The sequence below is a fragment of the Callospermophilus lateralis genome, chromosome 8 (assembly GCF_048772815.1).
Source record: "Callospermophilus lateralis isolate mCalLat2 chromosome 8, mCalLat2.hap1, whole genome shotgun sequence".
NCBI lineage: Eukaryota > Metazoa > Chordata > Mammalia > Rodentia > Sciuridae > Callospermophilus > Callospermophilus lateralis.
The window spans coordinates 10,985,407-11,095,927 of record NC_135312.1 but is presented as its reverse complement, the minus strand read 5'-3'; the positions used below and the strand labels follow the sequence as shown (position 1 = coordinate 11,095,927).

General features: G+C 42.3%; 1 protein-coding gene across 1 annotated transcript; it reads right to left on the bottom strand.

Moving 5' to 3' along the window:
• Positions 1-54,173: 54,173 nt before the first annotated feature.
• Cd38 (CD38 molecule) lies at positions 54,174-109,590 on the bottom strand. The gene is made up of 8 exons (XM_076864978.2): positions 109,343-109,590; positions 73,574-73,703; positions 71,842-71,977; positions 62,853-62,938; positions 59,639-59,712; positions 58,185-58,277; positions 57,776-57,862; positions 54,174-54,372 (listed from the first exon to the last, which is right to left on the bottom strand). The coding sequence occupies exons 1-8, from the start codon at positions 109,588-109,590 to the stop codon at positions 54,312-54,314; spliced, it is 915 nt and encodes a 304-aa protein (XP_076721093.2). The 3' UTR covers positions 54,174-54,311.
• Positions 109,591-110,521: the final 931 nt, after the last annotated feature.

Here is a 110,521-nt window from a genome sequence, read left to right as displayed (position 1 = left end):
AGGGGAGAGCTTCTTCTCTCCTTTCTTCCTGCCCCTTGCAGCTGTTACCATGGAGCCCAACAAATTGGTAACTTCTCTTAGAAATGTAGACATCTCTGTGAAGCTCCAGCTCAAGGCCAGAGGTCTTGTTTACACATTTCTACAAACTACTATACTGGATACACGTTTGTGGAAAACTAGTGAGGGGGTGTCCAGCACCTGGAATGCTGGTACCTTCCCGACCAGCAGCCAAAAAGAGGAAGTTTATCTACATTAAATTCTTTTGTAGAGACTCTTTTGCTGACAGCCCTAAAATCAGCCATGGTAAAGATTTCTGGAGAAGCCCAGTTAAGACATTTTGTGGAGGAGAGGGTGCCACTACATAAGAAGTTATGGATGTTTACAATTTCCTAATTTTATTGTTGGGAAGATACTGCATTAGCATACTAAAAATATTTTTTATGGTTTCATTTTATTTGGTTTAGGGAGTTACCCACATCCTTTCTGTTTGACATCTATAACACATGTGAACTTTATCTGGAATAATCCACACAGAGCAGAAATAATCAGCAGAAAATGAACCAAAACATTTAAAGCAAATAGAACAAGAACAACAACAACAAAAAAAAAGTAACAAATTCTAGAAACTGTCAGCTGTATTCTCCATGACTGGGGACTTCCTAGACCCTTTGAAGAGTTCACAAAGTCACCACTGTGTCCTAATGGAGTAGGACAAGATTTGCCTCTCTCCCTGCCTCTCCTCCTGGGGTATCTTCCCAGTTGCTACAGTGGTATCCAGTGGATGGGAAGATGCAAAAGAGATTTGCAAAACTGTAAAACAATGTCTCTTTCCTAATTATTTTTGGTTTTGAAAAATACAGTTATTTTTCATAAAATTATCTGTGAGTACATATTATGGATTTAGGATTGTCTTAAGGTGACAGCTTTTGAATCTCAATTTTACCTTAAATACCTTTCAATTTACAGTTCATACACTACATATTAATAGCCATACACCACAAAACAAAAGCTTAGGGGTTCTCAGTAATTTTATTAAGGTGATAAATGGGTTGAGGGCAACACCTTGGAGATGGCTGTGCCAGGCACTCAGCTGGGCCACATCCCACCCAGAGAGACCTGAGGACGCCCCCTGGTTGGGTCAGAACTGCAGGCAACTTTTAAGAGCCCCTCTTGCCCGGCTGCCTGAGAACTATCTAGCAGGGGAAGGCAGTGAAGACCTGTCCTCAGTTTCTGACTGGGTGGTTCAATGCCATAAACAATTCAAGATGAGCAGGTTTGGAGTGCAGGGAGGGAAAGCGGGTTTTAGGCGTGTGGGGTAAAGATCTGTGTGGGCTTCTTGCCACCTACAGTGCAGGAAATTGCTTTAAAGTCCCTAAGCAATATCTGGGATAAATAAGATGATGTTCATTTATGGCAACTTTTCATCCCTAAAAAGTAGTGGCTGTTCATCCCTGCAGAGGTAACAGGCTGTGGGTGGGAAGCCACACACTCACCCTCACCATAGTGGGAACTATAAGTAGCCCCCACCTCTTAGGGTTTCTGGAGGCTCCGCGGAGCCAGGTGAACAAAAGATGCCACACAATGCCCACTTAGAAGGTGGGTCATACACACTTCTTCTATTGGGGGGAGAAAAGCGCCCTCTGAAGGAGGTGGATCGGCAAAGTCTTATCATTCAAAACTCACTCCTCCACCCCTCCTCCTGGGGCGAACTTAGTCACCCACTTGGCAGCAGCTGCAGGACTAGGTTGCCTAACCACACCTGGGGAAGGAGGGAACGTGCCAGGGCTGACGCACCGGGGGTGACTGCGCTGCCCGTCCCGCCCCGCCCGGCCGCGCCCCGCCGCCTGATGTCGCCCCATGAGCGCAGAGCCAATCAGCGGGCCGCGGCGCTCGGCAGGTACCTGGCTCGCACCTGGCGGGGCGGGACGGGGCGCGCTCCCGGCCGCCTCCTCCGCCTGCTCGGGGTCCCCAGCTTCGCCAGCGGGGCCGCCGCCCCTCCCAGTCCTCCGGAGCCCACCCCGACCAAGTGCCTGACCAAGTGCCTGACCAAGTGACCAAGTGCCTAAAGAGAACCCGGGAGGGAGAAGTGGCCTTTTTTTCTTTTCTTTCTTTTTTTTTTTTTTTTTTTTTTTTTTTACATTTTGGTTTCCACATTTATTTATAAAAGTTTCATAAAATGCAGTTAACAGCTTCTCTAAGTATTCATGGAGCTTATTTCTAATTTTTGGCCAGAATCAAGTGTAACGGGAGGGGTTTTAGATGGCGAGGAGTAATTTCAAAGGTGTTTTGTTGTTTGTGATGTTTGACTTATTTTATATTTTAAAGATGCTTTCTCTGGTGCATTCTGGTTAGACATAATAGTGGGGTTCCTTTCGACATAATGGTCCATGCAGGGAATAAAATTTGCTCCATTTCAGTCCCGGTGCTTCTCTTGCCTCCCTCTTTCCCTCCAGTTGTCCCCTTTCCTCTATTTCACTGGTCTTCCTTCTATTTTTTTTGTTGTTTTTAAAAAATTGGCACTTTATAGCTATACATAAAGGAGAATTCACTGTGGTATATCATACAATTTCATCCCACAGCTCCTTTCTCCTCCCACCCCCAGAAGCCCCCCTCTCCACTCCGCCATCTCCCCTGTATCTTCATAGGATCTGCCCCCACGCCCCTCCCCCCTTATTTTGCTGTAGCTTCTGCATATGAGAGAAGACACTAGATCTTGAATTTCTGAGTCTTTTGAGCCACCTGTTCATTTTCCCCCCTCTAATACCTAAATTGGCTTTTTTTTTTTTTTTAACCTCCTTGGCAAATGCTATCACAGGGATGAATGGGAAACTCACTAGTAGGAAATGGAGGCCTGAGGAATATCCTCTCAATGGGATGCTGAGACTCGTGGTGAGGGAGAGGGGAGCAGTAGTCATGGCCAGGAGACCCAAGGTGGGACTACCTCCCTCCCAATTTTATCATGAGAGGCTTTAGAGCTGGGAGCTTTGTTGACTCTAAGATCCACTTTCCAGGGGCAGATAGCTCTTGTATAATGTTAATTAGTCAAAATCCATTGATTACTTAAAAAATGGTCCCATCCTGCTAAAAGCCTTACATTGTTCTCTTAGTTCATCTCCCCTGGGAGGTTTGTATCATTGTTCCCAATTTGCAGATGAGGAACTGGAAGTCCAGGGAGGTTGGCTTACACAACTGGTAAGTGACAGCCAGAAAGCAAAGCCCTAGGTGTAATTACTCTGCTTTTTCATCTCTCTTAATCCCTAACGGGGCAGTTGATGTCCTACTGAGAGTCAGAATTGGACATGTCAGCTTCCTGAGAGCATGAAAATGGAAAAATGGTGTGAGGGGAAAATGCCCATTTTGATGGTGAGTGTGTGTTCTTTGTCTCCATGGCCCCTCAACAGAAAATGTCTGATTTATTTATTCATTCATTCACAAACATGCTAAGCCAGGCCGTGTTCCAAGGTAGTGCAATAATCAGACAAATATCCCGCCTTCACTGAGCTGGCAATCTCGTGGAAGAAGGACCTGGCAATAAGCAAGGGTAGGAGAGTGTGCACCTGCTGGTGTCTTGGGAGAGTTTTCCAGGCAGGGAGAGTGAATGGCCAGGGCAATGATTCTGGGGCTGGAGCAACTAGCAGGCAGGTGGGGCGAGAGAAGGTGGGAGGGTGAAAAGGGGAAGGAAAAGTAGGGTATGAGGTTCGAGTGGTGGGTGGCAGACAGGTTGTGACCTGTAGGATCCTGTGGGTCATCACACACCCTGGCTTTCACCCTGGAGGCCACTGGAGGAGTGGCTCACCTAATCAGGATCACTCCATGCTCTGCTGAGGACGGTATGAGGTCGTCATGGGTGAAAGGAGACCAGGTATGCATTCCCAGCCGTCCACTTAGTGGAGAGGTGATGGTGAGATGACCAAGGTGCCAGCAGTGACAGTGGAAAAGGACCTGGGTTTGGGATAGATTCTGAAGCTGGAGTCAGTAGGATTTGGTGATGGACTGGGCATGGGTTATGAACAAGAGGAGTCAAAGGTGGTTTGAAGGTCTAACCCCACTGAAAGAATGCAGTTGGTATCAGATGGGAAACTCTGTGGAAGGAGTGTTGGTGGTGGGGGATAAGAGTTCACGGTCGTTCCTCAGCCATTGTGCAAGCAAGTGGTCAAGCACAACCTATTTGCCTTAGGGCTTTGCCCGCTCTCCAGCACCCTGTTCATTTTGTTAATTGGACTTTCACTCCTCTGTGCCCTTCCTTCTGCTGCTAGTGTGCCCCAGCTTCCATTCCGCCATCCCTGGTGCATTTCACTTACTTTTAAAATCTTAGGCAAATGGTATCCTTTTATGAACCTGCTGGTAACACCCAGAGTCCAGTGTCAGATCTCCATCCTCTGAGCATTCTCAGCCCCATCGTCCATGCCACCCCACAGGACTACATGTAGTCACCTTCCTTAAAAGGTAGATGCTCTCTCTTCATCTTTGGTGTCTCATAGGGCCCCTGAAACATGGAGCTGGACTTACTGATGGAGCAGCAGCTATACCAGGAGGTGATTGGCCACTCCACGTCAGGTGGGCATCACAGATCTGGAGTCAGAGTCAGCAATTCAGACTTCTATAATTCAAACTGCTTTTCATCCAGTGAAAAACTTCACTTCATCAAGGTCTTCTAGGGAATTGGAGGGCCAGATCAGGACTCGTTAGAGTTCTATTTTTTTTTTTTTTTTTCTCTCCCTTTGTGGTGCCAGGATGGAACTCAGGGCCTCACACATGCTAAGTGAGCACGCTACTACTGAGCTTCATCCCTAGCCCCAGAGCTCTGCCTTTTAAACTAGTGTTCTTTCCCCTACACTCATAAAACTGAGCCAGGGGCAAATGGCACCTCTAAAACTAGATTCCAATTTGAGATTCTAATGGCTTAAGACTGAGTTCAAAGAGGGTATTTTGAAACAGGCAGTCTTTTACTCGTAGGAGTCGGTCCTGGTACAATTACCAGAACCTCTTTAGAAAGCAACTTGGCAATATCCAATCAAACTTTAAAAGAGCAAGCCCTTTTACCCAGAAATCCATCTCTAGGTATTTGCCTTCAAACCAACTAGCCCAGGTGAGAAACAACGTCTAGGCACGATTAGTTATTGTAGCAGTGTTTATAGTAACAAAATCCAGAAATAATCTCAAAGAACCCTGTTTGTTAGGGAGTGCCAAGATAAATTTCACCCATCCATTCACAGCTTGTGATTATAAAAAGGAATACAGTTGATTTTATGTGCTGGTATGAAAGCAGGTCCAGGGGAAAAGGCGAAATACAGAACAGCATATTTATATAAGAAAGAGATGGGTGTGTGCATACTAATGTTAGTATATTCACAAGGTGTTTTTGGAAGGAAACACAGGAGATTGATAATAGCAAGTGTTGCAAGGCATGGAACTGGGCAGGGAGGTTTATCTTTTTATATTATACACGTGTATAATATTTCAATTTTTTGTTTCTGCATTACCTTTTTGATCAACACATTGGTTAATAGACTATATTTGTATCATTTAAAAACAAAATATTGCCAAAAACAAAAACAGAAAAGTGAAATGAAAAGCTGTCCCCATTTGAGCAGATTGAGCAAACCTGCCATGCCTGAGGAAGGAAATCTATCAGCAGCCCCTTCCCTGTAGGACATCCCCTCATTTGGCTGTCACCTGCCTGTTTATTCTTGCTGGTGACTGTTGATAAGTTGAGAAATGACTCCACCACCTAGCTATCCCTGAGAGACCAGACTTCAGGAGGGGATCAAGGAAATGAGCTTCTACCTGGTGCTTCTGCCCTGTCACTTCAGGGTTGGGTCCCCGGCTTATGCATATGTGAGTCACCCACTTCTAATGAAGCAAGAGGACCCGGCATGGCGGCCATTAGCCCTGAGCTAGTGAATCAGAATCTCTGGGCTGAGGCTCAGGCAGCCCCACATAACCACACATAACCACGCGTGCGCGCACACACACACACACACACACACACACACACACACAAAGGTAGTTGAGGACTTTTCTAAGGACTTCCCTCTTCAAGTTGCAATGGAAGTCCCTGACAATCATCAATCCCTAATATAGGGGCAGTTTCCTAATGGACTTCTTGATATGATGGTACACACCTGGAAATGGGGAGGCAGGATACTGTCCCCCAAGATACCTGTGTTCTCCTCCCCCTGCTGTGTGGTGTTATCTTCCATGGCCAAAGGGACTTTGGGAGTGAGGGAAGATAGGGACAGTACTTTGACCATCAAGGGTCCAAGCCAATCACATGAACCCTAAAAGGGATAGAATCTGACTTAGCTGAGAGCAGAAGGAAATGTGACCATGGAAGACAATCAGAGAGAGATGCTGGCTTTGAAGATAAGGGGACACAGCTCAGGAAAGTGAGCAGCTAGGAGTGATGCTAGGAGTGAGCTCTGGAGTGATGGGAAACTAGTCACACAGACCCTGTACAGAGGTGTTTCATATCAGCTTAACCAAGTGCATTCCCAGCATTGAGACTGCAGAAAATACCAGAACACCAGTTGGCCATAGGAGGAAACAACCAAACGCACCAAGGACGTAGCATGACCTTGAAGCCACCTGGCCTGGATAGTTCAAAAAAACAGTGCCAAGGATAAACAGTCCAAGAGGGGCCATTTTAGGTTAAAATAGAGACAAAACCAAAAGCAAAGTGTGATTCTTGATTAGATCCTGATAAAACAGTCTGGAAAATACAGTCTTGAGACAAAAGGAGAATTTGAGTGTAGTTCATAGATTAGTTTAGATTATGGAATGATTGTTAATATTCTTAGGTATGATAATGTGATCAGTAGAAGAATGTTATTATCCCTGGGAAATACTTGCTGGAATAATGAGGGGGAAAGTCAGGTGAAGGAGAAAGAGATAAAGTGCATACAGCAAAACATGGACTCCTGGTATATTTGAAGGTGTTCATCATGAAGAAGAAGTTGACACAGACAACGTCATTTTGAAATGTATTATATCCATCTTGGAGCAAGAGCCACCTCACAGTCACTCCGACTCAGCCTGACCTAAACCCCAGACAATACTCCATTATGCAAAGAAACCCCAATACTGCTTCATTATAAGAAAGGAAATTGAACTGAAATCCTGAAAAACACCTGGTTCCTTATGAAGGTGACACCACAAGGACCCTTCCCTGATAACCCCAGCAATAGCCTGATGGCAAAAATTCCACCTCCCTTACTCCCCCGTGTGTACCCAGGCTGTAGGCAGAGGGTGGGTTCCAGTGTCCACTGGGCCCACCTCTGCAGGTGAGCCCTGAGTAAACCTGTTACTGTTGACCGGCCTCTCCTGTCTGTTTCCTTTATTTGGTTCTTTCATTACATTCATAATGAAGGTTCATGTTTGTTTTGGGTTACTGTGGTCACCTGGGGCCTTGCACATACTAGGCAAACACTCTACCACAGAGACACATCCCCAGCTCTATAATAATGTTTGATGAAGTCTGAGGTGAGGAGGAACCCGATCTGTTGGAGAATTCAAAGCCTGAACAGATCCTGAATTGCCTGTTCTGGCAAGTACTGAAGACCCTTGTGTGTTAGGTTTTGCAGTGTCTTTATTCATGTCTTCTCTTCCTTCTTTATTTTTTGATTCACCTACTTCTTGGGAATGAGACAGGAATCTCCTCTTTCTAGGTCATGATGGCAGGGAAAGAGCTCCCTGGGACAAGAAAATGCTGGGGTTGCTGCTGGGTAGCCCCCAGTGGGGAAGACCCTTTCCGGGTAAAGGCAGATCAGGTCAGAAGAGATCTTTGCAGGTCTACCTCCTCTGGGAACCACTGGGTGGTAAAAGAAAGGAAGACAATGGGAAAGACTTTCTGACCCTCACCCATGACCATGAAATGCAAGGTTGCATTTTCCTCAACTATGCAGTTCATCAAGCAGGTCTCATGACATCTACCTGTCTGAGCAGGCAAATCATTCATTCTTCCTTTCAAATAATGTTTGCCAAACTCCTATCCTGTGTCAGGAGCCCATCTAGATGCTGTGGGTTCACAGTGTTGATTGTGAAGTTCCTATCCTAATGGAGTTTATGTTCTTTTTGAGGATGGGAATGGGAAATAAGCAAATAAAAAAGCAAGCACAATAACATCTGTAGTGGTAAATACTACAAAAGATAAGGAAGAAAGAATGGCTAGAGAGAGCTTAGTTGCTGTATTGGACATGGTGGTCAGGAGCATCCTCCAGAGAGGTTGAACTTTGATCAGAGACCAGAATTAAGTTGTTACCAAAGCTCAGTCCTTGTCCCAGGTGCCAATCCAATAATGAGAACACAGTTTTGAAAAAAAGGAAAAGTAAGTTTTATTGCTTTGCTAGCAAAGGAAAAGCCCAGGGGACTCCTGTCCCAGAGGCTGTGATTCTGGCCATCAAGGGAAGGAAGGTGGATTTTAAAGAGGTGATTCAAAGGCAATGTTCCATGTATTCTTTTTCCAGAGTTGAAATTCACTTGTTAGTTTGGGAGGTGGTCATTTCTGAGATCTTCTGGTGCCATTCCCAAGTCTGAATTACTTTGTTCCTGTGATGGGTGTATTCTCAAGGACAGATACCTCTGCCTTGGATGGGGAAGAAAGGTAATCCTGTTTCCCTGAGATTAACAAGAGGGTGAGATTAGGGAGGAGTAAGGAGAGAGGAAGACAAACAAACATGTTTGTTTTAAAAGTAAGTCACAGGGGGCTAGGGTTGTGGCTCAGCAGTACAGTACTCACCTACCACATGCGAGTCCCTGGGTTCGATCCTCAGCACCACATAAAAATAAATAAAGGTATTGTGTCCAATTACAATTAAAAATAAATGTTAAAAAAAAAAAAAAGTAAGTCCCAGTGGATCTAAGAAGCAAGTTCCCTTCCTATGGTTAGGTGTGAGATTTTTTCCAAACCAATTAGTACAGTTTCTAATGGACTAAACCTATGGAAACAGAAAATGGTACATCCAAAATCCAGGAACCTTGTGAAGGATAGATCTGAATCTGTAGGTACCATCCTTTTGAGAAGCGAAGATAAAATGTAAAGAGTGTTTGGGGCTTTTCAAGATGAGAGAATAGAGGAGGTTGCTTTCCTGGCTGCTCTGTGGAATGAAACCAAAAAATCAGGCAGCAGCTTCTCAGCAAGGTGGGTGAACAAAAACAAGGGAGGGGACTTTACTGGAATTTGGAACTGGACATTCAAAGCAGATCGGGACTCAGGAGGTTGGATATAATAAAATAAGGAAGAAATCCCAGCAGAACAGCCTCTGCTGTGGCTGGGCAGGAAGCACAAGCCAGAGCGGTCACTCTATGAGCAAAGTGGAAAGATAAGCAAATTAAAGGAACTCACAATTTTGTGAGGCCAAGGCGTGTCTGGGTACGGAGTATTTAGAGATCAAGGACATTGCCAGCAAACCTGAAAGACACACTGCACAATATTCGTATGTGGGGAAAGAAGCTGCCATCTCTCCAGGTGGTGTGCAGAGGACTAAGGAAGGAACCATTTTACAGCCACTATGTAGGGCCCTGCAGCTGAAGACACCAATCCCTGGCAAACCCAAGTTTGGCCTGAAATACAGGCACAGTAAACACTCACTGCATGACACCGAGTGTGCTTAAGGGACTAGGAGAGAGTCAAATGTGGAGAGAGGTTTACACAGGAGACAGTGGTTGAAGAAACCCACCTGACTTTACCCCTCCCGCTCCAATCCAACTGCTTGCAGGACCACCTGGGAGAGACACATCTGGCCAGGAACTTGGAAGGGCAGGGGCAGGAGAGATTGTTGGGAGACTGAAACTGAGACCAGGAAACGTGGGGTCTAAAGATGATGTAGAGGACTAAGTATTGGGTGCCCCACCCCACGAGTGGAACTCAGAGGAGATGCTGGGGTATAGTCTTCAATCATGGACCAGCAAGTACTGGGCTCTGGAGGTGCACTGATTTAAAATCTCTAGACCAACTGGCATTCAATGAAGAGCCTGGAGCCCACGTAAACCTAAATCCCACCTCCAGGAATTCTGCCTATGGGATTACCTCTCACTCCAGCAATCCAGAGGGTGGAGCATCACACTCCACACTACTTACAACTTCTGAGAAGAGAAGCTGAGACTATTTTGAACTCTAGCAGAAAGAATTCTTTAACATTTCACCAAAAATTCTTTTTATTCTTTTATTTTTCTCCATTTGTGACCTTAATGATTCTTGCACATTTATATATATCCATATTTTTTCTCATTTCTAGCATTTTTGAAACCAGTTATTTTTCATGGATTAGTTTTTGTGAGCTAGGATGTTTGATTAGAATGTTAGTTTTGTTGTATACTCTTTTATTTTTAATTTTTTTTAATTTTTGCTTTATATATTCATATTTTTTCTCCTACCCGTTTCCCTTGATTCTCTTTTCTTCTGCTAACAGCCAAACTCTATTGTTCTCCCTTTCACTCTTTCCTTAACTTTTTACTTCTGCTCTCCTCCTGTCTCCTAATCACCACATCCTGTATCACTTCAGTTCTCTTTCTGTCCATTTGAAATTATAAACCACCCTTTTGCAAACTTGCTTTTATTGTAGTCAGTAAATGATCATATAATTTCTATTTGTTGTGACAATTAACATTGTAGACAACATAGTAGGGACTATTTGATTTAATGCTATACATATTTTGCATTGGTTATTGTTATTATTGGTCTCCCCCTAAGCACTGAGGTCCTGGAAACCTTCAGGGAGACTATAAGTCTACAGTGTAGAACCTCTACTGCCTTAGATCCATACTGTAAGATGCATAGACACACAAAGTTACAATAGACCCACACCAAGGTACAATATAATAATAATAATAATAATAATAATAATAATAATAATAAAACATGAAAAAGCAAGGGAACAAATTGTCCTAAACAAACCAAAATAAGCCAATAACAGAATCCATTGACACCACAATGGAAGAAATGTCTGAGAAGGAGTTTAGTATGTACATAGTTACACTGATCTGTGAAGTAAAAGACAGTATAAGAAATGAAATCAGAGAGAAGTGAAAGATCACTTCAATAAAGAGGTAGAGATTCTAAAAAAAAAAAAAAAAAAAAAAAGCTGGAATCCTTGAAATAAATAAAGAAACAAACAAACAAATTAAATATTAAATGGAAAGCATCACCAATAGACTAGGCCACTTGGAAAATAGAACCTCAAGCAATGAAGACAAAATATATAATCTTCAAAATAAAGTTAGCCATGGAGAGAAGATGTTAAGAAACTATGAACAGAACTTTCAAGAACTATGAGATAACAAGACAAGACCAAATTTAAGATTTATCAGGATAGATGAAAGTACAGAGATATAAACCAATGAAATGCACAATCTTTTCAATGAAATCATATCAAAAAATTTCCCAAACTGAAAGAATGAAATGGAAAATCGAATACAAAAGGCTTACAGGACCTCAAATATATAAAGGTACAACAGACCACACCAAGACACAATATAATAAAAATGCCTAACATACAGAATAAGGATAGAATTTTAAAGGCTGCAAAGAGAAAAATATCAGATTACATATGGGGAAAACCAATTTGGATCTTGGTTGATTTCTCAATCCAGACTCTCAAAGTGAGGAGGTCCTGGAATAACATATTCCAAAGTCTGAAAGAAAATGGATGCCAATCAAGAATCCTATATCAAGCAAAATTAAGCTTCAGATTTGAAGATAAAGTAAAAACCTTCCATGATAAACAAAAATTAAAAGAATTTGCAACTAGAAAGACTTCACTACAGAATATTCTCAAGAAAATATTCCATGAAGATAAAAATAAAACAAAAAGTGAAAAACAGCAAAATGAGGAACTACACTAAAAAAAATAGTCAATCAAAGGAGAAACTAATTCAAATTAAAAACTAGAAATAAACCCAAATGACCTGGAATTCAAATCATACCTCTATAATAACTGAACATTAAGGGTCTAAACTCATCAATCAAAACACAGACTGACAGATTGGATTAAAAAAACAATATCCAACAACATGTTGTCTTCAAGAGAATCACATCATAGGCAAAAAAATCTATAGACTGACAGTGAACGAATGGGAAAAAACATATCATTCATATGAATCTCATAAACATGCAGGCGGTTCTATTCTCATATCAGAAAAAGTAGGCTTTAAGCCAAAGTCAATCAGAAGGGACAGAGAAGGACATTTACACTGCTTAAAGGAATTATACATCAACAAGACATAACAATCGTAAGTATTTATTCCCCAAACAATGGAGCAACTATGTACATCAAACAAACCTTTTCTTCTCAATTTCAAGGGTCAAATAGACCAAAACACAGTAATACTGGGTAACTTTAACATGCCTCTGTCATCACTGGATAAATCCTCCAAACAAAAACTAAATAAAGATGCTAGAGAAGTAAAAAATAAAACTGATAATTTAGACTTAACTGACATATATAGACTATTTTCTCCATCAATGACTGAATACGCTTTCTTCTCAGCAGCACATAGATCCTTCTCTAATATAGACCATGTTATGTAAGGTATCACATATGTTGGTATACAATTGTAATATTACCTTAATATATTTTTAGCATCTGTAGGGTTATTTTAATAGTTATCTTTCCATTAATATTAATATTCTTTGTTTTTTCTTGATTCATCTTTTTTGATTTTTATCAAATTTCAGCTCTGTTATTACCTTTCTATTTCATATATTTCTTCTCCTACTCTTATTTTTTTCTTCCTACTACATAATTTGAAAATAATTTCTTATTCTAGCTTTTTTTTCTGATACAAGTACTTTAAGTTATAAATGTTGATCTAAATACCATTTTATCTCAGAGATCCTGATATTTTAAGCTTTTATTATCACTTAGTTCAAAAATCACTTTTGATTTACTTTTCTTGTGCTTTTTTCCTTAGCTTCTGAGCTATTTATAAGTGTGCCATTTAATTTTGAAATAGTTGACATTTGGGGGTGAGGTTTTTATATATCTTAAGGTGATTGATTTCTAATGTAATAAATCATCCAGGAAACACAGTCTGCATGATTTCAAATTTCTAAAAAGGTAATGGAAATGCTTTCTATATTGATTATATTGTTTGCATACATGTCAAAAACTGATCAAATTACATGCTTATGTACATTTTCTTGTACTTCAATTTTACTTCAATAAAGCTATGGGGGGAAATGAGTCACAGTGGCAGAGCAGCAAGGGCTGTGTTCATAGCATAAAGTGGACCATTGTGACAAAGTGAGGAGACTCGACCTTGGAGGGGTGTGTGGGGAAGGGACAGTACCAGTGGTGTTGCTGCTGGATACCGTCCAGGGTGTGCCCAAGCAATGGGACCCTGTGGCAGGAAAGAGTAGGAAAAGAGGCTGTGGGTTAACAGTAATAATTTTAAAATGAATTTTCTTCTGGTTCTGGCACAGAGCTCCTTAAACCTTTGGAATTTCCTGAGTGACAGGGGTCAGAGGAGCATCTTTTGTTATTCCTGATGTGATTATGTGAATGCAGCAATTCATGGGTCCCCCTAGACAGCTTCATAACGGGGGCTGGTCACCAGATGATTAAGCTTTGACTAAAAGCTTGGAACTTGCCCCCTCACTTCCACCCAGACCTTGACTTTGGGGAGGTGAGAGGTAGAAATTGAATTCAGTCACCAATGACCAATAATTTAATCAGTCATACCTATATGATGAGACCTTCATGAACACCCCTAAACAATCCGTTGGGGAGCTTCCAAGTTGACCAGCACCTTCACCTGCCAGGAGGGTGCCATACCCCAACTCCATGGAGAGAGAGGCTCCTGGACTCAGCACCCTTTCAGACTCACTTTAGGTACCCTTCATCTGTCTCTTCGTTTGTGTCCTTCATAATAAACCACAATAGTAAGTAGAGCACGTTCCTGGTTATGTGGGTTGTTCTAGGAGATTATTAAAGGGGAGGGGTGTAGTGTTGGTGGTGGTAGAGGAGACCCGTGGACTGAAGCAACTGAGGGGTCCATGGTGACCAGTTCTTCCAATCCCAGAGGCAGGATTTCAAGTGAGTCAATTGCACAGAGTAATGGGTTTACTAGATGAACTGAGATGAGCAGGATCAATGTCCGGTACAGGCACTGGGTGGACAATTTCACTGGGATCAAAGGGCATAGCTCCCACAGAGTCTGGGTTCTTACGGATTTGGGTCCCTTTCTTCTTGCCTCGTATCCCCATAGTGGATCATTACTCTTTGTCTACCCCTCAGCAAATCTTCTCTGTGAGGGTCATGAGGTCACAGGAGGAGGATCAAGAAAACCTGATCAAAAGAGATAGCTGTGATGGATCTCGAAACAGTAGTCTCTTAAGGAGTTATCATGACTCTTTGGGTTTGGATGTGAGGTGTCCCCCAAAAGCTCATGTGTGAGACAATGCAAGAAAGTACAAAGGAGAAATTATTGGATTATGAGAATCTTAACCCAGAGTCAGTGAATTAATCCCCCGACAGGAATTAACTGAGTGGAAATTGAAGTGGTGGAGTATGGCTGGAGGAGGTGGGAATTGGGGACATGCTGTGGGGTATATATTAGACCTCTCTCTCCGCTTCCTGATCCCCACGGGAGCTGTTTCCCTCTGCCACACTCTTCTGCCTCACCCAGAGCTGTGAGGAATAGAGTCGGCTGTCTATGAACTCAGACCTCTGAAACCGAGAGCCCTCTGATAGATTTCTATTCCCCTAAAATTGTTCTGGTCAACTCTTTAAGTTGCAGCAGTGAAAAATCTGACTATAACAATGACTGTGGCTGGAGAGGTTTGATCTACCATTTACCCCCAGTTTTCTGTGACTTATGGGCTTTCTTTGACATACATGTCTGAGGTCCTCCTTGTAAGTCACTGCCCTCCATTGTCCTCCCCCTACCCACCTGCTCATGGCTGAACTAGCTACCTGTATTAGTCAGCTCTATGTTGCTGTGGGCAAAATCCCCAACAGGAGAAAAAGTTTATTTTGAGCTCACAGTTTCAGAGGTTTAGTCCGTGGTTGGCCTGCCCCATAGCTTTGGAGCTGGAGATTAGGCAGAACATCATGGTGAAGGGCAGCTACAGAGCAAAGCAGAGTGGGAGGGGGAGAAGGGGCCTTAGGAGAGGTGCACCTTTCCAGGGCACGCCCTTAGTGACCCACCTGCTACAATGCTCCACCTACCTCCAGTTACCACCCAGTTAGTTACTGCATTCAAACTAAAATGGACTGGATTGTGGATTAGGTATCTCATAATCTAATCATTTCACCTCCAAACCATCCTGCACTATTAACACAGAGGCTTTAGGGGGCCACTTCATATCTAAACCATAACAAGCTAACATTTACAACTAAGTGAGATAGGAGTGTGTGTCACCTGAGAACCTGGTACTTGCAACTGGCATCTGAAGGGGGGGCAGTCTAGTGGGATTTAACCCTTAATACTAAGAAGTCAGTTAGTGTCAAAATGGAATTGAGAACCCAAGTTAGAGTCAAAAAAAAAACCCTTTCGAGGTGGAGGATGGCCAGAAATCAGACTGTGAAACAGTCTTGTAGATTCTAAAAAGAAATTCAGATTCTATCGTTAGTAATTGTTGTTTTATTATTTGTATTTCCTGAAGTGCCAACTCCATAAGCATCTCTCTGCCTATGTCAATTCCTTTATCTTCAACATGCACAATGATCCTTCGAGGTCAGTATCATTATATCCATTTTACAATTAAGATAAAACTAAGCTCAGAGGCCATAGGTAACTCACACCAGGTCAGCATGTCAGAGTGGATGAAGTGAGATTTCACTTCTAGACTGTGTGACAGTCTGTGCCTGGCAGGGGCAGAATCAGGGTAAGAGTGCTGGGGTCTCCCCCTGGCTGCACACAGATTCTTTGAGGGGCAGCAATGGGAGTGCGCATGGGAGAAGTTTGGAATACCTTCTGGGATGTGGCCAAAAGGCACTTGAGAAGTCAAAACAAACGTGACTCTCGAGACTACAGCAGGGGTTTTATAAAAATGGGTAACGTTATAAAAATAGACTGCATGTTTCCTTTTTCATTCCTCTAGAGCACATTCCCCTGTGGCTCCAGATCCCAATGGGTCGACGGGTTTTCTGGTTTGGGAGGAGGGCTAATTGGAAGTCATTTCTTGGCCTGAATGTCAAAATGGAGTTCCTAGTCCATGTTAGAAAGTTCTTCTTTACTTACAAAGAGCCCAGCCTGTGCCTGGGATCACAGTAACCTCACAAGCCAGAGGGAGACCTGGGATAGGAAGGAAGCAAGCCTTGGAACAGGATGAGGAAAACCACGAAGAAGGTAAAGGGGTCAGAACCAGTGTCCTAGCTGTCCCCTCAGGATTGATGCCCCTGAGAGTGGAGGTGGGAGAAGGACAGTAGGAACACTTCTCCGTAGGTCAGGAGGGAATTTAAAAGTTCTTTAATTCTTACTTTTCCCAGCATTGCTTGGGCAGATTGCAAGACTCTTAAGAGAAAGTCTGTGCAGCATGGTGGCCAGGGTGGCCATGGCTAAGAGGCTTTCCATCAGGGAAATGGAAAAGAAAAATGGAAAAGCACTTTTCATGTAAACTTTCAAACCCCTCCTCCCACTGGGTATAAAGTTCAAGGAATTTTCAGACTTACTGTCCAGAAATTTATAGTCAATAGCCAATCTGTACCACAGCAGCTAATAAACCTGCTTCCTGAAAATTCCCCAGGTGTCCATCCAGCCTCATCTGTCCTACATCAACACCTGAAGTCATGCAGCTGGGGAGTCCTGGGCAGCTTTTCAGGGTCCTAGCTGGGACGTCCCGAACAGAGCAGCGTTCTCTCCACAGGTGAGACTCCAAGGTCTTATTCCGGGTGGGGTTCCTTAAATACAGGTTAGAACAAAGAAAGCTCTGTTCTGACAACCTGTGTGACCTAGTGATGTCCTCACAGACACTTCATCCATCCATGCCCCAAGGACTGGCCCCATCTCCAAGGGAAGGAGGGAGGGAGGGAGTGCCTTGAGAGTGAGCCAAACCCACCAAGAAGCCAGCCTTGTTTCCACGTTCCACGAGGGAGATGGGAAGGTCACACAGGCGCCGACTGGGGAAGATCTTTAATCTTTTCCTTAGCCCTTTATCTGGCCTCAGGTTGGAGGGATTTGGGATCAGTCCTGGGAACTCTAATCCAGTCATTGTCACTCCCACCTCCCAAAGTACCAAAAAACTAATCTCTCCTCTAAGACCAGACTCATGGACCCAAGTGGCCACTTGTTCTATCACGTGGGTGTCTAACAGAGAATGTGTCGAGGATGAGTTGGCCTGAGAATGGGACCAACCGAGAGGACAGCAGAGTTGGGAAGTGGAGAGAGGAATGGTAGTGATAGATCTTTCCCTACTCACATCTCTACACCAGAGGATGGAACGGGGAGCCCTTGGTTCCAGCCACAGCTGGATGAGAATCTTTGTAGCCCTGTGACCCAACAAAATCTATTCTTTTCCTCCTGAAAATCCAATCCCTTTCATCATGGTCACCGAAGCCACCACACCCGCTTGCTGCCTTCCTTGACATGACCTTGGCACTGTGCTGTCGGCACAGCATGACCCTTCTCTGCAAGACAGACTTTTTCCTTGATTGTCCCTTGAAAACTCCCAGCAAAAACACCACTGCATGATAATTCAGTGAGCTCTTGATCAATAATTGCTGCTCATGCTTTAAAGATGCTGAGTGGCAAAAACCAAAATCCAGAGTTGCTTCATCCATGTGGCTTTAGTAATCTGAGAAACTTGTCCAGGAAGAGAAAAAGACTGTGTCCCTCAGGTCAGGAACATCCCGAGAAACGGATAAGACTGATATGGCAATAAATGTCATCAGGTGACTGTTTATCCTCCAGGACCAGCCTAATCTTCTCCTGGGAACCCCTCATTTGCTGTATCCACCAATCCTACAGGACTGTGCTGTAAGTCCTGCCCCATCCTAGTCCTGCCCCTCCCTCCTGCCCTTCCTTCCTTCCTTCCTTCCTTCCTTCCTTCCTTCCTCAGGGCCCAGCTGATACAGCGAATTCTAGACTTTAATCAATAGAATTTCCTCACAGTTTGTCGAGCAGCTTACAACGGGTGAAGGAAGGAGGAAAGGAAGGAAGGAAGGTTAGGCATAGGAAAAAGAAGGGAGACACAATGACAACACACTGAAATCATTCTCTGATGTAATCAGAAAGATGGAGAAAAGAACTTTCAGGGCATCGTTTTTCTTACCACAATATGTGGTGTTATGCTCGTTCTGGGAATGACCACTGCAAACCACAGAAGTCTCCTCCCATGAATAGAGACACGGACCTCCAAGGGGGAAGCTCTGTTTTTGAAGAGAGGGATTCTGTGCCCAGAGTTAAAACCAAGAAAGCCTGTGTGCATGTGAGTGGGACGGGGGTGGGGGCTGCTGCTCTGCTGTGAAAACGTGCCAAGTCGAGCTTCAAAGTTGCTATGCGGTAAAAAAAAAAATCAGACCAACACATGGGTCATAAACGCTTTTTTTTATCTTTTTCTTTTCTTTTTTTTTTTTTTTTAAGCAATTATTGAATACAATTAGGACCCAGCTCTGCTCGAGCTCTGGAATCTGTTTCCTCCCCTCCTGGAGCCCTTGAGGATGAGCTGTGTTCCACAGAACAAATGCCTTTTCATACAGTAATCCTGTTTCATTTTAGAGTAAAAAAAATAATAATTATAATTATAAAATGCCACTGTGTCCTTAAAACAGCTGTAGTGAATGAGTTTCACTAGTAGGTGACTTTCTCTAAACCAATCCTGGAAGTTCCAATTTGGAGAAGTCAACGGAGCAGCGCCATCTGGGTTAGGGAGTCAAGGTCCTCTGTACTCCAGTAGCCCTGGCGTCCGTCACTGGTGTACCTCTGTCATTGCTTGAGAGCACAGCTGCCTAAATCCAGCAGATAGATCCATCCATCACTAGTTCTGAGTAGGAGCCAACCAGTGTATTAGTGTTCAATGAGAATCTCAGCTCTGACATTTAAAGGTGAGTCAGATGACCCCCTGGCGGCCTATTGTTCTCTAGATGATTCTTGGATTATAAAAGTTTCCTCATGTAGGAAATCCAGAGGGAAATACCAAGCAGTCAAGCTTGTACAGAGCATGTTTGAGCATGAAGGTAGCTGATACCAAGCCTGTCTGCCCACCAGGCCTTCAGGGCAGGGTTCAAACGACTTCTCCTGGAAACCCGTAGTGATTCATCTGCTTTAATCAGGTGCCCCACGTCCTGCCGAGTAACTGCCATGATTAAAGGAAGTCAGTCTTGCGTAAGCCAGGAGCATCTCTTAATAGTCGTTCAACCCTGGCACTGAACTGAATAAAGAATGTGTCATTAGGCTTCCTAGAAGCCAGCGGAGCCAAAAGAGAGAAAACATCTTATCATCATTGTCATCGTCGTCATCACTAAAAGTCCCTCTTAACTAATCTCAAAGTTTGCTCACATTTCCAAATGTCCCATATTAATGCACCATATATTCGTGCCCTTGGCAAACATTTGTTCTCATACGTGATGACCACACTTACGTTGCCCTCACCATGGAAAAACTGGTAGAGGCTTACAAGCCAGTGGACCATCTGAGCCCAAGATGCGCCACTACGCCAAGAAGGTAAGGAGAGACTTCCTGGAAGAGCCACAGTTGGGGCTGAGCAATGAGGGCTGGGTGCATGAGTCAGGCAGGGGTGCCAGGGAACTGGGGTGCAGCCAGAGAGAGGAACACACAGAAAGAGAGTTGGGAAAGGAACTTGAAAGGAAAGATCTGGGGAATAAAAACAAGAACAGCAGACGATCAGTGTGACCTGAGGGACAAACCTGGGGGGCATGGTAGGAGAAAAGCTTAATCTGAAAGCAGTGGGGAACTATTTAAGGAATCGGAATTAACTTGGTTCCCTAAGTACTACATAAAGTACGAGCTGGTAGTAAGAGCCAACAGTAAGAGCCATCTCTCTGCAATTTAGAGGAAAAGCAAAACTAAAACCACAATGCAGTTCCTCCTCTCAACCACCAGGTGGGCAAAAATGTTAAGGAGAAAGCCAAGTGTTGGCAAGGATGTGGAGCCACCGGAACTCTCATACATTGAGAGGGTGTCTACTGCAGCCCTGACTTTAGAAAGTTTTTTGGTAGTAGCAACTAAAACTGAGCACATGTACTCAGCAATTCACTCCCTAATCACATCCAGTCAGAATACAGACATACTAAGCTCACCAAGAGGCACACAGGGAAACACATGAGCAGTATTCCTAACCCAAAGCTGGAAATTACTCAAATGCCCATCCCAGATGCAAATTATGACAACAAATTATGACATATTTACATGATAAAATACTGGATAGTAGTCAAAATGAGGAAATTGCAGCAATGAAAATGACAGTCACAAGTACAATACTGAGCTGAAGAAGCCACAAAAGAATGTGTGGTGTGATTCCATTTGCATAAAATTCAGAAAGAGGCAAAAATACTGGAAAGGAGACCAAATCTGTGAAGAAAGGCTGTGGCTACACTTGGGGTGTTGTTACTGGAAAAGGCATGAAGGATGCTTCTGCAGTAGTGCAGATGTTTATTTCTTATAAGTTTTATTTTTTAAATTCTATTTTTTATTATAGTTATTATTATTATTATTTGGCTGTTTGGAGATTGAACCCAGGACCTCATGCATGCTAGGCAAGTGCTCTATCACTGAGATATGCTCTCAACTCCAGTATTATTTGACGAATATAATTGTATATATTTATGGGATACAGTGTGACGTTTTGATTCATGTATACATTGTGGAATGATCCCCTGGACTAATTAGCATATCCATCATCTCAAATATTTATCATTTATTTGTGATGAGAATATTCAAAATCCTCTCCTTTGGTTATTTTGGAATATACTTTACTGTTCCCTATAGTCACTTTCTGCCCACTAGAATGCCAGATCTTATTTCTCCTATCCAACTGCAACTTAGGACCATCAGTCAACCTTTCCCATTCCCCACCAATCTCCACAGCCTCTGATGATCACCATTTTACTCTCAAATTCCATGAATTCAATGTTTTTATATTTCACATGAATAAGATCATATGCTGTGTGTCTTTCTGTCCTTGGCTTATTTTACTTAATATAACATACTAGTCAGTTTTTATAACTGTGACCAAAATAGCTGACAAAAACAGCTTAGAGGAGGGAAAGTTTATTGTGGCTTAGTTCCAGAAGTTTAGCCCATGATTGGCCAGTTCCATTGCTCTGGGCTTAAGGTGAGGCAAAACATCATGGCAGAAGGAATTGGTGGAGGAGTGCTTCTCAGCTCATGGCAGCCAAGAGAGGGGGAGGAGAGGGAGAGGGAGAGAGACAGAGAGACAGAGAGACAGAGAATGAATGAGGAAAAGGGACCACAGGGCACATGCCCCCTTCCAGGGCATATCCCCAGTGATCCACCTCCTCCATCCATGCTCCACGTGCCTACAGTTACCACCCAGTCAGTCCACCAAAATAGAATGAACTGATTAGCTAATGGCTTTCATAATCCAATCACTTCACCTCTGAACATTCCTGCATTAACAAAGGAGCTCTTAGGGGACTACTAGTACATATCCAAACCATAATGCATAAAATCCTCTAAGTTTATCCATGTTGTCACAAATGATCAAATTCCTAAAATTTGAAGACTGAACAGTATTTCATTGTGTATATAGTAGAAACTTGTGTATATAGCATATAGTTTTTAAAATTCACCCATCCATTAACCAACACTTTGGTTGATTCCATATCTTGGCTAGTGTGAATAATGTTACAATAAATGTGGAGGGCAGAAAACTCTTTGACTTACTGATTTCAGTTCCTTTGGTGTATATTCTTAAATGAATTACCAGATCACGTGGTAGTTCTATTTTCAGTTTTTCAAGGAAGCTCCATAACGTTTTCCACAATGGTTGTACTAACTTATATTCCCCCCAACAATGTGTAAGAGCTCCTTTTTCCACATCCATATCAACAGTTGCTATCCTTCATTTTTCTTAATGCTAGCCAAACTAACAAGTGTAAAGTGATATTGTTGTCGTTTTAATTTGCACTTCTCTATTGATTACAGATATTGGGCATTTTTTCATATATCATTGTCCATCTGGATGTCTTCTTTTGAAAAAAATCTATTCCACTCTTTTATCCATTTTTAATAAAGTAATTTGTTTTCTTGTTATTGTATAGCTTATTTTCCTTCCATGTTTTAGATACTGGTCCCTTATTCAATGTACGATTTGCAAATGTTTTGTCCCAATCTGTGGGTTGTCTGTCTCTCCATTTAATTGCTTCTTTTGCTGTACAAAGACTTTTTGGTGTAATGCAATCCTGTTTGTCTATTTTTGTTTTTGTTGCCTTTGCAAAACATTTCTTGACCTGGGTGCTTGATACATGGGTATCCTTATCTAAATAATAACTCATCAAGTTATTATTTGTGCATTTTCCTGCATGTATGTTACAATGCAATAAAAATCTGTCTTTCCCCCACCCCACCAAAAAGAAAGAAAGAAAGAACAATCAAAAACACAGAAGAAGTAAAGAAAACAGAAGTCGTCAACACATGGAATGTGTTGCTAGAGACCAGAGGAGTGTCTTCTGCAGAGAGGGGTGTCAGTACAGAGGTAATCAAAGGAGGCCAGCCAACAGGTAGTGTTTGCAGCTCTTCATGGTGTTTTTAACATTGGTAAAATTTCACCAACATCTAAAATATTTCACATAAAAAATGAAAGCCCCTTACTCCTAGATTCTCCAAAAGATTTTTAAAGTCTATCAATACCACAGGGCACATGGCAATTATTAGAGGAGATGCACACGACTGTCCCTCTCTGTGGCAGTCCTTGCCACCTGCTCCACTCAGCAATGTCACCTGCCCTGTAGGCATCTAAGTTAGTGTGCCTGGATTGGCTACTTCAGAAACTCACAGAAGCTTGACTTCTGACTCCTGTGTATTGTACTCACCAACTTGAGGCAACATCTTTTGGCCCAAGTGGACCATGGAGTGAATGAGATGAACACCCTGCTCACCTAAAGGCTCTAAGAAAATATGAGTCTCTTCAGGAATGAGCCAAGGACTTGTACACCTGGAGTATGTGTGCCACAGAGAACCATGGTGGGGGCATGGGTGTACCCAGGGAGGCAAAGGCAACTAGAGGGTTTTAAGGCAAGTGAAAAAAACACAAGCTGTTTTGCAGCAATAATTTTGGGTACAAAGTTTAATAACACGAGTAGCATCAGTCCAAGATGAACATGAAGTTACTGGGCAGATGTCCTCGGAGAAGTGTCCTTTGTGTAAGGCTGCAGTCACCTTGGGCAAGGTTGGGGTTCTCACAGAGTCCTTGTAATGGTTTTTATGCCTGTGTGTGGATGACAGCCCTATCATCAAGGCCTACAACTACCTTTTATTAAGGTTTGATATGAGTGAGTCTGTTTTGATTCTGACGTCTTCCACACCTTGCAACACTCAGCTTGAGGCTTTGGGGGGAGGGCCTATTTGTGTGATGCTGTCTCCTAATCTCTGGCAGCAGAGCTCACACAGAATAATCTGACACAAGCCCAAGTTCATTTCAATTGCGCTTCCTTTAATTCCACCAGGTACATTTACGAGGTTTGGATCCAAAGCAGAAAGCCTGTTGGAATGTAGAGGAGTCACCCACAGTGGAAGCCAGAGTGAAGTGGCTTAAGAGAGCAGGATTGGAGGCAACCTTCTTGGGCTGCGTCCCAGTTCTGTCAGACAGTGTGTGACTTCAGGCAAGGTAATAGATCTCTCTGCACCTGTGTTCTCAGCCACAAAATGAAGACATCATTTTGAGCATTTAGAACAATCCCTGGTTCAATGGTGCACGGGTTTTATAAGGTTTTGTGAACTTTATCAATGAAGTTTTCTTATGATTTTGCTCAAGACTTTTTTGGGTGCAAGGAATAGAACATTTACAGCATGTGTTGAAAGGCGGGGGCAGCAGGGACAGGGTGCAGTCTTAAGTAGAGAGTGCATTAATGAATCCATTGCTGCATACAAACTGTCCCAAAATTTAGAGATTTAAAACTACCACCACTGATTTGCTCATGACTTTCTGGGTAGGCATTTCAGGTTGGGTTCACCGAGCAGCTCTTCTGTGGTCCCTTTCTGGGGTCACTCACATGGCTGCTTGGCTGGGGCTGGGGGGTGCCAGGTGGCCTCATGCATGTGACTGAGGGTTGAAGTTGGGTGGCCACCAGCAGGACCCTCAGCCAGTATCCCATCCAACTCCAGAGGCAGGAGGTTGAGGCTTCACACAGCAGCAGGATTCTCTGGATATTGTATGAGGGCAGAAGCTGCAAAGCCCTTGAGGTCCATGGACAGAAACTACCCAAGATGACTCTGCCACATTCTACCCATCAAAGCTAGTCACCAGGCCAGCCCAGATTCAAGCAGTGGGAAACAGACACCTTCTTTGGCAGCAGGATGTATCAGTCAGCCCAGGCTGCCATAACAAAATGCCACAAACTGTGTGGCTTACACCACAGAAATTCATCTCTAACAGTTCTGGAGGATGGGAAGTCCAAGGTCAAGGTGCCTGCCAGGCTGGTTTCACTCTGAGGTCTCTTCTCTAGCTGTTGGCTGGCTGGCAACTGTCTCGATCTCTTCTTTTGCCTGTGTGAGTAGAAAGAGTAGAAACTGTCAGGCATCTCTTCCATGAGAACCCTAAGCCTCTCAAATTGGGGTCTCTCAAGACCTCATTCAATCTTAACCACTTCTGCAGAGGCTCATCTTCAAATATAGTCACACCGAGGGATAGAGCTTCAACGTATGCATGAATGAATTATTCAATGTATGCAATGTATGAATTAGTCCCTCTGCAAAAAACTTGTGTCCATTTTAATGTGCCACTCGAAGGATGCTCTGGTCACTCAAGGGTAGGGAAAACAGCGAGTACCAAAAAGAAACAGAGCAGGACCCTGGAAATGCAGCCAGGTCTGCCTCTCTCTGCCTTTTTGACTCAGAGCTTGGGCTCGGTTCTCTTCTCTCTCAACTGGGTGTCTCTGTTGCCTGTTGGCAAAGAAAAGTGGGATCATGTCATTTTCAGGAAAATGGATGAAACTTGAGACCATAACTCTGAAGGTCAGTGGTCATATGTTTTCTCTCATGTGTGGAAGTGAGACAGGAAGAAGGGAGAGGAAGGTGGGGATGACTGCAAGAACAGCAAAGGTAGACCAATAGAAAAGAGGAAGGGGGGTCACAGGGTAGGAGGAAGAGAGGGAGCGGGAGTTGCTGGGGAGGGATATTGAAAAAATTATATTGTTACATTGTGTGCATGGATGAGTGTGTTACAACAAATCCCACCATCACATACAATTATAATGTACTAATAAAAAATGTGGGGGCTGGGGTTGTGGCTCAGTGGTAAGGCGCTCGCATAGTACATGCGAGGCCCTGGGTTCAATCCTCAGCACCACATGAAAAAAGTAATAATAATAATAATTAATAAAAAAAGGTATTGTGTTCAACTACAACTAAAAATTTTTAAAAAATTTATATGTAGAAGCAAAAAGAATTACTTTTGATTTGCAGTTGGTTCAAACTGTGGATGAGAAACCTGTAGATATGGAGAACTGCCATGTGTTGTGTGTGTGTGGGGGTAAGTGTGTGTGTGTGTGTGTGATTTCTCTTATGGCTGAATAAAACTCCGTTGTTTATATGCACCACATTTTCTTTATCCATTCATCTGCTGATGGACACCTAGATTGGTTTCATAGTTTGGCTGTTGTGAATTGTGCCACTGTAAACATGGATATGCATATATCACTACAGTATGATGACTTTAATTCTTCAAGGTAAATATGGACAGCTGGTTCATATGGTGGCTCCATGCCTTGTCTTCTGAGAAAACTCTATATTAATTTCCATAGTGGTTGTACTAATTTACAGTCCCACCAACAGTATGAAAGTTTTCCTTTTTCTTCACATCTTCTCCAGCATCGAAAATACTTTCTAAAACTTGTGTCTGTACTGAACATGTGCAGACTTTTATTCATCGTTATTCCCTAAATAATACAGTAGAACAACTATTTGCATAACATTTACAATGATTTATTTGGGATTCTACCTTCTCTGCTCCACTGAATCCTTTGAAGGCAGGAAATGTGTCTTTTTCATTGCCAGTAACTATGAGTCTAAATATTTATAGACAAATAAATAAAATGCATACATAAATAAAAGAGTATTTATATAACCAATGCTTTTTATGGATTGCCTTTATCATCTAACTAATGTGGTCTGGGCAAGGCGGTGCCTCTCTGATCTCATGGAAGCATTTGGCTCAGGAGTGCCTCAAACTCCACCTGTGTACACTTGAATGAAGTGAGTGCCCAATATTTGCTTACCCTGAAGTCAAAGAAAATGCTTTGGCTCCATCTTCTGTGCTCTCGAAATTCCACCACTTCCCCAGTCTCTCCAAGGATCCCTGTGATGCAGATGTTATTCTGCTCAGCTCTCCTAGATTTCTTCTCCTGCTGAACTCAGCCCTCTGCTTGCCTGATTACAACTTCGCTGCTACTTGGCTGGGCAGTACAGCAGACCAGTGATTATACTGAAGACTAGCAGGTAAGAGTAGGCCCCAGGCATAACATAGAATATCGAACAACCTAAACATGCAATCAGAAACAACTATTCAGTTCAGTTCCTGAACCACAGCAAATTACTACTCTCTGAACACCTTAGCCGTCCTTTAGTTCCTCATCTGGCCCTGATTGTTGAGGCCAGTGTCTCTGACCCCTCTCTCCTCTCCCAACTCCAAGTTACAAAGATTTCGCCTTCTTACTCCTAACCTGTTGATATGTTCTGTAGATCAGCTGATGATTTCAGGGTCATTCTCCTCTTCTAGACCCTCTCCAGGGAACCCCATGCATCTCAATTGTAAAGCCCTCAATTGTAAATTGCCTGGGCCAGAGAGTCACCAAACCAGACCTTGCACTGAGCATTAACTATGCTGGCATTGCTTCTTCTCTCTCAGTTCAAGGTCTTAGGCAAGAGCCCCTCCTGGGTAATAGACTCTATATGTGAAGAAGAAGTAGAAAATGGATTATTTTCCCCACCCCAGTTGAACCCCAGAGGTGATGGGGAGGTGGGCAGTTTTGCTCTGGTGATTTCTTGAAACAGGCCTTCCACTTGGCTGTCACCACTGTGGCCCTTACTTTACTGCTCTTTTCTGTTGGCATGTATGAGCTTCCTGTAGCTGCTGTAACAAGTTACCAGACATGGTGGCTTAAAGTATGACACATTTATTCTCAGAGCTGTGGAGGCCAGAAGTCTAAAATTAGTTTCCCTGTGCCCAGAGTGAGATGCTGGAGGCTTTAGAGTAGCTACATTGGCTTCCAGGCTTTGTCCAGCCCTAGAGCTGCATTCCTCTCTGTAGCTCCTTCCTTCTGGGATTTCAGCTTTTACTTGAGAGACACGAGGAGCCACTGAAGAGTTTTGAGTAGAGTTGTGTTCTGTTCCAATTTATGTTTTAAGAGGACATCGCTGGCTGCTTTGTGGAGAATGTTATATAGGTGTAAGAGCAAAGGTGGAGACCAGGTTGGAGACAATGGCCATAATCCAGACAAGAGGTGGTTTAGATCCCAGAGACAACAGGAAAAAGACTGACACATGTGCACCTTCCGGATATATTTGGAAAGGACTCCCTGATGTGGAGTGTGGTGTGTGAGAGAAAACCAAGGACAACGGCAAGGGCTTTGGTCTGACCAACTGGAAGAAGAAAGAAAAAGTCATTAACAGCTGAGATGGGTGAAGCCAGAGAATGGAGCAGGGTACTGCGGAGAGCATGGGTGGGATTAGTCCATTTGGATTTCGTTAAATTTGAGCTCTGTCTTAAGTAGCCACGTGGAGGTATCAAGAGCTATTTGCGTATTTGAGTTTGGAGTTCAGTAGATGGATCTCAGAAGGAAAGAGAGCTGTGGCAGTCATTGGTAAGTGGATAATAACCCATGCCATGAGATCAGAGGCAAGGCAGAGAGTGAGGGTAGGTGGAGTCAAGGAGTGAGAGAGACTCAGGCCTTCAACATGAAGGGTTCTGGGTGAAAATGTTAAGCAGCCAAAAGGAGACCAAGGAGGAGTGGGCAATAATACAGGACGCAAGGCAAGAGAGACGGGACCCTGGGAAACAAGTGAAGAATTGCGGAGGAACTGGCTAACCATCAAGATGTTCACTGACAGGAGAAGAGGGGCTTTAGCCACAGGGAGGTCATTATGACATTGTCAGGAGCTCTCTTGGTACATTGGAGACAAAAGGCAGATGGTATGAGCTCAAGAAAGAATAAAAGGGAAGGAATAGGAGTCAGTAAATTTAGCCAACTCTCCTGTGGAATTTTGCTGCAAAGGGGAGTTAAGAAGTGAGACTGCGAATGCAAGCATTCAGAAGAGGTGCTTTTTGTGCATGTTTGTCTTTGTTAAATTGACTCTATATTTGTGTGTTGATGATAATGACCTAGCAATGGGGAAAAATGACCCACTAATATTATAGAATACAAAGGGAAATTTCTAGAAAAATATTCTTGCAGAGGCAAAAGGGGTAGGATCTACTCCCCAAAGTAACTGGATTTAGACATTATCCATTGTAGTAGTTGAAAAAGTAGAGTGTGTGGGTATCAGTGGTAGGAGATGGAAAACCTCTCTGGCTCTCAGTTTTCTTAGTCCTAACTCGGCCTTAAAATGCTCACCTCACATAGATCTTGTAGGGACCAAATAAGTTAATGCAATTAATATAGGTAAGGCCTCAAAACCAGAAACTTCTGACTAGTCATTGTCCCTAAGACTTCAATTTCCAGATCTGGAAACCTCTCCATTGAGACAGCTGCATCAATTAGATAACCTGCAGAAATTAGAAAGGTTGAGTTTATCCATAAACAGCTGGTTAAAATGTTAAAACATGCCACTTTTAACAAAATGCTTGCATTTAAAATATCAAATCAAAGGCAATCACAAAATCTGACAAAGTATCATATTTTGTATCTCTAACATCCTGTCTGGATAAGCTAGTTTCAAATCTAAAGATTTATTTCTCTAGATTTTGACAAAATTTAAGGTACAGCACCTGCTGTAACAGAACCTTTGAGAAAACATCTCCTACCCTACTTGATCTCCTAGCAATTATCAGCCAGACAATGAGCCAAAGTGTGCAGTCAGCCAGGCTGCATGGGACCTGTGACATCACTTTGGCTTTCCAGGTCTGTGAACTGAGATTCTGCTGTGCTTTATGGGACTAGATTGACTGGGGGCCTCCACTATCCTTCTGTGGAATTTGGGTAGATTGTTCAACTTCTCTGAATCTCACAATTTCCTCATCTTCCATTTGCATCATGAGAATCAAATACAATCCAAGGAGAAAACTACTAAGGTCACCTCCAGGCATTTGAAGTTAAGGGGCTGAAGCAGCTGCTGCCACCCAGAGGAGGGCAGAATGCACCAGGATCTACCTGTGGAGGGTGTTCAAAACACCTGTGTCTCTCCACTTTTTCAAGCCATTAGTCTGGAAATGGTTGTCTAGGCCTTGTCTTGAAGAGAATACCAAGGATACAAATGGACTTCCTTAGAAAGATCCATGGATGATTAATACTGTCTATGATGTGTTCAGGACGAGCAAGAGGTATCTGTGGCTGGGCGTTTGCAATCCCAGGTTTAAAGCTGTGCAAGTCTGTCAGAAGTATTTTTCAGTTCCATTTCATTGACTTTTCTTTTGCTTCCACATTTATCTCCATGTAGGACCCTATTCTTTCCCTAGATAGGCCTTGCGTGCTCTTGGATTTTTAAATTTTATTAACTCTGAGGGGAGATGAGTTGGTAGAGAGTGTCGCAATAGTTTCTTTCTTCACTGGATTCTGTGGTGACTTTTCTGCAAAGTTGGTCCCACGTTCCTCCTCCTATCAGGAAACAGAGTCTGAAATTTCCGTCTTACAAATTGGGGTTGGCTTTGCCCCAGTTTGGTTGGGCCTCTAGCATCCAGCTGATGTGATTGCATTCTGGAACTCCTGGGCCTGGACCCAGGGAAGCCATGTAGATTCGCCTTCACTCAGAGGAAATCCAACCCACTGTGGAAAGAAGCCCAGGTTATCCACGTGGACGGCGGGAGGCTAGGTGGAGGAGAACCTGGGTTCTGAAGCATGAATGTGTCTAGTTGACACTGATAGAATAGCGGAGCCTGGTGATCTTAGCCAGTTGATGCAGTCTTTCCAGCTAAGGCACAGAGACCTGGATAAGGCCATCTTGAGCCACCCAGTCCCAGGTGAGTCACCCATCTTAGACACTGGCAGAGATGAGCTGTCCCAGTTGGGCTCTTCTCAGATTCCCAGCCCATAAGAACTGTGCACAATAAAATGTATATCGTTCTGTTATGGTTTAGATGTGGTGTCCCCCAAAAGCTCACATGTGAGATAATTCAAGAAGGTTTGGAGGAGAAATGATTGGGTCATAGCCTTAACCTAATCAGTGAATTAATCCCTAAAAGGATTAACTGAGTGGTATCTGAAGTTGTAGATGTGGCTGGAGGAGGTGGGAATTGGGGGTGTCTGGCTTTGGAGTATACATTTGTATGTGGCAAGTGGAGTCCCTCTGTTTCCTGATCACCACATGAGCTGCTTCCCTCCTCCATCCTCTTCCACCATGATGTCCTGCCTCACCTGAGCCTGGAGGAATGGAGCCGGCTGTCCATGGAATGAGACCTCTGAAACTGTGAGCCCCCAAATAAAATTTCCTCTTCTACAATTGTTCTGGTCAGATCCTTTAGTCATAGTGGAAAAAAAAACCAACTGACTAAAACATGTTCTAAGCCACTAAATTTTGTGTTTTGTTATGAAGCAACAGGTAGTTGAAACCATTGCCAGCAGCATTCTCTGAGCAAATAAGCTCACAGAGTTTCATAAGTAAAGAACATTTGAATGTTGGAGCTACAAGTGTCTTATAAGCCATGGAGCCCAAATCCTTCATTTCACTATTGAGAAAACCCAGGCTCACTGGTCCCAATCACTTTGTTGTTGGGTTTTATTTTGTTTGGTTTGGTCTCTTTTATCATTATAATAATAAATTCCCGGTGTTAAATTCCTTCTGTTGTAAATATTACAATGTTTTTGTTTGCCGATTAGATCTTTATGGGTTAATGACATGACAAGTGTCAGAAGACAGGGAGTTGAAACTTCTGATGAAGATTTTGGATAAAATAGCTCTGAGATACCAAGGGAATGAGTCATAAGCTACAGAACTGAGAACAAAAGGTTAGGACACTAAGAACTATCTTAAAACCAGCACAGCACTGAGGGTTGACCTTTCAGGCCCACACATCCCAGGTTCCCATGCCCTCTGGCTTCTGGTTAGGTTTCCTCCTACTGTACCCGATCTCCTGCCATGGGAGGCATTGGCAGGGGAAGCGGGTACAGTAGGAGAAAAGGGGTATACTAAGGCAATTCTCCTCAAACATGGACACGGTGCCAGCATGGGGGTGGCAGGTGGGGGCTCAATCTTGGCTACACACCAGCCGGAGTCAGCCCTTCCTTCCTTCCTGGTTTTCTCCAGGCCTGGTTTACAGTGGCTGCTTCCCATACCCACAGCCAAGGTTCTTGGCATGTGTCCCTTCTCAAATGCCAACAGCTTCACCAGGTTCTAGTTACGCTCGTGTCTGGGGTGGTCACAGGTCCCCTCTGTTGCTTCCTCTGAGCACTCACCAGCCTTTGTAGGTTGCATCTCTTGTTGTTGTCAAACCCAGCCACACCTTTGGTAAATGGCTTCTCTTCAACTGTCCTCTGAGTGTGCCAACTGTTTCCTGGGCATAGACTGACTTATACAGAGTGTGCACAAGCTGGGGGTTGAGAGACGACCTGTGAAAAGGATCTCCTTGGAGACATCTGTACTGCAAGCCCCATCTCTTCAAGTCAAGACAGAGGAGCTTCCACAAAGCCCCTCTCAAAACTGGACCTTTCCCTGGTGGATAGGGGGACAAAAGGTGACCTACCTAATTCCTTCATGAAGCAGCCATGGGCCCAGGTTGGTAGATGAGGCCAGAGAATTGGCTGCAAGGGAACCAGCCAGGGCTGCAGAGCTCACTGGGACAAGGATGCTGAGTGTGACTTGTGGACTAAATATGAGTAAAAGCAAGAAGCTGGCCCGGGGCATCTCAGGTCCTGTCCTGCCGCAGTCTGGCTGGGCACAAGATCACGAGCCACTCAAACAGGAACAAACTTTATTTTTGAAATAACCGCCAATACCACGTTCGTGCCCGGGAAGATTCCCGATCCACCCACGCGGCGTTCCGCCGGTCCTCTCCCTGAACCCCAGCGCAAGCTCTTCCCCCGGAATTCCCTCCTACTGCACTTTCCCAACCAATGGGAACTCTCCAGGAGTCCCGCAGCAGGCCGAGGTAAACAGCAGGAGTCCGGTATCCATATGAATGTAATTTTTAACATAATCATATCATCTCAATGGCTAGCTGGCATCACCTTTCAATCAAAAATGCCATGCATCATATTAATTGGCTGTGGCTCTTAGCACTGTCCAAAGGAGACTTTGGAGAAACAAAAGGCAACACCAGAGAACATCTGAAACTATTACCAGTTTCTTAGAAGTTGAGCAGGGGTAAGCTATTCCCTGAGCCAGATGTGATGTGCATCTGCCCTTATCAAACTGCTGGTGACAGATGCTCATGCTCGGGGGAGAGAGGGCCATCCCTGACAAAACAGGTGAAAGTACCTGCAGGAAGGAGAGACCCTTCTACACCTCTGCCAGCCCCCAAAGCATGACGCCAAGTTAGGACAGTACCAGGTGGCCCAGTTAGAACGTTCCCACACCTGTCTCTCTTCTCCATCTCCTTCACCTCAGAAGAGTCAGATACGGCAGTTGGTGAGTGGGAAGAAGTGTGTGAGGAATAGAGGGAGCCAGTTGCCCCCCTCGGTCCCCCTGCTGCTTTCCCCTCCAGCCAGTGCTTTAGCTGGGAAGGTGGGCAAAGCTACTATTGTTGTTCAGATATCCTGTGTTAATGCAGGAATGTTTGAAGGTGAAATGATGGGATTTTGAGCTCTGTGACCTAATCAGTGCGTCCTAGTTTGAATGGACTGACTGGGTAGCTGTAGACCAGTGGGGAGTGGCCAGAGGAGGTGGGTCACAGGGGCGTATCCTGGAGGGATGTGTCTACCTGAAGCCCCTTCTCCTTGCCCTCTCTCTGCTTCTTGGTTGCCATGAACTGAGTGGTTTTGCTCTGCCATGCCCTTCCGCCGTGATGTTCTGTCTCATGTTGGGTCCAGAAAAATGGAGTCAGGCCACTGTGGACTAAACCTCTGAAACCATGAACCTTAATACACTTTCCTTCCTCTAAGTTGTTTCTGTCAGGTATTTTGGTCACAGTGATGCAAAGCTGACTAGCACAGCTGATTTTAAGCCATGGTAGAAATCTTGATTATTCCATGGGCTCCATTTTTCTAGAGTTTGAATAGTAACTGGCCAGGGACAGCCAGTTTTTGAAGTCACGGTAATTTTCACCTAAGGGCAATGAAAGAACAGCCCATGCACACATAATATAAGTGCTCTGGAAAACCAACAATAAGTGATATTGCTGGCACTCTCCACAATCTATTGTTGAAAACATTAGTTATAGCCTCAGATGTTCCAAGTGTTAATTTGTAAAACTAAACAACATGATAGGATTTGTCCCAAAATTGGTGCAAAAGTATACATTGGAGACATGGAGGTAACACAGAAAGCAAGGGAAGGTGACCCACAGGAGAACTGTGGCCATACAGGGCACTATTCTCCAGGAGTTGGAACTCAAGGAGGTGGGACATGGTGGATGCCCATGAATTAGGTTCAGATTACACTGAGTTCCTTGTCCACTATTGGTGGGAATGTAAATCAGTGTGTCCATTATAGAAAACAGTATGGAGATTCCTCAGAAAACTAAAAATTAGAACTACCATATGATCTAGCAATTCCACTCTTGGGTGTATATCCAAAGAAGAATAAATCATTATGTCAAAAATAATATTTGCAGGCTGGGGATATAGCTCATTTGGTAGAGTGCTTTCCTCAATTGCATAAGGTGCTGGGTTCAATCCCAGCAACACACACACACACACACACACACACACACACACAATAATAATAAAATATTAACAATATTTGTATTCCTATGTTCATTGAAGCACTATTCACAATAGATAAAATATGGACTTAACCCAGATGATATGGTGTATTTACACAATGAAACATTATTCCGTCACCAAAAAGAATGAAATATTGGCACCTGAGGCAGCATAGATGGAACTGGCAGTCATTATGTTAGATGAATAAAGCCAGATGCAGAAAGACACATACTATATGTTCACACTCATTTGTGGAAACCAGTAAATTAAGCTGTAGAAGAATGTAATTGAACAGTGGTCACAGGAGCCTGGAGAGGAAGGGACCGAGAGAAGGAAGTTCAATAAGGGCTGGGCTAGGTGGTGCACACCTGTAATCCCAGCGACTCCAGAGTGAGGCAGGGGAAATACAAGTTGAAGGTCAGCCTGGGCAACTTAGCAAGACCCTGTCTCAAAACAAAATTTCAAAAGGGGTGGGGATGTAGTTCAGTGGTAGAGAGACCCCAGGTTCAATCCCCAGTACAGGAAGAAAAAGAAACAGGAAGAGGAGGAGGAGGAGGAGGAGAAAGGAGAAGACATTGTTCAACAAGAGGCGGAAAACAGAGTGGAAGAATCATCCCTGGTTCTTCTGTAGTAACTACTGAGCAAAACAACCTATGATATATTTCAAAGCAACTAGAAAAGGAGAGTACAAATTCCCAACACATACACATGATTAATGGTTGATGAGACAGAAATGCTTATCACCCCAATTTGATTATCATACATTATGTACATGTATGGGATTACCATAACGCACCCCAGAAAGATGTACAAATTTAAAAAAATAAAAACGAAAAAATGACTAATAAAGGGGAGGGCAAAGACAATGCTGAGTTTCTAGAGCTTTCCTGTGTACTCTGAGGCCTTGGTAAAGTCCTTTAATCTCTCAGAGCCTCAGCTCCCTCCTCCCTCCTAGGTGATGTTGGAATCACATGGTGTTTGATGTTCTCAGTGTGTGGCTAATGCTGCCCAAAGGGGAAACAAACACACTAAGCACCTACTTAGATTAGGAGATTATTGACCCTGGGAACCCTGCTAGTCTGGCCTAGTCCCTGCTGGGAGAGCTAAGATGATATAAAATGAAGAGTAACTTTTCAAGAGTCCTGGGTAACTTCCATCAGTGGGTAACTTGGTCTCTTGCCTTAGGACATGTTCCAGGAACAACAACAAAAAAAAAAACATAACAAAACATCAACAAGAAAATGAGCCCTGGAGACAGGGAGGACCCCGCCTCCACTCCCAGGGTTCTCTTGGGCATTTGGGTGACATTGACTGCCTGGGTGTGGTCTGCTGTCACAACCAACAAAGGAAAACACAATTCTCTCTGGGTTGACAAAGAGAGATTGGAAGGCTTCCACGCCCTTCTTCAACTTCTTCAACCACAGCCGTGCAGGAGGTCAGTTGCTGTCCTCTGCGCCCTCTCAGGTCCTGCTGTGCTCTGGAAGGTCAGTTTCGGGCTCATTCCACTTTTCTGCCCAGCTCTTCTTGGAATGCTACAGGTCACAATGCTGCATCTTGGCAGAGGTGTGTTCTCCTCTCTGGTTTGGCAGCTTGGTGGACTCTTCTGATTTCGCGTTCTGTCCTCACGTTCATTCAAGAAGGTGTTGGAGTGTCCAGTCATGGTCCACCCCCGCTGGCTCTTCTCTCGCTGCTGTTCTCTCTGGACCTTGTGAACAGGAGGTCTCTTTTAGTTGGGTTCTCTCATTTTCTTTCCTACCTTATTTTCCAATGCTTTTTTCTGTCCATCTAACTGATAAAATTATTTTGTGGAACTTAATTTTTCATTTCCTCTATAATTTTTTTTATTTCCAAAAAAAAAAAGAATCATTTTTAGCTAACTACCCATTTTTTCTTTTTTCTTCTTAAAGCCAGCATCCTGCTTTTTATTTCTTCATTTATTTCGGTTCCTACATTTCTGACTGCTTTCACAACAGCTTTGCATTTTTTGGAGTTTTCTTCTTGAATCGCCTAATTTCCTCCAGACGGTTTTCCTGCTTGTTTAGATATCTAAAGTTCATTCCAGAGAATCTCCTCAGATGCTTAGGGACCTTAGTTATCTTCTTAATCCATCAGGTAATCATGGCATGCTGCAGTCAGGAATAAACTGGAACTTTCAGTAGCTTAAAGTCACCGTGTTGGTGATTTGCTCCAGGTTCGCGTCCTTCATGGATGGGTAAGCAGGTTCCTGCACCACCTTCTCTGGAGGGTCCGAGTGCTGTTCGTTGCCCAGCAGCTCACACCTCTGTGCCCCAAAGGGCAGGGAAGGGGCACAAACTGATCCTTAGGGCTTCCTTTCTGAAGCTTCCCTGCACATCTAAGTTCACCAGAGCCAGCGTCAAGGCTCCGCACGACAGGGTTGGGTTCTCCTCCCTCAGGACCGGCACAATGCCACCACCTATGGCACCTGCTCATGTTATAGAATGAGGCACTGACAGGACAGCTGGGAGTCTCCAGCACAAGAAGTTGGGCTGATTCATAGAGGAAACCCCACGTCTTAGGCCTCCCAAACTCACTAGAGAAGACTCTTCAAATCTCTCTTGACGATGTCAATAATCTGAAGTCAACACTTCAGTGCCCTGGAGCCGGAGTGAGCAAAGAAGGAGCCAAGACCCAGGTTTAGCTTGGAAGTTTTACTGATCCCTTCATTTTGTGTTCTCTCTATTTTATCCTTTTTTAAAAGGATAAAACCACCTCCCAGAGTGGGGAGGGTAACTTTAAGGACAGGGTAGGGAGATTTCAACTGCTTCTGTGGACGGGTAAGCGTACCACTCTTCCTTCACTCCAAAGTTAGGTGTTTCCAGCAGTTTCTCCCAAGGGACTGGTAATGTATTCGTTTTCCAGGGCTGTCATAACAAAGTACCACAACAACAGTTTGTTTTCTTATAGTTCTGAAGGCAGGAAGTCCAAGATCAAGATGACAGTAGGATTGGTTTCTTCTGAGGCCTCTCTACTGGGCTTGGAGATGGCCATCTTCTCCCTGTGACCTCAAGTCATATCTCTGTGTATCTTTGCATCCTAATCTCCTCTTTTCTCCTCAATTATTTAAAAACAATACAAATAATCATAAAAAATAGGAAAAAGTAGGATCCCAGACCTGTTGGGTTAAGGCCCATCATATGACCTCAGTTCAACTAAATCACCTCTTTGAAGATCTTATTCCCCAAAAAAAGTCACGTTCTGAGGTCCTGGGGTTAGGACCTCAACATAGGAATTTGGGAAGGAAGGAATTCAGCCCATAAACAAGCAGTGGAGTATCAGGCTATTTTGGTTCCCTACGGGCTAACTTAAATCTAGCTTTTTAAATTTAAGATCACTAAATTGCTGTTCACCTTCCCAAACGTGCTTATCTTTAACTCTTCTTTGACCTGAAGGGATTATGCCTTTTCCTCATATGCCTGCTTATTCTCATTTAGGGTTGGTTTCACAAAGCAGAACAAATAAATACTGTATTTCCTCCACCATCTCTCTTCAGATGTCTCTAAACTACTCTGTATTTCATAAAGCAAAAAGACTTATATTTTTTAGATTGGAACTCCTTTTAAAGCTAATAATTAGAACTGTGTAACAAAATCCATTTTCTCTTTTGCAGTGCTGGGGATGAAAGCCAAGGCCTTGTGCTCCACAGGCAGCTGCTCTGCTCTAAGCCACAGCCCCAGACCCTAACTTAATCTTCTAACATGAAGGAATCATGCTTTATTTACCAACTTAGTTTATGGATTTTTTCCTAAGATTTTAATAAAGCTCATGCTTTAGTGGTCATCAAAACCAAGAATGTCAACTCTTGAAACCTTTTGTGGTGGTGTGAACTGATAAATACAATCAATAAGAGTGTAAATTATAAGTTATAGATTAATAAAAAATATATAGATTATAGATATAAGATTTTGATAAGTGAGATACGACATAGACAGACCTAAGACTCCATTTTGCTGTCTTCTACAAAAAAAAAAAAAAAACTGTTACAAGAGTTGTTTCTGAGAAACTGAAATCAAAGTTGTTTTCTTATAAAAATTGTTTTCCTGTACTTTGTTCCCACAAATTGTTCCCTACTCAGGATGCAGCGGTGGTCGAGATGAGCTATGAGCTACATCCTGGGTTTGGGTGCACTGGTGGGTCTACATGACTTTGAAACAGATTCTTGCCCTTGCCGACCCCTGCTCAATCTCGGGTTATGGTTGTCTAGCACCTGCTTGAACCCAGGAATGTGGTCAACTGAAGTGCAAAGCTGACAACTTTGCACAACTGGAAGTCTCCAGCACCAGGGTGGCAGTGGGGTGGCCTCTTTTCTAGCTTCTGTACTTGCTTGCTTGTTAACTGGAAAGCTCCAGTCCTGCTTAGGGCTGGAGGTCCCACTTACTATTGTTTTAATTTCTGTGATTAGCTTGCTTGCATGACGCTAAGGAAAGCCCCTGAGTTGTAGTTTTTGTCTTTAAGTTCCCAGGATACAGGCCAGGAAGTTGCTGTTCTCCCACAGAGCTTCAGTCTCTACGGGTGGGTGACACCCTGGCCAGGTAAATAAAGCGCTCTTTGATTTGAATTCGGATGTAGAGTGTTTTCTGAAGCGACTAACAATTTCTTGATACATTCCTTAGTTCACCAACTTCAAGACACCATTCAGCGTAAAGAACAGCAGAAGGGCTGAGGGAGTTTGCTTCTGTACCAGAGGAAAAGGAGGCTAGCGAGGTAGAGATGGTGGCTCTTTCCAAGTCTTTCTAAACAATTTGACTCCATAGGCATCTTGGAAATCTGATAGAAATTTAAAAACTGAGGTGGAAGAAAGATCAAGCCAAGGTTATGTGTACAATAAGACTTCAATGATTTAAAAATAGTCATAGGAAAAATAGGAATAAGATTCACAGGGCAAGTTTAAAAGTGAATTTTATTTGCACTATTATGTATTTTGTTTTGTTTTGTTTTGTTTTTTGCGGTGATCGGCTAGTTTGTAAAAATGAAAAAAGCTTACTTTTTTTTTATTTCTAAACTTTGTTCTAAAACAACAACAAAATGAACAGAAGGAAACCTACCTAACTATGGCACTTAGATAGAGAAACTATGGATACTATTTCTCCTTTGGACTTCTACAAGTTTACAAAGTTCTTTTAAGCATGTTTTGGGCCTTTAGGAGCCCAAGACACACTGGTTAAGAAATATACAAAGAGGACAGATGGAGATATGGTTGTCTAGCACTTGCTTGAACCCAGAAGATGGAGAAGGATTTCCATTGGTAAACACTAAACTGGGGGACTGGCTTAAAAGTCACGTTTCTGGGCTGGCTAACTAATTTATCTAATTAAATGGAAATTTACCAAGCATACACTCTACTTTGCCTTGAGGACCAAAATGCACTTGGAATTGGCTACTGAGATATGACAGACTGGAGCTTTGTAGTCCCTACCACCCAGAGAGTTATCCCAGCCATGACCCCTGTGATCCAATGGCATTGTATTCCTGCTAAGTGACAGTGTCTAGCTTTGAGGCAACCAGGGATGGAAAATGGAAACTTGCTAAAGGGACTGACTAGGAAGTTGCACGAAAGGTTGTTTAAGTGCTTGAGCAAAAGTGAAATTAAGGAATAAAAATGTAAATGTGCATAAAGGAAATCGGGGTAATCTCCAGAGCACACTCTGAGGGGTAGCTAGAATTTTCTCCAGGTTTCTGGAAATCGTGCTTTGCTGCCAATCAGGGATTGTGTAAACGGTGGGTGTGTGTACCTGTTTCAAGATGAGTACTTAATCCCGTCAAAGAAGGGACCCTGCTCTGGGATCAGGGATAAAAGGCGTCTCAACCCAGAGCAAATCTCTGTCTTCTCATCATTGTCTTCACTGTTAACAAACCATAAAGGCCTCTTTGTCCCTTCTCATTAAATGTGTTCCCTTTAAATGCAATAATGTTCCCTGAACATAATCCTATTTAATATTCACCAAGACAAAAATCCACATAAAAAGGGAACAGCATAAAACAAACCTTCATCATCCTTGGATGGGTGGACCCAAATCTATTCATTTTACCCAAGATTCATTCTACCTCACCTGTTTAAAGAAGGACCGTTCTCTGTTTAAACAGAGTGACAACAGGACCCTGGGACCAAGGCTCACTGTATTAATGATGCTTTGCAGTGCTACAGAGGTTTCTAGAAGTTCTTTTCTGCATTTTACAAGCACTCAAGCTTTGGCGATTAGAGTCAGCATTCATATTCCTTCAGAATCATGCCCCATTCTTCTATTGGTGTGAGTCCAAAATAACACCTTTCTTCTTTAGCACAGTAGGAGTAAACGACTTACAAAGATCATATTCACAAAGGATAGTAAAAAGAGTGAGCCAGTATCAATTGCAATATAGCAACAAATAGAAGAAGACAAGGCCAGTAATTCGAAGGGAGAAAAAAAGAACTAATCAACTCACACCCTACCTGCTGATGCACAGTGACAGAAACCCAAGAAAGCCAAAAGAAATGAAAGCTCAGACTGATCCACAGCAGTGAGAAGTCAAAGGACTGAAACTTCCTGAACTTCTGCTTTTTTGCCAGGCAGAGTCTAGGCCTTATAACCAAAAATATGAAAATGGTAGTAAGCACTGGGTGGTGGAGTTAGAAGTGATTTTAACTTTCTTCTTCCTCTTTTTAAAATAGTTCCCAAATTTTGTTTTTTGGCAGATACAAAGTTAGAAAAATGACTTTACAAATCAACATTGCATAAATAAATTTGCATTACATCAAGCATTTCAATGAATATTCCCTGCAATTTTCATAGACAAGTTTTTTCCCCAAACTTCTTTCTTCAAGTTCTGGAAAAGCCCGAGATCTGCAAAAATAAGAAATGTCATTTCGATAGAAGTGGAAGAGCAAGTTTTGAGCATTTGGGGATCTGGGATCTGCAGAGTTGTCAGTAATTCCCTAGTACGGAAAGCAAAAGCCTCCTGAGTCTTCATGATTCATTTGCATGTTGAAGCTGGGAAAAAGAGACTGGGGCACTTCCCAAGGACCTCAGATTGCACGACAGCAGGCACCTAAGAGTTTCCCAGCCCTGAATATTTAAGGAGGACACCAGAGACTTCAAGAAGACAGAGCCTAGTCTCGTGGGTGTGAGATCAACCTCGAAACACCCTGTTGCTGTTTATCAGCCCTATCTGGAGCCTGCCACCCAAAGATAAGATTCATATATTCTCCTTTGCCCCACATTGACTTGGAATATATTCCTCACTGATTACATTTGGTCTTCAGGTCAGAGAGGAAAAGAAAATTCATATATTGTCATTGTAAGCTTAAAAAAGGCAAAAGATAGACAAAGTGTTCTGAAGGATTATTCCTTTCCCCAAATGTATTTGTTTTGCTTTTTTTTTTGTGGTTGTTGTTACTGTTCTGGGATTAAATCTACTTATTTAATTATTACATCTTCCTGGCAAAAACTTGTGACTGTATTCCGCAAGGTTAACCTGAAGGTTAATGAAAATGTGGACACTTTTATAGAAACTCTTCCAGTTGCTAATGAATTTCTGCCAAGTCAAGATAGAAAATAAGATGTAAAGATATGTCCAAATTGGGAGTCTGGCCATTATGCCGATTCCATGCCAAGTCACATCCTGGGTGGCGCTGTCTGCCCTAATTGAGCACCATGTAACTAAGGAGGTCAGAAGCAAGGAGCCAGGAGGGTCAGCCCCTTTAACAGCTTTACCCATCTCCAGACAAGTGAAGGTACAGTGAGAACTTCTGGGAATCAACATTTCCAGGGCTGACGTGGAGTTCTCATTGGAGAATTTCCTGGGTCAAGGTCTATGAAGGACAGGCTACGCCCTGCCCCAAGTCACTCCATTTCATAAAGCAGCAGTTTGCCCTGAGCTGCTCCATTTTGAGATCAATGCTAAGGCAGGATGACCTGGTAACTTACCCAGGCAAGTGAATAAACACCAGAGGGTAGACATACAGAATCTCCTGAAGAGAATAACCCCGGCTACACAGCACAACCATAAGGCATGAACTGATAAATAGTTCAGTCGTCCTAACAAAAACGACCACCTGTGAACTTATCAAATTAAATCAGAAGCCCACGGCCACATGGGCATATGAGACCCAGGAACGTATCAGCACACCAGACCACACAGCAATGAATCCTTTCCCAGCTGTTGTGAGCGAGCTATGTCATTGACACAGACCAAGCACATGTGTGTCTTTCCACAATGTCAGAATGTACTGAACGGCAAGAAATTCACAAGTAGACTACTCTCAGCAGTGGCAGTTTATAGAACACTCGTGGATCACCTGACAGTCATAGACTGGGCAATCACAGGTTCTCTTATCCAATCTTAACTACTAACATCTATAACGCTCAAATCACACATCACACTTTATACAAATAAATATCTACAGGTATATAGAGGAGGCAGAAAGGCTAAGCAAGGGTTAAGGTGGCCACAGGGGTTCAGGGAGCTGAACTAAGAGCAAAGGCAGGGAGCAGGTACTGTAGGTGGACAGAGATTAAGACTAAGTATAAGAACCAGCTGGAGCACTTGCTCAGGGTGCAGAGCTGTTGGAGAGTGATACTCCTCCAGGCCAGGGTCCAGACGGATGGCAGGTTCAGGGTGTCAGCTTAGAGCATCAGCTTGAGGTGTCAGCTTGGAGCTGGTCATGGGTCACTATCATGGGCAGGAGAAGCTGGGCTGTGCTGACACCTGAGGACAGAGGATCAGAGTTCCTTGCTGTGGTGATTTTCTTGCTAAGTACTCTGACATTTTATTTTGAGTATTTGCCATTGCTTTCCTTTAGATATTCGGGTTTTATAAGACCATTCTGAACAGGGTCCCATTTATAAACATTCTTTGTGTGTTCTAAATCCAGAGTAGATCATTGAAAAGTCACGTAACATTATCATGGTCACACCAACTGTCCACCTTTGTCCCACTTTCTTTTTTTGTTTTGCTTTTAACGTTTTCTCATGTGTGACTTCATTAGGTCTCACCTCCTCTGCAAGGTGAGAAAGGCATTATTTCCATTGTATACAAGAGAAAACTAAGGCTCAAAAAGGCGATGTGACTGGCCTGCTCTAGGACTCCTTCTTGTCCCTGGAAAATATGCCCCAATGACTAAGAAGCTTGGTGACATGAAAGCAAACTAGAGGCCACCATAGCATTTCTTTAGGTCTTGGGTTGTGTTTCTCTGGTAGCTCCTGACAAGGAGGACTCTCCGTTGTGTCTACCCCAGTGCTGAGCCTGGCGTGAAGCACACAGCACACCAGGCCCTTTAACATCCTCAGCATCTTTGGAGTAGGTGCCGCTCCGCACCCCACTTTACGTGTGAGCTCCCTGAGGTGTGGACAGAAATGACTGGCCCATGGTCCCTGGCCTCCCAAGGAAATCCCTAGCTCGGATTGGAAGCTAGGTCCTGGGTCCACACCACTTCCTGTCCCCCTCTGGCTTTCTCTGCCCACCTGGGCATCTGGCCTACAGCTATGCTGCCCATGGAGAGCTTGACCCGGGGCATTTTTCCTGGGATGCTGTAGCACCTTTTGTGTCCAAAGGGACAGCACCTGCCACAGGACGGGGTCTGCTGCACGTTAGGGTGGACTCCTGGGCCTTTTTGTCTTTAGTGCCTTCCCTGAGCTCTGGGGTGTATTGCACCCGTCAGGCAGGGAGAGATACAGGGGTTGGACTGCACTGTCCCCTGGGGAAATCGCTCTTAACTAAGCACCAGAAGACTCACATTTAAGATCTAGACTTTATTATCTGTGTGACTTCAGGCACTTTTCCTCTCTGGGCCTCTAGTTTCTCATGCGTAAAATGGGAACCAACTGAGAAACAAAGGACATCATGCACCTGAAAGTCTGGCACCTCTGATGTGCTGCACATACATGCCATGGCTCCTGTGGATCCACTCCTCCAAGATTAAGGATGAGGCTCCGGATTAGAACCAAGCTCCACCAGTTCACAGTTATGTCTCTGGGCACTTGGTCTAAGTTTTGTCTCTTTTTTATTTCCTTTTAAAGGGAATCATAGTAGCAGCCACCTCACAGGACTGTGGTGAAGATTAAGGGAGATAATGGTTCTCTCAACAACGGCCATCTCTTCTCAGCCTTTTGACCCAAATCCTGCTTTTATAAAAATGTCCATCCCAGGGCCTGGCACCAGGTGGCCACAGACATCTGCCCTTGTTGTTGCTCTTGTGTTGCAAGTATTAGGATCATTGTTTCATTTGGTTTTCGGGGAGAATTTTTTGTTTGTTTTTATTCTTCAAGGCCCTGCATCGGGCCATATGAACAAACACATTTCCTGGAAACGTTCCCAATGTTGGGTGACGGTGAGAAGTGCCCACATTGGCAGACAGAGGAAGGGAGACAGTGTTTTCTGAACACCTCCTCTGACATGTTTCTGGGCTAGGTGCTTTGGATTCAGAATAACTGGGCAGGGAGAGCTTACCCTGCTTGCAAGTTTTAAAACTTAACATTTCCTTTTGCCACTAAGGACATTTCTGAGCCATCCGTTAAAGTCCTGTGTGGGGTGTTGCTGGTAAGTGTCTTGCTCAGAGAGCTCAGATCTGGGTGAGCCATGTTAGTTAAACTCCAAATAAGTGACTCAACTTGACCCACTTCACACAACACCCAGGAGACAAATCCGAAAGTCCTCGAGCCTGGTAAAGCCCACGTCCTCCGTGCCCACCTCCCCTAAAGATGGTGACCACCTGTTATATTTTTTTCTTTTACCCAGCTGTATACATTTTGTTGTGCTCTGTTTTTTCTTTCATTTGAAAATGATGGACTTTAATCACCACTGAGGATAAAAGTAGGAAGCACTGGGATATCAGGATGGAAAGGAACAGATTTTCCTGAGCTGTAAATGGCCATTTGTTTATTACATCATTGATGTCATCATCACCAAAGAGCCACTTTCCAGAAAAAATTTAAAATACATCAATTTTAAAATGTTCCCCATTTTTGAGATGTGAGGATGTGAAACAAATGAGCTTCTTGGATTTGAAGAAATAGGGTAGAAGTTTGTCTTAGTTGGGCACTTTTTTTTCCTTTCTAGAATGTTCTTATACCCAAACCCATCCATCCACTGAGTTCACCCACTCAGCAACATATGTCCTCTCCGGTGCTGGGTTTTTTCTCACTTGCTTTTACTGAAAGACAATAATCAGTCTTCAGCAAAGAAATGGAACTAAATACAGAGAATACAGGAAAACTGACCAATCGCCCCTCCATGGCAGCCCCAATATTTGTCAGTATTTGCAGCAGAGCCAGCAAGTGGCTCCCAGGTTATGTGACTTTAATGACTGGTTTGAGCCCAGGTCAATGCCTGTAGTGACTCAGAAAATGGTAAAGCCTGGGTTCCTTGATCAAGTTCAAACTTGGCCTTGCTTCTCCTGACTTTCTTGAAAATCAGGTGACACCCATGTTGTAACACAAAAACATGGTTTTCTGCAAATGGATTTAACATCAGTAGCCTGTCTTATAAATCTCCCCCATATGACAATGAATACATTAAAAACTCAAAAATATGTGACAGCCTTGCAACCAGCCCAATCAGAAGAGCCACTTCCTGTATTTTACACACATGAAACAACTCTGAGAAATGAAGTGACATGCTCAAATTCTCACGATCAGTTAATAACAAAGTTCTATCTCTAACTCCAAGTGGGAATCACCAATTGTCCCACCGGCCTGGATCTGAGAGGGATCTTTGATGTGGGACTTTCAGTGTTAAAATTGGGACAATCTTGGGCCAACTGGAAAAATTAGCCACCCTGTGTTCAACCCAGTGCTCTTTCTACAGACAACGCTATTTAAGAGGTTACATGGCCTGCTGTGAAATGGTCTGGTCATCTGACCACTGTGTAAACATGAGAATTTTAAGTGGCCAGTTACAGACTAGCTAGTTCCATCGTGCTTTATGCTAATCTCATCATGGTGGCCCTGCGTCACAATTAGTGATGTTGAACTGGACTTTGACCTAGATTTATTTTGTATTTCCAGTCTTTACACTAAAGGTTTAGAAAAGGCACCTATTCCTCACAGACTAATGGACAGGACAAATGGGCTGCCACTGAAATTCTGTGAAAGCAATGGGAAGCAATCACACTGCAGCTCTCTGTGCACTCAGGGGCCTACATGTCCCCCACTGATTTGCTGGATTAGAGCAAAGCACTAACACATACATTCCATGACTGCAGATTGCATCAAACAAGAGCTATTGCAACAACCACTCAACTGGGGACATAAACGTACTTCGTAGAGATGATCTTACAACTTTAACTGGAAAGAATGTCTTGATTACAAAAGATGCACCTGATACTGGGAAAACAATAAAACCTGGCTTCCTTTGGTGAAGCAGCATGATCAAAAATGGTGGACACTGCTAGACAGAGACCCAATTCTGCTGGATTTAGACCATATTGTATTGGATGCAAAACTCCAGACCAATTTGTTGTAGGATATATCCTTGACTCTGATTAATACTTCAAGGATTTGAATCATGCTTGCGTCTTTAGCAAAAGTGGAAAAACCAAAGAAAAGGCCCAGAATGAGAGTCAAGTTGAGGAGTTTGGGAACGTGGGAAGTCCCATTGACACCAACAAAAAATAAATGGTCAGAGTTATAGTTCTGTGGTCATCTGCATAATAGACCTTTTTGCATGGGAATTCGGAGTATTTTTTCTGTTTTTTAATTTTAGAAATGATGCTTTGGCCATCCTGAATTCACCATTTACATTATGAATGGATAGACCATTAGATTCCTATTATAGGATGGGTTGTTTTTACTTGTGAATAAAAGAAACATCCTTTAAAAAATAATGAAAATGTTCTTAGGTTCAAAGAGAAGATATACTAGTTTATTAATTGGTACATTAATATATAGATATTCATGAATTCATGAAAAGCAGTAATTGAATATTGTTAAATATTGCACCAGTAAAAAAAAACTAAGCAGCACTCAATTTTCTTATGACAGCATCTAAAAGGTTGTATTCTAAATTTTGTTGTAAATTTTTTTGTATTTGTAAACCACGTCTCCCTGACTCCTGTTAGCCATGTTTCCATAGTATTAACTAAATCTTCCTATTTTTTGCAATTACTTTCCTATTTGTTAGTGTCCTTTATAGATTTATTTAAATATAAGTCAACATATTCCAAAAACCTTCACACATTTTTAATTCTTCAATGCATAAATTTTTAAAGAGAGACTAAAAAAATAAAACAACAACAAAAAAAAAACCTTTGATAAGCTTTATGTTGACTGTCAAGGACAAGACTGTAAATGCTCAGTCTTGCTCAACCCTGAGAGAGATGTCTCCTTAAATTGCGTGCCCTATGCTTCTCCCATTTACTCTTCTCCTGGCTTTGCTGTATAAAATGGACTTGGAAATACTCTGACCTGGCTCTCAAGTTTCATATTTGCTCTGAAGTTTCTGATTCACAACATACAAGCCCACCCCTTTGTGGTGACATATGAACTTAATGTCTCAGTTGTTTCAAAGTAACTCAAGGGGCAAGCCCTGTGTTGACATCTACGTCTTCAAACACTCTATCTTTCATGCAGTTTTTCATATAATTCTATAATATAATTTATTCTGATACAACATTTCTATCAGGTTCAACTCCCTATTCCACTGGAAGATTAGACTCTATTTTAAACCATGAAAACCACAGACATTTTCATTCCAAAATATCATTCCAAAGAGTGCATGTCCCATATTATAGCAATAACATAATTTTGTTGATCTTCAAATAATTTAAAAGCACTAGGTGAGGCGCTTGGGCGGGATGCTTCCATGAGTGCCCCTTAACCCATAAGCACAGGGACTGTGACCCCGAACAGTGAAACCCAGGAACCTCAGCGCCCAGAGAACTTGTTCTGGGAATCCACGCTGGTCTTTACATGAATGAAGTGTGTGTAGATAGAGGATGAAGGTGAGGATGATGATGGACCCTTGTTGCAAATTTACCCTGTAACCAGGATTAAATGGCAGACATGTGCCCCAGCCAATGGCTGTTTCTCCAAAGCCCATTCTCACCTCCACCTAAAGGAATAGCATATTTAGTCGGTTCATAGCTGGCCAGAATAAAACCTTCATTTTCTAGCCTCTTCTCTGGCTGGGTGCAGTTATGTGAGTAAGTTTTAGTCAAAGGGTGTTAGTGGAAGAGTCATTCCTTCCTTCCTCTTGCCACTTAGAACATGGGTATGAAGACTGGGGAGTCATTTTTGGGCCATGGAAACCAAAGGATGACCTTATAGAGATGAGAAAGGTGGCTAGTTCTCTGCAGACCTTGCAGCACAGAGCTGCATAGACCACTGACGTCAGGACTTCTCCATGACAGAGAGAAATAAGTACCTTTCAGCCTTAGCCCACCCTGACTATGAGTGTTCCAACACTTACAGGTGAATCCAGTTTTCACTAAGCCTCACAGCGACAAGGTAAGTCATGGTTATTGTCTCATTTTAGAGATGAGCAAAGTGAAGCACAGAAGAACTTAGAGCCAATGGGCGAGTTAGAATTCTCACAGTCTGACCCGTTCCACCCCCTGGGGCCTTCGGCTCTCACACATTTCTGTCTCAAATTGGTTCTCTGCAAGGCAGAACAAGGTCTAGAAAATAATAAGAAATTAAAAGCAGCCTTTTGATGAATCCTTACAGAAAGCTGGGCACTGGTAGCCAAGTCCAGGGAAGTTAAGTACCTTGGCCAAGGTCACATCACTCATAGCAGGTGAAGTGGAACCCGTGCCCAGGGAGCTCTCCAAAGCCTCACTCAACCACTAAGTTTGACTGCCAGACAAGAGGATTCCAGCCAGAAAACAGCGTGTACTGAGCAGGGATGGCAAGAGGCAACACTGAGAAGCGGGAAGACCAGGGCGGAGCGGGTGGGGGAAGGTGGCCTGAGAGTGGCTGCAGGGGACAGGGCCTACAAGTGTCTCCCAGTTGCCACCAGCGGTCTTAGGCACCTTTCTTCTTTCTGCTCAAGATAAAGGGTGGGGGCTTCTCATTTCCATCAAGAAGAGCGGCTCCCCTTTATTGCCAGAGCAGGGGGTCCTGGCCAGGACATCAGGGGGCTGGACCGGCAATGCCAGGAGAGAATACCGAACTCCATCTGCTTGAAGGATGAACATGACAGATGTTAAATTCTTAGGTGGGGTCAGGGAAGGTTCTCTTGCCACATTTTGTCACAGGTAGAGGGGATGGGATGGGAGACAGCTCTTAATCACAGGTCCTAGGATACCTGGTTCATTTCTTTCAGGGGGGAAATTGCTGGCCCTCTAGGGTGATTCAAAGCTTGGGAGAGATTGTGGTTGATCCTGTGGGTAGGCAAAAAGGCCATTCCCCGCCCTCTTCTCCACGGTCCCCAAGTCTCTGGGTCTCAGCTTCTAATCAAGTTAGTTTGTCAAGCAATTTCCTCCATAATAAAAATGGAACTCCAGTAACTTTCTAAAAGCTAACATTGATAGAGCTCTTCATATATGCTCAGCACTCTTGAAGAATTTTACAGGCATCATCTCATTTAATGCTCCAAGCAATGCTTACAGTTGGGTATTAGTATGGCTCCCATTTTACAGACAGAGAAGCTAAGTTCTATTCTGAATATTTTATTTATATCAGCTCTTACACGCCAGACAGATCTGTGCAACTGTGGATTTGAGGCTGGCACAGCAAGAAAACAGTCACCAGGATCCCTCCATCATCCATGTTGGTGGCTTCTATTCCCAAGAACAGCCATGGACATGTTCTGGCACAGCCAAGGGTCCACAGGTCAATCAGTGTAGTAACTGGTGGTGTTGTTATTGGTTAATTTCCAAAATGTTTCCTTGCCCTCCTGGAGAACCTGTAAGCTCTTGACTGTCTTTAGTAAATTTGCTTTCAGTACAAGTTGGATTCCGTGGTTGCAGTGAGATCGCTAGGTGGTGTGACTTATTGAGGTACCTGATGAATGTGAGTTTCCTTTTCTTGACAGGTCTGCATTTTGTATCAAGCTTTTAAATGTTTTGACCTGCTAGTACACTAAATTACCATGTCATTTGCTAATAACCACACATTTTGCAACGTCATTACATCACATCCTCTGAGGCTACAGGTGAATTTTCTTAACAGGAAACAAAGAGGGGTCAGTGTGTGGTTCTCAGCCTGAGACTCTTACTAGAAGAGCAAAACAATAATCTTCCTTCTTTGGTGTCTCAAAGGAAAAAGGAGTGAAGATTTCCAGGTGTCCAGCAGGGTGCAACTCTGGGCTCCTCTCAACATCCACTCCTACCTCCCTGACCCAGGAGGAGTGCCCTCCCTCTGATCCTGTGGGCAGGCAGGCAAGAAGGGCATTTTGACTCACTCCACCTTGGGGCAGGGGTGGGTGGGAGGTCCTCTGGTCTTTGGCACTGTATTAATGGTTTAATATGTTCACTTTGTTCTTCCTCTAAGCCCAGAAGCAACTGTTTTTGAAAGAAGAATTGCATGAAGTTGTATTATTTTTTCTATTATTTGTATAATTCTTTTTGTGTGTTTTCAATATATTCAAGACTAGATAGTCACAGGTGTTAATGAACTAGCCCAGTGGGTCATCCGCCCCTGGATTGTGTGGTTCTCCCCACCTTGTGCTACTTGCATTCTGAGCAGGGAATGAGAAGGGCAGTGTATCTACTGAATCAAGTTCAAGGGTGCTCTGTCGGGAAGCAGTTCAAAGCCTTCTGTGTTTTGTGCGTGGGCTGAGGGCCAGCTAACACTGCTTCTCAGGTCAGCCCCCTACTACTGAGTTCTTGTTGGACTGTTAAAAATTATATATTAAAATGATGACTCAGTAGTAAATTCATTGCTTTGGTATGCTTTTAAAAACTGTAGAAAACATTTAGTTTAGTTAAAACTGCTTTTATAGAACACCTTTAAATTCACATAGTCCTTTAGGTGTACTTCACCATTTTACTTTAAATATTTTTTATTTGTCCTACATAAAAATTATCCAGTGTGTGTAACTACTTGCCATTTAAAAACCAACCAAAGCAGTGTCCTGTGCAGTCCAAAGTCTCCTGAGACACTCAAGCCACAGATTTAGGGATTGTTGTAAGGAGGAATGGGCGCCCAGGAAGTCAGTCAACACTGCGGTACTGGGGACTATCCTTTGCAACAGAAAATGCGTAGCCCAGGGTTGAGCTGGTTTCAAACAACACTAAGAGGCACAAGGAGCTGCCAGGACAGAGCCAATGAAGTAACATGTTTTGCCAAATTATTTGATAGCTTTATTAGTCAGTTATGTAAGAATGCTGAATGCTGTAATTACTGGGTACTGACAGACACTGTTCTTGTAACAGGGCATACACAGAAGTGCACGCGCGTGTACACACACCCACACACACACACATTCTCATGTGCTTACCTGTTCTTGTAATTATTCAGCCTCAAGGATTCAGCCTCAAATTTCAGAATGGTATTTGAAAGCGTGCCTTAAACACGACAAGGTTGGGAACCATCCCAGCCTTAGGAAGTCAGAAAAGCGACATTCTGGCATAGGTCATTTTGACAGCCTGGGGGTAACTATGAAGGTGGGTACAAGGAGGGATGGTAAGAAAATGTCCTAGCTCAAACAGTAATGGAGTATGAAGACAGGTGATATGAGTATAACAGGAAGCTTACAAGCAACCAGTGACCCAGCTGTCACTTATAAGAAGAGGAATGGAGGCATCTATTTGCAGGAGCAGGTCCCCAGGTCTGGAGATGGCTGCTTCATCAACAGCAAAGAAACCCAAAGTCAGAATTGCAGGGAGTGAGAAAAGCAGCAGGGATGAGGCACGTGGGTGATGAAAATACAGATAGGAAAGGTGGTGGGTGACAGGAACGACACCCAGCCCTTGAGCCACCTCTGAAGCTCCCCAGTGACCCTGGCAGTTCTGTGAAGACCTTGTGACCAGCTTCCTCTGAGGTCTCCACTGGCTCTGAACTTGACCCCTAGGGTGGCTCTTCTTGAGGGACGTCTCATAAATTGGTTTCCACAGTACTCATGTCATCTTTGGAAGGAGATGCGAAGGAGACTATCTCTCTGACACAGGCAGCCGCTTCGAGGTTGTGCTGGTGAACAATGACTCTAGTAAGTCCACAAATCAGACACCAGACTTGATGCTGTTTTCAACAAATCAGGCGAATTACTTAAGGTTTCTCAATTTTTTTTTCAAGTTGTCTCAATTTAGTTTATTGATTCTGATTCATTACATATATTTTTTAAAAATTCAAAAATCTCCAGATGTTGACATTAATGTCTGGTTGATTGGAAAGGACCTGTTTCTGAAGACCTTCTGCAGGTGGGGCTCATTGAAACTTGGAGCAAGTCTGACTCTCAGTCAGAACTGGTTCCAAACACCACATTCCTGTCCAGTCAAGACCAAGTTCCCATTGAGGACATGCCTATGTGGAAAATGGGCTCTTGAAGACGGCACTGGCCACAACGGCTGTAGCTGCAAGGACTCATGAAGTAAACAGGATTGTCCACTAGGGGGAGGCAGAGAGCAGCCCACCTTGCGTCGGGATTGGATATATACAAAGTTCTAGGCTTTTCAATTTTTGTTCTAGGCTTGTCAATTTTTGTGCTAGGCTGCCAATTTTTGTCACAGGTTTTAGTATTCACCAAAATTTAATGGGATAAATTAATAATCTTTAGCAAGAAAGTTGAAGTTAAGAGAGGAGGTTAGGTATGTTGCTTAAGATCACAACCCAGAAATGCCTGACCCCCAAATTGATGCTGTTTTCAACAAATCAGGCAAATTACTTAACGGATTCTCAATTTTTTTTCCATGTTGTCTCAATTTAGTTTATTTATTCTGATTCATTACATATATTTTTTAAAAAATTCAAAAATCTCTAGATGTTGAAAATTCAGCAGCATATTTCTAAATAACTGTGAAATTAGAAAACATTCTTAGTGGAATAATAGTAAAAGGAGACATATCAAAACTTAAGAATTATAGCTAAAGCAGGGCTCAGAGGAAAATTTGTAGTATTGAAACATGTATAAGAAAGCAAGCTGAAAATCAGTGATCTAAGGTTTTGTTTAAGAAAATGAATAGAGAAATTAGAAGGAATTTGCATATTTCAAAAAATTTTAAAAAAGAGCAAAAACAATTAAATAGAAAAAACAAATCAACAAAACTAAAGATTAGTACTTTGAGAAAGTAATAAAATTGGTAAATCCTAAGCAAGACAGACCTAAGAAAACATAAATTGCCAGTATCAGGAACTAATATATTTTATCTACTACATGTATGAGACACTGAGCATGTGGGGAAGAAGATTTTGGGGGAAAAAAGTTAATCTGTTTTGAAGCCACCCAGAGAAATTGCATTACAGATTCTATTTTATTCAACTTAATCCAACACACATTTGTTGGAAAAGAACAAAAATCATTGCCAAATTTGATCTTAACAGCTAGACAGAAAGAGAATATATACTTTGGAGTTAGACCCGAGGGCAAATCCAGCCTCTACCTTGATACAAAATGTTTGACTTTAAATAATTATGCAACTTCTCTGCGCTCCCATTTTCTCATCTCAATAAAGAAAGATAATAATAACAATTTATGGGTGTTGGGGCTGTGGAAGGGGTTAGAGATGAAGCACCATGTACACCTGAGACTTAAATCCTACTGAGCACTTTCCTCACTATGACCCAGCATCACGGGGTCTAAAGTTGACCTATCAGAGGGAAGGGAACAAAAATAGATCATGAGACAATAGCATCCATTTGTAAATGTAGTGTCTCTGAGAGGCTTGCCCATTTATTTTCTTTATTTTCCCGTTCTAATAGGAGAGGTTTGCCACAGTCACTATTCAATAGCAAGGAGGGGCTGAGGTGTAGCTCAGTGGTAGAGCACTAGCCCAGCATGTGCTAAGGCCCTGGATTCAACCCCCACAACCACCACCCCAAGATAGGGAAAAAAGGATGTTACCAATATCAAAGGATCACATAAAAGTAAAAGGAAATAACTTAATATAAAATTTTCATTCTGATTTTATAACATAGTTTTTTTTTTCTTGATTATTAGTAGAACACAATAAGAACTATGCCTATAACAGAAGTTATTTTAAGACTTTGGGGGGAAAGGTGCCCATCTCCCACGTTGCCATAGTGATAGAGGATGCTCCCCAAGACTTCGGCTCTCCTCCAGTATGACTTCTGAATCCTGCACAGGGTGTCTACTGCAGGGAGTCACAGATCTAAAGCAGCCGTGGCTCAGATCTTAGAGAGATCTGCAAGATGGGTGTTCAGGGTTTTTCACGCACTGGACAAACCTGGCGGGCCTAGGAGAGGAAAGCAAGACAAGAGATTAAGAGGCAGTGGGACTCGTCTGCAGCTGGACACACCAATGAGAGAAGCCCTGTTCCCAGCAACAAAAGTACACACCGACCACTGAGCTTCCACACACGCCCCTCTCCGCAGGGACACAGAGAAAGGCCCAGTCCCAGAGTGTGGCCCAGTTGAGTTTCCTTTCACTTGTAAAGCCATAGAATTAATACCAAGAGGGGGTGCTGGGTGGTAACATGTGGAAGCAAAAACACACACCCGGCTCTAGTGTGCCCCAGACGTGTGCTTTCAACGTAGCTGACGCTCAAGAAACCTCAGAAGCAGCCGCTGGGATCAAGGAAGTTCAAAGTTTCTAAGGATGATGGGGGTGGTGGGGGGCTTGGGGAAAATGGAGGAAATGTGATTGTGCAAGGGGGAGGCATGGGGGCAGGAAAGATGGTGGAATGAGATGGACCCGTCATTACCCTGGGTACGTGTATGACTGCACATGTGGTGGGACGCTACATTGTGTACAACCAGAGAAATGAAAAGTTGCACTGCAATTGTGTACCGTGAATCTAAATAGATTCTGCTGTCAAATGTACCTAATTAGAATAAGTTAATTAAAATTAAAAACAACCTTGATTCTATTATGCTTTCTCTACGCACATACCTCAAACCATTTAGTTTTATTTAAATAAAATTTATTTGATTAAATAGGAAAAAAAAAGTGTCTAAGGATGATTTGCTTTCTTCTCTTCAGAAGCTTCCAGAGCTACTGGTAGGTCAAAGGACCAGAGGCACCACAGGAGTCATGGGACCCCTGGGAGAGGGCTGGAGGCCACTGGCAGAGGACCACACTTCCTTTGCATAAAGCAAACTTTCGATTAATGCCTAACAGGTAAATGACGGCCGTTTTCATAAATATGAGCTAATGAAGCCACAGAATGCAGGGAGAGTGGCTGGCACCTGGCTGGGTTGGGATGGACAGAAGTACAAAGTGGTTCATTCCATTATAGCTAAATTTGGTTCTGCTAAATGTGAATCAAGGAAGACAGAGATCCTCGAGATCAGCTGCCAGAGTCCCTGGCCTTCTAGAGCAGAGACTTGCCCTTGTGATGGGACCACTCAGGTTCATCTAGAGCCAATAGTCATGATCAGCTGGGCACAGTGGCTCTAACTGTGGTCACTTCATCCTCACCAATATGGTAGCTGGGACTCCCCCACATAAATACATCCTAGGGAACGAGATTATCTGCTTCCTTAAAGAAACCCTGATATGGAAAGGGAAACTTTTTAGGACATTTAGGATTTTGGAAGCCACCTCTGTTTTTTTTTATTAGTGATAATATGAATGATATGATACTATGAATATGGTTCTTAATTATAGTTTCTGATTTTGGGGAAATTCAACAGTGGAAAAGAAGCAGCAACTATTCTGTTAAGATGATCTCTCTCCATAAATACATATATATTCAGATCTGATGTTCCAATAAAATGCATATATCTCTCATAAGGCAACATTTGGATACACTGTTCTGAAGTTACAGAGCAGTGTGCCCTGAAGGTTGTTTGTTTACTCAAGCCACTAGGGGGCACCAACCAGAGGAAGCATGCTGAGCATTTGCTGTCTTTTTATAGTATTCCAAAAAAGTTGTCATCTCTGTTCACTCATTGGTTGAAACATATGTTAGGAAATTCGGTCAAAAGGACCATGAATGTGTGTATGGAAAGAAAGGAAAATTCACGAAGGATACAAAGCCAAATGTTAATAGTGTTTTCTCTGTGGGACTTAATAAGGGGATAATATCATAATATTAATAAGGGGATAATATCATAATATTAAGAAGTCTAATCTATGTAAATGTGACTATACTCCTGTTTGTTTATTAAATAACTATACAGAAATACCTGGACAAAAGTTTACTAAAATCAGAAGGTACATTTGGGATGGAGAGATTTCAACTACAGTCTGTGTATCTCTGGGACATTCATATGGGGTTCCCCTGGAAATAAACAGCTGTCTTCCAAGTCACACAGCTCTTAGCCACAGTGAGGAGTCCTGCAGGTCTGTCTTTCCAAGAGTAATGCCGAATCTATCAGATCTCTTGGAATTAAATCTCTTGGGTGGAGAAAACAAACAGTGGTTTTGAATATCATCCCCCAGTTGAAGGTCCCGAGATCTGATGCTCCTGTCTGTACGAGTGCGAGTGGAAGTCAGGCCCATACCTTCTCCCCAGAGGCAGGAGTGAGGGGAGACGATGAGTCTTAACAAGAAGGACTTCTGGCCACCAAGGTCAGAAAGGGGAAAAGATAGAAGAGCACAGGGGATAAGCTCGTCTTCTTCCTCCCATTTCCTCCAAGGCTCTCAGACTCCATTTCTGTCGTGCAAAATGCCTTGAGTAGCTGAGCCTGGCCGGGGGCCTGCGGGTTTCCTTCATGGTTGCTCCTTTGTTCTTTCCATTTTCCGTTTAACAGCTGCCACGTGCCCATGGATTTCCTTCTTTCCAGATAGGAACCAGCTGACTGATGGGGAATTCACACCATTTGGGAAACCAGAGCCATCAGCATGAATCCCTTAAATCTGTCCTTCTGCTTTTATGATGTGGTTGGTGACATGAAGACACAGTAAGAATATTCTAACACTTCAGCTTCTACATTCTTAGAAAGCCTTTTTCTCCCTGCTTTAGTCTCGTTCTAAGCTATGACACCAGGAAAATCTCCAAGGAGGCCTCTCTCGGTGTATCCCTACCTATGTGATTGGCCACAACTACTTAAAAATGAATGAGGGGGTCCCGGTTTTGAAAAACAGGTCACTTTAAAGATACATACCTACGTGAAATTTTAAACTTTTCTCCAATAAACATGGATCACATAAACTTTCTTCTAAGATTTTTACATTTCTTAATTTTAAAAGGACAAGTCTTGGTAGCTTGCCATGGGGAAGCTTACTAAGGATTAGACATGTACACCCAGATCCTACTAAGGGAATTTCACAGGTAAATTTGTGCCAAATCACAGGGATTTTACAAATTAGGAGAAAGGTCTTGGCAAAAACACGCTTCTGCTCCCTGACATCTAGCAGGTTTCCAGCCCTGGACCAGGCTGCTTGCTCTGCAAACCAGAAAATATACCTCCAAGGCTGGGTCAGCTTCAAGAGCAAGTCACTGCTTCAGGGTGACTTGCTTCAGGGTGACAGTGAGGAAAGAGGCCGATGGGGGTAGTGACCAGGTGAAGGCAACTGGCTAGAAAATCCTCCAAGTGAGGCGAAGAAGAGAAGGAGAGACGGCCACAGGTCACCTGAGATCCCCTTAAAGCCCCAGGAGAGACTCCCCAGCCTCCTAGCTCGAAAGGGAACAGGAAAAGATGAAATGTCTGTAGGAGGTAAGCAGCCCTTTCTTCAGGAAGAAGGTCAATTACCTGTAGTTATTCTGACAGACAAATGTCATATTCCTCTTGTTCACAATCAATTTCAGCTCATTCAAGGAGGACCCTGAGCATGAATCACTGAGGAAGAAAGAAGAAAATGTTAAAATAACGAGACTTCTTGTTATTTCCCTGAGTCTCTTAGTTTCTTTTCTGAAGCCCTGGATAAAGAGGAGAAGCAGAAGTCCACCTCTAAGTGGCCCTAGTTGAGCAGATGGGAAACTGAAGGTGGGAAACTGCTAGTTACCATTGTTGGAGATAAAATTAGTTGTTGGGATGAGCTAAATGTAGAATACGGCCCCGTTCATTGAGCCAGTCTGTTCCCAAAGTATTCGTGAGACAGTGAATTCTTCTGTTGGCCGACATGTAAAATATCCCTTGCGTACAAAGTAATAAGATGTACCTGGGACCTTTTCCAATATCTTGCATCACCCAGGCCTGTACCGTATGAACTTTCTCTGGGCGCAAATTAAAGATTTCCACACTTCCAAAAATGCTAAAAGAGAAGAGACAAAGAACATTGTCAATCCTAAACTCAAATTCAAGGACATCCATACCTCCTGTCAAAAACCAGAAAGCTGGACACATTGGGTGGACTCCACCCTTGGAATTGCCTTAGAGATAGTTACCATTTCTTATTAACATGACCCCCAGTTAACAAAGATTTTCAAGATAAGATTTTTAGCCTGCATTTTCATGCTGATTTTTGAAATTAGTTGCTACTCAAGAGTGACTCTTGATCTGCTTTGTGAACATCACCAGAAAGCTGGTGAGAGCTGCAGTTCAGCCCCCTCTTGCCTGGTTAATCTTATTCCTGCTTCTGCCTGGAGGGTGATTCACATGTTCAGCAAAATCTGAGAAGCCCTGCTTTGAAAGAGGCTGATAATCTGCTTAACCACATTTCTAAATTCTTCCTTATTAATATCTGACAGATACCACTCCTGTTCTAAGTAGCTGGATCCCTAAGATCAGATTATAAAATCCTGGAATGTTGCCAGTTTCCACCCAAAACCCCACAGAAGAGGAAGTCAGAAGAAGACGAAAGGGTAAACATTCCTTCGTAGAATTAAATACAAAAAAAAAAAAAGAAAGAGAGAGGAAAAGTAATTTAGGTCACTTATGGTGCCCAGGGCAAATTAACACAAGCTCCTGTCTCTCCAACAACCACACCAGGACAAGATTAGGGAACAATGGCCAAAAGATAACAACCCGTCAGAGAAGGAAGGCCTGTCACATCACCATCATCTTTTCAAATACGCATATGAGGGTCTCACAGAGGTTAGGTGCCCTGCCTAAGGCCACACAGGTCATATGGAATGACCCCTGGAGTCCTGGCTTTTAACCACCAATGTCATGCTGGCAATATCTACAAAGAGACGATGAAGGTCAGGAGCCCAAGCCAGTGACCCATGTGCCCAGTGGTAGTGAATTAGGATTCAAACTCTTCATGGAGTAGAGAGGAGTCAGGCCATTCGTGGATGGTGAGGATTTGGACAGGGAGAAGCAGGGAGGGGAGGCAGGTGTCCACGCATCCGAGAGCAGCACGGACACAGGTGGAAATCGGGAGGTGGAGGATAATGATAGAGGAGGCTGAGAAAATGGCGCCAGGCCTTGAAACATCACGAGCAGGGGCCCTTGACAGTGCAGTGGCCGTCAGGAACATTAGAAGACGTCAGACAGAAGAGAAATTAGACAAAAGCAGTGAGCCAGAAAGAAAAATATGTTCAGAGAATACAAAATATTTGCTTTTTTTAGCCCAAATATTCTGAAACATAAAAAGCACAATCGTTCTAGCGGTGGAGTACCCCACAGAAGGCCATGGCAACCACTGCAAATAAGATACAAAGAAATGATTACCTGTTCTTGTCAAAGGGTTCAGTGAGGGATCCATTGAGCATCACTTGGACCACACCACAGGCAGCTTCTGCAAACTTTAAACAATAATAATAATGTTCCCCCCACTCCTCAGCATGTAAACTTAGTCCTCAGTCCCCAGCAACTCCCTCTAAAATCATGCATGGTATCTACTAGCTGGCTAGGGAGGGAACAGTCTCCCTGGTCCTGCACAGGATGCCCAGTCTACAGGATCTCCACTCCACGCCACTGGAGGTGTGAGGCTTCCTTCACAGCGGGGTTCGTCAACCATCTGAACCAACTGGTGAACAATGAAGTTGAATGCTCACAGGGTTGCTGAATTTAGCAGTGCCGAGTTTGGAAGTCCAGGGGAGAAAGGAGAATGTCCCTGGAGGAGAAAGATGAGGGTGTCTTCGTAGAATCCAGCACTGTGACTGTGTCATTTTACTTAGGAGGAGCAATGTGGGCGATGCAGGAGGAAAGGAAAGGGGAACATCAGGGAAAAGAGAACCAAGAGAGAGAAGATGACTCCGGGGCCTGGAAAGGCACAAAGAGAAAGGGGGTTTGGACAGATGGAGGTGTGTCCCTCCATGCAGCAAATGCTCCACTGAAAACAACATGAGCACAGCAACCTCTATGCTTTCCCAGGAGACATGGTGGACCTTGGCACCAGCTCAGTGCCCTTCTCTGAACCCTGGCCCCATCGATGTCCCTTCACATTGTGCTACTATAACGCATTGTGATAATGAGCTCACTGTCATTTAGCCCCCAGTACGGAGTGCTCCATGAGAACGGAGAGCCAGCTGTCTTCTCCAGCCCTGGGTGCTGTGCACCTGCTGCATGACACAGAGTGGACACTCAGTAAAAATCTGAAGAAAAAAAGAGGGAGGGAAAGAAGCAGCCAGCGCTTGGTTGCTCTGTGGAGGAGACTAGGAAATAACAGGGTTGTGCAGGTCAGCGAAGTGGTGAACCACGGAGGAGGGTTCATCAGCAGGTGAAGGCAGCTGAGAAGGGAAAGGACTAGGGTCTAAGAGCAGTTGTGACTGGGGAAACTGTGGGCACTGACATTGGGTATAAAGTTAGTTTGTGAGGCACCATGAACGCTTTGCCAAGGAATCTGGACTCTGCTCTGCGGGTGACCTTGGCTCCACTGAAGGATCTGAAACTGGACTGTGAAATCCAATGCTGCTCTGTCTTGCCACCATGAGCAGAGGGACAAAGGCCCAGTGGTTGTGACTAATCACAAGTACCAACTCAAAAGCATGCTCACGGGTACCAACCCTGGACCACCCAAGATGGAATTCTCAAGGTATAATTCTCAAGATACCCCCCACTCCACTGCCCCGCCAGGGAAATGTTGGATCAATGTGCCTCAAAATCACATTACTTGGAAATATGGAGTTGAGACAAAAATTTGAAGTACCAAGAAGTGCTGCTGCTATTGTCAAAAAGAAAAAAAGAAAGAAAGAAAAGAAAGGTACAAAGGGCCATCTACACACCCATGAAAATTTGGCAAAGATAAAGGCACAGGTATCTATGTGGTTCACCAGGTGCCTCTGATCCTCTTCACCTCTGTACTCCTGGCACCAAGGACTGAGTGGGAACATAAGCAAGCACTCAAAACATAATATGGCTTTGGGAGTTTTTAATATTAGCACTGTCCTGAAACATATTATATAGCAATGAAATAAAAAGAAATTATTCTCAGAAAAAGTAAGCAAACAAAAACTCTGCAGGGCCCTTTATTTTGTTATAGTACGTAGTAGGTCCTTAACGAATATGTGTTAAGTGGATGAATTCCAAGTTACTTAAAAGTTCAGTGGTATTTTATTTAAAAATGGCAGCAACCCAATGGAACAGGCTTATTTTGACCTCCATTTGACAAATGAGAAATCTGAAGGTCGGAATAATTAAGGATGCACCCAAGTTGAAATGTTTTCCTTCTCATACTTCCTTCTGGGAGAACTGGATGGGAATGACATCAAAAAGACACATCAGGGATTTTCACAAATATGGTGTTATGCTTTGCATGTTTGTCCCTACCTAAATCTCCCCACCCCACAAATCCATATATTGGAAACTAAGACTCAGTGCATAATATTAAGAGGCAGGCCTTTAAGAGGTGATTAGACCATAGAGCTGTGCCCTCATGCATGGGAAGACAGTTCTTTTAAAAGGGCTCAAGGAAACTAGCTAGTGCTTTCTTGCCCTTCTGCTTTCTGCCATGTGAGGACACAGCAACAAGGCACCATCTTGGAAGCCAAGAACAGCTCTCAGCAGATATCCATTCCACTGGACCTTGACCCTAAACCTCCCATCCTCTCAAACTTTGGCAAGATAAATGTGTGTTCCTTATATATTACATACTCTTTGGTATTTTGTTACAGCAGCATAAATGAACCACAACATGTGCACTTAACACATACAAGTCTCCATTTTCCCTAGCTCCTCAAATGTCTATGTTTAATTCTGAAATATTATACTTAGTTTTACTTCCTCCCTTTTTTATTTCTTATTTTTCCTTTCCTTTTTCCCCTCTTTGACTTGCAAAGAAGTTTTTCCTTGTCCAACTTACAAAGAAGCAACTTATAGAAAAAAATAAGCTTCAAGTGAAGTCAGAAATAGGGAGTGAGGGTGGTGGTGAGTATTTCTTAAGCCAGGTTCTGGATTTAAAGTCAGAAGACTTAGAATAAATGCTCAATCTATCATTTGCTAACTGTACATTTAGTAGATTACTTATGAACTGGCATTTCTGTTTCAACGTCTGTAAAATGGGCTCAATACTCATGGTACTTACTCCACAGGGTTCCTTTTTTCCTCCATGGGGTTTTTGTGAGAAGGAACATTTTAATTCATGTAAAGAGTTAAGCACAATGCATGTGGTCTATAAATGTAGATTATCAAAACTGTCCTAGGAATCTAATCATTATGTCAGAGGATTAAACCAACCCCTTGCTTCCTGGCACCCACAGCCCCAAATTGGATAAGATCAGGAATTATTCAACTGGAGTCCCCATAGACCCTCCATGAATGTTCTAAAATTGAGTGTGAAAATCTGCTGGCATGTGTTTCTGAACCTTTTCCTCAGTAAAGAATCTTACAATTTCAGTCCTAAAAGGATCTATGACCCAAAAAGTGTTGAAACCAATCACTGACTGGATGACATCTTCAAGTTCTCTGGTCTCAAAATTCTGGAGTTTCATGACTGGGTACTCACCTTCTGGGAAATCGCTTTCCAGAACACTGAACCAGGGTTGTTACTGCAGTCATTCCTCCAGTGAGGGCAAGATTGATAATTCAAGTCTAAAATCATAGTTTATAGAAAATCATTAAAGTGGAAAAGGAAGCATATCGATCAGTTCCTTTCTTCTCTGGTCGGTCACTGTGGAGCAATTTTCCAACAGCATCACTGCCAAATAGAGGCTTGGAGAATGGACACAACTCGACCTAATTTAACTAAGTGTCCCCTGAATCCCTTCCAAGTTCTTACCTTACTCTCCAAATTCCAGACAGGAACACAGTGACAGGTTTTGAGTCATCATTCTGGGAAATGGCCGTGAAAGTTCACCCAGCAGAGAAAAGACCCCATTGCTATCCCCAAGTCCAGGAAGAATGAGAGGGGATTCCAGGCCTTCGGGGGTCGCTCTCAGCAATCATTTCTCTGCTTCCTGACAACTCTCTTTTGTTAGAGCTTCCTTCCCTGCCTCCATAAGTTTGGGCTCAAGTGGCCTCAGAGGCTTTCTGTATGCACCCCCCGGTCTATCAGGCCGAGGCCTCAGTGAGGCAGGAGACACAGGGAATGGACGCACATTGTCTGTGAGGCTTCCCTCAAGGATGTCTGCCTTAATGCATGTAACAGGGATGAGGTTCTGGGGACAGAGAGGTGAATTAGATAGGAGTCCTGCCTTCAGAGAGCACAGGATGGAGTGACATCCAACAACCATGCCTGGTTCAGGGACTGTGCATCACCCCCAGGAAGGTTAACGTTGAACTTTGTTTTGAAGGAAGAATAGGCATCTTCAGACAGGCTCCACGCAGGGAGAACGTGTGCAGAGGAACAGAGCTCTAAGGCAGGACGGCCCAGTGGGTTCACAGCAGTAAAGGGAGCTGTTATGGCTTGGATCTGGAATGTTCCCCCAAAGCTTCTGAACTGAACACTTGGTCCCCAATGCAGCACTGTTCAGAGGTGGAGCCTTTGGGGTGTGATTGGGTCACAAGGGCTCTGACCTCATCAGTGGATTAATCCACTGATGTCTGAACAAACTCCCGGGAGGGGGTGGAAACGGTAGGTGGTGGGCATGGTTGGAGGGTGCAGGTCACTAGGGGAGGGCCACGAAGGCTATTTTCCGTCCTGATGCCCTTCTTCTCTCTATCCTCCTCCCCGCTCCTGGCTGCCGTGGGCAGAGCCACTTTCCTCCTCTGTTCCCTTCTGCCATCGCTGTTCTGCTATATCTCAGCCCCAAAGCAATGGAGCCAGCTGACCACAGAGAGAAACCTCTGAAATTGTGAACCAATGTAAGTCTTCCCCTTCTAAGTATTTACATCAGGCATTTTGGTCATAGCAATAAAATAAAAAACAGGATGAGAAAGGGAATGAGAGAGGACGAGACATTAAAAAACAGAGGTCAGTCAGGTCATGTCAAGGAATTCAGACATTACCTGAGAAGAAAAAGAGAACATTTTAGGCTTCCAGTAGGAGACAGATACAATCACATTTTTATTTTAGGAAGAACTCTGTGGTTGCCAGATGGAGGCTGACCTAAAGTTTTTTTTTTTCTTTATAAAGCACCCATCCTCAGGTACTTTGCTCTAACAATACAAATTGAACTAAGACAATTAGGTAGGGAAGTTGTATGAAGACAGGATCTAGATCCCTTTCTTGTGTCCCAGAAGTCAGGAATTGTGGTATTTGCCTGTTCCAATCTGAACTTGAAGAAACACAATTCTATTTCCACCTTCTGATGGGTAGACTTTTGTTTCCCTATAGATGTGTTACTTCTACCTCTTTATGGCTGAATTATGTCCTCCCCAAAGATATGTTGAGTCCTAACCCCTGGTACCTGTGAATGTGACCTTATTTGGAAACAGAATCTTTACAGTGCAATTAAGATGATGTCATTTGTGTTACTGGGAAATAATCCAGTTATAACTGATATCATTATAAGAAGGGGAAGTTTGGACAGAGAGAAGAGAGAGATACACAGAGGTAAGGTGATGTGAAGACACAGAGAGAAGATGGCCATGTGTGACAGTAGCAGAGCTTGGAGAAGTATATCTTTAAGTAAAAGAAAAAAAGATTAGAAGCTAATAAAGTAAGAAGACTATTGTACAGCAAACAAATGAAGTAAAACTATATTAGGTTAAAAAATTTAGAGAAAAAACTTAAGTCAGAACATGGAAAATTTTTTAAATTTCCCTTCTTCTTTCTACCATGTGGAAATGCACCAACAAGGCGCCATTTTGGATTGAAGGAGAGCTCTCGCTGGATGCTGAGTCTGCCAGTGCCTGGATCTTGAACTACTCTGACTCCAGAACTACTGATGGCCAAGAGACAGCAGCAAGGAAGCAGGATAAGAAGTCTCGGGCTCCACTCCCCCATCCAGAAAGTTCAATCAATCTAAAGACCACAACATCTTCTCGAAGGCTCCAGTACTTGGAAACAAGCCTGCAATGCCCACATCGTCCTCAGAGCGAAAGGAAAACTGCATTGGAAGGGTTCTAAGAAGAATGGTCTCACTTCAACTATGCCACCCCTCTCTCCTCCCAGGTCAGCACAACAGATGGAGAGCTTTGTCCTGGGCTAATGGTTTCTACAGGGTGACAAAAGAACTAGAAGCAGTCATCAGCTTCCCTAGCACGGGCACCATTCTCACCTCATGGGTAGCACTGAGGGCAAAGGCAGGGGTGGGTCACTTGGGGTCAAGTGGAAACAAAGAAAGAAGACAGAGTCATAGGCTGACACATGAGTCTCGGTGGCACCTCGGTATTTCTACCAACTGTTTCCCAGCCAACTTCACAGCCCACCTGCAAAGCTGAGCTGCTCACCTTCTGCATCACACTGGGAAGTCTAACCTAGTTTGAAGCATTTTCCTGCCTGGCTGGTGTTGTGGGTGCATGCTCTGAGGCTGGGTAGGGGAGTGCTTTCCCGTTTTAGAGAAGCAGAGTGGAGCTGCTTGACCTAGAAGTCAAGTCGTGGTTCCCCTCAGTCAGGAAGCCTCTCATACCTCACCCAGGCGGGGAGGCTCCCACCTCTGTGCGTTTTGGAGAAGCACTGACACTAGACTTGTATGACCTGGAGGACAGTCTTTCTGAACATAGTGATATGAACTCAATATCAATAGTAGGAGAAAATACATATGTATTCACAAATATGTAGAAATTAAACAACATAGAAATCAAACAACATGGTCCTGAACAACCCATCAAACAATGAAAAAATTAAAAGGGAAACTAAAAATATCTTAAGGTGAATGAAAACAGTGATACAACATGCCCAAACTTAAGAGACACATCAAACTGAGTTTTAAGAGGAAAGTTTACACCAATAAATACCTAGATCAAAAAGGAGAAAGGTCTGGGGATATAGCTCAGTGGGTAGAGTGCTTGCCTCCCATGCACAAGGCCTTGGGTTCAACCCCCAGCACCACAAAAACAAAACAACAGCAAAAAAAAAAGGAGAAAGATTTCAAATAAATAAGGAACTAGAAAAAGAATTAACAAATTAAGCTCAAAGTTAGTAGAAGAAAGGAAATAAAATAAAGAGCAGAACAGAAATAAATGAAATAGAGAAAATCAATAAGACTGAGAGTTGGTTTTTAAAAAAGTTAAATGAAATCAGCAAACATTTATCTAGACTAAGAAAAAAAGAAAAGACTCAAATAAACAACATCAGAAGTGAAAGAGGAGACGTCACAACTGTTACCACAAATATAAATGCTCATAACTGACCACTAGTGACAATTACACACTAACAAAGTGCATAACCTAGAAGAAATCAATTCCTAGACAAATACAAACTACAACTGAATCATGAATTAATAAAAATTCTGAACAATTGTGGCACCTTTGTCTAGTATGAGATAACTGTGTTTATGTGGGTTTGTCTCTGTGTCTTTTATTCTGTACCATTAGTCTATGTGTCTGTTTTGGTGCCAATACCATGCCATTTTTATTATTATGGCTCTGTAGTATAGTAAGGTCTGATATTGTGATGCCTCTGGCTTCACTCTTCTTGCTAAGGATGGCTCTGGCTCTTCTGGGTCCCCTATATTTCCAAATACTTTTTCTAGTTCTATGAAAATGTCATTGGGATTTTAATAGGAATTGCATTAAATTTGTATATTGCTTTTGGTAGTATGGCCATTTTGACAATATTAATTCTGCCTATCCAGGAGCTTGGGAGGTCTTTACATCGTTTAAGTTCTTCTTCAATTTCTTTCTTTAGTGTTCTGTAGTTTTCATTGTAGAGGTCTTTCACTTCTTTTTTTTTTTTTAAGATTGATTTCCAAGCATTTTATTTTATTTAGGTTATTTTGAAGGGGGTAGTTTTCCTAATTTCTGTTTCAGTGGATTCATCACTGATGTATAGGAATGCATTTGATTTATGGGTGTTGATTTTATATCCTGCTACTTTGCTGAATTCATTTATTAGTTATAAAAGTTTTCTGGTGGAATTTTTTGGATCTTCTAAATACAGAATCATGTCATCAGCAAATAGTGATAGTTTGAGTTATTCTTTTCCTATTTGTATTCCTTTAATTTCTTTCTTCTGACTAATTGCTCTGGCTAGAGTTTCAAGGACAATGTTGAATAGAAGTGGTGAAAGAGGGCATCCTTGTGTTGTTCCAGTTTTTAGAGGGAATGTCTTCAATTTTTCTCCATTTAGAATGATGTTGGCCTTGGGTTTAGAATAAATAGCTTTTACAATGTTAAGTTATGTTCCTACTATCCCTAGTTTTTCTAGTGTTTAGAACATGAAGGGATGCTATGTTTTGTCAAATGCTTTTCCTGCATCTATTGAGATGATCATAATGATTCTTGTTTTTAAATCTATTAATATGATGAACTACATTTATGGATTTCTGTATGTTGAACCAAACTTGCACCCCTGGGATGAACCCCACTTGATCATGGTACACTATCTTTTTAATAAGTTTTTGTATGCAATTTGCCAGAATTTTATTGAGAAATTTTGCATCTATGTTCATCAGCAATATTGGTCTGCAGTTTTCTTTTCTTGATGTGTCTTTGTCTGATTTTGGTATCAGGGTAATATTAGCCTTCTAGAATGAGTTTGGAAGGGTTCCCTCCTTTTCTATTTCATGGAATAATCTGAAGAGTATTGGTGTTAATTCTTCTTTGAAAGTCTTGTAGAACTTGGCTGAGAATCCATCTAGTCCAGGGCTTTTTTATCTCATACTAGATAAAGGCACCAAAAACATTCATTGGAGAAAAGATAGCCTATTCAACAAATTGTGCTGGCAAAACTGGGATCCATACGTAACAAAATTAAATTAAACCCCTATCTCTCACCATGTACAAAACTCAATTTTTAAAGTGAATCAAAGACTTAGGAACTAGAACAGAGACCCTGCGACTAATAGAAGAAACAGTAGGCCCAAATCTTCCCCATGTCAGCCTAGGATCTGACTTCCTTAACAAGATCCCTAAAGCGCAAAAAGTAAAATCAAGGACCAATAAATAGAATGGATTCAAACTAAAAGGCTGCTTTTCAGCAAAGGAAACAATCAGGAATGTTAAGAAAGAGCCTACAGAATGGTTGAAAATCTTTACCACATGCACTTCAGATAGGGCACTAATCTCCAGGATATATAAATAACTCAAAAAACTTAACACCCCAAAAAAACAAATAACCCAATCAATAAATGGGCTAAGACACTGAACAGATACTTCACAGAAGAAATACAATCAATCAACAAATATATGAAAAATGTTCATCATCTCTAGCAATTAGAGAAATGAAAATCAAAACTACTCCAGTCAGAAATGCAATATCAAGAATACAAGCAACAATAAATGTTGATGAGGATATGGGGGGAAAGGCACACTCATACATTGCTGGTGGGACTGCAAATTGGTTCAATCACTAAGGAAAGTAGTATGGAGATTCCTCAGAAAACCTGGAATGGAACAACCATTTGACCCAGCTATCCCACCCCTCGGTTTATACTCAAAGAATTTAAAGTCAGCATACCATGGTGATACACCCACATCAATGTTTATAGCAGTTCAACTCACAATAGCTAAACTATGGAATCAATCTAGGTGCCCTTCAACAGATGAATGGATGAAGAAAATGTGGTATATATGCACAATGGAATACTACTCAGCCATAAAGAAGAATGAAATGATGGCATTTGCAGGTAAATGGATGAAGCTGGAGAACATCATGCTAAGTGAAATAAGCCAATCCCAAAGAACCAAAGCAGAAAGTTCTCTCTGATATGTGGATGCTAATTCACAATGTATCATTGAGTTCAGTGTGCCAGCATTTTGTTGAGGGCTTTTGCTTGTTTGTTCATCAAGGATATTGGCTTGTAAATATCAAGAGAAGGATAGGGTTACTTTGGATCAGGCAGGAGGGAGTGAAGGGAGGGGAGGGGGTATAGGGATAGGAAGAATAGTAGAATGACTCGGACATTATTACACTATATGCATATATAACTACACGACCGGTGTAACTCTACGTCAAGTACAACCAGAAGAATGAGAAGTTATACTCCATTTATGTATGATGTGTCCAAGTGCATGCTACTGTCATGTATAACTAATTAGAACAAATTTTTAAAAAGAACCAAAGTAAAATAACTCTGAACAGACCAATATTAAGTAATGAGATTGAATCATTAGTTTAAAGTCTTCTATTAAAGAAAGCCAGGATCTGATGCTTCACTGCTGAATTCTACCAAATACTCAAAGAACTAATACCCATCCTTCTAAACTAAAAAAAAAAAAATGAAAGTGGAAGAATACTTCTAAAGTCTTTCATCAAGGCCAGTGTACCCTTATTCCAAAGCCAGGCAGGGTCTTACAAGAAAAGAAATTTACAAGCCAATATCCTTGATGAACATAGAAGCCAAAGTCCTCAACAAAATACTGGCACCCTGAACTCCAGGGTACATTACAAGAGTCAGCCCTCAGGATCGAGAGGGATGGATCCCTGGGGTGCAAGGATGGTTCAACACCCACGAATTCATAAGTGTGAAGCAGCACGTTAACAGAAGGGAGGGGAAATCTGTATGATCACCTCATTGGTGCAGAAAAGAGCTATTTGACAAACTTTAACATCCTTCCTGATGAATATCTCACCAAATCAGTCTGCGGACAAGGACAGACTAAAATCAATATTAAAAGAAAAGGGAAACTAAGAAATCAATTTTCCACCTTGGGCCAGAAAAAGAGGCAGAACAACGTGGCAGTGAAGAGCACGGAGTTTTCAAGCCAGTCTTCCTGGGTTTGCTCCAGCTCTGCCACCTGCCTGCTGCAAGTCACTTAACTCTGGCCTTGGACTTCCCATCTGTAAAATGTGATCGCCACAGACCCTCGTGGCCTGAGAGGGGTTAATACTCATACAGCATGAAGACCATGAGCACTGTGCTCAGTCTTAGCTCTTATTATTAACCTTACAAAGGACTTTCACTGAGAAGAAAACAATGAGCGCCCCACTAGAGGGTTAGAATGTATGAACCAGCCGTTTACAGAGAAAATGAAAACATTTACCCTGTGTGTGTGTGTGTGTGTGTGTGTGCGCGCGCGCGCGTATGCACGCTGAATATCCCCCAAAAAATTTTCAAAATAAATCGAAGTGCTATTTCTTTATCAAATGAGTCAAAAAAATTTAAAGTATTAATAATTGGTGTTGATGATGGTATAGGTAAATAAACAATCTCATATATACTCTTGATAATAGTGTAAATTATTGTCACCTTTTAAATGACATTTTATCAGTTTCTATCACAATTAACCCTTTAACACTAAAATTCCACTTGTAGAAATTAACCTTTCAGTAATACTTTCAGCTTGCAGGTGTTGTGTGTGTGTGTATGTGTGTGTGTATGCACACATGTGTGTACAAAGGTTTCTTCTGATAGTGATTATAATAGCAACAAGCACTAAAATAATCCTAAATATCCATCAATAAAATTGGTTAATGATGTAGCCTTTTACATCTGGCGGTGTACAGGATCTGGCAGTGAATCTCAGTGGCAGAGAGCCTGCGTACCATGTGTGAGGCCCCATGTTCCATCCCTAACACCGCAAAAACTCAAAAGAAGAAAGAGAGAGAATGTAGATATCCTTATACCTAAAATCAATAAAGTAAATTGCAGAACATATGTGCACATTTTAAACATCTGTGTTTATACGAGCATAGGGAAAATTCTGGAAGGATATGTACCAAATTGTTGACAATAGTTATCCCTTGAGAAGTGATGTGGAGGTCGGAGGTGAGGGAAGGATTCAGGGTGACCTTTGCTTCTGACTTTCACCTGGTTCTGTAACACGAAAGTGTTCTTTTCAGTAAGCAGGTTTCATTTTTATAAATGACAATAATGCAAACCTGGGATGAAGAAGCTGCAGAAAGATAAGCTTTATAAAATAGTCAAAAGCAACAACAACAACAACAAAATAAGAAGTATAAAGTAAACAATATCCACCACAAAAATAAAAAAGAAAGAAATGAAAACAGATTCAACAGCCTTGAGTGAGTAGAGAACACCTCTCCACAGCAAGGCACTCTGGGTCTTTCTGGGCAGGAAAAAGCCACAGCTGAGAGATGACAGCAAAGCCAGACCAGCCTGAGAAGGGAAGGGGCCACTGCAGCCACCATAGGGTTCTGCGGCACAGGTACATGGGTCCCTCTGAGGCCTCACCCTGCTCTAGAATTCTTCGGTGCTGAAGGATGCCCTTATGGAAAGCAGAACACCAAGAATTTAGAAGCCAGCTGCTTAAGCACTCAGAGGAGATCAAAGAAGCAGCCCCAAAATCTGACGCTGACTCCTCAGGGTTCAGAGATTCTTCCTGGGATGCATTCCCATGGGCTGGAGCTGTCCTTAAAGGCTAGAGACAATGTCACGTGGCTGTCTGTGGTTCTTCCCTCCACACTGGCTCCTCGGGGCCCCTCGAAGAGCACAAGGCTCCTCTACCCAGTATGTCCCTGGGCCATGCCACGTGGCTCCAGTCCTCACCGGAAGTGCTGGGGTCTCCACACCATGTGAGGTGGTCAGCAATGTAGCCCAGCAGCGTGTCCTCCAGGGTGAAAATCTCCTGCTGCACCCCTGTGTACTGATGGACCAGGTCTTTTAATTTGCTCCAAAACAGACTCTAAGAAAGAATGAATCAACCCATAACGAGGTCAATTTAGAAAGTAAGAAAAAAAAAAAAGCCCACATTTTTGAAATGAAAGAAAACAGAAGCTATCAACAAATCACATATAGCAAGGGCAGGGATTGTTGTGCATTGTTGCTTTCTGTGTGAAAGGGAGTGTGGCTGTGTGTGTATTTGTGTGTGTGTGTGTGTGTTTTCTAGGTCACAGTGTAAAGTGAATTTTTTTTTGAGTTGTAGTTAAAAAAGTCTGGAAGCTACTGATCAAAATCTTATAATTGACATGGGATAGGATCACATCCGGAACAGACATTAGGGAATTTCAATATTTCTAAAGTTATTGGCCAAAAAAATTGTTTTGCTTATGTGCTGTTTTCTGGAAGAAGAGCTCTTTAATTCTTAAGAAGCTCAAGTCCTCCCATTTTCCCTCAAATCTCTCCTAACCCCAATAAAAAGCAGTGGGGGAGGGCTTTTTATAAGAGTCTACCTCAAAAGTGAAAGCAGTCAGATTTCAGAACAGTATTCTGTCCCATAAACCTATTCATTCCTAGCAGGAAGCAGTGGAGGGCAGTGGGCTACCACAGAGGCCCTGGCACCTGGCTCCTTGTTAAAGATGGTCATCACTCTGATCAGCCATTGGACCTGGGGCAAGCAAAGCATCGCTAAGCCTTCCTTTCTATTCCTGCAAAACAGTAGCGATGGTGACTGTAACAAGCTCATGTGAGGCTGGGGAGATTAAAGGAAGTAATGCAGATAGAATTTCTGAGCATGTGGGTTATTTGCCAAGCACCTCCTCTGTGCAGAACATTGTGCCTGGTGCACCAAGGAGAAGAGCCTAGTGACTTCAGCTCACTCGCCTGGGATGCCAGGCTGTAATTTGTGGATGGACTTAATGGCTTCACAAAGACATCTTCTGGCACAGGGGATTTTTGCCTTAAACACTGACTTTAGAAAAGATGTGTCTGTGGCTGACCTTTTCTGGTATAGTGAGTGTATTACAACACAGGCCTCTCTGGGTCCAAGTCTTGTGTATTTACACTTCAACCAGCTTGACCAACATGGGCAATCACTGGTCACTTAAACTCACCAAGCCTTGGGTTTCTCAAAGGTGAAATGGGGATGCAGACACCTGCTCAGGCCTAAGAAGGTAAGGGTTAGCTGTGCCCTTTGTAAGCAAAAAGAATAAAGTGAAAAGCACTATTCAAATGAAAATTGGCATGTCTACTATTTATTTATCTGTTATTTATCAAAGGCCAAGGGAAATTTTATAATTATATAATTTTGGGTTATTTATGTTTGCCTTTCTGTGTTTGGTTTGGTGTTAGATTTGTTTTGCACGATTTGAGGCCACTTCTCCTTACCTCCCTTTGTGGCCCATTTCTCTCTTACCTTCCTTCCCCAGATGTCCTAAACCCTGAGGATATCTCAGATCCCTACTCGCCCCACAAACTCCAACCCCACCAACCACACCCAGATTCTAATGCCTGAATATTTCCTCTTCCCTCCCTCATTCTTATCCACCTTTGGTCCTGTGACCTCTTCCTGCTGGCTCCAGTCCCCAGTTTTAAAAATGAATCCCTTGTCCAGGTTACCTACCTTGTTGCAGGCTATAGTTTGAGTGTCCAGCTTAAGTAGTGGTTGGTAGTCTTCTTTTGTGATGTTGCAAGGATTCTTGGAAAGAAATGCACTTTTAAATGCATCCAGTATCTTTTGACAGTCTTGATCCCTGTGAGATAAGTCATGAGAAATAAAATAAAATAAAACATAGATATAGTTGTAAAATATTTTTTGAAATATAATTACAAAAAAATATAACTAGGAAGCAACTACTCGGTGCCAAGTACTTTGTTCACATCATCTCACCGGACCTGTGCAACATCTTTGTGAGGTAGAACTAGCCTCCCTACTGAGTCTCAGTGAGGTCCAAATGACCTTCCCTCTTTCACACAGTCTGCAAGGTGGTAGAGCCAAGATTCAGATCTGTGTGCCAGAGCTGGAGTCGGTCATTAGTGCTCTGTGGACTAATTGTTAGAGGAAGTTGAGAAGATCATGCAAAGACACCTAGTTTTCTTTTTCACCACTTACACTGTATAAAAATGTTCCAGGAGGCCTATTGCCTTCAGAAAAGTCCCAGTTCCTCACTGAACTCTCCCTGAGCTTCCCCATTTCTTCGCAGGCACAATGCCCACTGTCTGCAATCCCATCCTTTGCCGTATCTGCCTGCTGAAGCTTAGCCACACTTCATGCCCAATGCCCTGCTGTGAGCAAGCCCTGAGGATGTGACTCTGCTGTTCCCATAATTTGGGCAGCCTCCTGATCCACATGTGCTTCTCCTGCAATGAGGAATAAATGAGTGTGAAGCCGTCATTCACCCTTGGTTTAAGGACTTCTTAAATTATAGCTCATCTTAAAGGCCTCTTTCCTTAGGGAACCCTCTGCTCCCCTGTGGATAAGTAAATCTGCTCCCCCATGGTCTACTTCTAACTCATCCTGCTTCAAAGGAAAGCTAGCTACAAACAGGCCAATCTGCCCAGAACGTGAGTGCCTCTAACACTAGGTTCGACATAATGCTTGCAGATTGAGTGGAAGACCAAATATGATTCCTGTGATTCAAAATATATGTATGATTTAAAGAAGATCTTACTTTATGAAGTGGAGAAGTAAGGAACTTCAAAATTCTGCTCCTCTATAAAAGCAATAGGAACACTAGCAAGAATTATCACCAACCAATTTTTCAGAACTCTGGAAATTAAAGTCCGCAATAATCCAAGAAGTGTGTTTTTTCTTTTTCTTTTCTTTTCTTTTTTTTTTTTTTTAGGTGAAATCTTGGTTGGAATAGTGAGCCTTGCAGCTTGTTAACTTGGCTTACTGACATCTCACTCTCCCCAGTTCCATGTAGCCTTGAAATCCAACAGCTCTTCTATCTATGAAAAAACAGCCGCCAGCCACTGGGGTGTGGAGCAACACTGATCTCCCCAAATGTCCCCACCCCCGGAGAACTGTCACTGTTGGATCTGTCTAAACGATTGCTGAAAAGCCCATGTCAGGACTTGGCTTTCTTTGACATGACTGAGTTCAGTCTGGGTGAATAAAACTACCTACCCAGAGTTCACGAAAACAATCCCTGCAATTATACAAAAGCAAGTGCATAAGGTAGCCTCACTCACTGGGGCTATTAAGACAAAAAACTTAGAAAAACTGGAGAATCAAATATCCATAGGAATGACAAGAAAGTCTCCCCAAATAAGGAATAGCTAAAACTCTATAGGAATTATTGTAGTTTTTTTTTTTTTTTTTAATAAAGAAAAAGTCTGGAGTTGAAAGCAACTAGCATTGAACTGCACATTTCATTGGAGGGGCCAACATCAGATTTGAGCTGGGAGAAGACATCAGTGAATTTGAGATCAGAGACACAAGTGTAATGGCAACTGCAGAAGAAGAGGAGACAAAGAGGCAGGAGCAACTGTTTTTGAAGAAGTAATGCCCACGAACTTCACAAATATATAGCTAAAATTATTTTAAAAAGACACAGAATAAAAATCTTTATAACCTTAGATTAAGAAATGTTTGCTTAGCTATGACACCCAAAGCACAGTGACAAGAGAAAAAAAATTGTTGTCATACTTCATGAAAACTGAAAACTGATGTATATCCAAAGACAACACCCTAGTGAACACAGAGCTCACAGAATGGAGAAAATGTTTTCACATATATTATTCTGGATTTGGGACTAGCATCCAAAATAATTGAAAACTCTTACACATCAATGATAAAAAGCTAACCCAATTAACAAACTGGCAATGAATTTTAATACACATCTTCCCACAAGAGATATGAAATTCACCAAGAAACACATGTAAAGTGCTCGACCTCATTAGTCACTAGGCAACTGGAAATGAAACCCACAAAATGACACCTCATACCTCATACTCATGAGGATGGTGTGAGGGAGCCACCGTGCCCAGCCCCCACTTGCAAGTTGGAGTCTTAACCCCCAGTATCCTGGAATGTGACCTTATTTAGAAACAGGGTGGTGGCAGGGTGCATGTAATCAGATCTGAGGAAACCTCTACTGTTCTACAACACAGTAGTACTCCACAGTTGATAACAGTTAATTTGTGTATTTTAAAATCATTACAGAGAGGACTTTGAAGGTTCCCAACACAAAGAAATAATAAGTTTCTGAGGTGACAGACATGCTAGTTACTTTGATCTGGTCATTACACTTTGTATACTTGCATTGCAATGTCACACTGCACCCCATAAATACGTATAATTACCATGTGTAAATCAAAAATAAAAGAAATAGGGTCATTGCAGTCAATGTAGGAGTGGAACTCTAAAAAAAAAAATCCCCAGGCAATTTGGATGCCCTATTAGTTTGAGAACCACTGTATTTTGTATGAAATACAAAATTCAACAGAACTTTCTTTTCAATGTCTGGGCAGGTCATCTCAGCTTCATGAAAGTGATATCAGGAAACTATTGTTGACCTGTCTTTCCCCATATGTTTTATATATCTAAGGTGAAAACAAAAGTAATAACACTTTGCACTTCAATGTCCTTCAAAATTTATGGGGCACCATCCTGGGCAGTTTAGAGAAATGGTGTTTTGGCGGCTACTTTGCTTAAGGGATTATGCTTTCATTCCATTAATTAATGCAGTGGCCATCTCAAAAACTTCCTGTTTTGGATTCCAGCTCTCTCATAAAACTCTTCTATGTCTTTTCTCAGCATCATGTGTAAGACTTAGGGAAGACAAAGATTAAGGCATAAGAATTTTCCACTGCAAAACATCTGGCAGGAAAGAGAAATGACCACACAGAGTACCTGCCATGTACCAGATGTTTCCAGGTGTGTAAGGTTATTTAATCACCCCAAACACACACAGCTCCAAAATTGCTTTTGTGCTTTTTAGGTATAAAGAGATCAGTTCAGGAAACTACATCACAAGGATTCAAAAAATCCCAGGTTAAAAATTTAACAGTTACTTGTTTAGAAGGTGCCAAGCTATGGAGCATTGGAGTTGAAGGTGACCCTGGAAAAGCATTAACTGACTCTCTTTCCTCTCTCCTTCCAATGGACCAGTGCCTCCTGTGTGTCTCACAAATAAGAGCAAATGTGGAAGGTGATGAAGAGCTTGGAGACAGATCTTAAGAGACTATTTTTCACCTCAGATGTACAAATCAGACTTAAATATGCATTGAAATTGAAAGGAACCAGGACTGCAGTGGATGGAGATGGCAGCTGATCTTTCTGACCAAAGAAGCAGTGTGGAAAGGTTGGGAGTCATTTCTTCATGTTCCATATATACACATATATTTTTTCTTTCTGTTCCTTGAAAGCCTTGGTCAAGAGAGTTCCAAGGATGCCTTCGGCCTGGGAGAAGGAGGCTATGAGCCGGCAACTATGGGCCCAGTCACTGTTCCCAAGGGCTCAGTCTGTGCCTGAAGTCCTCAGCTCTGGCCACACTTGAGGATCAGCTGGAGAGTTTGGGAAAAACAAAGTTCCTGGGTCAGACCAACCAAGTCAGAATGGGACAGTGGAAGAGAAAGGACCCTGAGATTTTATAAGAAGTTCTCCTAAATGATTCTGAGTCAGCGAGGACTGAAGACAAGGGATCTCATGGACCCCTTTCATTTCACAAGTGACAAACAGGAAGTTCAGAGAGAGAGAGAGAGAGAGAGAGAGAGAGAGAGAGATGGGCCCAACTGCGCCCAGCTCTTCAAGGCCAGGCATTAGTCGTTGGGCGGCTTTGTTGATACCCACCTGGTTCCCCAGCACTCTCCGGTGTTCTTTGATTCCCACCACCTCCCCTCCTCCACCACCCACCACTCCCTCTACTCCAACTTGCCCACAGCTCTCCACTTAGTCATCAACACCTCATCTCTGCAGTGACCATGACAGCCACACAATTAACACTGACCAGGGCTTTCTTCAGGTGGGTGTCTGGCCATGCCTTTCTTTGGCAATTCTTTGGATTCTTATTCACACAGACCTATCGTTATTACCTTCCTTTAACTTATGAATTCAGAAAACCAAATAATTTGCCCAAGACTCCATAAGTATCCCAGCCAGAATTTGATCCTTGGATCACCCACATCCTGAACCCATACTTTCAACCATAAGGCTACCTCAGGTGTGGTCTACCCCACGCATAGCTCCTAATGACTAAGGCAAGCCCCCGAGATAGTTCTAAAGGAAAAAGGGAATTTGTAATATGATTTTGAACTGCTCAGATATAAGATCCTAAAACTTGGTCATCCTCAAAAGTTTTCTGTTAAAAAAAAAATTTATTTCCTGCTGATGTTCATACCCCATGGTGCAGATGCCCCCCCCACCTTGCTCTCACCACCAATAAGAGTGTGTCCACACTCCCTGCACATGGACTGCTGATCATGTGACACCTTGAAGAAAATCTGAGCTTTTCTAACATGGGGTCTCCCATTTAAGTATATTTGCAAATGAAAAAGACAGGGACATGCTGCCCATTATTTTTATGCTTAAGACTTTGTAATTTGAGGAGAAAAAAATGAAAACTACCCAAGTCTAAGCAAATAGAAATACTGTTTTACTTCCATACCTCCCCCGTTTCTTTTATATTTTCAATTGTAGTAAAAAATAAATAACACACAGTTTATGAGTTGCTGGGGCTATAGAAGTCCACTACCAAGCCTGGATGGCTCTTATTTCTTTGTTTTTGTGGTGCTGGGATGGAACCCAGGGCCTCCTGCACGCTAGGCAGGTGCTCTACCAATGAGCTCCATCTCCCAGCCCTATCTTGACTGTTCTTAAGTTTCAAATTCATTGCTATTAAATACATTCACATTGTTTTTCAACCAATCTCCTGACTTCTTCTCAACCTACAAAACTGAAACCCTAACTCACTAAACACTAACTCTCCACGCCTCCTATCCCCAGCCACTGGCACCCACTATTCTAACTCCTGTTCCTATCAACTTCACGACTCAAGCAGATTCATATTAGTGGAATCATGTAGTATTTGTCTGTTTAGGATTGGCTGGTTTCATTCAGCATGACATTCTAAGGTACATCCACGTTGCAGTGTGCGATGAATTTCCTCCCTTTCTAAGGCTGAGTGATATACCCTGGTGTATAAGCACCACATTTTGCTGATTCATTCAGCAGTCGATGGGCACTTGGGTTGTTTCCTGCACCCATCCTTTCATTTCACATTTGTTGAGGGCCCGCTGTCAGCCTCATGCCAGGGGCTATAAAGACGCCTACATATCACTTCCATCCTCAAGGGACTCATGGCTAAGACACAGAGCAGTAGAAAAGGAAAAAAAAAAAAAACTCATTAAAATTGGCACATTGGCGATTTGCCCATGGCATTAAAACTTGAAAACACAATAAAAAGAAGTGGGACATTGTCTACTATAGAGTATAGAAACAGACCCATCTACATTTATAACCACTGTGGGTTTGATTTCAGCTACTTTCTAGCATGTGGTGGGTTCCATAGTGATTCGAAATGCAGCCAGCAAACAGGATGGTTTGGTCAGGTGACTCTGCTCAGCAGGATATACACTGATAACTTTATAACAATGTACTTACACAGAGCTTGGGAAAGCTGAGAAATGGTAGTTTACATTTAAGTGAAAAAAGTAAACTTACAAAAAATAGAAAAAAAAAATCTGCCCCCAACTGTGAGTTGGAGTGAAGGAGAATGAAGGGGATCATCTACATTTACTCCATATCTTTATATGTTGTTTGCTTGTGGCAAAAATAGATCCATCTATTATGCAAATGTGTTGAGGGCCACAGCCGAGTTGGGATGACACATGGCATTTTTGCCAGAAGTAGTGGTTGAGAGGTGACACCAGCGAGCCATTAAGATGATGACTTTTGAGTTCTCGCGGAGTTCCCGTTGAGTTCCGCTTGTGCTCTCGCGGGGATTCCCGGAGAGTTCCCATTGGTTGGTGAAGTTCCGGGGGTGAGAGTTCCGGTTGGTGTGGTGTGTGCCGGGAGGAGCCGCATGGGTGGCATTTGGGAGAGTTCCTGGGGAGCGTGTGTGGAGTGTGCTGGTGGAGTTCAGAAATAAAGTTTGTTCCTGCTTGAGTGGCTTGTGATTTGTGCCCAGCCAGACTGCGGCACAAATGATCTAAAAAATAGAGTTTAATTTTTTTAAAGATTAATGATCCAGTCTGATCACAACCAATTTTAAAAACTGGAAAAAGAAATCCCACAGTAACGAAGTGTGTTTGAAGGATAGTTATCTCTGGATACTGAGAGTATAAGGACTGTTTTGTGACCTTCTCTTTTCATCCTTATATTTTCAATTTTTCTATAGAAAACATATATAACAATGTGGTCATAACAAAATGAAAATTTTGTTATTAAGTTGCTTGTGCAATTAGATTCAAATGTTTGAGATTGCTGGAAGGTCTCAGAAAATGGGAACATTTTAGGAGATGCTAAACAAGACAAGGTTAAGAGGCTGAGGCAGAAGGATTGCAAATTGGAGGCCAGTCTGGGCAATTTAGTAAAATATTGTCTCAAAATTTAAATAAACAAATACGTAGGGCTGAGGTTGTAGCTCAGTGGTAGAACACCCCTGGGTTCAATCCTCAGTAAGAAGAAAAGAAAGAGAGGTTGTGGAGTATGATGGAAGGAAGGAGAAGGGGAAAGGGAGACACCCCTGGTATTTCTGTGCCTTTCCCCTCTGTCTTTTGGCTGCACTGTGCCTTTTCTCATCCCTTATCCAGTTAACCACGCCACATAACCAGGAAAGGCGTAGTGTGGGTGTCTACACACCATATGCTGGGTTCTAACGACATGATGGGCATGGCAGGGGGCTAAGGCTGCAGACCACTTCCTTGCATCCCTAAGCAAGACTAGATTGCCAAGTCACACATCGTACCCAGCATCAAAGTTTGCACACAAGGTCAAGGTGACAGGTAATGAAGAGGCTCAGGTGAAACAAGGAAAGGATGGTCCACCTTGAGAAGCCCCCTGGGCCTGCCTTCCTTCCTGCAAGGGCCACGTGCTAGAACCCAGCCCAGAACACTGGGTCAGGTCACCAAGGGGCTTTGCAGGTGTCACAGAGCGGAAGGACCTAGGTAAGAAGCATCCTCATTTCACTCCACAGGGAGCTCGACAGCTTACAGGATTCTCCAGGGAGCCGTGCCTCACAGATTCTGAATTTATTTCCTGGAAGTAAACCTTCGGTCAAGGACATCCTGAACACTAAGGGAACTCAAGAACTGAGTCTCTGTTTAGCCCCTGTGGCCAGCCGTCCACCCCGAGGTCCAGACGACAAGGAGAGTGGGCCAGTCCATGACTCTCCTCCTTTCCTATGGGGCAGCCCTCCCTGATGGCCCAGCTGCTCTACCTCCTTCCGGCCCAGGCTAAAGCACACGGGTTCCATGTGGAGATCTGGAGATGAAAGAGCAGAAGAAGCAGCGGGGTCCCTGACCTCGGAGCTGGCCTGGCCTCACAGCTGGGCCTCAGTGTCTCCCACTCGACAGGACACGGTGGGCTGTGACATGGGCACACACAAGAACAACGTCCAGCCCACAATACAGGGCCCACAGGCCCTTTTGTCATCCCTGATGGAGCAACTGCTACTTCCTTGGCTATTGCTGCTTGGGCCTTCCTTCTTCCTGGATGGTGGACAAGATTTATTAAGATAGTATATCCAGAGTGACCCCACGCCCCTGCTTCCTGGGAGCAAGCAAACTAAGCCAACCGCCTTGAACCTTCCTCAAATCTCCTCAGATTAGCCAGACTAGCCCAAATCCTGTAAGTCCTCCCAGACCCCCTCCTGCCCTGGGAGTCCCTGTGGTGTGTTCTCCCTCCTTACAGAGAGCAGCAAGCCTTCTGGCCCCATTCCAGCGTGTCTCCAGTGGTCATGAGTTGGGGGCATGGACAGTAACGAATGATCGCGAATGGAAACAAAAACGTCTGTGAAAACAGGAATGGCTTATTGTGTTTATGATTGGCAGAAGCTCTATAAGCAACTTCTGCAAGGCAGGAGAAATCTTAATCTGATAGCAGTTTTCTGCTTTGTCCCCCAGATGGGGGCCTGAGACTTAACACTGTGGGTGTCTACAAACCATATGCTGAGTCCTGACACAAACATCAGCACAGAAGGTCTGTGGCAGGTCCTCCTCTTTCCTCCCACTCTCCTCCTGTCAGTAGACCCCAGACCGCTCACTCACCCCGTCTGCCTCCAGACATTCCCCGCAGCTCACCTCTCACCCTCTCCGGGTCCTCTGACATCACCCAAGGTAGGTTGACTCCAGGTTCCCAGAGCTGGAGGAAGAAAGGGGGCCAACACTGCCACACAGTGCCCCCCTCATGCTAGACCCTCCACTAAGCACCAACGTACACTGACAGTTCCCACTCACCCCACTCACCCCTAGGGACAAAGCCCTAGCCTTGTCCCTCAGCTTCAGAAGACCGAAGCTCAGTATACCTTCCACCCACCTGAGGTGGCGAAACTTACCGGCCAAGCTTTGTTCTTCTCCCTGGACAATGCTGCCCCCCACAGGAAATTTAAAACCATGGCCCTCCCTCCAAGGAGAGTTGGTTCTAACATAAATGAAAACCAAGGACTGGGGAGTCATCATATGAAAGGTTCAAGATCAGAACAGGGCTCCCCTATTCCCCGGCACCAGGATAAAGTGAGTGGGGCAGAAACAGTTAAAGTCTTATGCCAGGGTGAAGAAACATTTGGTGGTTAGACCCGGTTTGTACACGGACAGCCTACTCTAGATGTTCAACCGTCCCTAAACTGCATCATTCCCTGAACAGCAGCCGTATTTCAAAGTCCCCATCAATCAAGCCACATCACCTTCCTGTGTCACTCACGTGCAAAGCTCTCACTCTAATCCACTTCCCTAAAAGCACTTAGATCTCAGCTAGTGACATGCAATGTAGGAATTTTCCAGTTGTCAAGTCCTGCTGGGAGGGCTCTCTCTGCACAAGGCAAGCAAACAAGTTCATTCAGCTACTGAATTCTCCAATGAGGCCACTGGAGCCTGTTCCTTGGGTCAAGCCTGCCACCTTGTGGGAGAAGTGAGTGAGTGATGAGGGTCGTGAAAAAGGTAGAATTTGGGAAATACGGTGTCTTATAAGATCAGCAAGCTAATTCTTCAGGTTGAAGGGAAGTTCAATCCCCAGAAGGAAGGAAGGAGGGTGAGGAGAAAGGAAGGAAGGAAGAGAAGGAGGGAGGAAGAAAGAAAGAAGGAAGGAAGAGAATGAAGGGAGGGAAGGAGGGAAGGAGAATTAATTAATTAATTGATCCAGCAAATAGTTATTGAACATACATTATGTTCTAGGTGCATTTATGAGCACATAGGATATACCAGAGAACAAAAGAGACAAAGGTTCCTGTCCTTGGGAGAGTTTACATTCTACTAGGTCAGGACTAACAAAACCAATAAATATAATGAATAGTGAATTATACAATACTTGGTTTTGACAGACTTTTTTTTTTTTTTTGGTCACTGTGACCAAAAGACCTGACAAGAACAACTTAGAGGAAGAGAAGTTTATTTGGGCTCTCTGTTTCAGAGGTTTGATCCATGGTCAATGGCGTCCATTGCCCTGGGCCCAAGGTGAAGCAGAACCTCATGGTGGATGGACATGGCCAAGGAGCACTGCTCCACTCATGGCAGCCAGGAAGCAGAGAGGGGGAGAAGGTACCACAGGGCAGACGCACCCTTGGAGGGCATGCCCCCAAGTGACCCGCCTCCTACGGCCATGTCCCACCTGCCACCTCACTAGGTTACAGCTCTCATAATCGAATCACGTCACCTCTGAAGAGTCTTGCCTAGCCCAGGAGCTGGTGGGGGACACCTCATATCCAAACCATAACAACACTCTAGAAAGTTATAAGTTTTATGTGAAAAGGGGGGAAGCGAGTCGGATAAGAGCCGGGAATGGTGGGGGAGGAGATGGCAGTGTGCAGCCTTAAGTAAGGTGGGGACAAAACTGAGAAGAACTGAAGGAAGTGAGGGGCTTAACCACACAAACGCCCAAGGGAGGACAACGATCTGGGCAGGAAAAGCCTCCCCAAGGCTGTAATGCCTAATCTGTCCAAGAAACATCCAGAAGATGGTGTGGCTGGAGCCGAGTAAGCCAGGAGCAGGGCTTTGTCAGTCCTTGTAAAGAGTTAGACTTCTACTTGAGGTGAAGTGAGGAGCCACAGAGGATTTTGAGCACAGAAGGACATAATGTTGCTTAAATTACAAAGAATTTCTCTGCCTGGTTTGTTGAGCGTAGTCTGAAAAGGGCAGAAGGTAAGTGTAGCTAGCCCAGTAGTCTGGCAATGACAAGTGACACATTCTGGGTTCACTGTGGATTTCTTAATAAATTGGGTACAGGGGTATTAGACAAAATGATATGGGATCAATGATAATTTCAAAGTTTGGGGCCTGAAACACCGGAAGGATGGAGTTGCCATCAGTTAAAATGGAGAAGGATTTGGGTGGAGGGAGCACTGACCAGTGTTCAGTTTTGGACATGTTGAGCTTCAAATGTCTACTAGACCCCCAAGTGAAGCTTGGAATACACCGACAAGCACATGAGTGTGAAGCCCAGAAGGAAGAGAAAAAGCCGTGAGACCATAGGAGACCAGTATTCAAAAGACAGAGAAATGATCAAGAATGGAGATTTGAGGATCACCAACATTAAGATGTTCAGACTAAAAGCAAGCAACCAGGAATTTGGACAAAAAGCAGAAGAATGGGTTTTTCTGAAAGCTAAGAGAAGAAAGTATATTAAGTAGGAGGAAGTGATGACAGTGCTGGATGCTCCTCACGATCAGGAAGACGAGGCTTGAGAATGGACCATTTGAATGATTAGTAAGGACCTTTACACCAAGAGCTGTTTCAGTTTTCAAATGTAATGGCTGGTGACTGCAGGCAGGGGTGTGTGTGGGGGGGGTCGCCTTTCCATTATTAGTTCCTCTTGTTCTTCCATTTATGTCAAATCATGCATTTTGAGAATTTATTTGGGGGAAGATCTTGGGAAACACTGCCTGTATTTGAGCATATTACAAATGCACCACCAAGACAGTGATAGCCTTGCATTATCTTTCCATGTTCTCACTTACCATCCCCATTTCAAGACCTAGAATGCCATTTCTTAGGATATTAAGCAGGACAGTTCCTTGCTGATCATCTCCTTGAATGAAAAATTTCCCAAAACTCTAAAGCAAAACAAATTCTTAAATCATTTTATAACTCCTGACTTCAAACTCTGATATTCACTTAAAACTCATTTATCATTTTTTTTGTCATTAAAATTTCCAAATGTTACAAATATGAATTTACAAGATACAATAAAATATAACTTGATTTGTTTTATGATTGCATTATTTTAGTCAATAAGTTCTTATTGTGTTTTAGGAAAAGGATTATGGACTTTAAAGGCACAGAGATTAGCAAGACACACATAGCCCCCACCTTCCAAGGCCTTTATTAGTGCACAGGGGGTATAGACATTAAATAAGAGATTTCAATAAGGTGAACTGAGTGGTTGCCATGGGGATGCATAACATTGACATCCACCCTAGGGTAAGATTGTATCATTTATGAAATGTGTTTTATGAAAAGAAATTTAAATACCTCTACCTTGATGAGCACTGGTCCTTGGCTACCCCTGACCTCAAATTGTACTGCTATGCCCTTAACCCACTATGTGCCCAAATCATCTCAAATATGTTAAGTTTACTTCCGTTTAGAACTTTTGGATACATTACAGCATTCAAAACTTACAGCATTCCTATACACCAGCAACAAACAATTAGAAAACCTAGTTAAATTAAGTTGTATATATATACATAAACTCCTAAACACACACAAACATATGCATATGGGTGTGCATGTACTACCCATATCTCTACTTAAAATTATAAAAATGTACAAGTAGAAAATACTGAGCCATAAATTTAACAAATGTATGCAAAACTTTGAAATCAAAACATTTCTGAGAGAAATGTAAAAACATCTCAAAGACACAGAGAGGCATACCATATTCACGATTTGGAAGACTCAAAATTAAGATGGTAACTAGAATATAAAGCTATCTATAGATTTAACAGATTCCAAGTCAAAATTTCTACATATTCTGCTAAAACTATGGACACACTCGTTCTACATTTAGTGAAAATACAAATAATCTCGCCAAAGCAATGAACAAAAGACAGACAGACAGAAAGACTGAGAGCTATTTGGCTATTTGACGTCAAGGCTTAACATACAGATTGAGTGATCTAGACAATGTATTGATGGTGAAGGAATAGATGTCAATCTAGGGAACAGAAAAGAGTTCAGAAAGCAATCTATACTTGCATGTGATACTCAGAAAGGTGTCAAAGCAATTCAATGGGGGAAAAAAGAATTTTTTCAATAATGATAAATTTTCTTATGTGGCCAAGTGAATAGGAAATTAACCCTTACTTTATCCAATAAACAAGAAATTAACTAGAAATAGATTAAAAACTTATAGCATAAGCAATATATTTTTTGAAATAGATTGAATCTTATCTAGGTTAATAAAGGAAATCCTTGTTCTAAAAATCTCCATTAAAGAAAGTAAAAGGCAAGTCACAAAACGTGAGGACATATTTTCAGTACACATCTGAAGGACTCATGTTCAGAGTACATAAACCTTTCATAAGTCAATAGTAAAAACAGGAAACTAAATTTGAAGATGGGGCGAAATTTTTGAATACTTTCTTCTGTAAACTTACAAGACAATGTTCAATATCGTTAGTCATGAGGGGAAGGCAAAATAAATCAACGTCAGATCAAAAAAGAGACCTCCCCGAAAGAAATCACAGAGACGCCTGTTATGCAACAGAGATGGCAACTTGAAGCCCTTGTAAAGGATGCTCTGTTTCACAAGCAGCATCGCACAACTTCTGACCCATCTGGGGTGGGAATAAAATTAGTTTAGTTTCCTAATTTCATCACACTCAAAGATAAAATCCAAACCGATTAAAGGCCTAACTGTAAAAAGCCAAAATTAAAAACATATGTATATGAGACTTTCCTGTGACCTTATGTAAAAAAAATCAGTTGTTGAATAAGATAAAAATTCACCATCATAAAAGAAAATACAACTATGATTACACTTAAGTTTTCAGTAACACAAGAGGCACCAGAAACAAAGGGAAGAGTCCAGCTAGAGATCAAGAGATTTCATTTGCAGCCTATTTAACTGGCAAAAGATTTGAATGTATAAAGGAAGGAGACGATTCTATATAAAAATGAACAAGAAATAAATATGCATTTCACAGAAGAAACTGAAATTAACTAAAAAATACAAGGAAAGATGATTAACTATACTAGTGATCTGAAAAATTAAAATGAAAAGCACAAAGAGATAGGCAAAATTTTTTGCTTGACAATTCCAAATGATAGTAGAGAAGTCTGGCAATGGGGACTTTGCACTGCTTTTTTTAAAGGGAATAGATGCAACAAATTTGGAGACCATTTGAGACCTATGGAATGTGGCAGCAAATACAGTTGGTTCCCTTCTCAAACAGATTCCTTTACCCTTCTTCCCTCCTGGCAAAGCGTGTCTTCTAACATGATTCAAAATATTAAATACCCACTCCCCAGCTTCCCTCAGAGCATGGGGTAGCCACATAGCCCCGTGCTGGTCAGTGAAATCTGAGAGGAATCCCAGAACAGTCATGGGAGGGATTCTGGGAACCGTAACATTCCCTGACGATAAGAGGCCGGAAAGGAGGACACTGTCATCCATCCCCTGCTCTCTGTTCCTAGGTTTAATCCTAGTCCTGAAACTGCAGCGGCCACCTTGTGACAAGAAGCTCAAGAACAAACGCCACCCGAGGAAGACAGAAGAGTGGAAAGAACATGCCTGGCCCCCTCTGAGCGCTGAACAGACACTGGGGCCACCCTGCTTCTGGGTGGCTTGTTTTGTGTGTTAAGAATCTCTCCTGTGAAGCCTCTTTCCGTTGAGCATTCTGTTGCCCAAAGCATCCTAACTGGCAGACCAGGTGTCATGGGTTGAACTGCGTTCCTCAAAAGGCATTAGAGTCATTACCCCCAGTACCTCAGGATGTGGCCTTATTCAGAAATAAGATCTTTGTGTATGATTAAGTTAAACTGAGTTCATTAAGGTGGGTTCTAATTCAATATGACTGGGGTGCTTTCAAAAAGGAAAATGCCGGCCTTTGGAGATGGCCTGTGTTCTCCCTTGAGTGTGTATTCCTTGTTTTCCTAAATAAATCTCTGTGTCTTTTAAAAAAAGAAAGGTAAATTTGCACTTGCAGCCAGACAGGTACAGAGGGAAGACAGCTGAAGGCAGAGTGAGCACCATCCATGAGCAAGAGCAGGGCAGGGCACATCTAGAGCCTCCCCAACTGTCCTCAGGAGGCATCAGCCCTGCTGGTACCTTGATTTTGGATATTCAGCCTCCAGACTATGAGACAGTGCATTTCTGCTGTTGAAGCCACCTGACTGGTGGGACTCTGTTATGAAGTCCTGGCAAACTTAACACACCCAGGAAAGGTAAAGACGGCCTGTTCTGTAACTTGGGAACTCTATCTCTAGATAAAGATCCAAGGGAACAAATGATATGGCCAAGTAGCATGTTTTAGCATTATTTATGCCATCAAAAACTCGAGAATCAGAGGCTAGATGGATGGACATATGGTATGGAGTCTCAGGATGCTATGAAGCAATTAAAATCCATGAACTAGGACTCATATGCCAGTATGTATTAATTTTTATTGTTTTTAAATTACCAAAAATATATTGTTAAATTGAAAAAAAATAGTTCTGCAAGGCAAATACACATAATAAAAGCAAACTAAAATGAAACTGAGTTAACATCTTCTCTCATCATAATCAGATTGAGGGTACCTTGTGAGGGAGGGTGTGGGGAAAAAGGAACTCTCATCACCTCAAGAAGAGAACTGACACAGGAGGAGAAATCTGATATTTTAAGAATTAGAAGTATTGCACATTTTAACTCAGCCATAGGATTCTAGTTTCCACACATGCACATACACACATACACACAGGGGAATTCTACCACAGGATTTTTTATAACACATTGCAAAAGATTTAAAACAATTAAAATGTCCACAGATAGAAAGCTAGAGTGCTGTAAATTTGTAAAATGGAATACTAAGTGCCTGAGAGGATGAGACAGAGCTATGCCGACAGCCAAGCCAGGAAAGTGAGACCCAGAGGAGAGAATAAGTGTGAGAAAAGAACAGATGCATATATCATCATGGGGGCAGAGACTCTTTCTAGAAAGATGTCCAAGAAACAAGTAGCAGTATTTGCCTCCAAGGAAAGAGAAAAAGAAACTGGAGGAAGGGATATTTTATTTTTTTTCCATTTTTTAAATTTGTTTTAATTAGTTACACATGACAGTACAATGATTTGACATATCATACATTTGAATCAGATGGGATATAATTTCTCATTTTTCTGAGTGTACAGGTTGCAGATTACATTGGTCATACAGTCACGCATATACCCACAGCAATAATAATGTCTATTTTATTCTGCTGTCCTTCCATTCCCCCCTTTCCCTCCCCTTCCCTCCCATCACTTCTCTCTACCCAATCTAATGTGAAGGAAGGGATATTTTAACTGTGATGTTATTTCTTTAAAAACTAGGGGGGAAAAGTAAAGCAAATACAGCAAAATTTCACTGTCTATGAACTTTGCATGGTGGGTAAATAGGTATTTGTAATATTTCTCCATGGACATTTCAGTGTGTTTAAGTTGCTCCTAACTTAACATTTTCACACTAAAAATTTGAGAAGAGACATTGACTGAGCAATATGAAAGAAAGATATGCAAATACAGAAGGAGGAAAAGGAGGTCCCTTATGGGTGAAGAATGAAGAAAACTAGACTTGGTAAATGGAAAGTGTACAGTTCTATGTAATTGATATGTTCACATCCTGGGATTCCAGAGTACTTTTGAAAAGTAATGTATACAAAATCATTAAAGCAGGTCTCCAAAATGTCATCAGTTGTCCTTGATCTAAATCTCCATCATTCCTTTGTGGATCTCCATCTCTCCCAGTTTCAATGCTGATTTCAATCTTTCTTTGCCCTTGAAGAATTACCAAGGAGATTTAATGACCGCTACAAATAAATTCATAAATAAAATTCTTATGCCTAGGAAACAAGATAATTGGGAAGCAACTTTACTATGAATTCCATAAGATTTAACTGATGCCAAAGGTAGTTATAATAAAAGGAATATCAAGGAAAACTTGGACCATGGTCCAGCAAAAACGTACCCTGGAGGAGTTTCTAATGTCCTTTTAAAACATCCAAAGATCAACTATGTAGAATAACTTTCTGTAGCATGGATGCACCTGTTTGGCACATCCTAACAGGAAGTAGAAAGTAGAAAGTGGAGCTTAGCCATTTTTTAAAACTACCACAGCATAAAAGAAATTCAAATTGTCTAGAAAACTAGGCATGCTGAGTACTATTTAAGCAGTAAGTATTTTGTGGATCTCCTTAAGCTTTACATATGTATTTTTAAAGTGTGGTATTCTTCACTATTTATAATTTTACTTTGGGAGTTAAGTGACTTTATATTCTTCTCTATTTTTTCATTTTCCCCAAATGTCTTACAGTGGGTACATTTCACTTTTATCATCAGGAAAACATCAGTCACTGAAGGGAACAACAATGTTATCTCCTGTTCCAGTTATGCTTCCATTTTTTTTGTTTGTCTTAAGAATAAGATTTTTACCATCCTCTCCACCAGACTGTATATCTATTTGTGATATTTTGCTAAAAAAAAATAAAAATGATCTTCTAATCCCTATGCAGATCAACTACATACATCCATGAACATAACCATCTCTCCCCTTTTCACCCCTTGGTCTTTGAAACACACAAACACACACAGGAAGCTGATTCTTGGTTTCTCTGTCACTCCGTTTCCTGTTTTTCTCCTTCAGCATCTCATATCTATTCTTACCACCATTCCTCATTTAAGAAAACTCATGCCTTTGTGGTTTTCTGATCTGATCCATTGATAATAGGTTCTTTTAAGGGCAATAAAGCCTGGCTAATTATAAATTCATTTATTGAAAAAAAAAATCTTCGCTGACCCTTATTTAACGGACTCACAGTACTACTCAGCACTGTGGGCTCTCTGTAAAGCAGCCTGCAACACCGTCCAAGCCACTGTCTACTATACCTAGCAGCTGTCAGCCACTTGGTTGTCAGACTTTTCATAAATATGTTTATGCTTGGCATTTTTGTTTCAATTACATAACTTCCTTAAATTATACATGAATTTATAAGTGGCAAAGAAAAAAATTCCTCTTATGAGAATTAAGGGTTTGATTAAAATGACCATAAGTGAGTCACTTCAAAATGCTACTGAATTTGATATTGGCAAGCCAATTGCAAAAGACTGTAGGAGGTCCATAATGGGAAGTTCCTGTCAGAAGCAGCTGAGGACCATTCTCAGGGGAAGTCTGGAAACCAAATTACTCACGTTGGGAACAGAGTTAGATTCCACAAAGCTATAACCAGAGTGCAGATCCAAAGTCAAGGATTACTCCTGGAATGAAGATCCAAAAGTGCATGAAGGACACTGGCAGATCCAACATGGCGGCGGGCACGGAGAGATCAAGTCTCTGACCTCTTCAGCTACACAGGCATAGGGAGTCGTAAACCGTCTAAATGCTGTTTGCTCAGGATCACTAGGCAATGTTGAGCTGACATGGATCTGGGGCGCACAGTCTGGGCCTCTCAGAACACACACGGAGCCCGGATCGGCTGAATTCAAGCTCCCGTTCACCTGCGTTTCGCAGACAAACTGCTGTGACCCAGCACTAAACGATCCCGCTAAAACAACTGGTCGGCCCTTCTGAACCTGCAGAGGTTAATACCAACCAAGCCTTCATAGGCAGTGGCCACAGGATTGAGACGGGGCTTAGGAGAGCCAGTCAGGACCCACCCGTTGCATTGGTCACCCGGCAAAGAGAATGAACTGTCGCCATTTGTATGGGATACCACCATGGCAGAAAACTGACGTCACCAGAATGCGTCGGAGGAGATAACTTCATTGAAACCAGCTGCGACAGGTGTGTAATCCCCTAGCCCTCCCTCTCCACACAGCAAGGAAACCTTAAGGGGCCCTCCCAGCTCTCCCGTGAGTGCAATAGTCAGACGGAGGGAATCAGGAGCGACGCGGGACATGCAGTGCGGAACTCCTGGCTACTGCTCCCACCAGTGCTGACAACTGAGGTCCCTTGCACCAGCTACCAGGGGCGTGGCTACCGGAGGGCAAGCAAAATTCGCTGAGGGTTCTCAGCCCCAAGCTCCACAAAGTTAGGGTCTGAGGGAATGGCAAACAGGGAGACTGTGCCCAGTTGTTCAAGAAAATAGGGCTCCCGGGAGCAACAGACCTGGCGTGTAGCCAGTATTGTGGTGAACATCACCGGTGAGCGGGGCCTGGCTTGAGGAAAATGGGGAAGTGACTGGACACAAGAGAAGGCCCTAGGCACTCAGGATTGGAGACCCGCCCAGTCTGGGAGGAAGAGCTGCTGCACAGTGATTGGTTCCCGTGTATTGAGAGGAGAAGCTTGACCCGGTGGGCACAGCTCCACCTACTGGAAGAGAAGTTAATCAAACTCTAAGACTGCATTTATTAATTTCTTTTTATTTGGGTTTTTTTTTTCATTTTCATTTTTTTTATTTTTTAAATTTTTAAAAAATATTTTTTATTATTTTTTTAATTTTAATTTTTTTAATTTTTTTTCTTTTTTTATTTTCTAGTTTTTTCTTTTGTCTTTTCATTTCTTTTCAATTTCCTTATTCCCCCTTCCTTGAATTCTACCTGCTTACTCTCATTCTCTTTAGTGACTTCGTCTCTTCCCTTCTAATACCTTTCCTCCAAAGCATAAAATAAATTTATAGGAGTAAACAGTAACTCAGCAGTTAAACAGAACAAGAAGTAACATGAGCAGCATGAAAAAGCAAGGAAGAAAAGAAGTACAAACAATGCAGGACAGCCTAAATATTCAGGAGGACCTAGAGGCATCAGAAAAATGGTCAAATAAAGAACTCAAGGAATACCTTAGACAGATGGAATGGAACCTTAAAGAGGATATGAGACAGCAAATTCAGTGAAAGAACTCATTGAAAATGAATTATAGGGCTGGGGATGTGGCTCAAGAGGTAGCGCGCTCGCCTGGCATGCGTGCAGCCCGGGTTCGATCCTCAGCACCACATACCAACAAAGATGTTGTGTCCGCCGAGAACTAGAAAACAAAAATATTAAAAATTCTCTCTCTCTCACTCTCTCTCCTCTCTCTCTCTTTAAAAAAAAAAGAAAATGAATTACATAAACACATAAAAGAAGCAAATAAGCATCTTAAATCAGGAGATAGAGATTATAAAAAAAAATCAAACAATAATTCTAGAAATGCAGGAAACTATAAACCAAATTAAAAACTCAAATGAGAGTATCTCTAACAGAGTGGAGCAAGTAGAAGCCAGAACGTCAGATAATGAAGACAAAATATTTATCATCTTGAAAAGAGTCTAGCCAACTCAGAAAGGCTGGTAAAAAAAATCACGAGAAAAACATCCAAGAGATATGGGATAACATTAAAAAAACAAACTTAAGAGTCATCAGGATAGAGGAAGGTATAGAGGTTCAAACCAAGGGAATGAGCAACCTGCTGAATGAAATAATTATAGAAAATTTCCAGAAATAAAAAAGGAAATGGATATACAAATTGTAGGTGCATACAGGACACCGAGCACACAAAATCACAGTAGACCAAAGCCAAGACACATTGTCATGAAGATATCCAACATACAGAACAAAGAGAGAATTTTAAAAGCTACAAGAGAAAAGAGGCAGATTACATTCAGGGATAAACCAGTAAGGTTAACAATGGATTTTTCATCACAGTTGCTGAAAGCGAGAAGATCCTGGAACAATATATTTCAAACACTGAAAGACAATGGATGCCAACCAAGAATTTTGTATTCAAAAAAATTAAGCTTCAGGTACAACAGCAAAATAAAAATCTTTCATGATAAACAAAAGTTAAAAGAATTTGCAGCCAGAAAACCAGCATTGCAAAGCATCTTGAGCAAAACACTACACGAGGAAGAAATGAAAAGCAATAATCAAAACCAACAGTGGGAAGTGCCTCAGTAAAGACAGAGGGCGGGGGAAAAACTAATCATGGAGAAACAAACTAAGTTAAAAAAAAGATAAATAATCAAACATGGCTGGAAGTACAAATCATATATCAATAGTAACTCTAAACGTTAATGGCTTAAACTCTCCAATAAAGCGACATAGGCTGGTAACATGGATTAAAAAAACAAATCCAACAATATGCTGCCTCCAGGAGACACATCTCATTGGAAAATACATACACAGGCTGAAGGTGAAAGGTTGGGAAAAAATATACCACGCACACAGTCCTCGTAAGCAAGCAGGGGTGGCTATCCTCATATCGAATAAAATCAACTTCAAGATTAAGTTAACCAAAAGGGATAAGGAAGGACATTATATACTGTTAAAAGGAACCATTCACCAACAAGACATAACAATTATCAATATTTATGCACCAAATAATTGTGCTGCAGTGTTCATAAAACAAACTCTCCTCAAGTTCAAGAATAAAACAGACCACAACACAATAATTATGGGTGCCTTCAACACACCTCTCTCACCATTGGACAGATCCTCCAAACAAAAGTTGAATAAAGAAACTATAGAACTCAATATCACAATCAATAACCTAGACTTAACTGACATATATAGAATATATCAACCATCATCAAGTGGATATACTTTTTTCTCAGCAGCACATGGATCCTTCTCAAAAATAGACCATATATTATGCCATAGGGCAACCCTCAGTAAATATAAAGGGGTGGAGATAATACCATACATTTTATCTGATCATAATGGAATGAAACTGGAAATCAATGATATAAGAAGGAAGGAAAAATCCTACATCACATGGAAAATGAACAATATGCTACTGAATGATCAATGGGTTACAAAAGACATAAAGGAGGAAATCAAAAAATTCTTAGAGATAAATGAAAACACAGACACAACATATCGGAATCTGTGGGACACAATGAAAGCAGTTTTAAGAGGGAAATTCATCACCTGGAGGTCATTCCTCAAAAAAAGAAAAAACCAACAAATAAATGAGCTCACACTTCATCTCAAAGCCCTAGAAAAGGAAGAGCAAAACAACAGCAAATATAGCAGAAGGCAAGAAATAATTAAAATCAGAGCGGAAATCAACAAAATTGAAACAAAAGAAACTATTGAAAAAATTGACAAAACTAAAAGTTGGTTCTTTGAAAAAATAAATAAGATTGACAGACCCTTAGCCATGCTAACGAAGAGAAGAAGAGAGAGAACTCAAATTACTAACATACGGGATGAAAAAGGCAACATCACAACAGATACTACAGAAATACAGAAGATAATTAGGAATTATTTTGAAAACCTATATTCCAATAAAATAGAAGATAGTGAAGACATCGATAAATTTCTTAAGTCATATGATTTGCCCAGACTGAGTCAGGAGGATACACACAATTTGAACAGACCAATATCAATGGATGAAATAGAAGAAGCAATCAAAAGACTACCAACCAAGAAAAGCCCAGGACCAGATGGGTATACAGCGGAGTTTTACAAAACCTTTAAAGAAGAATTAATACTAATACTTTTCAAGTTATTTCAGGAAATAGAAAAAGAGGGAGCTCTTCCAAATTCATTCTATGAGGCCAACATCACCCTGATTCCGAAACCAGACAAAGACACCTCAAAGAAAGAAAACTACAGACCAATATCTCTGATGAACCTAGATGCAAAAATCCTCAATAAAATTCTGGCGAATCGGATACAAAAACACATCAAAAAAATTGTGCACCATGATCAAGTAGGATTCATCCCTGGGATGCAAGTTTGGTTCAATATACAGAAATCAATAAATGTTATTCACCACATCAATAGATTTAAAGATAAGAATCATATGATCATCTTGATAGACACAGAAAAAGCATTTGACAAAGTACAGCATCCCTTTATGTTCAAAATATTAGAAAAACTAGGGATAACAGGAACTTACCTCAACATTGTAAAAGCTATCTATGCTAAGCCTCAGGCTTGCATCATTCTGAATGGAGAAAAATTGAAGGCATTCCCTCTAAAATCTGGAACAAGACAGGGATGCCCTCTATCACCACTTCTATTCAATATAGTTCTTGAAACACTGGCCAGAGCAATTAAACAGATGAAAGAAATTAAAGGCATAAAAATAGGAAAAGAAGAACTTAAATTGTCACTATTTTCGGATGACATGATTCTATACCTAGAAGACCCAAAAGGGTCTACAAAAAAACTACTAGAACTAATAAATGAATTCAGCAAAGTGGCAGGATATAAAATCAACACGCATAAATCAAAGGCATTTCTGTATATCAGTGACAAAACTTCTGAAATGGAAATGAGGAAAAACACCCCATTCACAATATCCTCAAAAAAAAATAAAATACTTGGGAATCAACCTAACAAAAGAGGTGAAAGATTTATACAATGAAAACTACAGAACCCTAAAGAGAGAAATAGAAGAGGATCTTAGAAGATGGAAAAATATACCCTGTTCATGGATAGGCAGAACTAACATCATCAAAATGGCGATATTACCAAAAGTTCTCTATAGGTTTAATGCAATGCCAATCAAAATCCCAATGGCATTTCTTGTAGAAATAGATAAAGCAATCATGAAATTCATATGGAAAAATAAAAGAATAGCAAAAGCAACTCTAAGCAGGAAGTGTGAATCAGGCGGCATAGCGATACCAGATTTCAAACTGTACTACAGAGCAATAGTAACAAAAACAGCGTGGTACTGGTACCAAAACAGGCGGGTGGACCAATGGTACAGAATAGAGGACACAGAGACTAATCCACAAAGTATGCAATGGAGGAAGGATAGCATCTTCAACAAATGGTGCTGGGAAAACTGGAAATCCATATGCAACAAAATGAAACTGAATCTCCTTCTCTCGCCATGCACGAAAGTTAACTCAAAATGGATCAAGTAGCTTGATACCAAATCAGAGACTCTGCGTCTGATAGAAGAAAAAGTTGGCTCCGAGCTACATATTGTGGGGTCAGGCTCCAAATTCCTTAATAGGACATCCATAGCCCAAGAGTTAATAACAAGAATCAACAAATGGGACTTACTCAAACTAAAAAGTTTTTTCTCAGCAAGAGAAACAATAAGAGAGGTAAATAGGGAGCCTACATCATGGGAACAAATTTTTACTCCTCACACTTCAGATAGAGCCCTAATATCCAGAGTATACAAAGAACTCAAAAAATTAAACAATAAGAAAACAAATAACCCAATCAACAAATGGGCCAAAGACCTGAACAGACACTTCTCAGAGGAGGACATACAATCAATCAACAAGTACATGAAAAAATGCTCACCATCTCTAGCAGTTAGAGAAATGCAAATCAAAACCACCCTAAGATACCATCTTACTCCAGTAAGATTGGCAGCCATTATGAAGTCGAACAATAACAAGTGCTGGCGAGGATGTGGGGAAAAGGGTACTCTTATACATTGCTGGTGGGACTGCAAAATGGTGAGGCCAATATGGAAAGCAGTATGGAGATTCCTGGGAAAGCTGGGAATGGAACCACCATTTGACCCAGCTATTGCCCTTCTCGGACTATTCCCTGAAGACCTCAAAAGAGCGTACTACAGGGATACTGCCACATCGATGTTCATAGCAGCACAATTCACAATAGCTAGACTGTGGAACCAACCCCGATGCCCCTCAATAGATGAATGGATAAAAAAAATGTGGCATTTATACACAATGGAGTACTACGCAGCACTAAGAAATGACAAAATCATGGAATTTGCAAGGAAATGGATGGCACTAGAGCAGATTATGCTAAGTGAAGCTAGCCAATCCCTAAAAAACAAATGCCAAATGTCTTCTTTGATATAATGAGAGCAACTAAGAACACAGCAGGGAGGAAGAGCAGGAGGAAAAGATTAACATTAAACAGAGACATGAGGGAAGGGAGAGGAAAGGGAAATTTCATGGAAATGGAAGGAGACCCTCATTGTTATACAAAATTACATATAAGAGGTTGTGAGGGGAATGGGAAAAAAAACAAGGAGAGAAATGAATTATAGTAGATGGGGTAGAGAGAGAAGATGGGATGGGAGGGGAGGGGGGATAGTAGAGGATAGGAAAGGTAGCAGAATACAACAGTCACTAATATGGCATTATGTAAAAATGTGGATGTGTAACTGATGTGATTCTGCAATCTGTATATGGGGTAAAAATGGGAGTTCATAACCCACTTGAATCTAATGTATGAAATATGGTATGTCAGGAGCTTTGTAATGTTTTGAACAACCAATAAAAAATAAATAAAAATAAAAATAATTTTTAAAAAATTTTTTAAAAATTTTAAAAAAGACTGTAGGAAATTCTAGAAATCTGGAAGCCTTCTTGACTTAGATGACTTCTCAGTCTACTTAAAAGCAGATACCTCTCAAACAAGCCACAATTTCTTTCATCTTGAACCCCTGCTTATCCAACCAACCACTACCTTATTTCCATTCTTTCCAGCAAAATCCTTTGCAAGCATCTCTGTGCATAGTCTCCAATTTCTCTCTCTTCCCATCTTTTTTTGGAATTCATTCCAGACAGGCTTTCATGTCGACCACTGCCTTTAACTGATCTTGTCAATAATCAATCCATTGGTCCACTTCCAGTCTTCATCATTTTTGACCCCTGAGAATCACCTGAATGAGCGGATCACTCTTCCTCCTTCCAAAATGTTTTCTTCTCTACACAGCATGGACTTTCAAATGTAGATCCTCAGCCCCGACCTCTCCCAGATACCAGATGCACACAGTCCAACTCCGGTTCAACATCTTTACCTGGATGGCAATGGATAACGCAGCACCAACATGCACAAAACCAAACCTCTGTTTCCTGTCTCAACTTGCTTCACCCTAGTATTTCCCTTTTTTGAGATGGTAATTGATTTTTCTAGCTCAGCTCAAAACACCTGGAGTCTTTGTTTTTTCTTCTTTTTTCTCTCACATCCCATATGCAAATCATATGGGATCTACTATCAAAATATATGCAGACTTCATCCACTTCTCTCCATCAGCCATCCCTGCCCAAGTCACAATCACCTCTCATCCAAATTATGATAAGAGTTTCTAAATGGTTTGTGGGCTCCATCCAGAATGAGCCTTTAGTTAAGGTGCCACACACCAGTACATAGTCACTTAACTACATATCACTAGTGTCATGTATCTTGTACTTTAAGGGACAGAAGAACTAAAAAGAAAGCTTACATCACTTTTTGTTGGTAATAATAGTTATACATACATACAAATATATAACAATTATATACAACACATACAAGCAAAGCAAACATATAACTATTTTACTGTCATTAGGAACCAAGATTTCCAGCGTAAGAGAAAAGAAATACAAACAGTATGTTAAATAAAGTGTTCTCTTTGCTTTGAATTGAAGTTGTATATATGAACTCATAACTTAATTGTCACTTCTAAAAAAGAATGTTTTCTATGGATATCCTCTAAATAGACCAGAAAGTTATGTCAACCCAGTAGCAAGGAATACTCTAACATAGTCCATAAATTTTGTTCCCAATAAAAATAATTAGGATTCTTTAAAGAAATGGGCAATTCCAGTTTTAGGGAAGAATATTTACCAGATGAGCCTGGAGCAATTTATTTTGACAAAACATTAAAAAAAAAATAAGAAAACAAAAATAAAAGGAAAGAAACTAAAAAACAAGTAGGGTCATTAAAATGTCCTAGAACAACATGAAGGAACCCTACTGGCCAAAGATGGAAAAGTTTAAAGAATAAAAAAAGAGTGACAGCAATGAATTGATACACTTCAAATATATAAAAGTGTGTTTATAATGATACTCAGAAGAGAAATTTGTTGATCTTCTCTAGAAGTTGATGGAGCCTCAACTCTTGAGTCTGTTGTGATAGTGAACTTTAGGTGTCAACTAATGACTGAATGGATTAAGGGATTCCAGAGGAGGCCAGCCTGTGAGACCCAGTGGACGAGCAGAGAGACCCACTCTCCAGGTGGCAGGCACCATCTACTCAGCCAGAGCTGGGAGAACAGGTGTGGATGAGCTGGTCTCTCACCCTGAGAGCTGGGGCACACTCCTACCTTGGACCTCAGACCTCTGGGCTCCCAGCCTTTCGACTCCAGAACTTTCAGCAGCAGCCCTGTGGTTCTCAGACTTTTGGCCTCCAACTAAGAGTTACTGGCTCCTGTTGTTCTGAGGCCTGCAGGCTTGGACTGAGCCAGGCGCCTAGCATCCCAGGGTCTCCAGCCACAGTCTCCAGCTGTGGAACTTCTCAGTCACCACAGTCACATGAGCCACCCCCTAATAAATCCCTCTTGTCTGTCTATATACATAATCTGTTGCTTCTGTTGCTCTGGAGAACCCTGGCAATAATACTGTAATATTCTGTAATTCTGTAATACCCTGTAATCAATACATACCGATAGTCTGTAAATAATCAATAAAGTATAATACTCTGTAATCAATAAAGGAAAAGAATCCAGCATCTATCCTGTCTTTCTTATGGACTGTCTCTCAGGGGAACCAAACACTGAATGAGAGAAAACTCTTTGTTTAGAAGAATTGGAGTAAATAAGTGCAGAAAGAAGATTCCAGTTAGAAAATATCCCCGTAGTAATCCCTACAAAAATAATGGATCGTGGCACAGTCCTCCACTGCTGCTAAACTAGTTAATGGGAAGCTGTTGTGGAACTTTATAATGGATGGGTCAGGCACAAAGCACCCAACCCGGTCCATCGCCCAAAATGAACCTCATCACGGCCTCCTGGTAAGATCTGAAGGGAGGGCAGCTCTCTCTAGGAAGTATCCAGTTCACACCCAATCTGATCCTACTCAAACCCAGCTCTCACTGTCCAGGTAAAAATCGACCAGAGGAATCTGCTGAGTAGCATCACGAAGATGCAACTGGCCAAATTCAGAAGGCAGGAAATTCTATGAGACGCATTTCCTGGTCTTTTCAATAAATAAGCCTTTTAAATTGAGTGAAAATGGATGCAAAACAAAGGAAAGTAAGACGCATGTCAGCATCAGGCAACATGTGACTTGGTTCAAATAAATCAATTATCAAACTACATTATAAAGAAGATCATGGAAAATTGAACACAGGGTAGATATTGAGTGACATTAAGGAATTATTCTTAATTTTGTTGGTAAGATAATTGTATGATGGTTATATCTTTAGCATTTGTTTGATTTTTCATAGAGATATAAATTGAAGGATTGACAGATAAGGTGCTATAATATCTGAAATTTGCTTGAAGTACTTTAGGGGACAAAAAGCCAGGAGACAGGTGAGATAAAAACAGCAGAACATTGATAATTGTTGGAGTCAAGTGACAGGTGAATGGGTTTGGGTTGTCTTTAGTCTACATCTGTTTGAAGATTTTCATAACAGAAAGCCCCACATACTGGCTTCTTGCCGGTTTCCTGGGCCTTTGCACATGCTACTATCTTTACCTGGGATATACTCCATAGACGTTTTAGGTTCTATGACCACAGGTTATTACAAAAAGACCAAGCCTGGATGCTCTCTAGTCTCTGGCTTCCTGTTTCACTATGAGATCTCTTCCACTCATGATCCCACCCTTATGATACCACCTGCCATGCTGTGATGTAGTCAGAAGGTCTTCACAGAACCCAGCAGCAGCAGGCACCAGGCTCTTAAACCTCCAAACTAGGAGCCAAATAAACCTCTTTTCTTTATACACTACCCTATATCAGATATTTCATTATAGTAACAGAAAATAGACTAAGATATTGTTTGACAGATTTACTTAATAATTAATTATATGATAGAATATGTATTTGTTTTCAATTACTGTTTACTATTAATTAATAGTGCAAACCTTATGAAGTTAAATGCTAACCTATAGATATTATCTTTTAGAGATGCAAATAATTTTTGTAAGATTAAAAAAAGAGATATTTCCAAAGTTTCTGTAGAAAATTAACCAGTTCTAAACCTAGCTAATATACCAATATTAAGTCTAATATACTTTTTTAAATACTTATGAATATTTAGTGCTTCAAAATGTTCTTTGAATTGAATTTATTATTTTACTAATCCCCTCATAAATTAATAAATCTTTAGTGTGTATTGATTCTATATGTTGTGAAAGCAATGATCTTAATTTTTTTGAAATTTATACTTTATAAAATGATTTCAAATTGTGATGAACCGGGCAAGTTTGGCTGACATTCTTAACTTCTTATAGGTAGGCTCCATTAATCAACATTCTGTCATCATAATAACATAACTGTGACAATTAACTTATAAAGATCACAGATTTATTTTGGCTCTGGAATTTCCAATTGTTTGTATGAATTTTTCATTTTGTGCTCATAAATTTTACTGAGTAGATCTTAATAAAATGCCAAAGTCATTAAAATGGGAGGCACGGGGAAGTAAAATTTAAGATTACCTCTGAGAAAGGCTGGAAATTTTGAAGAGGAAGGAGAAGCAAAATTGAAAGAGAATCTTTAAAAATTGTCACATGAAAATAAAGGACTTGGACAAGAGAGCCAACATGGGCCCAGAAGGGATCATTAGAAGATAGGGAACAAGCAAGAAGAGTTTCCTCTAAACCTTTGACTGTTCACGCTCATGTTCAAGCCACCTGATAAGGACACTCAGTCTAGCAGCTTCTGCTAAGACACTAACAGGGACAGTGGCTCAGGTGGAGGGCTTGCCTAGCACTCCTGGGTTTGATCCTCTGCACCTCAAAACACAGAAACAAAAGCTGAGAGGGGGTGGACTGTAATATGATGAGCCACCTGCTAGGCCACTGGGCATCTGGCCTCCCTCCTTCCAGGTCCCCTCCGGCCCGTCTTGGGCTGGTGATGGAGAGCGCTGTCAGGGAAACGCCTGCTCCCATCTCTGCGCTCCTGCCCAGGCAGCCTGCAGTCCACAGCCTTCCCCAGGGCCGCAAGTCCCTCTTCCACAGGGACTTGGACTTGTCCTTCACCAAGACAGGAAGATCCGTGGAACTGAAGTTACAGTGTCCGGGTACCTCGCTAGAGGCCCGTCTGCCTCTGGGTGCTGGCTCTCTATTCCCTCCTGCAGAATCCCACCACCACTGCAGGTCCTCCCACCCCCAGGCTCCTCCCACATCCCCTGAGTCCCACTCTCACGCAGACCTGATCCCTCTGGAAGAAGCTCAGCTTCATAACCAAGGACCAGCCTCAGTGCCCATCTACCACACTGAAGACCAGCAGGGGCTGGCAGCCTGGCTCAGGGCACAGTGTGCTCCCCATGCACAAGGCCTTGGGTTCAAATCCCCAGCAGGAAATAAAATTGAATAAGCCAGACTGGTGGAATATGAGATTTGTAGATGATAGGAAGTTCTTTAAAAAAAAAAAAAAATAGCCAAAGAAAATGAACAGGCAATGAGTTAAATACCTACAACCTGTAAAGAATCTCAAGAAGCTACTCCATGAAAGCCAAATTAACAGTCTTTATCCTAAAACAGAAGTTGATGGATTTGAGGATAATGATATTGAAAAGTTCATTGGGGAGGCATATTTATTATGGATTGGTTTGTATTATGTATAATATACTGGCTTATCTGCCATTCCACTTGATTCAACTAAATAGGCTTATTACATTCTAGGCACTATTCTGGGTCCTCCAAAGATATCACTGACTAAAAATTCCTAAACTCAACACGGTTTTATTGCAGGAGGCGTGTATTGGATTTTTATCATTGTAAATCTAGTTAATAGAAGATTGCAAAATAGAGCAATAGACACATCAGAGGAACAAAAAAAAAAAAAAAAAAAAGACCAGAAGGAAATGACAACAAAAGGCTCACATAAAAATGTGGAGGGTTAAACCAGGCACAGGGTTCGAGTTACCCTCCCCCCACCCCCTCAGCCATTGAGGGGTAGAATTTGTTCCTTTTCCCCTTGAATCTGTGCTGACCTGGTGACTATTGGAACCAATACAGAAAATACCACCTGGAAATAAAATAGAAAAATTAAAACATGTGTATGATGATTAAGTTTAAGGGTTGACTGGGCCACAGTATCCAGCATTTGGTCAAACACATCTGGTTGCTGCTGTGAGGTATTTTAAAGATGAGATAACATTTAAATTAATAGACCTGTTTTAAAGCACAGAATCCTCCATGATGTGAGTGGGCCTCATCTAATCAGTGGAAGATCTTAAGAAAAAGACTGAGGTCCCAAGAGAAAAAGGGAAATACTGCAAGAGACTTCCTTCAAACTCAAGCTGCAACATCAGTTCTTCCTGGATCTCCAGCCTGCTGGCCCACCGCAGAGATTTTTGGATTGTCAGCTTTGACAATCGCAACAAGCCAGTTTCTTAAAATCTCTCTCTTATTTTATCACATACTATTTCTGTCTCTCTGGACACCCTGACTAGCACACTATAGCATTAGCACAGATGCTGGGTGGCAGGCAAAAGAAGAAAGGTCTCCAAGAAACCATGAGTGCCCCCAGGTGGACTTGGAGGAGCCATGCAGAGAAGAGCAGCAGGACCTCGCCACTAGGGTGACACGCAAATTTGTGACATGCTCCATATTTTCTAGACATCATTTGGCCAACATTGTCTGGACATCTCAATGGCACTTCACGGTGTAGTTTAAAAAAAATAAAATAAAACATTTTAAATGGAAACAAAGAGAGGAGAGCCTTCTTGACTTCAAGCAGAATCAAGAGCAAATGTTTCCAAGTTAGGATTTGCTGGGTGTGGAAATAAAACTGCCAATCCCAATCTTTCCTGGTACACGAATTCAAAATCAGAAATGACCTCAAGGTCGTAGTGAAGTCCAGGGTGCTGCCCATGAAACGTGCTCCTGGGTGGCTCTAAGGCAATGAGTGGTGTGTGCACATGTGTGTAGGTAATATAAATATTACCTACTACATATAAGGAATTCCCATAGGGCCAGATAAAGAAGCAACTCAACAGAAATGACCACAGGTTGAACAGGAATGTACAAGAAAAGTATAAAAGTACAAACGCCTACAAGATGCCTAGACTCACACTAATCAAAGAACAATCAGATGCAATTTTTCTCATAATTAAAAAGTTGAAAATACTCAGCAATGAAGAGATTTGGGGAAAGCATGCTGTCTGACAGGTGGATGTGGGATTGTAAAATGTACTCCTGTTTTGGAGGGAATTTAGAAATACCTGAAATTTGAAAAAAAATTACAAATATAAAATCTGCATGAATTTCCCTTTAACCCAAACAAATCTATCACTAGGAATGTGTCTTACAGACACTCCAAACTGTACACAAAGGTAGACTCACGAAGATGCTCATTGGAGCATGTTTCTCCCAAGCAGAACAAAGCCTTTGTGATGGCATTCACCCCTGTTATCAGCATTGGCTGGATCACTGCCTACAGCACAGTAGATGCTCAACAAATACTTGTTGAGTGAATGAATGAATCAATGGATTTAAAAATTGGAAACTAATTTTCTGTTGACTGGAAATGATTATATCACCATACAGATATGATGCGATGTTAAAAAGAATGAGGTTGACCTATATGTATCGACATTAAAAAATCTCTGAGACCAATCTTTGGGCTGGAATTGTGGCTCAGTGGCAGAGTGCTTGCCTTGCACATGTGAGGCACTGGGTTCGATCCTCAGCATCACATAAAAATACATAAACAAAATAAAGATATTGTGACCATGTATACCTAAAAAAAAATTTTAAAAGAAGAATGTAACAAACTAGAAAAAAATACATTCTATCACTGAAGGATTGATTTACTGGATTGTAACACAAATACATAACACAAGGCATCCATTTTGAACAGCCTTGGTCTATATTTATTGCTTGGAAAGGTGCTTGAGATGTTGCATTTCCAAAACAATAACATCCTAAGCACTTATTAGAGGACAAGATTATGCCTCTTATTATCTGACACATTGTGTCCATGTGGTGAGTCCCCTCATTCATGTTTTCATTTTTGTAGTTGAGAACACCATGGCACCAATTGGGTAACTTTTCCAAGATCACAGTGTGACGGAGCCAAGGTTTCAACCCAAGCAGTGTGATTCCAGAGCTTATGTTCTTAATATAACCAAGGACAAGGTGATTCTCCATTCTGGCTAAAGCTCATGAACTCAGCATGCTTGTTAGTTGACATCCCCTTTCCACTTTGAAAGTCTCTAGACGGTAAATCATACAGGCACTCTACCTATGAAACCTGTGTGGACAGTACAGGTCAGTGGCCAAGAGTTCAGTCCCTAGAGTCTAATTTGGGGCAACTTACTCTGTAAAATGGAGATAAAATAGAAACTACTCCACATAGTTGTACAGGATTGAACAATTAAATTTTTTTAAGTGCCTGGCACACAGTAAGCACCTTATTACTATTAATCCATTTATACAAAATTGTGTTTGTGTGTATGTGAGTTTGTACAGAGGAGATGTTTGTAAGGATGCTTACCAAAATAGTAGCAGGTGAGAATTAAAATTAGAATTCTGAATTAAAAGTGTATTCTGATGGCAGCTATCAAGAATACAAATAACAAGAAGTGTTGGTGAGGATGTGGGGAAAAGGAACCCTCATACATTGCCGGTGGGACTGAAAATGGGTGCAGCCAAATCTGGAAAGCAGTATGGAGATTCCTTGAAAAACTTGGAATGGAACCACCATTTGACCCAGCTATCCCCCTCCATTGTTTATACCCAAAGAACTTAAAAACAGTAAACTACGGGGACAATGTTTATAACAGCACAACTCACAATAGCTAAATTGTGGAACCAACCCAGATGCCCTTCAGTAGATGAATGGATAGGGAAACTTTAGTATATATATATATATATACAATAGAATATTACTCAGCATTAAAAGAGAATAAAACCAGGGGCTGGGGTTATGGCTCAGCAGTAGAGCGCTCGCCTAGCATATGCGAGGCCCTGAGTTTGATCCTCAGCACCACAAAAACTAAATAAACAAAATAAAGGTATTGTGTTCAACTACAATTGAAAAATAAATATTAAAAAAGAGAGAGAGAATAAAATCATGGCATTTGCAGGCAAATGGATGGAGTTGGAGAATATAATGCTAAGTGAAGTAAGCCAATCCCAAAAAACCAAAGCCCAAATGTCTTCTTTGATATGAGGATGCTGACTCACAATGATGATGGGGGAGAGTATGGAAGGAATGGTGGAACTTTAGATAGGGCAAAGGGGAGGGAGGGGAAAGAAGGGTACATGGGGGTAAGAAAGCTAGTGGAATGAGTTAGACATCAATATCTTAAGTACATGTATGAAGACAGAATGGTGTGAAAATACTTTGTGAACAATCAGTGACTCTATATGTGTAATATAAAATGAATTGCATTCTGCCATCATATATAACAAATTAGAATAAATAAATAATTTTTTAAATGTGCATTCTGATACTTTCAAACTAGATTATGATTTAAATAACCACTAATTTATTAATATTTAGCTGAATATATATACATACACATATATGGCTATTCTGAACAAATGTGTGTGTGTATGTGTATATATATATCTCACATATTCTGACAAACATTACAAGCCATGCAATTTTCATGTGAATCTATCTTGCTACACAGATGTGCTCATCTAAGCAATAGTGTGGATTTGCTGAAGATATTTGAACAACCAAAATTTTTTTAACTCTTAAATTAATATGCAATTTGGGTCTGGGGATGTGGCTCAAGCGGTAACATGCTCGCCTGGCACGCATGGAGCGCTGGATTCCATTCTCAGCACCACATAAAAAAAATAAAGATGTTGTGTCCACTGAAAACTAAAAAATAAATATTAAAAAAATTCTCTCTCTCTCTCTCTCTCTCTCAAAAAAAATGCAATTAGGGGCTAGGGATGTGGCTCAAGTGGTTGCGCGCTCGCCTGGCATGCATGCTGCCCAGGTTCAATCCTCAGCACCACCTACAAAAACCAAAGATTTTGTGTCCGCCAATAACTAAAAAATAAATATTAAAATTCTCTCTCTCGCTCTCTCCCTCTCCCTCTTTAAAAAAAATGCAATTAAAAATTAGATTACTTTTGGTCAGTACAATTTCAGGTTGGATTTACTTGATTTAATTAATGCTGTTAAAGTGCAACCTGAAGGAAAATCTCAACTTCTAGTTTCTCTTTCAACAAAGCACTTAATTACTGTAAATAAAGCACCTAACGGGATCTTTGTCTGTACACATGAACAATTTGCGCTTCAAACTTCTGATACCTGGAGCAGATCCGCTGGGCGCACTCTCACCCTCCTGTACTGAGTTGGGGTCCCAGGAAGGAGGAATGCTGCCCTCTCCAACACCCAGAGCAACGCCCCCTGCGTGCCATTCCGTCTCCTTCCACCTTCTGTACAACTTTTAAAAATTGGTTCTACGGGGGGGAAAAAAAGCTTTAGAAACAGAAATTTGAAAAGTGCTTCCCTTTAAGAGGGGTCAGCAGCTAGGCACAGTGAACCCGCTGAGTGGCATCTCCAAGGGTCTGTACAGATTCCCGAGCTGATGACGCACCTCACTTTATAAGTAACGTCTCTCTCTTCAAAGTTGACAGTTTTTGCTGTGTTTAATGGCCACGTGCATCTCGGGGCGCGAAAGAGCTGAGTGTTGTTTCATATAAAGGAATAAAAGTGCTTTCAGCGGTCTGATCCTTCTGACGCCCCTCAGGCTCGATCAACCACTTAACCAGGTGTTGCCTGTACCCAGCCGGGGCCCTTACCCGGCAAAGGGGCCTGACGGAAACTGGGAGCCAAGAGGAAAGTGTCAGCAACTCCCTGCGCCTGCGAGTTAGCTTGCGGTCCCTGCAGCGGCGCTGGGACCCAGGGAGGGCGGCAGCCCGGCAAGGGCCGGGGCTCGGGGCCCCTAGTCCGGGATGCGGACATCTCCGCCAGTTCCCCGCTGAGCGGGTCAGGCCAAGGAGCCGCGCGCCCTCGCCGGGCACACTGAGCCCAAGGCCAGCGCTCCCGCAGGGGCCCCTGGAGCCGTCCGCCCGGAATCCTCCTGGGCACTGCCCCACGGCTCTCAGCTGATCCGCTACAGAGGATGCTTTGTTTCCAGCAATCTGGACAGCTCCCCCGCGCGCGGTGACCAGCTGTGCCCCGCGGGGAGCCCCACCACGTCGCGCCGCGCTGTGTCCAGCGGTGCCCCGCCGTGTCCCGCCGCGCCCTGCAGCGCGCGGTGCCCCGCGGTGCTCCTCAGATGCCAACTCACCTCAGCTCTGGCCGGATGAGTTGAGTGTAAGTGAAGCATCGTCCCAGGACGATCTCGGAAAAGTGGCTGGTGCTGCCACGCCCGTGCCACTGCAAGAGCTCAGGTGGCGAGCGCACCTTCAGGACCACGACCGCGACCACCACCGCGAGGCTCACCAGCAGCAGCCCGACGCCAATCAGGGCTTTCTTAGAGATCTGGCAGCAGGGTTCCTCCCCTGACCTCACGGGGCTGAATTCGTAGCTGGACATTGGGCTGAATGCAGGCGGCTGAGCTAAGCTGAAGGAGAGGCCAGCTGGGCAGGAAGAGAGGAGAATGTGGCCGGTCTGAGACTGCACCTCCCCCTGTGCTTTCACTTGTCTCTTCTCGGCTTCCTTTCCCACCCCAATCCCCTGCTTCAAAGTTCCGCGGGTGGGTGGCTGGACCAATAAGATGTCAACCGCTTTAGCCTCTGGCTTCCAGACTCCTGAGCTGCTGAACCCAGACTTTCAATCTCCGGGGAGGAACATTGCTGACACTGTTACCCTCAGCAGATGCCTGAATAACAGAGTGTGGCCTTACACTCCTTGACCAGCACCTTCTATCAACCTTTCCCTTCACACTTGAGCTGTGTGTACTTCCTGAAGTGTGAAGGCACCACATAAAATAAATAAAGGTATTGTCTCTACACATGAAGGGTTTTTATGGACTGTTCTGAGTTCACACAATGCCTTCTCCCTGGGAGTGACTACCCTACCTCTACTTAACTCCAACAAATACCTGCTCCGTCACCTTTAAAGGCCCAACAGAGTCTGTGCCTTTTCTCAAGCAATCTCAGTGACTAAGTTTTAGTTTCCCAACCAGCCTTAGTTGAGTAACTGGGGCAAGTTACTTACCCTCTAAGTAACTTTTTGGATGTAAAACAGTGATAATAGGAGTATTTACTTCACAGAGTTGTTATGAGTAATAAGCAAGTTAGTATTTCCTGTGTGTTTAGCACCATGCCTGGCACGTGGGAAGTAGTCAGTAATTGCAGGCTACGATCCCCCTGCTCCAAGAGGCTGCCAAGGAGACGCAATTTCATAGTCCATGGCTTGTGCTTGGGTTGGTATCAGACTCCATTCCAAGTCCAAAAGTAATCGACTGACCTTACCTGCTGCTTCTTCCTCAGTTGTATATCTGTGCCCTTAAGCACAGGCTCAT

Coding starts and splice junctions, on each gene's coding strand:
- Cd38 (XM_076864978.2), bottom strand. CDS start 109,590: ATGTCCAGCTACGAATTCAGCCCCGTGAGGTCAGGGGAGGAACCCTGC. Junction 71,978..73,573: donor AAACTATAGCCTGCAACAAG/GTAGGTAACCTG, acceptor ATTCTTTCTTAG/AGTCTGTTTTGGAGCAAATT. Junction 54,373..57,775: donor GTCTGTCAGAATAACTACAG/GTAATTGACCTT, acceptor TTCCTCTCCTAG/GCCCGCCAGGTTTGTCCAGT.